Source organism: Chiloscyllium plagiosum, unplaced genomic scaffold (assembly GCF_037043375.1).
Source record: "Chiloscyllium plagiosum isolate Xiang-an unplaced genomic scaffold, Cpla_swu_hap1 HiC_scaffold_9, whole genome shotgun sequence".
NCBI classification, from domain to species: domain Eukaryota; kingdom Metazoa; phylum Chordata; class Chondrichthyes; order Orectolobiformes; family Hemiscylliidae; genus Chiloscyllium; species Chiloscyllium plagiosum.
In genome coordinates, this window is record NW_028270147.1 from 65672457 (window position 1) to 65816635 (window position 144179).

Consider the following 144179-nt stretch of genomic DNA (forward strand, 5'->3'; position numbering starts at 1 on the left):
GCCACTCAACTTTCTTGTAATGTTTGAGATCCCTGTCCATAGTAGTGGCTGTATTTAACTTATATGATAATATCATTGTAAACGTTATCTCTGGTGACCCCATAATCCATGGCCTGACGAGATTTTCCGTGTTTTCACCAAATGCTGAAAATTTGCTCAAAGCTGCATTTCCCAGTGTCTAGGTTTGTCTGTCCTTGTGGTGATTCTACTCCTTTGGACTGCACTGTAAGGCTTGTGTATGATGACTGGTTGGCTGTTTTCTTCGCTTTAAGTCTTGAGATAACTGATAAACCTACAGTCCTGCAGCTGCTGCTATCTACTCAGGTTCAGACTATCTTCAGTACACTTTTGGCTTTCACCATTATCTTGCAATTATATTGGCCATATTCAGAAATTCCTTTTTCTGGGACAAAGCTTATTTCTGTGCAGCTTTTGGATATTGTTGTAGTGTTGTGGTATGGTGTCAGTTTCACTTTCCATTTCCAAATATGGCCTCAGGGTCAATCCTGGTTCAGCCATGTTGCATTTTCACAGAAACTATCTGACTGCTGCATCATCCTTTGCGTTTGTGCAGTTTAAATAATTTTCTTTTTAACCTGACTACTTTTTTGAAAACGAATAAATAAAAAATGAATCTTAAATGATTTATAAGATACTTGTCTATGGGGTTAACTCAAACTCTCACTCATTCTAATCCCAGCTGAAACTTCATGTGGATTTACAAGTTAAATCATGTCATGCCCAAATTGTCTGAGAACAGTCCCTTCTTTCGGCCTCTTGGCCAAAAGTTGACCAATCATTTACTCTCCGCCACCATTGATATTGGTCAGATATCCAGCTTAGAGTTATAAAGGATGGTTAGACCATCTGTATTCCAGGCAAATAATCCATAACCTTATTACCCCAATTGCTAAATCTAACTTTCCACTTCTTGTGTGCCTGCTTTCTACAGCAAATGAGGCAGGTCAGGTATATGTCTATTAGATATGAATTATTACCAAGACACGGGAGAAGATCTGGATCCTTGGGTATGTTTGTAAGTTTGAGCCCCAGTCCACAAATTCTCCCATCAAGTAGAAGAATCTATCAGGTCAATACAATTAAGGCTGGAATTTGTTACTTAAGAGTGAAATATGTTCTGTATATCCTTTGTCGTAACTTAATCAATGATGACTAGACCATGTTGTTGATCCTTACTGGCTAGAAGAGGCCCTGTGAAGTCTATTTGTATTTGCTTCTTCTGGCTAACCAATGTTTCTGTGCAACTTTGCTGTATTTCCTTCTTAGGCCCATAGTAACTCGAACTAGTTGTCACTGCCTCCTCAGCTACTATATCTCCCCAATTCACTGAAGTCTGCCACCATCTGGTGGGTTTGGACTTACATTACTGCTGCCTTTAATAGCAGCTTCCACTAAATCTTTGATTATAATCATCATTTTCATATTTTTACTCATTGTTTCATTCGTTAATACTCTATAAATAATTGTGTGTAAACATGTGATAATCTACCAACATTTCTAATTATTTCAAAGTTCCATTATAACTGGTGCCTTGACTCTGAAACAATACTCATAGATTGAGGGATAGCTAATGTAACCCCACTATTTAAAAAAAAAGAGATTGAAAGAAAGCAGAAATTATAGATCAGTAGAGGGGGAAATGCTACAGTCTATTATAAACAATTTAATAGCCGAGCCGTGAGAGGATCAGTGACATGGCGTCACAAGAAGGAAATCATATTTGACCAATTATTGGAATTTTTCAAGGGTGTAATAGTAGATTTGACAAGGAAGAGCCAGTGGATATGGTTTACTTAGACTTTCAGAAGGCTTTTAATAAGGTCCCACAAAAGACATGAGCATGTAAGATTAGACTGCTAGGGATTGGGGGTAGACTACTAACATGCGTGGAGAATTGGTTGCTACAAATAAATGTTTTTTTTCCTGAGTGTTAGGCAGTGACTATTGGGGTACCACAGGGGTCAGTGCTTGGACCCTATCTATTCACTACATACATTTAATTCCCTGGTCTAAATCATTAATTTAATATCTCAAGTTTGCAGAACTGGATGGGAAATTGAACTATGTGGAGAATGCAGAGATGCTTCACTGTGATTTGGACAAATTGAGTGAGTGGACACATGCAAGGCAGATGAAGTATAATGGGGATAATTGAGAGGGTATCCACTTTAGGTACCAAAGATAAGAAGGCAGGTCATTATCTGAATGATAGATTGGAAAAGAGGGTGGTACAGCGAGACTCTCTTTGCTGAAATTAAGAACGCAGATTCAGTAGGTGGTGAAGAAATCAAGTGGTATGTTGGTCTTCATAATGAGGGAAATCATGTACGTGAACGGAGATGACTTTCTGCAATTGTACAGGGCTTGTTGAGACCCGATTTGGAGTATTATGTGCAGTCCTGTTCTCATTTTTGGAGGAAAGATGTTCTGGCAATCGAGTAAGTGTATCGAAGATCTACCAGACGGATTCTTTGGATGACGGATTGATATATAAAGAAAAACTGGATCAGTTAGGTCTACATTCACTAGGGTTTGGAAGAATAAGGTGGGATCTCATCAAAATCTATCAAATTCTAACAGGATTCTGGGTAATCCAAGTTGAAGGACAGGGAAAAGTTGTGGCTATAAGAGCTGCTCATTTTTTGAGGTATTTTCAGTGTTGGAGTTGATTTCCTTGAATTCTAGGAGCAGTAATTACTGTTTTATAAGTTGTTTCATTGTTTTGGAAAAAAAGGATCAAAACAACAGCAGCTATATAAGGATCCTACTCATTAACTACAGTTCAGCCTTCAAAACTATTATCCCCTTGAGACTTGGTGATCTCAGACTAAGCCCTACTCTCTGCAACTGGATCCTCAGTTTCCTTACCCACAGGCCACAATCAGTGAAGATTGGGGACAATATTTCATCCTCACTAACACTCAATAATGGAGCCACCCAGGGAAGCGTACTCAGCCCCTACTGTACTCACTGTATACCCATGACTGTGTCGCCAAATACCAGACTAATGCCATTTACAAGTTCGCTGGTGACACCACCATAGTCGGTCGAATCTCAGATGCGACGAAACAGAATACATACGGGAAATGGAAGACCTGGAAAAATGGTGCACTGAGAACAATCTAGCTTTCAATGCCGGCAAAACCCAGGAACTCATTATTGACTTTCGGTGGGATGTTATTCATGCCCCCCTACACATTAACAGCACAGAGGTGGAACGAGTGGAGAGTGTCAAGCTCCTGGGAGTGGTCATCCACAACAAGCTTTTTTTGACTCTTCATGTGTACACACTGGTTATAAAGGCCCAACGATGTTTCTTACTCCTCAGGCAGCCGAGGAAATTTGGCATGACAGCAAATACCCTTGCCAATGTTTATTGGTGCGCCATTGAGAGCATTCTGTCTGGATGTTTCACAACCTGGTATGGCAACTTTACCATTCAAGATCGAAGATAGTTACAGAGAGTGGTGAACTCAGCCTGGACAATCAAAGGCCAACCTCCCAACTATAGAATCCATCTATCAGGCCCGCTGTCAAAGAAAGGCCCTGGCAATGCTTTTCCACAACTTCCATCATCAGGAGAAGATACAGATGTCTGAACACACGCACCAGCCAGTTTTGAAATCGTTTCTACCCTACTGTTGTTAGAAACCGAATGGATTCACAAACCCTTAACATTTGCCTGTGCTTGTGTTTTTGTTTTTGCTGCTGTTTACCAATTATTTACTTATCTATGTTACTTAACTCTGTGATCTGCCTGTATTGTTGACAAGACGAAGCTTTTCACTGTGCCTTGGCACACGTGACAATAAATTCAATTCAATTAACTTTGAAAAGGAAGAAGAGAGAGGGAACAAGTACCATGTGGGAAGTGAAGTGAGTGAAACAGACGGAGAAGTAAACCAGCACGGCTGACTGCCTCTGCTGTTTGGTTTCAAGCATCTCTGTACATTGGAATTAGTCTAAGAAAAATAAAAAACAGTGAAATTTTACAGCTGACCTTGGTGAAACCTGTGCAGGGGAGCAGCTAGGTGGTAAGCTTTTAAAGTGTAATCTTATTGTTTTATTTTGTAAATCTGCAATAATGAGTAGAGTGATTTGTTTTTATTGAAATCTGTCTCTTGATTAAACTTTAAAAATAGACAACATAAGTACTAAGTTTTCCTGGAGCAGTGTTTTTACAGCATTAGGATCGTGGTATTTTCTGGGTCTGTAGATTGTTAAGGTGCAACAATAGCCTTTAGTAGAGTGATGTGCTTTTCCTGTTAGATAAGGGAGATGCAGGAGTGTTCCCATGTTACTGATGATTATGTCTCCAGAAAGTGTGTTTGATTGAGAATCCTATCAGATTGCACGGATCAGTTGGCTCAGCAGTTAGAGTAATGAGGAATTTACAGCGGTGTGATGGATGGCAGTTTCAGGAAAGGAGAAAAACTGCAACTACAGTCAGGTAGTTGGGTTACCTCCAGGAAAGGTAGGAGGGGTAGGCAGGAAATGCAGGAGTCTCCTGTGGCTATCCCCATTTCAAACAAGTATGCTGTTTTGGAAAATGTAGCAGGTGATGGACTCTCAGGGGAATGTAGTACTGACATCTAGGTTTTGGGTACTGAGACTGGCTCAAATGTAACGAGTATTCCGTCAGGTCCAAGTGATCGATTGTGGTAGGGGACTCTCTAATCAGAGGCACAAACAGGTGTTTCTGCTGCCAACAGTGAGACATCAGAATGGTGTGTTGGCTCCTTGGTGCCAAGATTAAGGATATCTTAGAGAGGTTGCAGAATATTCTGACAGGGGAGAGGGACCAGTAGGAAGTTGTTGTAAGCATGATGGAGCCCTCTGCTCACCAGTCAAAGTCATAACCTTTCCTCTTTCTTTCCACCAAATGTTCTCTGACCTATCTGTGTGTGGTCAGTTTTCAAATCTGCACGGCACCTTTATCTTGTATACGTAAAGTTCCCTCACCTTTGCAGCTTCCCCGAATTTCCCCTGGCCTGTTCTGTTTTTTGTCCCAGTGCACTTAGTCCTGCCCAGAACTGACCCAATCCTAGCACAGCTTGACTAGCGTAGATTTTGTTTCTCATTCCCCTCACCCCAGCCCGGATTATCCAGCACAGATTTGGTGTGGTATCCATAGCTTTCCTCTTGCCACAAATGCTTTTTCAGATTCTTTTACTACTCAACTGGATTGTTTCCAACCTTACTGCGCGAACTACAGATTGTATGTAAAATCTACTCACCACTTTACAAAGCCTTTCTGAGTATCCTGTTCATGACACCAGTTGGTGCGGTAGATTATTTTTTGAAATAATTTGAGGAACAGTAATCAAGGTCAACAATCATTTGTTGAGCCACCATTGGGAGACTCCACCACAGACAAGATTCTGAGGGAGCACTCAAAGGAAACTCTAAGAGAATTCATCAGATATTTATACATTGTAGGTCACATAGACAGTAAATCGCTTGAATTCTAAACAATCTTTGAGACAAAAACTTTTTTCCACATGTTCCAAAAAGTAGCAAGGTCTTATCTCTTGTCTCATCTCATCTCACCTCGTCTCACCACTCTACCTTCTCTGAAGTTGTGTTTGTTCAAGCTGATTGTATTCTTTTTATCTGCAGAAACCAACAACCAGTTTATCTCCCTGCCATTCTGACTGTACCCATCTCCTACAGCCCTCACCATTCCCCTCCCTCAATATATCTACATCTGTTTGTGATTTTGTAATATAGAAAAGAGAAATTTGAATGCTGGCTGGGCAATTGTTGTTCAGCACCCATTAGAATTATATGCTTTGCTTTATCAGTTAAATATTGTATGCTGTAAAAGTGCAACATAATTGTCTCATCTAAAAATTAATTTCCTGTTCTGTTTTTTGTCAGGTGGTGATTCTGGAATCCTCAAAGCTCCACACAGGGTATTTGCCTCAGTGTTGCCATCCGGTGTTGCTTTTTGCGATTATGGTTTTTCAGATGAGGGAAGTAAAGAGCTGGAAGAACGTTATAAGGAATTGTTGGATTATGAACTACACCCAGCACAGTTGGATAGGGCAGAAGAAATCATGTTAGGTGAGTCATTTATCTTTTTGTCCCATGCAAATATATAACAAACCGTTCCTTTAAAATTGGAGATTTGTTATGGTACTAACAATATATTTGTTTTCATTTGCATTGTTGGATGTGTTTGTATTAAAAGATTTTCCTGCATTAGAACTTCACTTAAGCCTAGTTTTTTAAGTTGGTTGAATAGCTTAATTACCAATAGTGGAGTCTTGCTATAATATTTGATTGACCATTAGAAAATTAATTAAAGGATAAGTTTGCAGACATAGTTGCCTATTATAAATCTTGACATTTAAAAAAAATCTGCTAATAAGAGCTGTACTGATTGGTTGGTTGATATTCACCTTTCTGTGGATAAGTTAGGAAATTGCAACTGTGTCTTTTTGTGTCACGATTAATATTGAAAGACTGTTGCAGATATCTTATCCTTGATCAGTTTCTCCAGGTCAGCATAGCTAAGGTAAGAAAGAGCCAAGAAAAATGTCAAATGAAAATCTGGGAGAAATTGCCATGGATTTTTATAGTGATAGCTCAGTCAGGTTTGAACACTCATCAGCACTACAATAACATTAACAGGTATGAAGCAGTTCTGTTGTATTCTAAATGGTCCACTAACTCCTTGTGTATATTATTCAAGACCATAGTTTCAGGCAAGTACAGCTTGTTAAACTGAGAGGAAATTGCTATTACAAGTGGTAGTGATGATGATGAACAGTATTTTCGATTTAATAATTGCTTGGTATTACAGAACTTAAAAAATATTTTTAAAAGAGGACAAGAAGTAAAAGTTTTTCATCTTGCATCATCAAAACTAAGATGTAAGAAACAGACATGAAAAAATGTACAGCAGTTTATACAGTGTGAAAGGAGAGGTGCTCATTTGTTTGACCATCATTGGAATAAGATGCAGTAGGAATGGTTAATTGCAACCTTAGTTCTTAGACCAGGTTAAATGGACTGATTGGCCAGTATGTTTAGCAGTCTTTATCTTTGGTGGTGCCCTTTTGGCAGTACCCTCTGTGAATGTATTCCTTGCCCTCCCTTCATACCTGCTCATTGGATCTCTCCTTCCCCCTCTCCAACCCACCCCTCTCCTTAAGACTGGCAAACACGTCCTGCCTAATATCTTCGAATTACCTCACTCCAGGATCTATTGGGCCTCCTTCAATCCCAATATTGCCCACTATTGAGCTCTTGTGCTGTGGAGAACTGTGAAGATTCTAGCTGATCAGATCGGCTGGCAGCTCCTCCAAGTAACAGAAGTTATGGCTCAAAGACAGATTTATCAATTCAGTGTGACTTTCTTTCCACATGGTATTTGGGGTTGGGAGGAGTCTGATCTCCTGTAATTTTCTGTTTGTGATTATTTTCTCTGGATGGAATTATATGATCTGTATGAAAAGTATAAGTTATTCTATGTCTTGGTGATTCTCATTGTTGAGTCTTAGCTTCCTATTTGCTGAAGTATCTTCATATATAGATTAGGGATTGCCAAGTAACGATTGTTCTAAGATCATTAAAAGGACACAACTTAGAAAATACCTACAATTCTAGCTCATGGCTCCAAAATGCCGAGTGGCTTTTCAGCTTCAAGAGCCCATTAACTGTCCGTGAGAGAAAATATAGGATCAGTTTGCATAGATATAAAAAATAATAACAGTAAATAGTCGCTTGTGGGAGTAGTTTGTATGACCCCTAACAATAGTTCCAGGGCAGAGCATTCAAGAACAGATAGATAGGATATGTACGAAATATGCCACGTTAATTGTGGGTGACTTCAATCTACACGTTGACTATGCAAAGCAGATTGGAAAATGTTATTGAGACAATATTTTTAAAGCAATACATTCTAGAGCTAATCAGGGGCAAGCTATTCTAAATCTAATAATAAACAGTAAACTGGGATTAACCAACAGTCTCATGGTAAACAAACTTCTAGGTGACAGCAATTATAACATGATAAAAATTTACATACAGTTTGAAGGGGAGGAATGCATGTCTCAGATTCGTGTGCACGCCAAAGTCAGCTAAAGTAACCTGGGACACCAGATTAGATTAAAAAGTGGAATAGTAGCAATGGCAGATCTTTGAGTAGATATTTACTAACTTCAAGGAAACATTTAATCCAGTGAGAAAGAAATTTTCTTTGAGAAGGATGTATCACCTGTGACTTAATGAGGAAGGTAACAATTGTATCTGATTGAAAGAAACGCCACAAATCTGCAAACAATAATGTCAGAAGATCGCTAAGATTTTGAGAACCAGCAAAAAAAAGAGGGAGAAAAAGTTTGAGGAAAAAACTAGCTAGTAATATGAAAACAGATGGTAAGAGTTTCTTCAAGTATTTAATCAGGAAGTTGCCCAAATGCCATTAACATGGAATTTGGACCCCAAGAAGCCTCATGGCATCAGCTTAGACAGGAATATGGAAACCTCTACTGCTTACTGGTGCCACTCCTGCCTCAGCTGGTGAAGCAGGACTCTTCCATGTTGACTATCAATTGGACACGATGAGATAAATGAGCAGATGTAGGCCATTTGGCCCTTTGAGTCAGCTCTACCATTCAGTGTGATCATAGCTGATCTAATAATCTTCAATTTATTGGCTTATCCTTGTCATCCTTCCCTTATTGATTAAGAACCTGTCAGTGTATTAAGAATTTTCAACAATCATCTGTGGTAAAGAATTCCACAGCTTCGCTACTCTCTGAGAATGCAAAAATCCTCCTCACCTCTGTTTAACTGGGCAACCTCTTAATCAGACCTTATGCCCTCTGATCCCAGACTGTCCCAAAAAAGGCAATAATCTCTCAGCACCTACCTTATCAAGAAACCCTAAGAATCTTATATGTTTCAATCTGATGTCTAGTCATTCTTCTAACCTCCAATGAATACAGGGCCCATCAGCTCAAATCTCTTTTCATAAGAAAATCAGTCCCTATCGGAGTGAATCTAATTAACATTGTCTGGCTGTCTTGTCTGTTTGCTTAGAGTTTACAACAAGATCTCCTTCAACCTCTTTCAAGTCTGGCTGTTAGACACACTACCGCTCTGCCATTCCTACGTTCCAATCAGTTAATCTGAACTATCAACATGTTTTCTCTCTTCTCACCCTCCCACCACGCACCCCCTCCCCACCTAACCATCCAATAGCATGCATGCTGCCCCATTCACGTTTCTCTTCAGCTCTTATGAGGTGTCATCTAGACTTGAAACATTAGCTTGCTGTGTCTCCATGGATGCTGCCTGATCTACTGTGATCTCCAACATTTGTTGTTTTCACTCCTATTTCTTATGCCTTATCAGTAAGGGACCCAAAAAGGTTATGGGGAAAGGGCAAGAAAATGCTTGTGAGGAATGTCAGATCAGCCATGATTCTATTGAAGAGCCTAGTCCTGTTCATATTTTTAATGGTCCTGTGGTCTTTTCCAGTGTTGACTACAATATACAAGAATACGCTGGGGGTCACTTAGATCAGTTGGCTGGTTTATGCTGCAGACTGACACCGACAGCAAGTGTTCAATTCTCACACCAGCTGAGATTACCATGAATGACTCTTCTCCTCAGCCCCTCCTATTGCGTGGTGACCCTGAGGTTAAACCATTACCAGATCTCTCTCTGATCAGAGTATAAACCTATAGTCTGGTAAGACTAGAGTGACTTTACCTTATATTACCTTACAAGAATATAATGGAAATAAAGATTCTCCCCACTTCAAGCTATTAAAGTAGGATCTTGAAGTTAAATTTCAATAAGGACAAGTCTTTCTATTAACCTTTTACGAATGTTCAACAATCTCCAAACCAATTTGTTCTATTGTTTCTAGAAACTTTAATCAGAACTTCCAAGCTCAGCAAGGGTGTAAAATGCAATGTTACATGTCTCATTATGGGGAGACAATTTAGGCAGTGAATCCAAGATACCTTCATTAAAGTTGAAAGTTCCATGTTGTATATTTAATAAATATTCATTTTAATTTGTAGCTGTATGTGAATACAGAATATGCTTCTATTTACGATTCATTCAACTTTTTTTCATTTTGTTTTGTGCTTGGATGCAACAACTGCAGAAGAGTTGGGGACCGAAGGACTCCAAGGTAAAATTTAACAGAATCAACAAATGGGAATCATGAGTCTTTCATTAGTCAATGTGAAGAGTGAGAAATATTATACATATAAAATAAATTTTCTATGGATTTCTAGGTAATGGTGACAGTTTTCAGATGGTAAAATTAAGATGTCATACTGAAGGTACAAAATGTAGTGTCCTGAAACAGTGCAAGTTACTTTCATGTAATTTGATAACTGTGTCCTCAAATATAATTTTAAAAACTACACTTAACATGGTTGTATACCTTTACATGGTATAGAATCGCTATTGTCATTCAGTGTGAAACAGTCTATTATAAGTTGCAGATTTTGGAAATTTTACTTAAATTATTTTACGGTGATCAATGTCAGAGTTTAAGGATAGTGGGGATTTTAAAGTTTGGTTTGATGTTTATAACTTGGATATAAATTTCATTCATGTCTTTAAATCTGAGTTAATTCTGTTCAGAAATGAACCATATCACTCAGGTTTTACAGCTTTACTCCATTTGAACAGACCCTTTTTCAACATTGCAGGTCGTTACAGTTGGTCTTTACTGGCATTCCTTAGGTTAATGTCCTCAGCCCACTATCTTCAGCTTCCCTGCCACTGATCTTCCCTCCATCATAAGATCAGCAATGAACGTTTTGCACAATGTTCACCAATTGTGATCCCTCAGATACTGAACCGATTTCTGTCCAAATGCAGCAAACCCTGGACAACATTTAGGCTTGGCCTAATACTAGCAGGAAACATTTGCACCACACAGTGTCACGTAGGGACTATCTCCAACAGAAGAGAATAAAATAATTTCTTCTTGACATTAAATAGCATTCCCATTGTTGAACCACCTACTATCAAATCCTGGAGTTACCATTGACCAGATATTGACCTGGACCATCCGCATAAATACTGTGGCTTCAAGAACAGGTCAAGGCCTGGGAATTATGCAGAGAATAACTCAACTGCCAAGTGCCTGCCCACTATCTGCAAGGCACAAGTCAGAAGTTGATGGAATACCCTCCATTTGTCTTAATGGGTGTAACTCCACCACCATCCATGCCAAAGTAGCTAGCCTCATCCACCACCTTCAACATTTACTTCCTCCAGAATGGCAGCAGTGTGTATCATCTTCAAGATGTACTTCAGCAACTCACCAAGGCTCCTTTGGCAGCACCTTCCAAGCACAAAGTCTCTATTACGAGAAAGACAAAGGCACCAGAGAATGAGAGTATCACTATCTGCAAATGCACTTCCCTCCTGACTTGGGACTGTATTGCCTGTGCTTCCTAATACTGCGTAAAAATCCTAAACTCCCTCTATTTAGCACTGCCAATGTATTTCCATTACATGATCCTCAGTAGTTCAAACGGCAGTTAGGGGTGGACAATATGTTCTAACCCAGCCAGCTGCACCTGCTTCCCACAAATGAATAATAAGAATGATTCACAAATTGAGACCATAGACATCAAATTCAACTTCACTAGTTTGAAAGCAATCCATGTTAATGCATCCCCTTGTCCCTTTCTCATAATTTAAAAATGATCACCCATTTTCTTAAAAGTCATGGAACCAAAATGGCACAGAAATAATCCGTACAGTCAGTTAAGTCTGTTGGTTCAGTGTAGAGCATTCCAGTCAGTCCCACAGTCTATCCTCATGGTACTGTTTATTTCTCTCATGTGCACATTAACGTTTCCTTTGAAATTACTGATGCCTCCAATTCCACCATCTGGGTAACAGATTCTAAGTCATTACAACTCACTACTTCATAATTTTTCCTCACATCCCTCTCAGCTTCTATTCCCCCAAACCTTAACTGTATGAATCCTAGATTTTATACTATCAAATAATAGGAACAGTTTTTCATGATTTACCTCAGCTACGCATGTCATAATCTCATAATCCTCAATCAAACCTTCACTTCAATTACTTATACTGTAAGGAAGACAGTTCCACCTCTAACTGGCTCAGAGGTAGGGATAATCCCAGTGTACCACTAGATTATTTATGACCTACTGTAATTGATTTGTATCATATGGATTGTCAGCCATAACTTTCTATTTGATATCAAGTGCATTTTGAAATTCCTCTCTCTCCTTTATATAGCATTAACCCAATTGATAGTGTGTAACTTAAATCGCCCCAATATTAGTACTCTAGATATCGTGCATATCTCTAATTTATTGCTGATATATTCCTCAATCTATCAGTATTTGGAGGCTTCCTGGAAACCCCAGTTGTGTGGTTATTATTATTTTGCTTCTCAGCTCTAACCAATGCTGTCTTATCCTGATGGACATTCTCTCTTTCAACCATACAAGTCTTCCCTAATCAGTCCGATTACCTTGAACCCTATACACTTTTATTCTATTCAATCTTTTCTGAACATTTATATCCTCATATAGTAAGTGTCCAGCCTTAAACATTTTTGCCATATGGCTATTTGTACTTGTAGTTCACTAATCATACCATGCTTTGTATGTTTGCACATTGCACATCTGCGTTTGTATTCTTCACAGTCAGCTCCTATTTAAAATGGCATTGCTTCCTTCCCTAATGTTAGCAAACACTTTAAGCATTTTATTTCTCTTTTCTACTTCTTAGAATAAAAAAGATCAGGCATGCAATTTCTGTCACTATCCCATATCAATATGTTATTATTTAGGGAATTTTTCTGGAGAGAGGTTGCATTAACTGCCAGCATCAATAATTTTGATGGTCCTGTGTCTCTTAAGAATAATAATTCCTATCGAAGCAGACAAGAATGAAATTATGTCGCCTTAAAACAAGATCTTTCATAGTTTCATGCACTCCACCTCAAAATACTGGAAAACCTGTTTAGCCACTGAGGCAGTATTTTCTGGAGGAGCATTTGGAAGCCTTACAAATATTGTAGTTTTGCATTTTAATTTTCAACACTCACCTTTTGCATGTTCTTTAATATAACAAAGGTAATAGGTTGTTGTCCTGAATCAACCTTAACCTATAGGATTACCATTCCAAGGAAGGTGTGTTTCTTTTCCTGATCCACTTTCACTCTTAATAGCTCTGTTATCTCTCTAGTTACTCTGTGGAACTTATTACTAAACAGCATGTGAGACAACTTAGTCGTTTGCTACTGCAGTTGCCTCCTTTATCTTAGAAGCTTTATGGTCTTCTAGATTGGATCTCATTCCCAAAGGCTCACTATTTTTAAATTTTTCAATTAGCATAATCTCTCTACAGTCTTCAAAATCTGGTTCAGTCTTCATTGACCTATATCAACTATGAAACAAAATGCTCCTAGTACTTAGGCTTACAACTTTCTCTGCAGCTTTAAGATTCCTCCTTGGACCTAATACAGTGTTGAACTTGTTTTGTTCATTAGAGAGACTCACTTTTTCTGTTAGAGTTTTATGCTTTAAAGAATATCCTGTGCATTCAATACTCCCCTGGTATTCATGGGTGATAGTAAAGTACAGTTAAGAGATTTGATACTTGATTGTATTGGGAATAAAGTTAGTTTTGACTAATCAGAGTTCTGTTTTCAATGTTTAAAGATAAAGATCTGTCAAAGAGAGCAGGAGGTCAATACGCCTCAGAAGGGTTTAAGTACAAGGGTAAGTTACAAATAGCTGCTGTTGCTAACATAAGTTTTTGCTGGAGCATTTGCTATATTTAAGTTTATCTTCCAGTCTTCTAAAAATACCATTTCACAAGGCATTCAAACGAAATCATCAAAGGTGGGCTTAAAAATCAGAGATTCTATCTTCCCCAAGCTAAAGTATTGCGTGCACTTTCACTTTTTGAAGTATTACAGAAGGACAGAACTACCGTATATACTGAAGTAAAAGTCGATTTCATGTAAAGGTCGACCCCCTATTTTGGGCCAAAAGGTCTGGAACTTTCCATATATCTAGGTCAAGGTTGAACCTAGTTCTTCAACATTTGTGAGTCAAGGTGTTATCCTGTACATAAATGTTTTTTTTTTAGATTACATTACAGTGTGGAAACAGGCCCTTCGGCCCAACTAGTCCACACTGACCCGCCGAAGCGAAACCCACCCATACCCCTACATTTACCCCTTACCTAACACTACGGGCAATTTAGTATGGCCAATTCACCTGACCCTGCACATCTTTGGACTGTGGGAGGAAACCGGAGCACCCGGAGGAAACCCACGCAGACACGGGGAGAACGTGCAAACTCCACACAGTCAGTCGCCTGAGGCAAGAATTGAACCCAGGTCTCAGGCGCTGTGAGGCAGCAGTGCTAACCACTGGGCAACCGTGCCACCCATGTTATGATGAGAAAATTGTTTTTTCATGCTATAATGTGTTTTGATTTCCAATTCGCACCAGTTTGGTGCAAAAATTTAAGATGCATTAAGGTCAGAATCAGGTGAAAGCCTCTCTTTGTGTGCAGCTCAGCTGAGATCATTTCCACTTGTGAAATACAGTTATATTACTGTAACTCGTGTTTTTCTTCTTTATTTGTTTAGAGATCATTTGGGCTTCTGCTAATGTTAAGGTATTTTGATCTGTAGCATGAATTTAAGCCCCTCAAAAGTAGTAACCATATGATAGTTGACCCCATAAATTTAACCTGAAAGATAGTCTAAAAACATTGACTTTTACACGAGTATATACAGAGCATGTTCATCCTGATGTTCTAAGTTGAATCTGTTCAGTAACAGGACTTGATGGTGTCATGATTTGGAAGGCTCAAGAAGCTTTCTATTTCAAGGATCTGATTGCTTGTGTCTTTTAATCACCTAGCCCATAAGAAAGGCCTACAGTCATATCCCCTCATGACCAAATATAGTTAAAACAATTTACATTAACATACTAACCATCTTTGTTTCAAATTAGAGTGAACAGATGTGTGAATTATGGCCCAAGATTAACTTGTGTCTGTTACTATGTGTTCTTTTGCTTGATTTTGCATGCAGACAATGACATCTGTCCTGATCATTGCCTGTATGCAAGAAATGGATGCCTGATACCAGGTGTGGTGGATACTATTTAAAAGCAGCTGGTACTTCTTAATAGGAGGTACACAATGGCTGCACCCATGTAGAAAGTGTCTATAATGTGAAATTGCTGAAGCTGGTCAAGAGTGGCAGTAATATTCTCAGGTGCTGTGCTGGAGAATGTACTGCAGCAGAAGGAAAATTCTATATGAGCTGTTAATGGGTGGAGTGGACGGAGACCGTGACAGGAAGCCTCCCAACATCTAATGCCAGGCGGTAAGCAGACAAAAGGCTTGCATTTATATAGTGCTTTGCACAACTAACAAATAATGCAATGTACTTGACAACCAATTAAATACCTTTTGAAGTGTATGTACTGTTGCAATGTAGGAAATACAATATGCGCACAAAATCTCAAACAGTATGCAATAATGATTTGGAGATGCCGATGTTGGACTGGGGTGTGCAAAGTTAAAAATCACACAGCACCAGGTTATAGTCCAACAGTTTTAATTGGAAGCACACTCGCTTTCGGAGCGACGCTCCTTCATCAGGTGATAGTGGAGGGCTCAATCCTAATGCGCAGAATTTGTAGCAAAAATTTACAGTGTGATGTAACTGAAATTATACATTGAAAAATTGATTCTGTTAAGCCTTTCATCTGTTAGAATACAGTGATAGTGAAACTAACAGATGAAAGGTTTAACAGACAATCAATTTTTCAATGTATAATTTCAGTTACATCACACTGTAAATTTTTTGCTATAAATTCTGCGCGTTAGGATTGAGCCCTCCATTATCACCTGATGAAGGAGCGTCGCTCCGAAAGCTAGTGTGCTTCCAATTAAACCTGTTGGACTATAACCTGGTGTTGTGTGTTTTTTAACAGTATGCAATAATGATGTGAGCATCTGTTTTTGTAATGCCAATTAAGTAATAATTATCAGTCAGTACAATGGGGATGATTCCCCTAATCTTCTTTGAAATAGTACTTTTCGATTTTTTACACCCAGCTGTGAAGGCAGATGGGACCTTGGTTTAACGTCTCATCTGAAAAACAGCATTTCCAATAGTATAGCACTTTCTCAGTACTGTCCTATGGTGTCTTCTTTGAATTTTATGATCAAGTACTGAGTGAGATTTAGTCATTTGCAAAAGTTTAGCTTCATGGGAGGTTGTGTTGGAAGAAGAATCATAATGTGACTAGAATTGTCTAGTTAAGAACAGTCTTCTGACAAGAGCCTCATTAGATGCTTAATTCATGCTATTCTCGTTACCTGCAATCTGCCAGAAGCATTGCAACCTATTTAATTTAGTATTGTTCACATCAATTTGCACAATTACACATTTCATAGCTACAACTCCTATCGCCTATGCAGACACAGTGGCAGCTATTGAATGATAATATCACCCAAGGTTTTTTTTTGCCAAAGAAATGAGTGACTTCTACTAGGCAGCAAACTGCCATCACAGAAGGAGCAATGCGAATATATAGCCTTCTCCCCTGTTTGGAACATGCTTCTGGCAAGAATGAGATGAGACAGAATGGAAGCAATGGTCCTTGCAATACTGGGGGTATACTAAGTTGGGTTTTATACTTAAACCTCCTCTTCAATTCTTCAAAGTCATACCCAATCTTCATGACAAGATGCAAATGTTTCAACCTATACCCCTCTGCCTTTTTGCTTTCTTCACCATTCTACTTAAATCCCAATAACCTTTCCATTTCAGCTTCCTAGATTGTGAAAAAGTCTTGCAGTTAATGCATAGTAATGATGAGTGATAATGAACATGCACAACCCCTTGATTTCACTCTCACTGGTATGATCTCAGCTGCAGACATTTGTACAATATATAGGCTGTGTTAAAGGAAGAATCTGCATGTAGCTTACCAGATATAAGCAGGATCAATTCAACCTGGCTAGTTATTGTTCCATCCATCTAATCCTGAATATCAGAAATATGATGGAAGGTGTTATTGATAGTAACCTTTGATTGCACTTACAAACAAATATGTTGATGTATGGTTTGGGCTTCTTGGCTGCTGATTCAATTTGGCTTTGCCAAAACAAGGATTTTAAAAAATCTGAACTTCAAATGTGAGGTGAGAGTGTAGTTGTTGACATCATCAAAGCAGCATTTGATTCGATGAAGTTACAACCAGCACAAAGGAAGTTGATTGTGGCTGTTGGTGACCAATCATCGCTGCCCAAGATATTGCTGCATGAATTCATCAGGGTCGTTTCCTAAATCAAGCTATCTTTGGTGATTCATTAATTACGTTCACTCCATCATAAGGCCAAAAATGAGAGTGTTGCTGCTGATTGCACAATGTTCAGTTTCAGATGCTGTTCATCAAATTTTGATAATCACACAACACCAGGTCTATAACCTGGTGTTGTGTGATTTTTAACTTTGTACACCCCAGTCCAACACCGGCATCTCCAAATCATCAAATTTTGAAGCAGTCTGTCATCATATGCAGCAAGAAGTGAACAGCATTGAGTTTGCATTGATTAAAAAACAGAAAATATTTGCTATACAGGCAAATAGACCAGGCAAGAACCCTCTCTGATGAGAGAAAGTCTAAACATTTCTCCTTGATTTTCAATAACTAATGTTATTTTGCCAACCATCAACACCTCAAGGTTATCATTGACCAAAACTTGAACTGGACTATCCATATAAATATTGTAATTATAAATCAAAGGCTGGAAATTCTGTGGTAGTAACTCATCACCTAACTTGCCAAAGCCTTTCCATCATTTACAAGTCAGGAATGAGATATAAAATGCCACAGATGGCAATTGGGTGCAGCTCCAATCACTCTTGAAGCTCAACACCACTCACTTGACTGGTACCTTATCCACCACTGATGCACAGTGGCAGCAGTGTATGTTCATTTGCAAGATCTGCTGCCAAGGATCTTTTGACAGCATCTTCCAAACTCACGACCTTTAATGCCTAGGACAGGATGGGCATATGCATAGAAACACCACCACTTATACATTCCCCTTCACATCACACACAATTCTCATTTGAAACTGCATCGCTGTAACCTCGGATAAAAATCCTGTAATTCCTTAACAGGACTGTGGGTGTGCCTACACCATGTATAGTACAGAGACTTAAGAAGACAGCTTTCAGCCACTTTTTCGAGTGCAGTTAGGAATGGGGAACAAATAGTGGCCAAACCAGTGATGCCCACATCATATGAAAGAATAAATAAAGAATAAGAATATAATGACAGAGATGGGAAGGGATAGCAATTGGTATCAACTCACCAGAGGGTATTTTCTGGTATTTTTTTCTTCTGCAGAGGACTTGGGGTATGAACTTCAATAATTCAAGCTTCTGAAGTAGACTAATGGACTTAGACCAAAATAAAATTGATACCCTCGGAGACTTTGTCTAAAGCACATAGACCATGTTGAATAACATAGATGAGTCCACCTCCAAATTTGTGCACAGTGTGCAGCCTGTCTTCCTGAATGGAATATTTGCTCACCTTAACAAGTATCACAGTGTAACTCACCCTTCAGTGTGCTATATGGAGGAGAAGCTTATTGCTACTACAGTTAACACGCTGTCAGTGTCCTCGCTATTACCACTCAGCTTAGCTGCTCAGACTGCTGCAGCCCAGGCCCTGTATTACTGCAGCAAGGCATCACTACTCTTATACCCAATCCTTCTTGTTATGAAGGCCAGCATGCCATTAGCTTTCCTCACCGCCTGCTGCACCTGCATGCCAACCTTCCGCGACTGTTCCACCATGACACCCGGGTCATGTTGCACGTCACCTTTTCCTAAGCTGCCACCATTCAGATAATAGCCTTCTGTTTTTGCCACCAACGTGTATAGCTTCACATTCATCCACATTGCATTTGCCAAGTATTTGACCATTCAGCCAGCCTGTCCAAGTCACACTAGAGCCTCTTAGCATGCCCCCTCACAGCACAGACTGACACGCAGCTTAGTGTCATCTGCACATTTGGAGATATCACATTCATTTCCTTCGTCCAAATCATTAACATAGGGAACAGCTGGGGTCCTGGCATTGAATCCTGTAATACCTCACTCACCACAGCCTGCCACTCTGAAGAAAACCTGTTTACTCCAAGTCTTTGCTTCCTGTCTGCCACCCAGTTCTCTATCCATGTTAATACATTATCTCCGATACCATAAACTTTAATTTTGCTGACTAATCTCTTGTCATAGAAATGTATAGCACGAAAACAGACCCTTCGGTCCAACCCATCCACGCCTACCAGATATCCCAACCAAATCTAGTCCCACCTGCCAGCACCCGGCCCATGTCCCTCCAAACCCTTCCTGTTCATATACCCATCCGAATGCCTTTTAAGTGTTGCAATTGTACCAGCCTCCACCACTTCCTCTGGCAGCTCATTCCATACACGTACCACCCTCTGTGTGAAAAGGTTGCCCCTTGGGTCTCTTTTATATCTTTCCCCTCTCACCCTAAACCTATACCCTCTAGTTCTGGACTCCCCTGCCGCAGAGAAAAGACTTTGTCTATTTATCCTATCCATGCCCCTCATAATCTTGTAAACCTCTATAAGGTCACCCCTCAGCCACCGACACTCCAGGGAAAACAGCCCCAGCCTGTTCAGCCTTTCCTGTAACTCAGATCCTCCAACCCTGGCAATATCCTCGTAAATCTTTTCTGAACCATTTCAAGTTTCACAACATCTTTCCAATGGGAAGGAGACCAGAATTGCACGCAATATTCCAACAGTGGCCAAACCAATGTCCTGTACAGGCGCTACATGTCCTCCCAACCCCTGTAGTCGATACTCTGACCAAGAAAAGGAAGCATACCAAATGCCGCCTTCACTATCCTAATCTACCTGCGACTCCACTTTCAAGGAGCCATAAATCGGCACTCCAAGATCTCTTTGTTCAGCAACACTCCATAGGACCTTAGCATTAAGTGTATAAGTCCTGCTAAGAATTGCTTTCCCAAAATGCATCACCTCACATTTATCTGAATGAAACTCCATCTGCCAATTCTCAGCCTATTGGCCCATCTGATCAAGATCCTGCTGTAATCTGAGGTAACCTTCTTCGCTGTCCACTACACCTCCAATTTTGGTGTCATCTGCAAACTTACTAACTGTACCTCTTATGCTCACATCCGAATCATTTATATAAATGACAAAAAGTAGTGGACCCTTGTGGCACTTCATTGGTCACAGGCCTCCAGTCTGAAAAACAACTCTTCACCACCACCCTCTGTCTTCTACCTTTGGGCCACTTCTATATCTAATTGGTAGTTCTCCCTGTATTCCATGAGATCTAACCTTGCTCACCAGGCTCCCATGGGGAACCTTGTTGAACGCCTTACTGAAGTCCATATAGATCACATCTACCGCTCTGCCCTAATCAGTCCTCTTTGTTACTTTTTCAAAAAAACTCAATCAAGTTTGTGAGACGTGATTTCCCAAGCACAAAGCCACGTTGACTATCCCTAATCAAACTTTGCCTTTCCAAATACATGTACATCCTGTCCCTCAGGATTCCCTCCAACAACTTGCCCACCACCGACATCAGGCTCACTGGTCTATAGTTCCCTGACTTGTCCTTACCAACCTTCTGAAACAGTGACACCACGTTAGCCAACCTGCACCTCACCTGTAACTATCAATGATACAAATATCTCAGCAAGAGGCCCAGCAATCACTTCCCTAGCTTCCCAAAGACTTCTAGGGTACACCTGCTCAGGTCCTGGGGATTTATCCACCTTTATGCGTTTCCAGGCATCCAGCACTTCCTCTTCTGTAACATGAACATTTTTCAAGATGTTGCCATCTATTCTCTTACATTCTATATTTTCCATGTCCTTTTCCACAGTAAATACAGATGCAAAATACTCATTTAGTACCTCCTCCATTTTCTGCGGCTCCACAAAAAGGCCACCTTGCTGATCTTTGAGGGGACCTATCCTTTCCCTAGTTACTCTTTTGTCCTTAATGTATTAGTGAAAACCGTTTGGATTCTCCTTAATTCTATTTGCCAAAGCATTTTGCCCTCTCGATTTCCCTCTTAAGTATACTCCTACTGCCTTTATACTCTTCTAAGGATTCACTGAATCTATCCTGACATATTCTTCCTTCTTTTTCTTAACCAAACCCTTAATTTCTTTAGTCATTCAGCATTCCCTATACCTACCAGCCTTTCCTTTCACCCTAACAGGAATATACTTCCTCTGGACTCTCATTATTTCATTTCTGAAGGCTTCCCATTTTCCAGCCGTCCCTTTACCAGCGAACATTTGCCCCCAATCAGCTTTTGAAAGTTCTTGCCTAATACCGTCGAAATTGGCCTTTCTCCAATTTAGAACTTCAACTTTTAGATCTAGTCTATCCTTTTCCATCACTATTTTAAAACGAATATAATTATGGTCGCTGGCCCCAAAGTGCTCCCCCACTGACACCTCAGTCACTTGCCCTGCCTTATTTCCCAAGAGTAGGTCAAAGTTTGTACCTTCTCGAGTAGCTACATTCAATGTAGCTGAATCAAAAACATTTCTTGTACATACTTAACAAATTCTTCTCCATCTAAACCATTAACACTATGGCAGTCCCAGTCCATGTTTGGTAAGTTAAAATCCCCAACCATAACCACCTATTATTCTTACAGATAGCTGCGATCTCCTTACAAATTTGTTTCTCAATTTCCCTCTAATTATTAGGGGGTCTATAATACTATCCCAATAAGGTGATCCTCCCTTTCTTATTTCTCAGTCCACCCAAATAACTTCCCTGGATGTATTTCCAGGAATATCCTCCCTCAGCACAGCTGTAATGCTATCCCTTATCAAAAACGCCTCTTCCCCCTCCTCTCTTGCCTCCCTTTCTATCTTTCCTGTAGCATTTGTATCCTGGAACATTAAGCTGCCAGTCTGCCCATCCCTGAGCCATGTTTCTGTAATTGCTGATATCCCAGTCCCATGTTCCTAACCAGGCCCTGAGTTCATCTGCCTTCTCTTGCATTGAAATAAATTTAATGTATTAGTCCTACCTTGTCCCTGCCTGCCCTGACTGTTTGACTCACTTCTGTTCTCAACTGTACCAGTCTCAGATTGATTTCTTTCCTCACTATCTCCCTGGATTTCCCCCCCCGTCATTTTACTAGTTTAAATCCTTCCACCCAGCTCTAGCAAATCTCCCTGCCAGTATATTAATCACCTTCCAATTTAGGTGCAATGCGTCGTTCTTGTACAGGTCACTTCTACCCCAAAAGAGATTCCCATGATCCAAAAATGTGAATCCTTCTCCCATACACGAGCTCCTCAGCCATGCATTCATCTGCTCTATTCTCCTATTCCTGCCCTCACTAGCTCATAGCACTGGGAATAATCCAGATATTATTACTCTCGAGGATCTCCTTTTTAAATTCCTGCCCAACTCTCTGTAATCTCCCTTCAGAATCTTCTTTTCCCTTCCTATGGTTGCAATGTGGACAATGATGTCTTGCTGACCCATCTCCCACTTGAGAACATTCTGCACCCTGTCTGAGACATCTTTGATCCTGGCACCAGGGAAGCAACACACCATTCTGATTTTTCGCTGCTGGCCACAGAAACATCCGCCTGTAACTTGGAAGAGGGAGTCGCTAACACAGTTGATCTCTTGAAACCCAACGTATCCCTTATTGCATTAGAGCCAGTCTCAATACCAGAAACTTGGCTGTTCGTGCTACATTCCCTTGAGAATCCATCATCCCCTACATTTTCTAAAACAGCATCCTTTTTTGAAATGGGGATAGCCACAGAAGACTCCTGCACTAACTGCCTACCTCTCTTACCTTTCTTGGATTTAACCATCTATGTGACTGTATCTGAGACTTTTCCCCCCTTCCTATAATTGCTATCCATCACATACCATTGCTGTTGCAAATTCCTCATTGCCTCTAACTGTCTTTCCAACCGATCCATTTGATCTGATAGGATGCGCAACCAACAGCATTTATTGCAGATATAATCCACAGTAACCTGTAAATTCTCCCACATCTGACGAGAAGCGCATATCACTCTACTAAAGGCCATTTTTGCTCCTTCATAATCGACAGACCCAGAAAATAACACCTTCTTATTCCTCTACAAAACACTGCTCCAGGTTAAAACTATTCACCGTGCTGTGACTTCACCCAAACAGTTCCTCCAAGATCAGTTGTGAATTTCACCGTTTGTTGATTTTCCCAGATGCACTCCGATGTCCAGCGAATTCAAACAGCAAAGGCAGTAACTGTGCAGGTTCACTGTGGTGTCAGTTTTTCTTTCTCTCTCTCTCTTTCTCTCTCTCTCTCCTGCACTGACCTCACCATGTGCTTCCTTTGTCTGTACCTCTTCCTTTGTAAAACTGTTGTTGTTTTGACTTTGTTTTTCCCTAAGTTCCAAAACAATGCAACAGCATATGAAACAGTAATTGCTGCTCCTGGAATTTGAGGAAATCACCTCCAACACCTAAAATACCTTAAAAAAGGAGTAGCTGTTACAGCCAGAAATTTTCCCGTCCTCCATTTCGGATTACCCAGAATCTGAACCTTGTCAAAAGTCTTCTGAAAGCCTAGATACACAACATCTATCGATTTACCATTGTCTATTTGACTGATCGCATCCTCAAAATATCAGAAGATTTGTCAAGCATGATTTCCCTTGAGTGAATCCATGCTGACTTGGACCATTTCTATCGCTGCTTTCCAAGTTAACTTAAGCATTTTCCCCACCACTGATGCCAGGCTAACCAGTGTATATTCCCCATTTGCTCTCTCTTTCCTCTTTTAAAAGGTGAGCTTACATTAGCTACCCTCCAGTCCATTGGAACTCTTCCAGAGTCTATAGAATGCTGGAAAATAATCACCAGAGCCCTTTCATTATCTTAACCAGTAACACTGTATGGAGACCACAAGTCTCTCAATGAACATCTGTAGCGTGTAGCTGTCAATCTCTTTTGGCCAACTTGTGTCAGCTAAAAAGCCACAGTTGGCCATCTTGTCAACGTTAGTCATGGGCTACCACAACAAATGAATATATTTGAGGAGTATGATCCCGTTCACCTGACAAAAATTGCAGGGCTCTGATTGAGGAGCATGTAAGGCAATGTATGTTATGGTCAGTGCCATCTTGCACCAGCAGTAAGCCTGTCTTGCATCCAAGATTTTGTATACACTTATTCTGCTTCTGTTTGTCAGTAGGGATGGTCAGTATAAACTGAAGTGTTGCTAATAATCTTGAGGAAGACCATTAACTTTTAAAAATGAATTTGAACTCCTAGCTGGTTACTGAACAAAGTACACTCCAAGATTTCAGATTTTAAACAAGCGCATTTATTGTACAAGAATAAACAAGGCAAGTACTTCTATTTTCACCCACTTGAGGGTCTTGAGGGTTCCTTCACTTCTCCTGGGATCAAACCAAAGTGTGCCACAGGTCTCAGGAATTCACTTTGATTTTTCTGAGTGTTCCTGCTATTATCTAAAATCTGAGATTTCTTGCAGTCCTTCCACAAGCATCCAGCTACACAACCTTTCAACATTCTAAGCACCTCACAATTGTGGACAATCTGGCATAAGTACGGGCTTCATAGCTCTTCTTGCTTTGTGATCAACAGCATGTAGTACCTTGTTTTCTCCAAGACGATCCACCGCCAGGTGTAAACTGCCTATTTTAAAGCTATTCCTAAACTGACTGTTTCTTTGACAACCCAAGCAAGTTAACCAAGAACAAATACTTCCTTCCTGCAATTTATTTGCATGGCATTCTGACACATCTGGGATGTACCAAGTGTACCTTGATCAGATGGGCCAATGGACCAAGGATGGCAGATTGGGTTTAATTTAGATAAATGTGAGATGCTGTATTTTGGCAAGATAAATCAGGGCAGGATGTATACACTTAACGGTAAGGTCCTGGGGAGTGTTGCTGAGCAAAGAGACCTTGGAGTGCACCTTCATAGTTCCTTGAAAGGAGAGTCATAAGTAGACAGGGTGGTGAAGAAGGCATTTGGTTTGCTTGGCCTTATTGGTCAGTGCATTGAGTATAGGAGTTGGGAAGTCATGTTGTGGCTGTACAGGACATTGGTTAGGCCATTTTTGAAATACTGCAGGCAATTCTGGTCTCCCTGCTGTAGGAAGAATACTGTGAAACTTGAAAGCGTTCAGAAAAGATTTATGAGGATGTTGCAAGGATTGGAGGGTTTGAGAGCCTAACCAAAATTTGTACAGCTCCAACATTGCCTCCTTGCTCTTATAATCAATGCCATCACTGATAAAGCCAAGATTCATTCCTGTCGTCTTCATTTTGTTTTGTCTACCTTGGGAACACAAGCTGTTTTCTTTTCTGTATTGACTTTTTATATAAAAAGGCCATTTGTGAGTTAAATCATAACTTCAGCCAAAACTGCAGCTTGCTTTACACTATGGAGTTTACAGCTGTCCAGATGTGTTATGATATTTGCTCGTATTCTGGTTTAAATTTCTACCTTAAAAACACTTGCCTGGTATTTTGAAATTTAGATTAGATTAGATTACTTACAGTGTGGAAACAGGCCCTTCGGCCCAACAAGTCCACACCGACCCTCCGAAGAGCAACCCACCCAGACCAATTCCCCTACATTTACCCCTAACATGACAGGCAATTTAGCATGGCCAATTCACCTAACCTGCACATTTTTGGACTGTGGAAGGAAACCGGAGCACCCGGAGGAAACCCACGCAGACACGGGGAGAACGTGCAAACTCCACACAGACAGTTGCCTGAGGCAGGAATTGAAACTGGGTCTCTGGCACTGTGAGGCAACAGTGCTAACCACTGTGCCACCATGAGGCAGTGATGGAGGAGAATTGGTCCAACAACAAAGGTGGCATTTGAAGATCAGCAATTTTGATGTTGGTTGGTTTGGTGTAGACAGTGGTGAAGCATTGGCAGAAGCATGGCGACGCAAGTATTGTTGACAGTGATGAGCTGGCTTCTTCAAGCTATATCTTTTATTCCTTATTCTTAAATTATTTAAAATGGTGCTTTTTCATGGCGACAAATAAAAACTTTTCACTATTTTATTGTATTCATACTGTAAAATACACATGGAAATAAAATCAAAATGAAAATATTTCCAAAACAGGATGGTGAGTAGCTTGGAGAGGATCTTGAAAGAGGCGTGTTCCCATGTATCTACTGCCCTCGCCTTTCTAGATGGAAGTGGTCTTGGATTTGGAAAGTGCTTTCTAAGGATCTTTGGTGAATTTCTGCAGTGCCTCTTGTAGATAGTGCATGCTGCTGCTACTGAGCATCAGTGGTGAACGGAGTAGATGCTTGTGGATATGGTGCTAGTCAAGCAGCTACTTTGTCCTGCATGGTGTCAGGCTTCTTGAGTGTTATTGCACTCATCCAGGTAAGTGGTGAGTATCCCATCACAGACCTGACTTGTGCGTTGAAAATGATGGGCAGGCTTCAGGGAGTCAGGAGATGAGTTACTCACCACAGTATTCCTGGCCTCTGACCCTCTCTTGTAGTCACTGTGTTTGTGATGAGACCAATTGAGTGTCTGGTCAGTGGTGACCCCTCAGATATTGATAGTTGGGGATTCAGTGATGGTAATTGAATGTCAAGGGGCAATGACTAGATTTTCTTTTACTGGAGATGGTCATTGCCTGTTATTTGTGTGGCGCAAATGTTACTTGCCACTTGTCATCCCAAGCCTGAATATTGTCTCGACTTCTGACTTTATAATGGAGGGAAGCTCATTGATGAAGCAGATGAAGTTCATTGGGCCTAGGATACTCCTGCAGAAGTGCCATGGAGCTGAGATGACTGACCTCCAACAACCATGACCATCTTCCTGTGGGACAGGCATGACTCCAACCAGCAGAGAATTTGCCCTCTAATACCCCTTGATTCCAGTTTTATGAAGGCTCTGTTGAATGCAAACTAGATGTCAAAGGCTGTAATGAGGTCAGGAGCTGAGTGGCCAAACTGGGCCCCATTGAGCAGGTTATTGCTAAGCAAGTGCTGCTTGATAGCAGTGTTGATGACACCTTCCATCACTTTACAGATGATCGAGAGTAGATTGATGGGACTGTAATTAGTCCAGGTTGACATGGTCCTGCTTTTTGTGTTTGCGACATATCTGGACAATTTTCCACATTATTGGGTAGATACTGGTGTTATAATTCTACTGGAACAGCTTCGCTAGGCAACGGCACGTTCTCAAGCTCAGATCTTCTACTGTTGCTGGAATCTTGTCAAGGCACAGGATCTTTGCAATATTCAGTGCATCCAACCATTTCTTGATACAACGTGGAGTGAATCAAATTGATTGAAGACTAGTATCTATTATGCTGGAAATTTGAAAATCTTAATTTCTTTGCTTATTCCATCCTCTTTGGATGAAAGGCCAACATTCCAATTATTTTCCTTTTGTAACATACCTGGAATGTCCAAGCTCAAGATTTCAACTAATTGACTTCAATTCCCAAATTTGTCCTTTGAACTGAAAAGTATTTTTTTCAACACCTTGCTTTGTTAACAACCTTTCTTTGATTTGGGGCAATTATGTAAATAATTCACATTTCTTAATGAAGGCAGGCAATTCTGCTCATAATTCATGTCTTCAATTCATCTGTTAACAAGCTCGCGTGTTGTTTCATAGCTTTTACCCTTCTAATTCTTATTTGTAAATACACATGGAATGATGTTTACAAAGTAAAAACCTTGGGTGATCTGGCAATTTCTGATTTCTAGAATTTCAGGTATCTTACAATTACAAATTTAAATTTCCAAAACATAAAGATCATAAAATGACACATTTTGTCAAAACTAATGTCATTATTTACAGCCTACAAAAAGCCCAAAGCACATAAGTTAAAAGTAAAGTAACCTTGACAGCCATACCTTCGAGGCTGCAGCTGTGGTTACGACAGATGTCATAACTTATGCACTGCTACTCAGTGAAGTTTTAAGTAGAAGTGCACTCTTAGATCCTCTATGGACATGGCCTCCTCCTGAGATTCCTTCTTCTATTCCGTCTTATGGTTGCTTATCCTACTGCTTAGTGTCTTCCTTCATGCTCCCAGACATGCTGTATCCCCGGAGGTAGCCTTACCAGACCAATTATGACTGAGGTGGGTAATTTGTAAAGGAGCCAACAACGGGTGGATCCCCCTCTTTGCAGACAAATTGTACATTGAACAGTATGTAAATTCAGCAAATATCACCTAGAAGTCAGCCTAAAGTACTAATTAACTTGCTTGGAAATCCTACATTAGCTTTTCTAAGTACTTCTGATGAGGGGGCCTTCCTCCATATACTTTGATGCTTTGTTGAGCAAGGCCAACACATGCTATTAATTTCATTCCAATATAGCCATCTCAGCCTGCAGACAATTTGGCACACTCATCCAGATGATGATCTCTGCTTTGTACATGTTTACAAGCAATATCATCTGCACCACAGTGGTTTGCTTTGCATTTCATGTCATAAATGTTCATATGGATCTTCAACTCTCTGGGATCATTTGGTGGGATTGTGGCACCTGAAATGAAGGTTGTTATGGGCTCAATTTAATACCCACTCCAATATTTTAAAAGATTTCAAAATATAATAGCCTACATTGACATCAATATGGAAAACCATGAACAAGGGTGCCTTGGCACACCCACATGCACTACCTTACTAATATATGATTTTAGAATTGTATTATCACTGTTAAAATTATTCAGTAAAAGCGAGCATTACATTGTTTTGTAGCAGTGAGTCTACCTCTGGTACGAAGTTGTATTTATTTCTATCTTTGTGTTATTTTGTACACTTTGTTACAAAATAATTATTTGTTTCTAACCTAATACTATAAATTGTATGATGTGTTTTTTGCAATCATAAGGCTGTAAGTATTAATCTGATATGAAACAGTAAATTATCCACTTTGACGCATGGAATTGTGTTCCTCAGGTGTTGCACATTCGTGACTCTCCATCTGTGGCCTGAGCAGCTATAATGGGGGAGTTTAACCTTAAAGCTCCTCAAATCTTTTTTGGCCTAATAATGCAATTATTTGTTTAAAATGTAGTTAGTTACTTTCAAGAATGGTTGAAAAATTGGTTTTCCCAGTTTTTGGGTACTGAGATTCATGATTTGCAACCTGCTTGCTCTGGTTTCATTGGAGGTGGGCAGCTGGTAAACATGATGCTGCTATTTCGTTTGCACTTTTATAAAATATTAATGAGTGGATACGTGCTGCTGACTGCCTGTGCACTCTAGGGGGCTGAATAACGTGCTGAAAATGGGTCATGCAGTTGGCTGTCCCTCTTATAGGAACTGTAGACCAATTTAGAAGATTAAATGTGGAGCACCAGCACAAAGAGGATCCCAAGGTAATAGATGTGACTCTAATGACATTGGTGATGCAGGCAGTTACAAGAAGCGACACAACTGGAAACCTTCAAGGACCACCTTCAGAAAGAAGTAGGAACAGTGACCAGAGTGGTCAACTCCAGCATCTGGCTTCAACGACTGGCGGTACTGCCACAAAATTGAATAGCCCCACGTGGAAAGCCAGAGTCAGTGAACACATCTTGATGTGACATCACCAGCTCCTCTCACTGTTCAATGCACCACTCTGTGCCACTCACCGAACAGCATCCCTGACTCTCTGAGTTCATAGCTTAACATCCAGGTATTTGTACAAATATTCACCCTCACACTCATCACCCACTGCCACCAGTTACTTTCAGTGATTCAGCTGTGTTAGGTACATCAGGAAAACAGTGCAGTACAACTGCGGATATTCTGCCCTCTCTTCTAGGATAAGGTGAGGCATGCTAAAAGGGAGCAGAGCAAAACTGGTGGAGATTAGGACAGCTGCATTTCCTGAGCCCTTTGGAGGAGATGACACTCCACATTATGGGGCCATTTACAAAAGAGTCATCCAGTGTGCTGAGATCTTGAGGATACTGGTATGTTCCTGCCTTAGCCTCTTCTCAACTCCCAGCTCGCTCTCATCCTGAGACATGAAATGATGAACAAGATACTAATGGTGTGACCATGTGTATCTTGCTTTCCGTCCCATCCCCTTTCCCTCACATCAAACTTCCTTTTCTGATTTCTTTTGCTTTCAGACAAACGAGAACAGCCATCTGCTCAGCCACAACAGTCCCAGGAACCAGAGGAAGTGAGAGAGCTAGAATCCAGCACTGATGAAGTAGCCCCATCATTTGATATGAAATTTCGAGCCAGCTGCTCAGATGCTTGCGCTGATTCTGTCTTTGAAGCTTCTATAGATTTTGCACGTGGTGAGTCACTAGGCATGAGTAGGCTACAGCCACACCAGCAGTAAAGGCTGATTCATTTATCAGCTGACTGGAGAGCAAGGTTGCAGATGAGTTCTGATGTAAAGAACTCAGAATGAGGACCTCAATGGGCAACATAAAAGGAGAATGCACATAAGCACACACATTGAAATGCTCATTAGCTGACCTGCCAGACAGTCTCCTGTGTCAAGGAACCAGGTGGAATCTGGCTCCAGCTTAGCAAAAGGCATCACAAAGCACTTGCCCTGTCTGCAGCTTTTGCTCCATTTCCCCAATGTCCTGCTGACCCAGAAGCGCCACAACTGCATGCCCCATACATATTGCAGCTTTTGTGCAAACAGGTTACTTACTCCTTCCCTACGTTGTGTCGATGCAGCAAAACTTCCCATCAAGTCAAAGAACTCAGCACAATACCACCAGAAACATTCCACAATACATCTAGACATTTTGCAGTTGCAGAAGTTATTCAAAATTAATTTGTTCGCAAGTCGGATGGTTGGCCTCTAGCAGATCAGCAGTTCTTACTGGATTGATGCAGACAATTTGTTGACTTGATCTTTGTGACTCAAATTAGGAACTCTGTTGTCAATCAGCCAGTAGGGCTGTGTGACATTAGAATTGTACCCCAATACTATTTTCAGTGCATGCAGGAAACCTCTACATGGGCACCCTTTTGAGAGAGCATGCCAGAGTCAGCTGGCATTGTGCACATCTCTAGAAGGGTGCAAAGCTCAATTAGTCAATAAAATTCAAGTTCAGTGTGATACATGGTTGGAACTAAATCCCTTGATTTATATTATATCGCCTATTATGTTCTGAGATCCATTCCTTCTAACTAAAGCTATTTGTGGGTATAATGGAGACATGCATACATTATCTGCTTCATTTCTTTGGCTTCATAAAATTTGTTTGTGTCCTTGTTTCTTAGGTGTGGCAGCAGCAGCAGGTGTAGGAGTCATCGCAGTAGCAGTCTCTGTGATTTATTTTGGGAACTTCATTGGTGTAAGTCGAACTTAACTATTATAAGTGAAACTACATAAAAGTGTTGCTTCATGCTTTTCTATTAAAAAAAAACCCTGGTTTTGCTAAGTTTCCATTGCTCCTGTCACCAAGCACCTGCTGTCCTAAAACTTGCTGAAGCTAAGTAGGACTTTCTTTTTGTTCTATATACATAGTCAGCCAGCAAACCAAAGAGTGGCTGAGCACATAGAAATAGAAATAGCAATTCTTAATGTTCCATATATTTGAATGATAGCATTCTATCAATAACACATCACTAGAAATTAAGCTTGAATATATGTTAAGATGAGAATATGCACTATAAAAGCTCAATTTCTGAGTGCCTTGATCTTGACAACATTGCATACACAGAATCAACTTTATTAATCATGATAAGTTAATCCCTCCTACGAAATAGTTGTGGGTTTTTTTTCTTGCTCTCCACCTACATGCACTTCAGATCTGGTATTTTGCAATGAAAATGGCTAATTTGTGTAAAGAAGTTTGAAAGTGATGTAATACAATTTGAAACTAAGTTAAATCTAAACAAAGGAAACTCTGAAGGTATGAAGGGTAAATTGACTGAGGTAGACTGAGAATATACATGAAAACCTATGGTGGTAGACAAGAAATACCTAGCATTTAAAGAATTAAATAGTAAGTGATTGATTTATGACAGATTTACTTTTTTATCTGCCTCAAAGGAATCAGAAAGGGGGATCCAACCATGGCTAACAGGAGAAGTAATTCAAGATTATATTAGATCAACAGAAGAGGCTTACAAAGCTACTTCAAAAAAAAAAGTAGCAAGCCCAAGGATTCACAGTGTTTTAAAATTTAGTAATGCAGGAGAAACAAAAACCTGATATGTAGAAAATAGAACGTAACAGTAAACTCTCAAGAAAAATAAACACTTGTTTGGCTATGTAAAAAAGAAAGTATTAGCAAAGATAATTATGGGCCCATTAACAGACAGAGACAGAAGAATTTATAATGGGAATAAAGAAATGACAGAGAGGCTAGACAATATTTTGTGTCTGTTCATGGAGTAAGATAAGGGAAAAAAAAGCCAGGAATGCTAGAAAAATAAGGGATTAACAAGAATTTAGAACCAAAGGATACAATTTAAGAACAAAAGTAGTCCTGGAAAAATTAATTGGACTGAAAATTAATAAATCCCCTATATCCCTGATCTATATCCCAGAATGTCAAAAGAGGTTGCTATAGAAATAGTGGGTGTGTTAATGATAATTTTATGAAATGCAATAGATTCTGGAACAGTTCCTGCAGCATGAGAGGTTACAAATGTAATCTAACTATTTAAGAAATAAGGAAGGGAGAGAGAAAACTAGAACCTGCAGACACCTGATGTTAGTAGTAAGGAAAATGCTAAATTCTATAGCAAACGGATGTGATAACTATACACTTAGAAATTGATGCTAGGATGAGGATAGATTTTTGAAAGGGAAATCATGTTTGGTAAACTTTGAGAGCTCTTGGAGGATGTAAGTAGTACAGTATGATGTTTTCAGAAGACTTTGTATTTTCAGGAGGCTTTTGATTAGACCCTACAAAAGAAGTTACCGTGAAAAATTGTATATATGTGATTGGGGTGACATGTTGGCATGAATTCAGAATTGGTTAACAGAGAGTAGGACTAGGTCAGTCACAGATTGGAAGGTTGTAACTACTGGGGTGCAGCAAGGAACAATGCTTGGCCTCAGCTTTTCATAATTTATATCAACAATTTAGAAATGTGGATCAAATGCTTCTAAGTTTTAATGACACAAAACTAGATGGAAATAAGACGTGAGGGAGATGCAGAAAAGCTTCTACGGTATTTACACATTGTGGGTGAATAAGTAAGAAAATAAGCAACAAATAGAATATAACGTAAAAAAGTGAGCTTGTCCATTTTTGTGGAAAAAAACTGCGGAGCAAAAGAAGTGTTGATCTACAAAAAAACCTGGATGTCCTTGTTCATTAGTCACTGAAAACTAGAATATAGGTGCAGCAAACAATTATGAGGGATTAGAACACGGGAGTGAAAAGATTTTGCTACAATTGTATAGGCCTTTGATGTAGAGTGCCTGTATTGTGTGTAGCTTTGATCTCCTTATCAATGAAATATATACTTGCCACAGGGGAAAATCAACAACTGACCAGCAATAAAATTTGAGCCATACAAATGCCAGGCAATGACAATCTCCAATAAAAGACAACCTAACCATTGCCCCTTGACATTCAGTGATCTTACTATCACTGAATCCTAGGATTTTCATTGAGCAAAAACTCAACGGTACTTGCCACATAAATGCAGTGGTTATAAGAGCAGGTCAGAGGCTAGGAATACTGAGATGAATAACTCACGTCCTGACTGCCCAAAGCACATCCACCATTTACAAGGACTGTGATGGACTACTTCCCTCTTGCCTAGCTGGATGCAGCTCCTAAAATGTTCCAAACGCTTGACACCATCTAGGACAAAACAACCTGCTTTATGAGCACCACACCCACAAGCATCCACTCACTCCACCACCGACTCTCAATAGCAGTATGTGTGTACTACATTGTAGGTAAACTTAAGGACCATGGTCTACAGTGCTTTAAAAAGGCAGCTCACCACTACTTTCTCTAGAACAACTAAGGACAAGCAAAAAAATGCTAGTCAGTCAGCAATGCCCATATCCATGAGTGAATTTTAAAAAAAAAAAAGCATAATTGGATTGTGGCATTGTCCTTTTAGGAAATTGAACCTATATTGTCCAGAGTTTAGAGGAATGAGAGGTAAGCTCATTGATAAATAAATATTAATGGGCTAGACAATGTAGGTGCAAGAAAAATGTTTTGCCAACTGTTGCAGGCTAAAACAAGCAGGCAGTATCAGAATAAGGAGTCCACCATTTAAGATTGGGATGCAAGATTTGGAATTCTCTATGCTGGAGTACTCTGGCTCAGTCATTTAGCATGTCCAAGACAGCAATTGATAAATTTCTAGATAGTAAAAATGTCAAAGGATATGACGTTATAGTGGAAAATAGTATTGAGATAGGGGGAATCATTCGTGATCTAGCAGAATAGAGGAGCAGGCTCAAGTGGCTAAATGATCTTTTCCCCCTTTTATTTCCCTTGTTCCCAAATGGAGTATTTTTAACGTAAGGACACATACCAACATACAAGTCTTTGTAAAGAGAAGAAAAATACATCACCAAAATGTCCATCTAGCAGAAATTTGTTTATCTTGGCTCTGCACTCCTGTATATACAATAATGGAAAATATATTAATTAATCTCTACTTTGAATGAATCCATATTGCATGAAAATCTCAGAACCAACTGCTCATAAAAATTGTGGATAAATAACAAAAACAAGATTCCATTGTTTTCATACCTTAATCCTGCTTCAATCTCAATTCTCACATAGGGTGGTTTTATGCTTCTTAAGACAGAAATGCTGTCAATGAATTCATTGGCACAGTACTCTTGATTTCTTTCTTTGTGTGGAGCCAATGGGCAAATGAGCTGCAATTTCCTAAAAGTTGTTCCTGCTGTATGATTGATTCACTCTCCTGTGGAATGGAAACAGCCATGACAAAATCCTCATCCCATATATTGTGTATGAAGCCATCTGAAAGAAATGGGGACTATAACAAAACATTGTATTCAACCAGCACGCATACAACCCTAACTGAAAGAGGGAGGTATTTAAAATTACTGGCATTGGTCTTAATGGTAAAAGATTCAGTATTTCATTTTTTTTTTAAATTAAGAAGTATCCCTTGGTGCTACTATCTCTCTTTGTATACATTGGAGCATGAATGCATGAGGCTCCAATGCCATTTCATCACAAAATGAACAGCAGCGAGTATTTTGATCCCAGCTTAACATTGGCTTCCCTGGCTCAGTGGTAGTTCTAGGAGAGCAGAGATGTTAAGTGCATTGTGAAGCTAACACGTGTCCATCTGTTTGTTCAGATGTCACCATAAAATACAAGAGTGGAAGTAGGTCATTCCATTTATCAAAATCATGACTGATCAGACATTCCTCAACACCATTTTCCTGTCTTTTGCCTGTAACCTGTGATTTCCTTACTATCTGTGCCTTGAACATATTTAATGACAGCCTCAGTAGCCCTCAGCAGGAAAGAATTCCATATATTCACTACCCTCTGAGAGAAGAAATTCTTTTACATGTCTTAATTGTGGGACTCCTTATTCTGAGATTATTGTGAAAGAATCCATATCATATATTGTAGGAGGAGCTGAAAACTATTAATGGCCTGGCCATCATTTTTCCATTAGACAACACTTAAAACAGACTATTTGGTAATTTACCTCATTTGTTTATGGAAGATTATGACCATGATTTTGTTTTCTCTGTCTTGCTTATGAAGTTGGCCTTGCATGTGAAATTTCCTAGTGCTGTAACAGCACTGTTTTCCTTTCTCATGTTTTCCTACAAGAGAAAATATGAAGTACGCTGACTATGCCACACTGATAACATTATAAATAAGCTGACTCATAGTGTTAACAGTATGCTTTCATCTACATGGCAGGAAAGACAAGTCAAACTGATAGCGCAATGATCTAGGCATAATCTTATTTTGAAGCCCCAACATCGTCCACATATTGAAACTACATTTAGCATGAAACGTAACAGGTTCCTTTGCAAGCAGTTATTGTAAATTTTAGTAGTTGAATCTCCTGATACATGGCTGGGACAGGATAGACAATAGTCTGAAACTAGTTTTGCAATGTTGGGAATGTGCTTTTTAAAAATAATGCTGTTTAACAACATAATGTGACAGGTATGTTGAGAATTTTGAACTCCCCTTTTGTTCTGTTGCAGGAATCAGCTTGAACACTGTATCAGCAATCCAACTCCTTTTTCAAGGAACACAAGATCCAGTTCCCATGCTTTTTTGACTGAAACTGTATTCTCAGCTCCATTTGAATAAAACCATTACACAGAGAGAGAAGCAACAGACTTTGGTGCAGTTTTTAGTCTTGTATTATTACCACAGAAATGGGCAGGTCTTTCATCATTTTTGACTGTCATGGTGGATGATCTGAATAAAAAACAAGTGACTGCTTTTAAATTGATTTTGGACCTTCTGAAATTGTTGGACAATAATAATTATAGTAGAAATCAACTAATTGTATCTCACTTTGCCTGATTGTGATCTTCATCTTCTTTAGTGGGAGACACTTTAATCTCTAAATAATTAGAGATAATCAGATTCCAACCAAGGGAATTTTATATTTACTGATGATAGTCAGGTCTCTTGAAAGGACGTTAAATTTGGATTACATATCGGACAAATGTGACCAGTGTGCACTGGCTGCAAATAGCATGAGACCAACTTCAACAGCAGGGAAGTTCATAACTTGTCAGTAATTAAGAAGGCATATGACTCTTGTAAATTTCACATGCTTAAAAATAGGTTGTCTCGGTTTTTCTGCTATTTTCCCCTGATGTTGACTTGCCCAGCTATTGAGTCCTTTGACTGCTATATGATGACCGACTAAAAGCCGACCAGAAAACTTTTACTCTCATAAGAAGCTTCAAGTCCTAAGGTTTTCAATCCTCATTCAGGGCAGCTGTGATGAAACCAGGTAATGGAAGAATTAAGAAAAGGACTCCACCTGATCAGTCATCATTGAGCCCTTCTACAAAGCCTGATCTACCTGTTGAAGGAATTTGCAAGTATTAGGGCTGGATTGGCTTCGAGGAGATAAAAAATGTGAGTTGTGAAACTTTAAGGAGGTACCTTCCTGTGCCATATTTTTGTTCCTCCGGATGGAACAATAAGGTAAGGGGATAACGTTGGGCCAGCAGCCTCCAGAGGCAGGACCAAGATAGTAAATGTTGTAGCTGGCCAGTTAGAAGACATGCCTCCATTCGTTGGGACATTAGCCCAGTTGTAATCATGACTTGTCATCCCCTCATCCTGGCAACAGAAGTGGTTTGTACAGATGGCCAGTCATTTGCTTTTCCACATGACCTTATTAGGAATGCTTAGATGACCTCTGAGAAAGGTTAATAATGCATTAAGGTAAAAACAATGACTGCAGATGCTGGAAACCAGATTCTGGATTAGTGGTGCTGGAAGAGCACAGTAATTCAGGCAGCATCCGAGGACAGGCAAAATCCGAGGTGATTTTGCCTGTCCTCGGATTTTGCCTGACCTCGGATGCTGCCTGAATTGCTGTGCTCTTCCAGCACCACTAATCCAGAATAATAATGCATTAAGCTTAGCAGGCAATAAGATACATCTTGCATGGAAACGGGTATGGCATGCTTGCCTCTATTGTTCGGGGCATTGAGTAGAAAAGTTGGTAGTTATGTTGCACCTGTATAAAAGTTTAGTGAGGCCATATTTGGCATATTGTATGTAGTTCTGGTCACTGTACTATAAGAGGGATGTGGAAGCTTTGGAGAAGGTGCAAAAGAGGTTTGCCAGGATGTTGCCTGGATTGGAATGTATTTGTTATAAAGAGAGGTTGGACAAACTTGGTTTGTTTTCATTAGAGTGTCAGAGGCTGAGGGGTGACCTGACAGAAGTAGATAAAACTATGAAAGGTTGGATCATCAGAGTTTATTTCTCCACAGTGGATGTGCCAAATACTTGGGGTCATAGGTTTAAGGTGAAGAGGTTGGGGGTTGGGTGGATATTTATAGGAGGTGTGAGGGGCAAGTTTTTTTTAATATATGCACAGAGAGTGGTAGGTGCTTGGAAAACGCTGCCAGGAGATGTGGGAGAAGCAGATACTTAACAATATTTAAGAGGCATTTAAACATATGACCAGGCAGGGAATAGAGAGATCCAAACCATGTGCAGGCAGATGGTATTAGTTTAGTATGGCAGCATTGTTTGTATAGACTGGGTAGGCTGAAAGGCATGTTTCTGTGCTATTCTGTTCTGTGATTAAATGGCTGTTGATTGGATGAGAAAATAAGCGGCATAATATATTTCAAAGGGAATGTTGAATGTCTTTTTATTTTGATTGCCAACTTAGTGCCATGACCCCTATCTACCAACAGGATGAATCTGGCTGTATCAGAATTACTGGCGTAGGGTTGGTTGGAAGGCCCCACAATGGAGTGGATAAGTGTAGGAGTACTGCATGCAGATTAACTATGCACATTGTCACCCCACGCTAATATTTTGGTAGAAATTAGAATGGAGAGTCTCAGAATTGGGACCCACCCATCATTCTGTTGAATGCTTAATTTGATCCACGCCACAAAAATCCAGATTGAAATGCAAGCCAATTCACCTTTTCCTCTAGTTGCGTAGCCAGGTGACACTGCTCATTTCTGAGAAATTATTACTTTGACAACTCCATTGCGAGTCACACTTTTCCATACTAGAACAAATTATTAATGCATAGGGTTTCTATAATTGTTACTATGAATGCATTTACAGTGGAAGTATATTCACATTTTTTAAACATGGGCATCATGTTTTCCACAATCTTTCCTTACACATGGCCATGTTTCTAAAACTGCAGCACAGATCCTGCCAGCCAGTGCAACGCAGACATGAGCTAGGGAGACACTGGGAAATTGGCATGCAACTCAGGTTGTTACTTTTGTGTCATTTTAAATTAATTGTCAGGTGGCAATCAATTGTTGTAGCGAGAGCTTGCAAGAACAGAGAAGGTATCAGCCCTGCTGCCATGACCTCCATCAGGAGCTGAACAAAATTAAATTGGACCTCAATATAGTATTTTGAGTGTTTATGCTCTTTATTATAGATGGTCAATTGCCTCTTTCACTGTACAGCTGCAACATGATGGATTGAAAACACCCAAGTAGATTATATTGGTAGTTTACTTGTGTGATGTATTTGGACCAGTTTTGGCACAGAACAAAACCTGGTCTCAGAACAAAATCCCCAAAACTGATATAGTCTCCATGTGCTAAATGTAGAACTCTATCTGCAAAGCTGATGATATGCTAGCCGTGTCTTTGTTTAGTGAAAGTGAATATTTGGATATGCCTAACCAAAGTAAAGCTGCATCTTCTACCTCACTATAACTTTAAGAATGTACTATTAAAAGGATGTAATTAATCGAGCATTGCTAGAATCAGTGTTTGTGCCTAAACTATATATAAACTACATATAAACTCTATTCCAGAAACGTAGATGAGATTCTAAGAGGCTACTTAACTGAAGAGTGCATAACTAGGAAAACACAGTTTAGGCTGAATGCTGAGATGACGAGAAATTCCTTAATATGAAGGATTTGAGAATCTGTGGAATTCTCTATCCCCGAGATCCATTGCCACTCATCTGATGAGTATATTCAAGATGCTGATCAATAGATTTTTGGGCGCTAAGAGGATCAAGAGACTTTTAAAAAGAAAATTACTTACATTATGTATCACCTTTCGTATCCACTGACATCCCAATGGATCTTACAGTAATACTGAAAATATGACCAATCTGCATGGAACAAGCTCCTTCAAAAAAAATTGTGATAACAGCCAGATAACGTTTTTGTGCTGTCACACACTGGATGTCGTGTTTTTCTTTGAGATAGTGTTATGGATGTTTCTACATTCATCGATGAGGACAAAGTGAAAACCTTAGTTTAGCATCTTACCTGATAGTCAATGGGTCCAACCTGTGTCTCAGCCTTGAGTTTGTGCTCAGGTCCTGAACTGGGACTTGAGTCAGCTAGAAATGTAACCAACTTAACCATGGAACTATGTACATGGTTAAGTTGCAGTTTAGTATTGCATTATGATATTATTTATGAAAATGGACAATTAATATTTGACTTCAGTTATTTAATTTTAATACCTCAGACTTGGACTAAAAATAGTTTTAAAGAGGACACTGGTATGAAATAATTGCTGTTGTCAACTGACAAACCCAGCCAATCTACAAAGAATGTACAAAACCGGCAGTCTCAAAGTTACCACTTTAACCAAGAAGCACTGAAACTAAAGTTCCAGGAGTTTCACATCTGTTGTTTTAGTAACTCAATAATTGTACATCTTGAAGAGATGGATGGTTGTCTACATGTATCCACCTTGAAATGAAACACAGGCACAGATACCAGTATCTATAAAGGAATGTTATAATCAATAACCTTGAGCAAAAGAGGAAAGCATCACACTCTCTCTCTCTCTCTCTCTCTCTCTCTCTCTTCCCCCCCCCCCCTCCCCCTCTCCTCCACACTATCACAGAAACCAGCAGTGAAACAGCAACTTGGAAAAAATGTTCAGTCAGAACTTAAGACCTCCAAACCTCGCCACTGCTAACGTGATAGGAAAGTTACGCAGCAATTGGAAAGAAACAGGAAAGTTACTCAGCAGTTGGACTCAGCTTTTCCTTCATTCTGACGACCCAAGATCTTGAAGATCTCTAACTATTTGCCTTTACTTTCCAACCTGGAAAGACACCTCTCCCCACTGTTACATTAGTTCATTACCTATATTTGCAATTGTTTTTTTTTATTTTGCGGGTAGCAGTTATAAAATTTCATTCTCACTCAAGAGAATCTTGAAATTAGCTCACCTTCATTTTTGATCTGGTTAACTAAAATTCATTGAAGTGTAATAGCCATATGCTACAGGGGAAAAAAGTTGCTATACCTGAACAAAGAGTGAGTGATTAAAAAATTAAGACTGAGTGCTGTGACTGTCCTCATTTGGGTTTTGGGCATACGCCACTCATTCCTGGTGAAGGGCTTATGCCCAAAATGTTGATTCTCCAACTCCTCAGATGCTGCCTGACCTCCTGTGCTTTTCCTGCACCACACTCTTGAGACTGTCCTCATTTGGGTGTAACAATTGTCTGATCGTTGTGCTTTTACTATGGACATAAGTAGTATGTAAGATGGTTTATGTTTATAAAGAGTTCTAAAAGGAAACTAGCTCTTTTGGCAATATTACACAACATTGTGGAGCAAAAAGTCAAATACAATAGTCCTATATTATCACCTGTTACACCACAAACTTTGATAATTAGGCACTTGATCCAATTTGCTACTGTTGAAGATTAAAACTTCTGCTCTCAACCTCTTATTTGGTACATTCAAATTCCTGATTCAAATCTGACACTGCCTTTTTAGGCAGGTGTGGCAAAATGCTGGGTGATGTAACCCACATAGATAATGGAGTACTTCATTAATATCACTTAAATATGTAATAGAGAACATAACTTCAAGTTACAATAAATAAGCCCGAATAATAATAATAATTCCTGATTAAGGGCTTATGCCAAAAACTTCAATTCTCCTGCTCCTCGGATGCTGCCTGACCTGCAGTGCTTTCTCAGCAACACTCTCTCAACTCTGATCTCCCGCATTTGCAGTCCTCACTTTCTCCTATCTTGGCATATGGTCTTTTCCTTTTGGAATACATCACTTGGATGGAGGTAAAAACTTCAGCTTGTCTGTGTGTCTACGTGCTGTCAAGTTTATCGCTGTAAGATTAGGGTTGCAACTTGCAGTTATCTGTGGACTTTGTTGTGCTTATCATGGATGCAAGTTTGGAAACTTGTTTGGCATTGTTTTTGGTTGGCTGTTCTCATGCTGCTGTGGAAATTGTGTTGTTACTTTGGACTTCTTTGGGTAATAGGTTATCTTACATATCCTTATGTGGAACACAGATTACAGGTCACCAAAATTGAAACCTGCCACATCCATGCAAGTCTCAGATGTTCCACTGAACCTTTGACTTGCAGTAATTGTTCCAGAGTCAAGCACCTTAACACGCTATTGTCTTGCTACAGTTACTTTGAAGATGTTCTTCTATCAGAATATTCTTCAGGTTTGCTGGAGAATTTGATGAGTATTAAGGCAATGACGAGTTCCATAAGCCTTTCGGCTAAGTTAGCTTCAGTGGAATCACATTCCATACCTTTGCTTTGACATCAGACTACAAACTGGAGGATCATTTCACCTGGCTGTTGGCAAAATTGACTGAAAATATAAGCCATCTTCCAAAATGTAAACATTAATGAACACAGTTGTTGGGATCTTTGCTGTCAATATCAACAATTTTAGGATGATTTTATTCTTTTTAGTCCTTCAGTGCCCAAGTGAGGAGACATTTGTGGATTTGAAGGTAATTGGTAAAGAGTAATTGTCTTTAAATAACGTCAAAGGAAGCAGGACATAAAGCATGCTTTTTTTTCAACATGTTTTCTGAGAAGCAAGATGATGGATCCAACTGTGAATACATGAGCCTTTTTAAAAATTGAAATGGATTTTGTCTAAATAATTTTCTATCTTTTGTACTGAGCACTGTTTCAGCATCTTTTAAACTGATTTTTGAAACTTCAGTTTCCTGGTTTTCATGTAAACTGCTTGTTTAAATAAAAAAAGAGAGAAAGAGATAGTGTACTCACTGAGCTTCCATTCAGGTTTACAACTTTTAGTTTTGATGATGCACTTCACTCTTGGTTGTAATTATAAGATGCAGCTCTGCATTTGTGCAGATTGATGGATGATTTGGGGGAAAAAATCTTTATACAACTGCTGTGCTGTTGTTAGCTTTCAGCTACTGTCACCAGATAGCTGCTATGTTCAGCTTTTTAGTGCCTACTTCCTATGACTAGATGTACTTTTTTTATGTTTTAGCCCTCAAACGTTTATTACCAGTTCTTGTTGAGTAGACATCTTGACATTTACATGGTGACATCATAGAATCCCTACAATGTTGAAACGGGCCAGTTGGCCCATTGAGTCCACACTGACTCTCCAAAGAGCATCCACCCAGACCCAACCCCCTACCTTATCCACATACCCTGCAATCCCAACAGCTAATTTACCAAGCCTTCATGTCCTTGGACGCTACAGGCAATTTAGCATGGCCAATCAACCAAACCTTTGGACTGTGGGAGAAAACCGGAGCATCTGGAGAAAACCCATGCCAACACAGGGAGAGCGTGCAAACTGCACGCAGTCTTCATTTTGACCACAGAGCCACCATCCAGCAGACTTAAAACAATCTGGGTTCTGTGCATTACGTACACAGCTGATTGAACACATTGCAGACTTTATTATGCAGTTACTGAAGGCATGGTGGACATCTTTCATATCAGAATGTTATATACCATAAAACATACCGGCCTGTCAGGTCTGCATCTATCCCATAGTACAACATTTTCCATTATAAATATGAAGATAGGAACGAATAAAAATGTTGACAGTGTGACATAGAAGGTTTGACAAAATATTATGTCAGGAAGTTTAACAGGCAAGGGATACATGTTACAGATATCTCTGCTTTTCACAACTCAGGCAGTTATGAGACTCCAAGTTGAAAGCATTGTTTGACTTCATAACCCGGGAGTAAATTGTTAGATTTTTACCTTGGTGTTAACCTGGGAGCAAGGCAACTGCCTGCTTCCATTTGACTTTTATTTAATTCAATATTGGAATAGTGGTATTATGGCTATACTATAATCTGGAGGCACAGACTAATGTTTAGTGAAATTGCAATATAATTAATACATCCAAACTTTAAATCTAGTTTCATTAATGGTAACCATGAGAATTATCATTGTTGTTAAAATTCATTGTGGTTCATAAATGTCTTTTAGGGAAGGAACTGTGCCATTCTTACCTGGTCTGACCTACATGTGACTGCGGGACCACAGCAATATAATTGAATCTAATAAGCTATTGATAATTGGGAATTGGCAATAAATACAAGAAAGTTTCTTCTCCAGAACTCGAATAGAGCATGTTCTGCACACTTAAAGAAGACTTAAAGTATGCCTATTTATTCACCTGACTAAACTGCAGCTCTTCCAACTTGACTAAAAGAACCTGTATAACTTCTGCTTCACTTCTAATGTGGTCCAACCCTATTTAGAAATGTATCTTACTTGGTTTCATACCTTTGATGAGCTGTCATTTTTCCACCAATATATTTCAACACTTATTTCTTCATTTCTCATCTGGGCTAAATCTTTAATTCCTTTCAACCACTTCCTGAAATATTGATTTAAATTCTTATTGGGAGCAGTGGCTGGACACACTGGTTATAAGTTTGCAAAATGTACTGCTATTACTTCCTTAACAAATGATTCCAACATTTTTCCAAAGATTTATGTGAGATGAATCAATGCACTTTTTGCCTTTGAGTAAGTTTGTCACATTGTAGTTTTCAAATGATCTGCTAGGAAGTAGAGGAGTAGATTTCTGGTATTTTTCCAGAAATCAACAATTTTGGAAAATTACAATCAATGCATCCATTACACCTTTAGGATCCTACGAAGCACGCTGTCTGGGCCGGGATACCTACCTGCCTTTAGCCCTAATAGTTTGTCTAATGCGACTTCTTTAGGGATGAAGATGGTACTTAATTTAGTATTAATAGAACATTTGCACTCTAAAGCCTGACGCAAAATCTGTTTATCTCTTCTTCCATTTCCTTGTTCCCCATAACTGTCTGCCCGGATTTGTTTTCTAAGGGATTGATGTTCACTTTGACCTCTGTCTTCTTTTTAATACATATAAAGAAACTGTTATTGTTAGTTTTTATATTGTTCGCAAGTTTGCCCTTGTAGTTTATTTTCTGTCTTTATATTTTTAGTTGTCTTTTGCTGGATTCTGAATTAGTTCTGGCCTTTGAGACAATCACTAACTCTTGTCTCCTTATATACTTTGCTTTTAACTTAACACATTCAACATCTTTGGTTAGGCATGGTTGGTTAATGCCTCAAACTTTCCTCCTTACTGGATGCATTTTTTTCCTGAGACTAAAAAATGACTGCTACTGCTTTACTTGCTGTCTTTCTGGCTAATCTGCCCAGTCCATTTTAGCTAATAATCCTGATATTTTTTAATTCCCTTTAAATTATTAGAAAGTTGTTTCTGACCCAAGTTTCCTCGCATTTGGAATTTAATGTTAAGTTCATTCACATTATGACCTCTACTTCCTAGCGGATCGTTTACTCATTGGTAATTTATTAAACTCATTACCAGATCTAAAATAGGCTGTATCTTGCATGGCTGCGTGACATATTGCTGGAGGAAAGTATCGCAAATACTCTATGAATTTGTTGCGCTAGCTACTCTGTTCAACTTGATTGACCCAAACCAAAAAGATGATGAAAGTCACCCATAATTAAAACTTACTTTTTTTCAACTTATTCTTTGAGACTCCCTGTTTCACGAAACTCCAATTGCACTCTAATATAACAAAGCAACACTCCAATGCAGGCAAGGGTTTCATGGTCATCATTAGACTCTTAACTCCATATGCTTTATTGCATTCAAATTCCATGGTGAGGTTCAAACTGGGGTTCCCAGACATTATTCTGTTAAAATGTTCTTTTTGTAAAATCCATTTTTATTTTTAAAGCTATTATTAATTCTGCTACTGCTCTTGTTCGTCGAGCTTTCTGCATAATAAACCTCAAATTTATGACTTAATCCATTAAATTTTGGTTGTCCCTATTTGTATTATGAACACATTATAATATTGAATGCCTCCTTTTCCATTCCAACAAGGAGTCTGTGGTCACTCGTCATAGCAAACAGAAAAGTCTGGTTTAGTAATTATGACCAGAATCAATAACGATCTGAATTCTGGGTGACATAATTGCTGTGGGTGAATTTCTGTCTTCCTCTATCAGTGTGAAATATAGCACCAGCAATTTGTACCTCAAGAGATGTGAGCAAGTTGCTGTGCTGGGAACTGATTATTGGTCTTGATTCTGGCATGTGAAAACTATTCTCTGAGGAATACTGTTCAGTGAATTGCAGATGTTTTCCAGAGATAATTCCTTAATCTTTTGAATCGTCAGTTTGATGTAAGGCCAATTATTAGTTTCCTCACTTTCATGACTTTTCTGAGAACAAAATGTTCAGACATATGTTGTTGAAAGCTTCACCTTTATTAAGTATTTGGAGATCCTTAATAGGCTTAAAAAAAACTTCATAACATCTTTCCCGACAAATTATCCTTTAGTTTTGCAGAAGTTATTTAGCTATGCAACACAAAAATACAACATGTTTGGAAAAGTATAGCAAAATAGACAATTATAAAGATCGAATAATGTGATTATTTATTATTATCTTAGAGAGTATGAAGAACAGGTAACAGACTATCTTCATATTACATAAGGAAATGTTTCTTGTCTTGGTTATTTTATCCAATTTGATTTTTTTCAGTTTTCTAATATACTATTGTTAAAGCTAAATTCTGTGTTGTTAAAACATTGAAGTTACAAAGCTTAAGCAATCATTTAATATTGGTACAGGTACATTTTTATAAAATATGTTAAAGAAGGAAGCTAATAAAACAATACTATTGTGATGTGATTGACCACTGTGATCTGTTATGGATGAAACCCCTTGCAATAGCAAGTCCTGCCTTTCAAGCTCCTTTCCAAATTTCAAGATTTTTCCATTCACAGCATTCAAATTATTATAGATGAGACCAAGGAGGAGACATTCTGTAGCCCCTGAAAACTGGTGTGGGATGCAGGATTAAATTATAGTAGCATTCAATTAATTATTAGATGTGCTATTGAGTGGTTGCATCCCTGACCAGGAACCCTAAATCCATACTTGGCTAGCACCACCTAAAGCAAGTCTGTACTATTTAAAGCAAGCCAATACACCTTAAATCAAGATCCATTTAGGCTGCAGCAGTTGCTGCAAGTAGCTGAACTGGAGGACGAATGAATATGGCATAAAATCACAGAGAACATGCTCCAAGATTCTCTTACACTGCATTAGAGGCCTTGTGGTCCTTTGTATTCAGGGGGCTCAGAAGGCTTCCAGACAAATGTAGTGAGGCAGTGGGACCAGATAATCAACACTGTTAATTCAATCAGTATTACCCTGAGGAACTAGAAGCAGTGTCTGGGTCTCATCCTCAACGGTAACTTCCCTTCTGCTGAGGTACTGTTCTAATCACTACATTGACTTCATTCAGTCTCTATAAACCACAACACATCCTAACACTAATTCCTTCACTGCACCTATTTTTGTAAATGTGTTCATGGGAGCTGGGCATCACTTGATAAGCTGGCAGGACCATCCATAATTGCCCTGGATAAGGTCATGATGTGTTGCCTTCTTTAATTACTGCAGTAATGAAGAGTAGGAACTTCCACATCACTGTTAGGAATGGACTTCCAGGATATTGGCCCAGCAGAAATTAAGGATTGGTATTATAATCTCAAATCAGGATGGTGTGTGACCTGGTGGGAACTTGCAGATAGTGTGTTCACATGCATCTGCTGCCTTTGTTCTTCTAGGTGGTAGACAGAATATTTTTGGAAAATGCTGTTTAAGGAGACTTGGCAAATTCCAGCAGTGCATCTTGTGGATGATACTGCTGCCACTGTGTGTTGGTGGTGAAGGGAGTGAAGTTTGAAGGTAGTAGATGGGGTGCCAATCAAGTATGTTGCTTTAACAATAAAATACTATGGATGCAGGAAACTTGAAATAAAAGCAGAAATAGCTGGAGACAGCAGGTCTGGCAGCATGTGTGGAGGGAGAAACAGAGTTAATGTTACAAATCAGGTATGATTATTCTTTGAAACTAATTTCTGAAGATATTGATAGTAGAGCATTCAATAATGGTAGCGCCATTCAACATCGAGAAGTGATGGCTGGATTCTCTCTTGTTGAAGATGATCATTGCCTGGCACTTGTGTAGTGCAAATGTTACTTGCCGTTGATCAGCCTTAACAAAGATATTGTCCAGGTCTTGCTGTATTTGAACATAGTCTGCGTCAGTATTTGAGGAGCTGTGAACAGTGATGAACATTGTGCAACTACTAATGACAATCCCCACTTCTGATGTTTTGGTGAAGGTCATTGATGAAGCAGCAGAAGACACTAGCCTTAAGAACTCCTTAGTGATGTCCAGAAACTAGGATGGCTGACCCCCAGCAGCCACAACCTTTCTTTGTAATAGGTAATGTTCCATCCAGTGGTTTTCTCCATGATTGCAGCTTTGCTCGGGCTCCATAATGCCATACCCAATCCAATGCTGCCTTGATGTTAAGAGCAGTCACTCTCACGTCTGGGGTTCAGCTCCTAGCTGCTTGTTTGGGCAAATATTGTAAAGAGTTCAGGAGATGAGTGGCTCTGGCAGAACCCAAGCTCAGCATCAGTGAGCAGGTTATTTCTTTGCATGTGTCATTAGACAGCGTTACCAACAACCCCTTCCATTAGATCAATGTGTGAGTATACTGATGGCCAGATTGGATATGTCCTGCTTTTTGTGCCTGGGACATACCTGGGCAGTTTTCTACAATGCTGGTTATATGCCAGTTTTGTTGGTGTACTGGAACAGCTTGGGTAGCGGCTGCTGGACCACCAGTCTTCAGCACTATTGTAGGAAGTGTAAGGGCCTTTGCAATATCCATTGTTTTCAGTGAGAGATGAGGCATGAGTGGTCCTTAACCAGAGTCGAGGGTAAGGACAATAGTGCTGGGTTGCTGGAGGTTCTGCTGCAGAGGGATCAAATGAGGACTTGATGGGGTGGCTAAGAGACAGGAGTTGATGGGCACACACACAAAACAGCTTGATGCATTGGCTGACCCCTCAGAAAGGTTATGAGCACTGTCAAGAACATGGAGGGATCTGGCAACAACAACATGCGTGCCTTTCCAATAAGGACATATGGACAAGATGAAAACACTTGTAAACCCAACCAATATGCAGGGTCTGTTGGCAAAAGGCATGCAATGTCATGAGAGCTGCAGTGGAAATTCAGACTGAAGTCCTGCAAGCTCACTTTGTTAACAGGTAAGTGTATTTTCTGCCACATAAGCTTCAGGAAGACTGGCTTGACAGTGCTCAGAGGGGCTGGCCTGGTCTCCAAGGGATCTTGCAATCTGCCCTTTGGTTGATTGCTAGGATTGCTGAAAGCTTCCCTAGGACAGTGGCTGCATGAAGTACAAATCTGTTGACATCTCTCAGAGTGAAGTATTCATCCTCATCTTATTCCCACTTTTCCAGTGGCCTTACTGTTGCCTGTCAGCCAGCCAGTGAGCACAGTCTGGTATTGGGCTATCTAGAATTGCGGCTGAGCAGGATCATTGTGACAGCTTATCTGCAGGCTGCTCCACTGACAGACAATTGCCTTCCAACTGAAATACTGCAGCCACGAAGGTAGTCTTGCCTTGACACAAGAGGACGGGCCAAGGCACATAGACAACAGGCATCTAGCATCACTATCACTACACACTTGCACTTGTTGATATCTATATCTGTATTTACAATGTAGAGAAAAAAACATTTTTTGCATGAAGATGGTTGTCTTATTTGAGTTCATTGGAACTCCAGAATACTAGCAGTTGAGTTAGATTGTTTGAGATTAATTTTTCCTCTATCAGACTGGGCTCTAACCAGACTGAACTTCAGTGTACAGGGATTTACTCAATATCAACATCACTACAATCACTGGCATTTTTGCATGCGGTGAATTCCCTTTCTGGCAAAAGCCCATATTCATTTAGAAAGGATTCAACATCCACTGCAAAGAATTCTTCACCCAGCTGCTTGGTGATGTGTATGAAGTTGCCGATCAGCTCGCCTGCCTTGTACACGAGTAACGCTGGGAGAATGTGGTCAGAGAAGCGGTCACTAGCCCCAGTCTTAGAGGCCTTTATTTTACAGAACTTGACCAAGGGATATTCCAAAGCAAGACATGTTAGGGAATTAATCATAGAATCACAGCCCTTCACTCCATCTTCATAAATGTTCACCATCACAGTTGTTTTTTTCAACTCTTTTTCAATCACTTCCAAAAACTGATCACTGTTCTCCAGGTCATAGACCATTCCAAAATGAGGCCCGAAGCTCAGCTGCTGGTGCATCTCCTGCATACACTGCTGACGGTATTTACGAAGACAGGTCTCATCTTCTTTGCCCTGGATCATTTCATATTCCTGCACACTCATCTATATTTTGTGATTGAAAGAAAAATGGTTTCACAGGTTGCAATTAAAACATTAATTTATTTTGGGAAAATCCAGCACATATCTGATTCATGTAATCTTAATTGCTTCAAGGATTCCACTCCTTCAAGAAGGGTAATCTTAACTGTTTTAGATTTGAATTGGTTCATAAAGAATAAATTGTACATTGTTATTCACTGGATCATCCCTGAGTACAATACACAAATGTAATCATTTATACAATAACATTGTACATTATTGCGGGTACCACTACATCAATCACTTAGGAAATATGCAAATTTGGCTTTTACGGTAAACATAGGCTTTATGATTTCGTGTCTGTTAATTATTGGTTAAACCTTAATGGTTATTCCCACAGTTAGTGTTGTAATTACTTTTAAATTTGATCTTTGTCTTGATGCAAATCATTGCAGTGGCATGATTATATCAGCCAATGTGAGTGGGAAATTTGGGCACTACCTTTGACATGTCAAAAAACAGGTGTGTGATGGAATATTCTCAATTCGCCTGGATACATGTAGCTCCAACGCAAGATATTCAACACTATCCAGGACAAAGTAGTCCATTTGACCATGCACCCAGCCATCATTTTAAACATTCAGTCCCTTGACTGCCAGCAGCAATATGTATCATCTGCAAGATGTATTATAGTAACTCACCAACATCAGCTTCCAAACCTGCAACCTTTACTGTCTAAAAGGACAAAGGAGCATTACCACCTTCAAGTGTCCCCCCAACCACAGTTGGGTTATTAGCAAAGTCTTGAAACTTTCCTAACAGTACTGTAGGGGTTGTGCGTTAGATAGTTTGTGGTGGTTCAAGAAAGTCGCTTGTCACTACTTTCTCAAGGGCAATGAGAGATGGACAACAAATGCTGGTCTTATAGAAGATCCAATAAAAAAATATTTTAAATATCTTTGAAAAAGCTTTTAATTTCAGAACCTTCTCAGCATTCATAAATAAGATAAATTCTTTGCCAGTGTTATCCTTCTGCTGCTGAATAAAGAGAGCAAATATAAATGAAGAAAATATGTCTCAATTTAATTGTTAAGGACATATTGATAATTTTGATTAATAACTATAGATTAGATTAGATTACTTACAGTGTGGAAACAGGCCCTTCGGCCCAACAAGTCCACACCGACCCGCCGAAGCGTAACCCACCCATACCCCTACATTTACCCCTTTACCTAACACTACGGGCAATTTAGCATGGCCAATTCGCCTGACTTGCACATCTTTGGACTGTGGGAGGAAACCGGAGCCCCCGGAGGAAACCCACGCAGACACGGGGAGAACGTGCAAACTCCACACAGTCAGTCGCCTGAGTCGGGAATTGAACCCGGGTCTCTGGCGCTGCGAGGCAGCAGTGCTAACCACTGTGCCACCGTGCCGCCCACTATAAGGTTGCTGAACTTTAAATCTGCATTATATGAAAGGATAATACACTGGGAGCTGGAATAAAAGGCTGAGAAGCTGATTTGTACAAATATTTCAACTTAGGTGATCCTTGTGAGATCAAGTTTCACAATGATGGAACTCCAATTGATAACGTTGACTATCTAGCTCAAATTTTAACATGTTATTTTTATTTTGGCAATCAAACATTGTTTTGAAGCCTGGGTTGCAGTGCACATTCTCCTGGGCATAAACGGCTTTAGTTAGAATCTAAACACTAGAGAAATATTAGACCAAAATTGATTATCAAAAATTGTGAAATAACTCACAAGCCTACTGAAACTCAGGGTAAAGTATCTGTTTTGGACGTAATTGGTAAAATAAGTGCAAAATTACCAACTATGTTGGCCTCAGTTCTAAATCTGAACTTCACTATGTTATGATCACTACTACCAAATTCTCCCTTACTCTTACCTCTACATCCAGGTTTGGTTAAATACAAAATCTTACACTGATTCTTCGATTGTTGAGTCTCTTATGTACTGAGTGAGAACAGAGCCATATTATAAAAATGGGATTCCCTTTTCATGGTTTACTGCTGCTGCTTTGTTTTTTGAGGGTCATTGAAAACTCCCTGCTTTTTACCTTTTAGATCTTTCAATATATTGCTTCTTTTCAATTCCATGCCATACTTTAATTATCTATAAATATTCCTGTTGATGGATCCCTTCCAACGCTTAAACTCAATTGACATTGGTTCTATATTTGCCTCACTGGTAGCTACACCCTTTCACCAGCTTTCAATATGTTATCTTAAATTAGTATAGTGTCTTCACTTCTCCTTCCTTGCTTTTCCAAATCCTGCAATATTTAGTTGCTAATCCTGATTTCTGTGTGGCCAAGTTTCATCTATCCCTATTATCCAATCTCTGCCTTAAGTTGGTGCCTCCACTTGACCTGTTTTCTCTTGTTTTGAATATTGTATATGCGACTGTGCCCAACAGCTGGCCTGCTCGTTTTAACTTACCTTACGACTTAACTTCTCTCTTGTGTCTTTGCCCTTACTGAGAGATCGATATGGTGATGACAGTTGTCTAAGGAGTTGTCTTTTGTTTGAAGGAGTGGTTTCATGGTCTTCACTCTCCAGCTTAAACTTCCTCCAATCATTTATTACCCCTTTTGGACCTGAAACACAATTATTGGTTATAATGCTGCTTTTTCTGTTCATCTGGGCAAAACAGATCAGCTAAGTTGTGTAGTTCCAACATAAAATATTTGAATTTCACAGTCTAGAAGCTCACCATTGTCTATGCTCCACACTTCTTCCAGCCACATCACTTCATTGTAACACATTTCACATATCCTGCCTGTACTTTCCCCTTCATACTTAACTAAATATGTGCATTAGTTTTATTTTAATCTTTGGTGCATATGTGTTCATTTTGAATGTTGATCGTGAAAATTTTTGTGCAGGAATGCACCAAAGATTGAAGCGAGCAAGCGGGAACAGATTGAGAAGAAGGGAATAGTTGAAACAAGGCTTGAATTGTAAAACCCGCTGATGCAAGGAATCTAAACTCCAGGCTGTGGGGGCCATGTGCTACTCTCTTGTCTTGGTTCAACAGTCTGCAAAGCTTCAGTGACTTTTTGAATTTTTATTATTTTTGCATGGCCAAACAATCAGAATTGCTTTCTGATTGGAGCATAAGACCTAAATATGAAGACCAAAATTTGCTTATATCATTTGTTTGAGTTAAATTTAAATTGACACCACTTTTTAACATTCCAAAATACCAAATTGAGAGGCTGGTAACAAATATTAAGCAATTTGGTTATGTGCCTTATTTTGTAAGGAGGAAAAAACACCCAAAGGGGATGAGGAGTGCCATTACTTTGGGGGAAAACAACAACTATTGGATTAATTATGGTATAAACACATGGTTAGCGATGGAATTTTGGTTATGTTTTGTATTTATAGTATTGTCAGTCCTTAAAGTTTTGATTGCATCCCAGAAAACATCAACCTTAAGTAAAGCATCATGAATCTACGTTGAAGCAAGTTATGTCCCTGCAGATATTACTTACCCAGATAAGATCATGTACAGTTGAAATACTGTACCATCCATGTGCAGCACTGTGCATTGCGAGGAGAAATAATTTGCAAAATAAATCACTGAATGTAACAGAAATAGTGCACAGTTACAGGAGCCTCCCTCCAGAAGGGTTCACGTATTATTTCTGACCCAGATAAGCGCTGAGATAATGAAATCAATTTTACTGAACCTCTGGGGAGTATCATGCACCACGTAGACTTCAAAAGCTTTTATTATTCAGCCACAGCGCTCACTCCTGAGAGGCCAAAAGTGAAATCATTTTGATTCAAGAAATTGACGCTTCTTTCATAAAGATGAGAGCCAGGGTTTCATGCAAAAAAACTCTTTGCTTTGGATACTTTACACAGTTTCTGAAAACGTTGATTCTGGGTTTTGTTTGAAAACAGTGAAATTGCATCGTGTTCAAGCACCTTTTCTGACAACAGTACTGTTAGGATGAATATTATGGTAGTTATTGAAACATGTCATGATATCATTGACATGGAATGATAGACTCAGGACATGGGGGTGACAGTGATATTAAGCAAAGATGGTGACTTTTATTTGGAAAAACAGAGCCTGAAGACCTGAAACAAAATGATGATAAAATGGTACAACATTCAGTAAGGTGACTGAAAGCTGGCATCCACTGTATCTTCACAAAAGCACCCCAAAGAACTGCAGGTACTGGAAATTGGAAATAGAAACAGAAATTGCTGGAAAAATTCAGTAGGTCTGGCAGAATCTATTGAGAGAAAGCAGAGTTACTGTACTGAGGAAGGGTCACTGGACCTGAAACATTAACTCTGCTTTCTCTCCATATTTGCTGCCAGACCTGCTGAGCTTTTCCAGTGATTTCTGTTTTTGTTCCCACTGTGTTTTAGTTTATTTCTACACTTTTTGTATTATATCCATGTAGAATGCCTGATGTATTCTTCAAAAATACAATGGAGATTATGTAAGAGTACTTGGGGAGCAATAAACTGCTGTGTTCTTTATTTATGCTCTGGGCACACAATATAATTAGTTAAGTGAAAACACATTGTGGAACATAAGAGATCCAGGACCTTACCCCTGAAGTAGCCAGAAACATGTAAGCCAAAATATTTAAAACAAAATTCTACAAAATCCTCAAAATATAACACATTCTCCCCAATTACCTCCTTCACAATTCTGCAACCAACCAAACAGAAATATGGAAGAGTAATTTTTGTCTGTGATTTGTATTTCTCTTTCTTAAGAGTACTTAGCTCCCTTTTACATAAGGATCTCTTGGACCTCAACACACGTCTTGGTCACTTTGTGGTTTGATTTATCAGTGGAGTGTGTTCTGTTCGATTACCTGTATTCATAGCTGACATTTCAATATTTGAATCAGGTTCCACATCTTCATCCCAGCTTTGTCCACGTTCCATCCTGGATGTGTATGTAATGGAAGATGCCTGTATGTGGAACAGATAACAGGAAGATAAGATGAAATCTAAAATTTGAAAACAGCAATGATAAAAGGGATTGAAACTGAACAGACTGCTGGATCTTGGCCAAGGCACCAGAATAGTCTTTTTGAGCTAGCAGTCTCTCTCTAATAGCTGGGAGCGTGTGCCAAAACTGGGAGTGCAGTCTCATAGACTAGTCAGTATGACCGTTTCACGCTCACAAAACAACCTTACAATGTCCATTATCGCCATCCCTGGCAGTGATATAGGACATCAGAGATGGCAACACAGTCATATACAGTCAGGAGGGCATCAGCCTGGGAGTCCTTAACATTGACTCCGGACTCAATAAAATCTTATGGGATCAGTTCAAACATGGGCAAGGAAACCTCCTCCTTATTACCACCTATTACCAGCCCAGGGGATGAATCAATTCTCCATGTTGAACATTACTAGAAGGAAGCACTGAGATTTGCAAGAGCACAGAATGTATGTCTAGCTCAAGAAAACAGCTGCCTGGTTGGATTTGCAGCAAGTGGTGAGAAAGCCAAGAAGGAAAAACCCATGTGATCTCATACTCAGCAGTCTATCTGCCACAGATATATTCATTTATGAAAGTTTCAATATGACAGCTGCACAGTCCTTGGAGTGACAAAGTCCTGCCTTCGAATTGAGGATGGTATTATGTGGCACCACTATGCTGCTGGATGGATGGGATTTCAAATAGATCAAGCAATTTAAGACTGGACATCCAGCAGATGCTGTGTGTCATTAGCAATGGCAGAATTGTATTCAAACACAACTTGAAAACCACATGAAATAAATCAAAGAACTGCAGATGCTGAAAATCTGAAACAAAAACTGAAATTGCAGGACTGGCATCATCTGTGGAGGAAAAGCAGTGTTAATGTTTGGAGTCCGGTGACTGTTGAAACCTCATGGCCTGGCATATCCCCCACTGTCACATTACCATCAAGACGGGGATCAACCCCTGGTAAGATTACATCCAGAGTACTGGGTAAAGTAATTGGTATCCTTACCTAAGGAAGGATAGAAATATGTTGGTAACAGTCCAGAGAATTTGACTCTATTAAATCCTGGAATGGGAAGATTTCTTTTGAGAAAGGTTTGGACTGACTGGGCTTGTATCTGCTCAGTGCTGAAAATGTGTTGCTGGAACACATCCAGTACACATTTTCAGCTCTGATCTCCAGCATCTGCAGTCCTCACTTTCTCCTTGTATCTGCTCAGGTTTATAACTGTAAAAGGGGATTTCATTACAACATATAACGTCCTGAGGGAGCTTTGAAGAATCTGGAACCAGCTTCACCATATAAAAGCAAGACATTTCCAGAGATGAGGGTTTGTTTTCTCTCACTTTCTTGTAAGTCTTTAGGACTTAATTCCTCAAAAGATAGTGGAAGCAAACTCTTGAATATTTTTAAGGCAGAAGTGGGATTGATTCTTTGTAAGTGAGAGGATGAAAGGTTATCAGGAGTAGACAAGAATGTGGAGTTCAGGTTATGGTCTGATCAGCTTAATCTTATCAAATATCAGGGAATTCTTAAAGGTTTATATGACTTATCCAGTTTCTGGTCACTGGTGACTCTTGCAATGTGGATATACTGGGTATTCAGTGATGGCAGTGCATTCGGACTTCATAGAGTGTGGGTTGAATTTTCTGTTTTTGGTCATTGTCTGGCATCTGTGTGGCACAAGTGTTATTTGCCACTAATCGGACCAAGCCTGAGTTTTGACTAAGTCTTGCTACATTTTTATGGCTAAAAGGTCTACTTCTGCCCCTATTTTGTATGTTTATATATTCACCTATAAACCTAGTTCAATGAAGAGTGCAGGAGAGCAGGCTAGGAGAAGCACTAGGCATATCGAGGAATGGAATATCAGCCTGGTGAAACTAGAACAATAGATTACCTGCTTGTGAAAAGCAGCATAAGCAGCAAGTGATAGACAGAAATAAGTGACCCCACCATAAATAGATCAGATCTTATCTCTGCCGTCTGGTCACATCAAGTTGTGTATGGTGATGAATAACTAGACAAATCAGTGGAGGAAGAGGTTCCTCAAAAATTAAATTCCCATTCTCATTGATGAGAGAACCCCTCACTTCAGCTCAAAAGGTAAGGCTGAAGCAACTACAATTTTAGTCAACCAAAAGTGCGGAGTGGCTGAACAAAGTCAGTCTCCTCCTAACATCCCAGCCATTTTAATACCAGTCTATAGACAATTCAATTCAGTCCACATGATATCAGGAAGTGGCCCAGGAACTGGGTACAGGAAAGGATATAGGCCCTGACAATAATATGGTGATAGCACTGAAGATTTGTGCTCCAGCACTAGATGAGTTCCTAGCTAAGCTGCTCCAGAACAGTTGTACCAACAGCATCTACCTGGTACATAAAATTGAAGACAAATCCAACACGGCAAATTACTGCCTCTTCAGCCTGCTCTCAAACATCAGTAAAATGATGGAAAGCGTCATCAACAGTGCTCTCCAGCTTAACAATAGCCTGCTCATCGGTGCTTAGCTGGAATGATTCCAGACCCATTCAGCTCCTGACCTTTGCTTCAAACTTGGACAGAAGAGTTGGGCACAAAGAGGGAAGTGAGTGTAACTGCACTTGACATCAGGGCAGTATTTTGAGTGTGGCATCGAGGAGCTTGGGAAACACTGGAGTCAATAGGAATTGTGAGGAAAATTCTCCATGAGTTAGAGTAATACCTAGCAGAAAGGAAAATAGTTATGGAGGTTGGAAATCAATCATCTCAGCCACAGGAATCTCTAGAATAGTGTCCTACCTCCAGTCATCTTCAACTGCTTCATCAATGACCTTCCCTCCATTGTAAGGTCAGAGTTGGGGATGTTTGCTGATGATTGCACAATGGGGTTCAACACCATTTTTGACTCCCCAGATACTGAAGAGTTGGAGGATTTGAGCTATAGAGAGAGGTTGAATAGGTTAGGGCTATTTTCCCTGGAGCATTGGAGGCTAAGGGGTGACCTTATAGAGATATATAAAATCATGAGAGGCATGGATAGGATAAATAGACAAAGTCTTTTTCCTGGGGTGGGAGAGTCCAGAACTTGAGGGCATAGGTTTAGGGTGAGAGGGGAAAGATATAAAAGAGACCTAAAGGGCAACTTTTCATGCAGAGGGTGGTATGTGTATGGAATGAGCTGCCAGAGGAAATGGTGGAAGCTAGTACAATTGCAACATTTAAAAAGCATCTGGGATGGGTCTTGGAGTGATATGGCACAGGTGCTGGCAAGTGGGACTAGATTAGGTTAGGATGTCTGGTTGTCATGGACAAAAAGGCCTCCCAATAGCCTTTTCATTTCTGTATGAACCCAGCTGATTCACAGTGTTTTACTACCCCCTGAAGAGTCTGTTTCCATGCTGTACATCTCTATGACTCTATGACTCTATGTCCATTGACCACAAGTGGTAAGTAACATTCACACCATGCGTGTCCCAGGCAATGTCCATCTCCAAAAAGAGACAATTTAACGATCGGTCCCTGATGTGCAATCACATTACCAACTCTTAATCCACTACGATCAATATCTTGAGAAGTTACCATTGTCCAGTAACTGAACTCAGCCAGCCATATAAATACCGCAAGAGCAAGTTAGGGGCTGGCAATTCTGCACCGAATGTCACAAAGCTGGTCCTTTTTCTAAAAGCTGGTCCTTCTTCTCAAGGATACTGTGTCCTTGTTTTTTTTTTCAGGGGGTAGTAAAACACTGTGAATCAGCTGGGTTCATACAGAAATGAAAAGGCTATTGGGAGGCCTTTTTGTTTATATGTAAACAGATGCGACTTTAAGCCAAAGCTTTTATGTTTTAGAAGTAACCTGTGTAAGTCAAGGGGGCATGGCCAGCTCTCTGGCTGTGCAATTCAGTTTAGAACTTGAGAGTCAGTTCAGCAGTGGGCTGTATGGGAACAGGCTGCTAGACTCTCTCTTCTTCTGCCCTTCTAACTTCGACCTGTAAGCTTTTGTTTCATTTTGCTCTTGTGTTTAAGGGGTTTGTTTATTGGGACTGTTGTGTATTTTTGGAACAGCATAATTAAGTCTAGTTTGGGATAGTCTGAGCACTGTGGGTATTCTATATTCTGTTCTTTGTGTTTCATTCTGTAATTTTGTGAATAAATTTTTGTCTGTTTTAAAATCTGGTAGTCAACCTAGCTAATTTACTCTGGGTAACTTTTGCTGTGCACTTAACAAAGCAAATTGCAAAGTTATGGTCTTAACTGCCTGCTTAAGAATGTTTTGAATGATCTGGTCTCATCTATAAGAGATTGGGGGCTCTTTGCGGGATTTAAACAGCGAGTAGTAGGCGCTAATGTCTTTGTTTTAGGTGTTGATTTGGTTGGGTAGACAAAGCTGGGGATAGCAATGGCTCTTTCAGTCACGAAGAGTTTTCTGAAGTGGAAGAGGTGAACTTAGTAGTTTTACAAAAGGTGAATAAGACCAAGCTGCAGGAATTAGCTGCCAAGCTGGGGTTAGAGCTGCCTCCTTCTGTGAGGAAAGGAGAGATAATTACAGCAGTAGCTCAGCATTTAAACTTGCTGGAAAATCCATCAGGATCTATAGAGATGGCAAGAATTCACTTGCAAATGAAGCAGCTGGAAAGGGCAGCAGAAATGAAACAATTTGAGTTATGATTAAAAGCAGAAGAGGAAACCATTCCTGATGAAGGGTTTTTGCCCAAAACGTCAATTTTCCTGCTCTTCGGATGCCGCCTGACTGGCTGTGCTTTTCCAGCACCACACTCTTGGTACTGGACAAACTCTCAGGTCCAGGAATACAATTTGTCCTTGCAAATGACGTAGCTGATTCACCAGTAGGTGTGCTGCCTACTCTAGTTGAAAAGCTAGTGGAGATGCAGTTAACTGAAGAAATGCAGGACATTTATTTAGGAATCTTCCCAGATTGTGGCTTAATGAGACCACAGAGTCACAAGTTGAAGGAGGAGCGATCAAAAGGCATAGATAAGGAAGCTGAATAAGCATTATCAGAGAACTTTTGATGAGGGACAAAACAGGCGTAAATAGGTAAACATGCAAATATCTTTAGCTCTGCTAAGCTTATTGAATTACAGCAGAAAGATGAGAACTTAAAGCAGTCATATCAAAAGGCATATACAGACAAGGAAAGGGAATATATCCTTATGTATTATTATTTAACAAATGGTGTATTAATGAGGAAATGGAGACCATCACACATTCAAGCAGATGAGAAATGGGCAGAAGTCCATCAGATTGTTTTGCCAGTGGGATATAGAATGGAGGTGCTGCGAGTGGCGCATGAGCTACCACTTGGAGGTCATTTAGGGGTGAGGAAAACACAGGCTAAAATACAAAGACGTTTTACTATCCTGGACAACACAAAGATGTAGTTGAATTTTTTTCAGATGAGTCATACATGTCAGCTAATCAGAAAACCACAGGCAGTAATAAAACCTGCACCTTTAATACCTATTCCAGCATTTGAGGAACCTTTCACAGCAGTCTTGGTTGATTGCGAAGGTCCTCTACCTCAAACAAAAAGTGGGAATAAGTAAGTTATTAATAATAATGGATGTTTCGACTCGATTTTCAGAGGCAGTACCATTATGCAATATCACAGCGGAAAAGGTTGTAGAAGAATTAGTCAAATTCTTTTACCAGATACGGACTACTGATAGAGATCCAGTCAGACCAAGGGTCAGACCTCACATCCAAACTATTCAAGGATGTTATGGATAACTTGGGGATAAAGCAATTCAAATCTACTGTGTACCATCCGGAATTGCAGGGAATACTAGAGAGATGGCATCAAACATTAGAGACCATGTTGAGGGATTACACTCAGGATTACCAAGATAATTGGGATAAGGGAGTTCCGTTTGTGCTTTTTGCAATTAGAGATGCACCAAATAAAGTGACCAAAGTCAGTCCATTTGAATTAATTTTGGGGCATGAAATCAGAGGATCGTTAAAATTGATTAAGGAGATCTTAATAAATCAGAATTCAGAGACCACCCATTTGGACTATGTGTCAACTTTTAGAGAATGACTAAATAGAGCTGGGGAATTGGCTAGACAGCATTTAGAATATTGCAGCATACCATGAAACAAGAAGCAGATAAGAAATCAAAAATTCACAATTTTTCCATTCGGGATAAGGTATTGGTGTTACTTCCAGTAATAGGTGAACCTTTAAAAGGCAAGGTTTATTGGACCTTGGTCAAATAGAAAGGAAATTGAGTGAGGTGAACACTCCAGGCGGGAAGAAACCTCACAGAGTGTGTCATGTGAATATGTTCAAAAGGTATTTTGACATGGAAGAAAAGCAAGAGGAGAAGGTGTTAATGATTACAGCACAGAAGGAAGAACTATGGAAAATAAAGAACATGAAAGCATGGGAAGGGTTAAAGCATGAAGACCACTGGCAATCTGTGGTCTGTGGAAGGCAGGATGGGATAAGAATAATGGAATGCTCTGACACCAATTAGCAGAGTAAGGTTAAGGCTGAAAGGCCACTATGGCGAGATGAGCTAACACAAGTAATAAAGCAAGTTAAGTGTTATTTTGACAGGATTGGGTCCATAAATATTTGGGACATGACATTAAAATATCTAATTAATAATTAGTAGAGTCAGCTTGAGACAGGAGACTATTGTAACAGATCAAATAGCTAAATATCTATCATGACAGGTTAGTCTGGAATAGAAGATCATTGTAGCAGAGTTAGCAATAAATATCTAACCGTGACATTAGAATAACATTACGTAGAATGTACAACTAAAGAGATAATGGAACTACATCATTGGTTTATTGTGTAGCTAGAGAGAGGTGCTTAGATTAATATAGTTGGACATACTAATAAGCTAACAGAAACATGATAAAAAAAGATATAAAAATCCTCGGACCCTGAGGTTCGGGGGCATTCAAGAATCTGCTTTCTCAGTGTCATGGCTTTTTGTTTGCAAATAAAGGACCTACTTCTTGAAGAACTCTCTGTGTTTCCTGGTGATTCTCTATATTTTCTCCACAACAGAACCAAATTCAAAGGATTCTGAATTGGACATTCCTCAAATCAAATTGGACATTGAGGAAGTTGTCAAAAATTGGAATTGATTATTGAGTTACCTTCCACAAAAAAATCAAAATGACCTGAAAGAGTTATCGCTATTACATAGGGAGATATGCAGAAATAAACTGGGAAGTACTAACCTAATTGTGCATGATATAGATACAGGAGATGCTGTTCTGATTAAGCAACATCCTTATTGGCGTAATCCTCTAAAGTTGACACAGGTTCAGAAAGAGACAGAACGCATGCTCCAAGATGGCATAATTGAAGTGAGTTGCAGTGACTGGAACTCACCTGTAGTAATGGTGCCAAAGCCAGACGGTACCCATTGGTTATGTGTGGACTTTTGCGATGTCAATGCCATTACAAAGACTGATGCATGTCTAATTCCACAGTTGGAGGACTGTGTTGAAAAGGTGGGACAAGCAACTTATATTTATAAGTTGGACTTGCTCAGAGGCTACTGGCGTTACCTCTGTCAGAGAGAGCAAAGGCAATTTCAGCTTTCATGACGCCAGATGGATTGTATCAGTTCAAAGTCATGCCATTTAGTATGAAAAACACTCCAGCCACATTTCAGACACTGACTAATAAGGTCATTGCCGGGTTACCCGACTGTATTGTTTACAGTGATGACCTGGTGATTTTTAGTCACTCATGGGAGGAACATTTACAGCATCTATCGGACTTTTCGATCAACTTCAGAAGGCAGGCTTAGTGGTAAACCTAGCTAAAAGTGAATTTGCCAAAGCCCAAGTCACCTTCCTGGGCCACTTTGTTGGACATGGACAAATGACCCCACAGGATGTGAAAATGAAAGTAATTGGGGAATTTCCCACACCGTCGATGAAAAGAGCAGTACGAAGATTTCTGAGATTTAGCGGATTTTACCAAAAGTTTGTGGTGAACTTGTTTGTGGTGAAAGGTTTGTGCAGTGTGGCTCCTCCACTCAACGAATTGTTAAAAAAGGGCAAGAAGTTTCAGTGGACAGTAGACTGTCAAAAGGCATTTAACAGCCTAAAATGAGGTTGGTGTGCCAAGCGGGCCGAGATTTCTTCAGGAATGAGGCTGGTGTGCGAAGCGGGCTAAGATTTCTTCAGGAATGAGGCTGAACATCTCAGCCCGCTTGACACACCAGCCTCATTCCTGAAGAAGGGCTTATGCCCGAAACGTTGATTCTCCTGCTCCTTGGATGTTGCCTGGCCTGCTGCGCTTTTCCAGCACCACACTTTTCAACTCATGGGTGCCAGGGTCAGGGTATTTCAGATCAAGGCTACAGGATTGTTAAGGGGGAAGGAGAGCAGTCAGAAGTCATGGTACACATCAGTACCAATGACATAGGTAGGGAAAGGGAGGAGGATCTGAAAAGAGACTATAGTGAGTTAGTTGGAAGCTAGAAGGCAGGATGAGCAGAGTCGTAATCTCAGGACTGTTACTGGTGCCACATGCTAGTGAGGCTAGGAATAGAGAGCGAGTGCAGATGAACATGTGGTTGCAGGTCTGGTGTAGGAGGGAGGGCTTCAGATATGTAGATCATTGGGATACCTTCTGGGGAAGGTGGGACCTGTACAAGAAGGATGGGTTACACCTGAACTGGAGGGGTACCAATATCCTGGGCAGGAGGCTTGCTAGAGCTCTTTGGGAGGGTTTTCTCTTTACTAGATAAGAAATGAGCTTACTTTAGGTTAAGTAGGCGAGGTTCAGACAGTGCTTTAGAAAGTTACAAGGTAGCCAGGAAGGAACTGAAGAATGGACTTAGGAGAAGGGACTATGAAAAAGCTAGAAAAGACTATGAAAAAGCTTTAGCAGTTAGGAGTAAGGAAAACCTTAAGGCATTCTGCACTTACACGAGGAACAATAAGATGGCCAGAGTGAGGGTACTGCCGATCAGGGATAGTGGATGGAACTTGCTCCTGGAGTCGCAGGAGGTAGGGGAGGTCATTAATGAATACTTTGTTTCAGTATTCACAACTAAGAGGCACCATAACATTTCTGAGGACAGCATGAAACAGACTGATATGATAGAACAGTTTGATATTAAAAAGGAGGATATGCTAAAAGTTTTGAAAAACATAAGGGTAGACAAATCCCCTGGGTCAGACAGGAAATACCCTATTTTACTACAGGAATTGAAGGAAGAGACTGCTGTGCCTTTGACATTGATCTTTGCATCCTCACTGCCTACTGGAGTAGTGCCAGATGATTGAAGGGTGGCAAGTGTTATTCTCTTGTTCAAGAAAGTGCCTAGGAATAATCCTGAGAATTACAGACCAGTCAGTCTTACGTCAGTATTGGTTAGAGTATTGGAAAGGATTCTGAGAGCAGGATTTATGATTACTTGGAAAACCATAGTTTGATTACAGATAGCCAGCATAGCTTTGTGAGGGGAAAGTCATGCCTCAGAAATCTTACCGAATTCTTTGACGATGTGACAAAACACGTTGCTTAAGGTTGAGCAATGGATGTGGTATACATGGATTTTAGCAAGGCATTTGATAAGGTTCCCCATGATAGGCTCATTCAGAAAGTAAAAAGGCATGGGATACAGGGAAATTTGGCTGTCTGGATACAGAATTGTCTGGCCCATAGAAGACAGAGGGTGGTGATAAATGGAAAGTATTCAGCCTGGAGTTCTGTGACCAGTGGTATTCCACAGGGATCAGTTCTAGGACGTCTGCTCTTTGTGATTTTTATGAATGACTAGGATGAAGAAGTGGAAGGGTGAGTTAGTAAGTTTGCTGAAGACACAAAGGTTGGTGGAGTTGTGGATAGTGTGGAGGGCTGTTGTAGGTTGCAACAGGACATTGACAGGATGCAGAGCTGGGCTGATAAGTGGCAGATGGAGTTCAGCCTGGAAATGTGTGAAGTCATTCACTTTGGAAGGTCAAATTAGAATGCATAATACAGGGCAGGATTCTTGGCAGTGTGGAGGAAACAATGGATCTTGGGGTCCATGTCCACAGATTCCTAAAAGTCGCCACCCAGGTTGATAAGGTTGTTAACAAGGCATATGGTGTGTGGCTTTCATTAGCAGGGCCATTGAATTTAAGAGCCATGTGGTTATGCTGCAGCTCTATAGAGCCCACGTTGGACCACACTTGGAATATTGTGTTCAGTTCTGGTCACCTCATTATAGGAAAGATGTGGAAGCTTTTGAGAGGTTGCAGAAGAGGATGCTGCCTGGACTGGAGGGCATGCCTTATGAAGAAAGGTTGAGAGAGCTAGGGCTTTTCTCACTGGAGCGAAGAAGGAAGAGAGGTAACTTGATAGAGGTGTACAAGATGTTGAGAGGCATAGATAGAGTGGTTAGCCAGAGACATTTTCCCTTGGTGGAAATGTCTATCACGAGGGGGCATATAATTGTTGTTTTAAGTCTGTCCAAGAGAAAGGCTGTATTAGTGAGTACAGTGAGTTCTTTCTTGATTATATGTTTTTGAAGATAAGTCTTTTGATTAAACTTAAAATATAAGCCAGAGCTCTTAATTTAACCTGGTGCAGTGTTTGTAGAGGAATAAGACGGTGTTATTTTCTGGGTCTGTAGATTGTGAAGGAGCAAAAATGGCCTTTGCAGTGATATGTACTTAGAACAAAGAACATTACAGCACAGTACAGGCCCTTCGGCCCTCGATGTTGCGCCAACCTGTCAAACTAATCTGAAGCCCATCCCACCTACACTATTCCATGTACGCCCATATGCCTGTCCAATGACGACTTAAATGCACTAAAACTTGGCGAATCTACTACCCTGGCAGGCAAAGCATTCCATACCCTTACTACTCTCTGAGTAAAGAAACTACCTCTGACGTCTGTCTTATACCTATCTCCCCTCACTTTAAAGTTGTGTCCCCTTGTGTTTGCCATTCCCATACTTGGAAAAAGGCTCTCCCTGTCCACCCTATCTAACCCTCTGATTATCTTGTATGTCTCTATTAAGTCACCTCTCAACCTTCTTCTCTCTAATGAGAACATCCTCAAGGCCCTCAGCCTTTCCTCGTAAGACATTCCTTCCATACCAGGCAACATCCTAGTAAATCTCCTCTGCACCCTTTCCAAAGCTTCCACATCCTTCTTATAATGTGGTGACCAGAACTGTACACAATACTCCAAGTGCAGCCGTACCAGAGCTTTGTACAGCTGCAGCATAACCTCCTGGTTCCGGAACTCAATCCCTCTATTAATAAAGGCCAAAACACTGTCTGCCTTCTTAACAACCCTGTCAATCTGGGTGGCAACTTTCAGGGATCTGTGTACATGGATACCAAGATCTCCCTGCTCATCTGCACTCCCAAGAATCTTACCATTTGCCCAGTACTTTGCATTCCGATTACTCCGGCCAAAATGTATCACCTCACACTTGTCCACATTAAACTCCATTTGCCACCTCTCAGCCCAGCTCTGCATCCTATCTATGTCTCTCTGCAACCTACTACATCCTTCGTCATTATCCACAACTCCACCGATCTTAGTGTCATCTGCAAATTTACTAACCCATCCTTCTAAGCCCTCATCCAGGTCATTTATAAATATGACAAACAGCAGTGGACCCAACACTGAATCTTGCGGTACGCCGCTAGTAACTTCTTGTCAGCTGTGGGAGTTTAAAGAGAGTTTAAGGGTTACTGCAGATTATATCTGCCATAAATGCTGTTGGATGCGAATCTTATCAGATTGAGTGGAGAGACAGATAGAAGCGATGAGGAATTTGAAACAGAATGCGATGAATGGCAGTTATAGGAAGGGGAAAGTCTCAGATGCAGTCACATAAATGGGTTAACTCCACGAAGGGTAAGAGAGGTCAGGCAGGAGTCTTTTGTGGATATACCCATTTCAAACAGGTATGCTGTTTTGGAAAATGTAGGGGTTGGTGGATTCTCAGGGGAACGTAGCACGAACAGCCAAGTTTCTGGTATTGAGACTGGCTCTAATGCAATGAGGGGTACGTCGGCTTCCAAGAGATCAATTGTGTTAGGGGATTCTGTAGTCAGAGGTACAGAGAGACGTTTCCGTGGCCAGCAGCGAAAAAGCAGAATGGTGTGTTGTTTCCCTGGTGCCAGGATCAAGGATGTCTCAGAGAGGATGCAGAATGTTCTCACGGGGGAGGGGGGCCAGCAAGAGGTCATTGTCCACATTGGAACCAACGACATTGGAAGGGAAAAGATTGAGATTCTGAAGGGAGATTACAGAAAATAAGGCAGAAATTTAAAACGGAGGTCCTTGAGGGTAGTAATATCTGGATTACTCCCAGTGCTATGAGCTAGTGAGGGCAGGAATAGGAGGATAGAGCAGATGAATGCATGGCTGAGGAGCTGGTGTATGGAAGAAGGATTCACATTTTTGAATCATTGGAATCTCTTTTGGGGTAGAAGTGATCTGTACAAGAAGGACGGATTGCACCTAAATTGGAAGGGGACTAATATACTGGCAGGGAAATTTGCTAAAACTGCTTGAGAGGATTTAAACTAGTAAGGGTGGGGGGGGGGTTGGGGGGCGGTGCGGGGGTGTTGTTGAGAACAGAAGTGAATCAAACAGTCAGGGCAGGCAGAGACAAGGTAGGACTAATAAGTTAAACTGCATTTATTTCAATGCAAGGGGCCTAACAGGGAAGGCAGATGAACTCAGGTCCTGGTTAGGAACATGGGACTGGGATATCATAGCTATTACAGAAACATGGCTCAGGGATGGGCAGGACTGGCAGCTTAATGTTCCAGGATACAAATGCTACAGGAAGGATAGAAAGGGAGGCAAGAGAGGAGGGGGAGTGGCATTTTTGATAAGGGATAGCATTACAGCTGTGCTGAGGGAGGATATTCCTGGAAATACATCCAGGGAAGTTATTTGGGTGGAACTGAGAAATAAGAAAGGGATGATAACCTTATTGGGATTGTATTATAGACCCCCTAATAGTCAGAGGGAAATTGAGAAACAAACTTGTGAGGAGATCTCCGCTATCTCTAAGAATAATAAGGTGGTTATGGTAGGGGATTTTAACTTTGCAAACGTAGACTGGGACTGCCATTGTGTTAAGGGTTGAGATAGAGAGGAATTTAAGTGTGTATAAGACAATTTTCTGATTCAGTATGTGGATGTACCTACTAGAGAAGGTGCAAAACTTGACCTACTCTTGGGAAATAAGGCAGGGCAGGTGACTGAGGTGTCATTGGGGGAGCACTTTGGGGCCAGCAACCATAATTCTATTTGTTTTAAAATCGTGATGGAAAAGGATAGACCAGATCTAAAAGTTGAAGTTCTAAATTGGAGAAAGGCCAATTTTGACGGTATTAGGCAAGAACTTTCAAAAGCTGATTGGGGGCAGATGTTCGCAGGTATAGGGACGGCTGGAAAATGGGAAGCCTTCAGAAATGAGATAACGAGAATCCAGAGAAAGTATATTCCTGTTAGGGTGAAAGGGAAGGCTGGTAGGTATAGGGAATGCTGGATGACTAAAGAAATTGAGGGTTTGGTTAGAAAAAGAAGGAAGCTTACGTCAGGTATAGACAGGATAGATCGAGTGAATCCTGAGAAGAGTATAAAGGAAATAATATATTTAAGAGGGAAATCAGGAGGGCAAAAAGGGACATGAGATAGTGTTGGCAAATAGAATTAAGGAGAATCCAAAGGTATTTTACAAATATATTAAGGACAAAAGGGTAACTAGGGAGAGAATAGGGCCCCTCAAAGATCAGCAAGGCGGCCTTTGTGTGGAGCCACAGAAAATGGGGGAGATACTAAATGAATATTTAGCATCAGTATTTACTGTGGAAAAGGATATGGAAGATATAAACTGTAGGGAAATAGATGGTGACATGTTGCAAAATGACCAGATTACAGAGGTGGATGTGCTGGATGTCTTGAAAGGGTTAAAGGTGGACAAATCCCCAGGACCTGATCAGGCGTACCTGAGAACTCTCTGGGAAGCTAGAGAAGTGATTGCTGTGCTTCTTGCTGAGACATTTGTATAATCGATGGTCACAGGTGAGGTGCCGGAAGACTGGAGGTTGGCAAACGTGGTGCCACTGTTTAAGAAGGGCAGTAAAGACAAGCCAGGGAACTATATACCGGTGAGCCTGACCTCAGAGGTGGGCAAGTTGTTGGAGGGAATCCTGAGGGACAGGATGTACATGTGTTTGGAAAGGCAAGGAATGATTAGGGATAGTCAACATGGCTTTTTGCATGGGAAATCATGTCTCACAAACTTGATTGAGTTTTTTGAAGAAGTAACAAAGAAGTTTGATGAGGGCAGAGCAGTAGATGTGATTTATATGGACTTCAGTAAGGTGTTCAACAAGGTTTCCCATGGGAGACTGATTAGCAAGGTTAGATCTCATGCAATACAGGGAGAGCTAGCCATTTGGATACAGAACTGGCTCAAAGGTAGAAGACAGAGGGTGGTGGTGGAGGGTTGTTTTCCAGACAGGAGGCCTGTGACCACTGGAGTGCCACAAGGATCGGTGCTTGGTCCTCTACTTTTTGTCATTTACATAAATGATTTGGATGTGAGCATAAGAGGTACAGTTAGTAAGTTTGCAGATGACACCAAAATTGGAGGTGTAGTGAACAGCGAAGAGGGTTACCTCAGATTACAACAGGATCTGGACCAGATGGGCCAGTGGGCTGAGAAGTGGCAGATGGAATTTAATTCTGATAAATGCGACGTGCTGCATTTTGGGAAAGTAAATCTTAGCAGGACTTATACACTTAATGGTAAGGTCTGAGAGAGTGTTGCTGATCAAAGAGACCTTGGAGTGCAGGTTCATAGCTCCTTGAAAGTGGAGTCGCAGATAGATAGGATAGTGAAGGCGGCGTTTGGTATGCTTTCCTTTATTGGTCAGAGTATTGAGTACAGGAGTTGGGAGGTCATGTTGCGGCTATAAAGGGCATTGGTTAGGCCACTGTTGGAATATTGCATGCAATTCTGGTCTCATTCCTATCGGAAAGATGTTGTGAAACTTGAAAGGGTTCAGAAAAAACTTACAAGGATATTGCCAGGGATGGAGGATTTGAGCTATAGGGAGAGGCTGAACAGGCTGGTGCTGTTTTCCCTAAAGCGTTGGAGGGTGAGGGGTGACCTTATAGAGGTTTACAAAATTATGAGGGGCATTGATAGGATAAATAAACAAAATCTTTTCCCTGGGATCGGGGAGTCCAGAACTGGAGGGCATAGGTTTAAGGCGAGGTGGGAAAGATATTAAAGAGATGTAAGAGGCAACATTTTCACGCAGACTGTGGTACGTATATGGAATGAGCTGCCAGAGGAAGTGGTGGAGGCTGGAACAATTGCAACATTTAAGAGGCATTTGGATGGGTATATGAATAGGAAGAGTTTGGAGAGATATGGGCCGGGTGCTGGCAGGTGGGACTAGATTGGGTTGGGATATCTGGTCGGCATGGAAAGGCTGGACCGAAGGGTCTGTTTCCATGCTGTACACCTCTATGTCTCTATAATTTTAAGGTAATTGGAGGAAGGTTAGGGGCGATGTCAGAGGTAGGTTCTTTACACAGTGTGCAATGCACTGCCAGCAGTGATAGTAGAGACACATGAGGGACATTTAGTGACTCTTAGATAGGCACATTCCTGAAGAAGGGCTCATGCCCGAAACGTCGATTCTCCTGCTCCTTGGATGCTGCCTGACCTGCTGTGCTTTTCCAGCAACACATGAAAGATAGTACAATGAAGTGTATGTAGGTTAGTTTGGAGTAGGATGAAAGGTTGGCACAACCTCAAGGGCCAAATGGTGTGTACTGTGCTGTACTGTTCTATGTTGTATGTTCAATGTTTATTCCTCAATAGAACATTAGCTGATACCACAAGCCTTATTTCCCAAGCCTGTATTCAAAGTCTATTTCTTGCCAGTCCTTCCTGCTGGATCGCCTACTTGCATTGATGTCAGATGAAGACCGAGTTGGATTTAACTATTCGCCATTGGCAAACATTTGCTATCCTATTTAAAAGCAGAACTAATTCAACAACGTATAGAGATACCTTTAATCCATTGCTTTAGCCTAAGTCAATACATAATAAAAATATACTCTATTTGCTTCATATTTGCTTGCAATTGACCAATCACAAACGTAGCTGAGAGATTTAAGCAACAAACCTAAAGATTACTTTGTTTTATTTCACACATATAACAAATGAAAATGAAATTTAGATTAGATTACATATAATAATACTCTGAGAAGTACAAAATTGAGTTCAGTAGTGGATGATGGTGTCTGTGTTCATCTGTGCTGCTTCTAACATTCAGGACAAACCTAATGGGATAATAAATCCTTAAACTCATGTCATGGGGCAAGACAAACAACTTTCAAATAAATGTTTATAATGTAACAGAAAAATATTATTGGAAGCTTTCAACATGCTAACTGTACAGTATAACAGTCATTCGAGATTAAATGGTTTATGCATTGCCTGGTAGTTGTAAAAAGCATTTCATGGATTACCAATGAAGCTTGGGGTTTACAAACATTTTTACTGGGTCTGATTTCTTCCTTCTTCATCTAAATTATATATTATCTTTTTGTTTTGTCTGGATGCAGGTGTATAATATTGTGACAGTACATAATAGCCTTGTCAAAGGACTTGCAAAATAACAGGGGGAGAATTAATAATGATGATGCAAAATTATAACTAAATGCTGGATCAATGGTGTTCCACATGCACATAAACACCTTAAGGTGGTCTGTAACCTAATATCCATAGCTGTCAGCAGGCTCAAACCAAATCCCACGCTATTAGGACAGATTATTTCATGGTACTGCATCAGCAGTAAGTAAGCTGGAAAATTGCTCATTGACATCACAAACTGTATAGGTCAGGTCATTCATTTGCCTATTATCCTGGTGATACGATAAATACGCTTATTCTAGTCGAGTAGTTTTTTTTCACTGCTGCCAGCAGATGTCACGCAAATTTATTTTTAGGTTACAAAGCTTATCAGGATTTTTGCAGCTTATGTTGCAAGCTGCAGAACTTGCCATCTATGCCAATAGTACCTGACAGTCTTACTGTCTGCAGTATTGTTGCCAGTGATTTGTGTTTCGATGTGTGCTCTTCCAGTGAATTCAGTGCTCAGTAAGTTCACAGTCTCTGCCAGATACTCAAAGGAATCATGTTAATTGTCAGCAAATGGTGCATTTCTGCAGTTTGTTAACGGGCTGCCATTATGTCACTACTACTGCATTGCTTCCCAATAGATTTGACGTGAAATTTGACGCAATGACGTGAAAGTGATTCCATTGTTTCTTTGATAATTTCAATGCAAGCATTTGTCAGAAGTATAACTCTGAGTTGCACAACAATACAGAATGAATGATTAGCAACCTAGTAGCAGAGGATATTGTGTAGGGATCTAGAGATAGAAAAGATATGAGTAGTGAAGCCAGATTCAGGGATAATATGCAGAGTTTGTTTGATTGGTGGAAGAATTTGAGACATAAACAAGATGTGAAGTGAGAGATTTAGCTTTGGGTCAAGTAAGATGATGTGTCTGTGAACTCCACTCCAGACTTTTCTTGAAAGAGCTGCTTTGGGACCCTGAGGAAATCTGAGATGGGAGGATTTTGGCACTGGTGAGAGTCAGAATGGAAGGTTCCAGTTATGTCAACTAAAAGAATATTCTCATGCAAATCCTGCTATTGATGTGACAGTAGTAAGATAAAATTATAACCAGCTTAAGGTCAAAAGGTACTGTTGGTTTCCTTTAGCGCTTGAAGTGCTTCAGTTCAATAGGTGGATGTTTGGGATGTGGATCTGGGTTACTTCAGAGTTAACTTTAAAAATGCAGATGGAATGATGGTTGGGGAGTGCAGTGATGATATAGGAAGAAATATGGCTGGTATCATGGGATGTGGAGTGGAGTGGAATGGTCAATCATTACTAAAAGTAGCATATAGACCTGACACTGACCCCATGTTCTTCTTTCACTCCAGGATATACTTCTTCAGCACCTAGACATTGTGTTAACAGAGTTTTATATTGAATAGTAATCATAATTCAGTTTGATTTAAGCATGGAGAAGAATATCAAATATTCCAGGAGGAAACACAGGGGAACTTTAAGAAACTGTGATGTGATTAGAAGTGGAGTGAAGACAGCTACTCAAATGTAAACAGGTCAATGCAGTGACAAGTATTCAAGCAGAAGATTTTAAGAGTTCAGAATAAATATTTTGAACAAAGAAAAATGGTCGAACTCCCAAATCTAAGCCCTCTGGATATCAAGTAGCTTGCAGGTAGGGCAAGGCAAAAACAGGAAACTAATGACAAATATCAGAAAGCTTGGAGTGTCATTAAAAAGTGCAAGGGTGACATTAAAAAGGAAATTGTTGGCAAGTAAACTCAAGCAAAACCCAGCACCAATTTCTAAATAACAAAAGGTAAATGACGAAGGATCACTCTCTCACTAGATACTACTTCGACTGGGACAACACATCCATCCTAGGACAAGCCAAACAGAGACATGCACAAGAATTCCTAGAAGCATGGCATTCCAACCAGAACTCTATCAACAAACACATTGACTTAGACCCCATTTACCAACCCCTGAGAAAACAGAACAGGAAGTGACATCATCATAGGAAATGACATCACCACCGGAAATGGCATCACCGATCCAAAGAAACCCAAACATATAAATAGAAAGCAGGAATCATCAGCAGTGCTTTGTCCGGAGGCTCACTGAAGATGTTACCTAGAATGGTGATTAAACATCTGAAAATGAACCTTCCAGCTCAGCGAGCAAACCTACATCCATGCTATGCCTCTATTTATAAAACTCAGAATTCTATACAACTTACTAAACCTTTTCTCAATTTGCCCTGCCACCTTCAAAGATCTACACATATATATCCCTGAATCTCTTTGTTCCTGTGCTGTATCAGTCAACATTCAATTTAAACTTGGAGATTGTGAGAACTGCACATACTGGGGAGTCAGAGTGGATAAAGAGTGGAGCTGGAAAAAGCAGGTCAAGCAGCATCAGAGGACGAGTGGAGTCGATGCTTCAGGTCCTGATGAAAAGTTCCGACATGAAACATCAACTCCCCTTCTCCTCTGATGCTGCTTGACCTGCTATGCATTTTCCAGCTCCACTCTTTATCCATTAAATTTAAATTGCCAAATATTCACCCATTCCACCAGCCTTTTCCTGTCCTTTTGCAATCCATCACTGCTCTTGTTTCAGTTCACTGTACTTCAAAGTTTGTAAATGTTTGCATTGTGACCTGTACAACCAACCCTAAGAAACTAGTAGATATCAAAAGAAGCATTTGTTCAGGTAACCAGCCCCTGGGAACTCTATTGTGTATTTTCCTCCAGTCCAAAACACAATTGTTTACCTTTACTCTGTTTCCTGTCACTCAGCTAACTTTGTAATCATACTGCCATTGTCCCTTTTAATTCCATAAGCTGCAACTTTGCTGGCAAGCCTATTACATGGCACTTTACCAAATGGCTTTCAGAAATCAAATGTATATCATATCCACTGCATTGGATAAGTTGTGTGAGTGGTCAAATGTATGGCAGATGGAGTATATGTGGCAACAAGAACAAGAAGCAGACTATTATCCGAATGATGATTGAATGGTAAAGGGGGAGATGCAATGAGTCCTGGGTAACCTTATAAACCAGTCACTGAAAGTAAGCATGGAGGTTCAGAAGGCAAATGGTATGTTGACCTTCAGAGCGAGAGGGTTCAAGTACAAGGCAGCAGAGATGTCTTGCTGCAATTATACATGGTCTTGGTGTGACACCATACCTTGAGTATTTTGTTTAGTTTTCATCTCCTTATCTGAGGATGGAAGATCTGACTATGAGAGAGTGCAACAAAGGTTTAGTAGACTGATTCCTGGGATGGCAGGACTGAAGTATGAAGAGAGGCTGCGTCAGTTAGAATTATATTCACAGGAATTTAGAAAAATGAGAGGTTTCTCAAAGAGATCTATAAATTTTAAGAGGATTAGATAAGATAAATGCAGGAAAGCTCTTCTTGATGACCAGGGAGTCCAGAACCAGGGGACACAGTTTAAAGATAGGGGATTGGCCATTTAGGACTGAGATAGGGAGAGATTTCTTCCCTCAGAGAGTGGCAAGCCTGTGGAATTCTCTATCACAGAAAGCTGTTGAGGCCAAAACATTGAAGAAGAAGTTATATACAGTTCTTTGGGCTAAAGGGATCAATAGGTATGAAGAGAAAGTAGGAACATGGTATTGAGTTGAAAGATCAGCCATGATCATATTGAATGGCGGAGCAGATTTGAAGAACTAAATGGCCTACTCCTGCTCCTACTTTCTATCTTTATATTCACATCAACTGTTTTAGTCAACTGTGATTTGTTTTTAGGGAATCCAAGTGACTGTTCATTTTGCCCTAGATTATCAGGCCACATTTGGAGTACTGTGTGCAGTTCTGGTCGCCTCACCTCAGGAAAGATGTGGAAGCTTTGGAGAGGGTGCAGAGAAGATTTACCAGGATGTTGCCTGGAATGGAGAATAGGTCGTACGAGGATAGGTTGAGCGTGCTAGGCCTTTTCTCATTGGAACGGAGAAGGATGAGGGGTGACTTGATAGAGGTGTATAAGATGATCAGGGGAATAGATAGAGTAGACAGTCAGAAACTTTTTACCCGCATACAACAGAGTGTTACAAGGGGACATAAATTTAAGGTGAAGGGTGGGAGGTATAGGGGAGATGTCAGGGGTGGGTTCTTTACCCAGAATGGTGGGGGCATGGAATGCGCTGCCTGTGGGAGTGGCAGAGTCAGAATCATTGGCGAACTTTAAGTGGCAATTGGATAGGTACATGGATGGGTGCTTAAGCTAGGACAAATGTTCGGCACAACATCATGGGCCGAAGGGCCTGTTCTGTGCTGTATTGTTCTATGTTCTATGTTCTATCATTTCTAAAGGTTTTCCAACACTGAAGTTAGTTGTATTACCCTGTGGTTGCTCGCCTTATTCTTGTAAGTATTTTGGTCAACCTGTTTGAACATATCAAGACATGCCTCTTGGCAGATGAGACTTGAACACAGATTCCTGTCCCTGAGGCAGAAACACTACGTCGACACTACACCAGAAACTTTGCATGGTATTATATCTTTATTGAACATGCAGTGAGGGAATGCTAAATGCATAATAATTGGTTGTTTAATTGTGTTTGGATGCTCGCATTAACTGACAACTTAGTTATGTTCCAACATATAGCAGCAAATTGAAACTGTGTTTGTTGTGTTTGGCGGTACGTGCAATGTGTGTCTTTGTAAATAACAGATTATAAATATATCAATATTAGATTCCAGTTTCATTGTTTACACTTGGCTATCTGGAATAGAACACCCAGACAAAGCATAGTTATAGAGCCATACAGCATGGTCTTAATGAATACTTCCTGTCTACCCTCACAAAAGCAGTAGGATAAAGCAGGTATTCTGAGCAGCATTTAAAGTTGATAGCAGTTTTCACCTAATCAGGTACTTAATTAGGCAACAGGAGACCTCCCCCCCCCCCCAGGATTAAGGATCCCAGGGACAGTAGTCCTGCTCCCACAACCAATCACAGTCAACCAATCACAGTCTGGTGGCTATGCCACTGAGGAGAAGGTGGTTACTGCTGGTAATAGATCCATCCAACAGCCAAGATCATGGAGTGACCCAGGTCACTGGTGAATGATGGTGGGAGATGGCTCACAAAATGGATGTTGCAGGGTACGGGTTGAGCAGCAATGGCAGAGATTCTCAGCACCCAAACCCTTTTCAAAGACAGTCTTTTGAACAGTTCTGATAACAGGAAAATGACTTGGCAGCTCATTTTATTTTTCCATATGGTAAATTCCTTACATGTCACATTAACTGCTCATTTAAGGCTCTCAATTGGCATTGGGGTGGAATGGTTACCTATGAGCTTTCCTACTTGGCACAGAGGCAAGAAGGCAATAGGGCCACACCTTCCGGGTGGCTCAGTGGATAGCACTGTTGCCTCACAGCACCAGAGAAACAGACTCAATTCCAGCCTCAGGCGACTGTCTGTTGGAGTTTCTGCAGAATGCTCTAATTTCCTCCTACAGTCCAAAGATGTGCAGTTTAGGTGGATTGGCCATGCTAAATTGCCCCATGGTATCCAAGGATGTGCAGGTTAGGTTGGTTTAGCCATGGGAAATTCGGGGATAACGGGAGAAGGTGAGAGTCTGGGTCTTGGTGTGATGCTGTTTGGAGGATAGGTGCAGAATTGATGGGCTGAATGGGATTCTAATGATTCTTTGAGAAAAAAATGCCTGTCAGACTGATTTTTGCTCTGGGAAAGGTGTATGCAGGATGGACTTGAGATCCGTAGATATACCCCTAGATACACATTGGAGGCAATCACAGAGACTGCCAAGTGCCAGGGCAAACCCTTTAAAAGGGCTGCCTTGTTTCTCTGGAACTTTTTCTCAGTTTGTTTTAAAAAAAAATGAAGCTAGCCTACAACCCTCACAACACTATCACACCTCCCCCCCACTATCCTTACACCACATTAATTCCAGCTAATGCCCATCATTTGCGTACCCTCTGGCTCCATGCCAATTTAATGTGAAATTATGGAAATCTATGGTCTCCACCAACACCTTTTTCCCCTACACCCTCTGTGCCAACTCAACCAGCTTCCACCATGCGCCCAGTTGAGATGAAAGAAAAAGATCTAAGTAGCTTTTACAACCTTTTAACAAAATCACACCCACTCATGAAACCGCAATCAAAACTTTGAAAAAAAAATTGAATACTTAATCCCTTGCATTCTTAATTCCACATCAACGCAGGTAATCTTTTAATAACTTCTTTGAGCAATCAAACAACTGTGAATTTATATTCCCCTTCTTGGATAACTGGAGATTGTAAGAAGTAGCCAAGCATTAATAATGACATAATGATAACTCTTATGGTATTGTCAACAAATAGCTATTGTCATTGCTATAACAGACTTTTGTCATCCCTCAGATAGAAGTTGTCAATTAAAAAAAACTTAAAGGACACAAGGGTTTAAGTATCTTCACAGACCTCATGTGCTCTTCACAAGCTTTTAAATCTCTTCCATAAATGTGTGACTCCCATACTGCAAGACGACACCCTTTCTACAGAGAAAATAAGGTCTGTATGTATTCATTTACCAAGTGCCCTGAGTGATTTGGGGTTTCACTTGTGTATGTGTATGAATTATGCTCAATCCCTTTCCCCTTCCAAGGGGTCACAGGTTAAGGATATGGCGTAGGCATCTGTTTAAAATGGAGATGGGACTTTCAAATTCATGGTTCCACCCATCATTATTAAAGATTATTGGAGTCTCCAAGATTCTGCAAGTGTCTAGACCAATCTTTCAGGTCAATGACCTTTCAGCAGAACTGGGAAAAGCTGAAGATGGAAGGGGTGAATTGGTCGGGCTCAAAAGCAAAACCTGTAATATTATGGAAGACAGGAGAGATTGAATAAGAATTTCCAACTATCTATTTTTATTTTAGATTTCCAGCATCTGCAATTTCTGTCTCTTGATTTGTATTGTATTAAATTGTTTTGCGTGGCAACCGAAAGAAGAAATTGGATAATCTGTTAATCCATTAATACCCCATTAACCTACATACATTTCAATACGTTTGACAATGGTGTATGACAACAATTGTAGATCAGTTTAAAGAACTCAATCTTCTTCAACAAGCCAGATAAATTTCAAATCCTCATACAATTGACGTTGCACCACCTCTTCTCTGTATACACAAATCCTTGGACATATGCTGCGTGTAGCCAAGTATAAATTTTCCTGCTTTTGTTTCAGTCTCCCCATCTCTTTCTCCCATTTTCACACTCTCTCATTTTCACACACTCCCTGTCTTGTACTCACACTCACATGTTTTCCCTCTCTCTGTCCTGCTTTCTCTCTCTCCCTCTCCTCTGTATGTATATATATGTAGATACAACAAAGTTCAACATTTGGAGGTTTTAAACAAACCTCAGCTGTCACATTTTGGCACATCTGTTTTTTATCATAGCTGTTTTCTGTCTTTTTCTATTTCACGAAGAAAACTCCAGCTAAATCGAAACTCCTCAAGATCATTTAATTGCTAATGTTAATCCCACATTCATTTTAAACGCTTCTTGGCAATATCATTGAAAATTAATTACCATGCACTAGTGCTGAAGATGTTCAAACAATTTTATTTTTAGGGTCTGTCTACTCTGTTCAAGAAGCCTTTTAACCTAACCTAACTTGTTATGCCTTCACTCCAGAAACATACAGATTTAAATACACTTATGCTTCAGTGTTCATTTTCATCTTTCTCTCTCCCATATTAAGTGACTTTCTTTGATGTCAAGAAGATGTTCTCTTGTGTTGTAAATAGTCATTGCGAACAAAAGATTGAACCCAATATGTTTGGCCCTTTAATTGCCTTCAAAATCTTGTGAACTTCAGTTCCATCTCCTTGAAGTCTACTCTTACAAAATGTTCAACAACATCATCCAAACAAATACAAAAGACTGCAGATCTTGAAACTGTGTCCTTTTTTACAGGAACGGAAATATTTGGAAACACAAACTGGATGACTCATCATCCATGGAGGGCAAAGCTGTTTGTAATAAATTGGGTGTGTTCCCATCACAAAAGCATACCATGTCATGATTTGCCTTTTTCCATTACAGATACTGACAGACTTTCCATGTGTTTCTAGTTTTTTTTATTCACAAGAACATGGCATTTCAGTTAGCTGGAAGTAAAGGTAAATGTAACCTTTACTGCTTAAGGTGCTATTAGGGCAGGTGAAAAAAAAGTAACCATTAAGACACATCTTCCAAGAAAGGAGAAAGACAGGTATAGAAATGAAGGGAGGAAATTTGAGAGCTTAGGGCTGAGTGACACAAAAAATGCACATGGGCAAAAAGAAGTAGGGACACAGGCAAGGTAGTTTTTTTTATTACTTCAATGAAGGGTATAGAGTAGACAATTAGTCAAGTGTGCATTGAAATAGTCTAACTCAGAGATTACAAAGAGATGAATGAGGGTATCAGTAGCAGATGAACTGAAGCACGACAGGAGCTGAAAGATGTTACTGAGCTGGGAGTAAGTAAATTAAGTGATGGTGTAAACATGAAGCTCTTCACAATGTCAAAAATGACACCAAGATTGTGAACAGTTTGGTTCCGCTTCCGACTGTTGCTGTTGGTAAGAGGTAAAATAGGCAGAAAATTTGGAATGGCAACTGAAAACAATGACCGTAATACTATTGCACCAGACGTATTTGTGGGAAGATGTTTCATTTGAGTACAGATGCATCCCACATTAACTTCAAAATAACTGCAATTGACCATAATGGATACTGATATCTTCTTTAAATGCAGAGCAAGATTACACACTTTCTCATTTTAGTTGGCAACAAAGGCATTTACATATAAGGTGATTGTTCACAAAATAATAGGAATGGTCAGTTGTCAAGATCTGAGTGTATCTTCAGAGATTTCTACCTGCACTGATGCAACGTAAGCTCTCAAAACTGTGATTAAGTTGTCTTGCTGATCCTTTTCAAGTAGATGTCATATGTCTCTGCCATGCAACACTGCAGAGAACGAGTGCATGAACCCAAATGATTCCTGGGTACTACAATTAATTTCTTAACCTAAACTTAAACATAGCTAAAACCAATTTGTTATAAAGATTTGAGTGTACTGTATCTTTCAGAAAGTTAAAAGCTAGCAGAACTACTTAACAGCACAAAGTGTTCTGAATAAGGTATAATGTAACATTTTGGTCCAGCAGCTTGGGTAGCTGGTTGCCTGGAGACAAAAAAGCAAATTTGAATTAGGCCATTTAAGTCATACCCTGAAAAATACCAAACTCCAATCAAGTTTGAACTTAGTATATTGACAATAATAGAAGCAATCCGATGCTTTGGGGGTATAAGACCAGGGAAAATTGAACTGTTGGGAGAGAACTGCCAAGCCACCAACACATGCAGTCTGCCTGGAAAATAGCTCTCTTAAAGGTATCTTTATCAATCAGTGACCTGTGAAACATAATCCCTCAGAAGAAGAAAAGAAGACAGAGGAAGATACAAAGAGAAGATTCAACAGCTGGCTGGTTTTGAAATTTGAATTTTTGGTAAATCTTAATCGTGGGGTTTTTCAGACTAGTATTATAAAAGAGAAGATAAAAGATGGGTTAGAGGGAGGGATTGCAAATAGTTGTTAGTTAATTATTCTCTGTTATACTTTAAGAAATAAAGTTGTTATATTTTACTTTAAATAGTGACCTTTGGGATAGTTCTTGGCCTCTCGAATTTTCCCAGATTACAGTACAGGATAAATCTTTTCTGTGTTGCTGGTTTAAATTAAGCCGGGGAGGGGTTACCCGTATCGTGACAGTTTGGGGGCTTGTCATCGGGATTTGAACAGTTTGGGGGCTTTGTCCACGGTTTGAGCAGTTTGGGTCTTGGATTTGTGATTTGTACTGGCTTAGACAGATTTGATTAGATTTGGGGATACAAAACATCCCAGTAGATTTAAACACTAGGGTGCTAGATCTTTAAATAGAGGAGACCATTTGTTTAATTTCTGTGTCTTGTCGTTCATGAAGTTAAAAGTGAGAAAAATGGCTCTTAAAATTGCTAAAGAGGTTCTTGGATTTGAAGCTGACTCTCAAATTAGAAGGAAAGAAAAAGGACATACTTTTAGAATTAGCAAATAGTTAGATTTAGGTTTAACCAAGGAAAAAAGTAAAGCTGAAATTATAAGGGAATTACTCAAACATTTAGGTGTGTCAGAGAAACAGACAAGTGTAATAGAGGTAGAAAAGCTTAAATTACAATTGAGGAAAATAGAGTTAGAAGATAAACAAAGGGAGAGAGAAAGAGAGAGAGGAAAAAAGAGAGAGAGAAGGTTCTTGGCTGAGTAAAGAGATAGAGAAGAGAAAGAGAAACAGAGAGAGAGGAAATAGAAAGAGAGAGAAGGGTCTTAGCTGAGCAAAAAGAGAGAATTTGAACTTGAGAAGTTGCGACTTTGTCAGCAAAGAGATCAAAAGAGAAAGTAGTGATATGTACAAATATGTCAAAACTCTGTCACATTTTGATGAGAAAGATGTAGAAGCCTTCTTTATTTCACTTGAAAAATTGGCTAGGTAGATGGAGTGGTGCGAGGATTTATAGGTAATGCTAGTTCAGACAAAGCTGTGCTAGTGAGGTTTTCACCTCGCTGTCAGATGAGGGTTCAAAAGATTATGAAGAAGTTAAACAGGCTATTTTAGGTGCTTACGAATTGGTACCAGAAAAGTATAGACATCAGTTCAGAAACACAAAGAAGGAACCAGGTCAGACTTATGTTGAGGTCTGAAAGAATTAAACATTGTCATTTTGATAGATGGGTGAGTGCTTTAAAGATAGAGAAGACCTTTGAGGCTCTAAGGGAGATTATTCTACTGGAGGAGTTTAAAAACTCACTTCCAGAGATAGTAAGAATTCACGTGGAGGAACAGAAAGTTCAGGAAATGAGAAGGGCAGCAGAATTAGCAGATGGTGCATAAGACAAGTTCCAAACAAAATTTGGTCCTGTGAGGGATAGAAGTTGGGAGAAGGGGAGATCCTACACTACGAAACCAAGAGTAGAGAACACTAGTAAGAATTTAACACAGGATAAAAAAGAAGCCCAAGAGGGTGGAAAGGTGGTAAAAGGCCTCAGGTGTTTCCACTGTGGTAAAGTGGGACATGTAAAGTCATAGTGCTAGTCGTTAATGAAAGGCACTGTGGGACAAGATGTGGTAAAAGAAGTTAAGCCATTGGTATTAGTGAAGGTAGTAAAGGAGACCCCAAGAAGAGCTGAGGAGCTGCAGGAGAGTGCTCAGCCTAGGCAGGGGCTGAGTATGGAGTGAGTACGTGATTGCTACAAAGAATTGACTTCTGTGGATAAAGTTTACTCAGAAAGAAGAGGGGGAGAAGGGCAAGAAGTTATCATTTTGAGAGATACAGAATCTAACCAGTCGTTGATAGTAAGAGATGAGCGAATATCCACGCTTTCTTACCTGTTACCCGAGAGTGTGGTAATTTGTGGGATAGATGGACAGAAATTTAGCATTCCCCTATGCAAGATCAGGTTAAAGTGCGAACTCAAGACTGGGAAGTTACAATGGGAGTGAGTGACAGTTCCAGGAATTCAGTTTGTTCTTGAGAATGATTTAGCAGGGTCCAAGGTGGGAGTGACACCCCTTGTCGTGGAGAAAGCCAAGGAAGACCAAGAAACTGAGGAGTTAAAACAGAAATATCCTGGTATTTTCCCAGACTGTGTAGCAACCAGAGACCACTATCATAAGTTACAGCATGAAGCGAAAAGTAAAGAGAAAGATGAAGGAGTTGAGGTTCAGTTAGCAGATACCCTGTTTGATGTAATGGTGCAGGAAAGACCTGAACAGACAGAGGGTCAGACAAAAGTGTTTAGTCCTGAAAGGCTAAGGGACTTGCAACAAGACAATAAAAGATATATATGTGTATGCAGCACGATGGCACAGTGGTTAGCACTGCTGCCTCACAGCGCCAGAGACCCGGGTTTAATTCCTGCCTCAGGCGACTGACTGTATGGTGTTTGCACATTCTCCCTGTGCCTGCACAAAATGTGCAGGTTAGGTGAATTGGCCATGCTAAATTGCCAGTAGTGTTAGGTGAAGGGGTAAATGTAGAGGAATGGGTCTGGGTGGGTTGCGCTTCGGCGGGTTGGTGTGGACTTGTTGGGCCAAAGGGCCTGCTTCCACACTGTAAGTAATCTAATCTAATCTAATGCGTACTCCGAAAAGGTGGCAGAGAATATTCCAGAGGGTTATTTTCTGAAAGATAGAGTCCTAAGTCGGAAATGGAGACCACAGCAGGTTACTGCAGGGGAGAAATGGGCTGTAGTGCACTAGATTGTGTACAGACAGGAAGTGTTGTGGGTAGCACATGAACTACCTGTAGGAGGTCAGCTAAGGATACAAAAGACTCAGGCTAAGGTACAAAAACATTTTTATTGGCCTGGAATGCACAATGATGTGGTTAACTTTTGCCGAACGTGTCATGCATGCCCAGTGGTAGGTAAGCCACAGGCGGTAATAAAACCAGCACCTTTGTTGCCAATTCCCACATTTGAAGAACCTTTCACACGGGTTATAATTAATTGTGTAGGTCCCCGCCCAAGAACTAAAAGCAGGAACCAGTACTTGTTAACCATAATGGATGTGTCTACCAGATTTCTGGAGGCAATTCCATTATGGAATATCAAGGCAAAAAAGGTGCTAGAGGAGTCAATAGTTTTCTTTTGGGCTACCCAAAGATATTCAGTCAGACCAAGGGTCAAATTTTACTGCTAGGCTGGTTAAGGAGGTTATGGATAGCTTACGTATAAGCACTTTAAATCCAGTGTGTGTATCATCCTGAATCCCAGGGAGCTTTAGAAAGGTGGCATCACACCTTGAAGACCATGTTGAGAGAATGCTGTCAGGATTACTCGAATGGTTGGGATAAAGGTATCCCACTTGTATTGTTTGCCATTAGATATGCTCCAAACAAAGCTACTTAATATTCGAGCATGAAGTGAGAGGCCCTTTGAAATTAATTAAAGAAAAAATTGACAGGACCAAAGTCAGAAATCTCACACATAGATTATGTATCGGAAGTGAGAAAGAAACTAAATTGAGTAGGCGAGTTAGCTGAACAGCACCTAAAGAGGGCACAGTGTAGAATAAAGCAGGTGGCAGATAAAAGCTCTGAGACTCAGACATTTTCCCAAGGGGACGATGTGTTAGTACTGATATCAGTGGTGGGAAATCCTTTCAAAGCCAGGTTTAGTGGTCCCCATCAAATTGAGAAAAAGTTGAGTCAGGTGAACTATCTAATAAAGATGCCAGATAGAAAAAAAATTATCAGATATGTCATGTGAACATGTTGAAACTATTATACTAGAGAGAAAGAACTGGAGAAACAGGTGTTAATTACTGCCCTGCAGAGTGAGGAATCAAATCCAGGTGATGTTGATTTTGATGTTGAATCTTCAAAATAGATTAAAAATGAAGAAGTCCTTGAGGAGTGGGATAGACAATAGACAATAGGTGCAGGAGTAGGCCATTCTGCCCTTCGAGCCTGCACCACTATTCAATATGATCATGGCTGATCATTCCTAATGAGTATCCTGTTCCTGCCTTATCTCCAAAACCCTTGATTCCACTATCCTCGAGAACTCTATCCAACTCTTTCTTAAATGAATCCAGAGACTGGGCCTCCACTGCCCTCTGGGGCAGAGCATTCCACACAGCCACCACTCTCTGGGTGAAGAAGTTTCTCCTCATCTCTGTCCTAAATGGTCTACTCCGTATTTTTAAGCTGTGCCCTCTTGTTCGGCACTCACCCATCAGCAGAAACATGTTTCCTGCCGCCAGAATGTCCAAACCTTTCATAATCTTATATGTCTCAATCAGATCCCCTCTCAGTCTTCTAAACTCAAGGGTATACAAGCCCAGTCGCTCCAGTCTTTCAGTGTAAGGTAGTCCCGCCATTCCAGGAATTGACCTCGTGAACCTACGCTGCACTCCCTCAATAGCCAGAATGTCTTTCCTCAAATTTGGAGACTAGAACTGCACACAATACTCCAGGTGTGGTCTCACCAGGGCCATGTACAGCTGCAGAAGAACCTCTTTGCTTCTATACTCAATCCCTCTTGTTATGAAGGCCAGCATGCTATTAGCCTTCTTCACTACCTGCTGTACCTGCATGCTTACCTTCATTGACTGGTGTACAAGAACACCCAGATCTCTTTGTACTGCCCCTTTACCTAAATTGATTCCATTTACGTAGTAATCTGCCTTCCTGTTCTTGCCACCAAAGTGAATAACCATACATTTATCCACATTAAACTGCATCTGCCATGCATCTGACCACTCAACTAACCTGTCCAGGTCACCTTGTAATCTCCTAACATCCTCCTCAAATTTCACCCTGCCACCCAGCTTTGTATCATCAGCAAATTTGCTAATGTTATTACTTATACCATCTTCTATATTATTAATATATATTGTAAAAAGCTGTGATCCCAGCATGGATCCCTGCGGTACCCCACTGGTCACTGCCTGCCATTCCGAAATGGAGCTGTTTATCACTACTCTTTGTTTCCTGTCAGCCAACCAACTTTCAATCCAAGTTAGTACTTTGCCCCCAATACCATGCACCCTAATTTTGCTCACTAACCTCCTATGTGGGATTTTATCAAAAGCTTTCTGAAAGTCCAGGTACACTACATCTACTGGATCTCCCTCATCCATCTTCAGAGTTACATCCTCAAAAAATTCCAGAAGGTTAGTCAAGCATGATTTCCCCCTTCATATATCCATGCTGACTCTGACCTATCCTGTTACTACTATCCAGATGTGTCATAATTTCATCCTTTATAATAGACTCCAGCATCTGCTGTGGTCAGACTAACTGGTCTATAATTTCCTGCTTTCTCTCTCCCACCTTTCTTAAAAAGTGGTACAACATTAGCCACCCTCCAATCAGCAGGAACTGATCCCGAATCTATCGAACTCTGGAAAATAATCACCAACGCATCCACGATTTCTCGAGCCACCTCCTTCAATATCTTGGGATGTAGACCATCAGGCCCCGGGGACTTATCAACCTTCAGACCTAACAGTCTCTCCAACACCAATTCCTGGCAAATATAAATTCCCTTCAGTTCAGGTCCTTCAGCCACTGTTACCTCAGGGTTATTGCTTGTGTCTTCCCCAGTGAACACAGATCTGAAGTACCAATTAAATTCTTCTGCCATTTCTTTGTTTCCCCATAATATATTCCCCTGTTTCTGTCTTCAAGGGCCCAATTTTAGTCTTAACCATATATTTGCATTTCACATATCCTCCTTTATATTTTTGGCCAGTTTACCTTCGTAGCTCATTTTTTCTCTGCGTATTTCCTTCTTAGTAATCCTCTGTTGTTCTTTAAAAGCTTCCCAGTCCTCTGTTTCCCACTTATCTTTGCTATGTTATACTTTTTCTCTTTTAACTTTATATGGTTCTTAACTTCCCTCATCAGCCACGGCCACCCATGCCTCCTCCTAGGATCTTTCTTCCTTTTTAGAATGAACTGATCCTGCATCTTCTGCATTATACCCAGAAATATCTGCCATTGTTCCTCCACTGTCATCCCTGCTAAGGTATTGCACCATTGTACTTTGGCCAGCTCCTCCCCCATAGCTCCATAGTTCCCTTTATTCAACTGAAATATTGTCACTTCCGATTGTACCCTCTCCCTCTCAAATTGCAGATTGAAGCTTATTGTATTATGGTCACTACTTCCCAATGGCTCCTTCACATCGAGGTCCCTGATCAATTCTGGTTCGTTGTACAATACCAGATCCAGAATTTACCTTCTCCCTGGTCGGCTCCAGCACCAGCTGTTCTAAGAATCCATCTCGGGGGCACTCCACAAAGTCTCTTTCTTGAGGTCCAATACCATCCTGATTCTCCCAGTGTACCTGCATGTTGAAATCCCCCATAACAACTGCAGTAACATCTTTGCAACAGGCCAATTTCAGCTCCTGATTTAACTTACATCCGACATCCAGACTACTGTTTGGGGGCCTGTAGATAACTCCCAAGAGGATCTTTTTACCCTTAGAATTTCTCAGCTCTATCCATACTGACTCTACATCCCCTGATTCTAGGTCCCCCCGTGCAAGGGACTGAATATCATCTCTTACCAACATGGCCACCCCCACCCCCTCTGCCCATCAGTCTGTCCTTACGATAGCACGTGTAGCCTTGAATATTCATTTCCCCGGCCCTGTCCACTTGAAGCCACATCTCAGTTATCCCCACAATATCGTATCTGCCAATTTCCAAAAGAGCCTCAAGCTCATCCATCTTATTTCTAATGCTTTGTGCATTCATATATAGTATTTTTAATTTGTTACTGCCCTCACCCTTCCCATCAACTCCTATTTCAGCCAACCTTGAGTTTTCTGCCTCATTGATACAATTGTCTTTCTTGACATCCCTTGTTCTAACTTTCCCTTCAATTTCCTTCTTAAACATCCAGTTTGCAGCACCCCCCCCCCCCCCCCCCCCCCCCCCGCTACTTAGTTTAAACGCAGCTGTGTTTCAGTAGCAAACTTGCCTGCCAGAATGCTGGTCCCCAACCTATTAAGGTGCAAACCGTCTCTCTTGTATAATTTATGCTTACCACAAAACATACCCCAGTGATCCAAGAATTTAAATCCTTGCTTCCTGCACCAGTTCCCCAGCCACACGTTCAAGTCCATTATCTCCCTGTTTCTGGCCTCACCAGCCCGAGGAACTGGAAGCAAACCGGAGATAACCACCCTGGACGTCCTGCTTTTCAGCCTTCTTCCTAGTTCTCTGAAGTCCCGCTGTAGTATGTTCCTCCTCTTCTTCCCGACATCATTTGTGCCGACATGTACCACCATCTCTGGCTCTTCACCTTCGCCCTTGAGGATTTCCTGCACTCTGTCTGTGATGTCTTTAACCCTGGCACCAGGAAGGCAACACACCATCCTTAAGTCCCGCCTGCTGCCGGTCAGTTCCTCTTACTATGGAAGTTAGGTTAGTAAGCTATCTGTCTCAGGAGCATAGAACACAGTTGAAAGATTTGTTACTGCAGTATAAGGACATACGTAAGAATCAGATGGGGAGGATGAATGCTATTGTACATGAAGTAGATGTAGGGAATACTGCTCCAATAAAACAATACCCCTATTGGCGCAATCCTTTCAAAGCCAAAGAGATCCAGCTGGAGGTGGAGGCCATGCTCAACAAGGACATCACTGAACCAAGCAGGAGCGAGTGGAGTTCGCCGATCAGCTTAGTTCCCAAACCGGGTGGGACTCAATGATTCTGCGTGGGTTATCGGAAGGTCAATGCCATTACAAAATCGGACTCACATCCAAATCCTAGATTAATGGACTTTACCGAGAAAGTCGGACAAGCCGAGGTGGACTTAATGCGTGGTTGCTGGCAGGTACCTTTATCAGAGATGGCAAAAGAAATTTCTGAGTTTGTAACTCAAATTAGGTTATATCAGTTTAAATAGATCTCTGCCACACTCATGAACAGAGTTGTCGCTGGGAAAACAAACTGTGCAGTCTCTTTGGACAATGTAGCGATCTTTCGTAAGTCCTAGAAGGATCACATGGCACAGTTGGCAGAGCTCTTTGAATGACTATGAGAAGCAAAACTGGTCATAAACTTAAATAAAACTGAATTCGCGAAAGCAGACATGATGTTCTTGGGACATAATATGGGTCAGAGAAGGTTAACCCCACAGAACGCAAAGGTGAAGGCCATCAGGGAATTTCCACAACCAACCTCGAAGAAAGAAGTGTTTCGATTCTTAGGATTCAGCGGATCCTATCAGAAGTTTGTTCCAAACTTCAGCAGTGTAGTGGCACCATTAACCGATTTGCTGAAGAACACACAAAATTTCTGACAGAACACTGCCAGGAGGCATTCAACATTTGAAATCAATACTAACCACCACACCAGTTTTAGCTACACCAAACCTTTCGACTTTTAAGGTCGCCATCGATGCTTGTGTCATAGGAATTGGCGCCGTAGGAAGATGGGGATGGGATTGAATTGCCAGTTAGTTACTTTTCAAAGAAACTCAACATCTACCAGAGGAAATACTCCATGATTGAAAAAGAACTATTGAGATTGGTACTGGCCGAACAACATTTTAATGTTAATGTCACAACCAATGTATCAGAGATGGTGGTGTACACGGATCACAATCCTTTTACATTCTGAGAATGCTTTAAAGAGAAGAATATGAGAGTATTTCATGGGAGTCTTATGTTACAGACTTTTAATTTTAAAATTGTACATATTGCAATTCATAAGAATGTAATTGCAGATGCGTTATCGCGGATTTAACTGATAAAGTTCAGATGAGATTTGTGTTTACTTTATATATATATTTTATATATATATATATATATAGGTATATGGGAAGAAGTTAAGGTGAACTTCTATTAAAGTTATCTGTATGTTAGGGTAATGTGTTTAAAGAACAGAAAAAAATGAAGCTATCTTTTCATTATGATGGTTCATTTTTTCTTAAGGGGGGAGGTGTTATGAAGATGTGGGTGTACTGTGCCTTTAAGAAAGTTAAAAGCTAGCAGAGCTACCTGACAGCACCAAGTGTTCTGAATAAGATACAGTATAACCTTTTGGTCCAGCAGTTAGTGCAGGCGGTTGCCTGGAGACAAAAAAAAACAAATTTGAATTAGGCCAATCAGTTTAAATTATACCCTGAAAAATACCAAACTCCAATGCCATGGGCAGCACGGCAGCACGGTGGCACAGTGATTAGCACTGCTGCCTCACAGCGCCAGAGACCCAGGTTCAATTTTTGCCTCAGGCAACTGTCTGTGTGGTGTTTGCACGTTCTCCCTGTGCCTGCACAGGTTTCCTCCGGGTGCTCCGGTTTCCTACCACAGTCCATAAATGTGCAGGTTAGGTGAAGGGGTAAAAGGGGGAATGGATCTGGGTGGGTTGCTCTTCGGAGGGTTGGTGTGGACTTGTTGGGCCGAAGGGCCTGTTTCCACACTATAAGTAATCTAATCAATTTTGAATTTAATTTATTGATAATATTAAATGCTTTGGGGTATAAGACCGGGGAAAATTGAACAGTTGAGGAAGAACTGCCACACCACCAACACATGCAGAACAGCTCTCTCAAAGGTACCTTTATCAATTGGTGACCTGTGAAACATAATCCCGAAGAAGAAGACAAGAAGACAGAGGAAGCTACAAAGAGAATTTTTGGTAAATCTTAATCCGGGGTTTTATCGGAGTAGTATAGTAGAAGGGGGAAGTAAAAGATAGGTTCGAGAAAGGAGTTGTAAATAGTTGTTAGTTAATTATTCTCTGTTATACTTTAAGAAATAAAGTTGTTAATTTTTACTTTAAATAGTGACTTCTGGCATAGTTCTTGGCCTCTTGAATTTTCACAGATTACTGCACAGGGTAAATCTTTTCTTGTTGCTGGTTTAACATGTCATAACAAATCCTACCATTACTATTTTGCTATTCCTGGCTGCTGATTACATTTTTATAATTTATCCAGAGCACTAATATCTGTTCAAGAGAGTGGGGCATTTAAATTGACCTACACGTCATTTCAAAACACCTCTTTTAATATATAAATATTGCGGCTCTAAAAAGATATCAAAACGATGAATCAAAACATTAAGATTAATCTGAACATTAATGTATTACATATTGTGGGAACAAAGTGAAGTGTAGAGCACTTCACTAACAGAATTTGGATTGCCCAAAAATACTCTGAGTTGAGAAAGTTTCCATGTTTCAAGATGAGGCAATGTTGTAGTTTAAGAAAGTTTTACATTTTTTATAAAGACTCTTTATTACTTCAATCATACATACATACCACAATGCTGCAATTACTTTAAATTATTAAGAACTAGATTTTGTAAAATCATTGTCTCAATTTATTACCATGCTTTCTATCATCCTGATTTAAAAAAAAATGACCTATATATTTCCGTAAAATGCTGAAATAACCACAGATTTCTGTTCCACAGGAGCAGGTAGATCTCGGATTGTTATTCCATTGAGAAGGACCAAGATCCAACTGATGTACAAGCCTGATCTTTCATTCTTTTTTTTCCTACAATGTGGAGTTTTACATATTTTTGCTAAGACAACAAAATCCTACATAGGTGACCTTTCAGTACTTATAGCTGAAGTCCAATTCTCCTTCATTGTTCAGAGACTACATTTTCAAAGTGAGAGGAAACGGGCCAAAAGAGAAAATGCTGGAAAATCTCAGCAGGTCTGGCAGCATCTGTAAGGAAAGAAAAGACCTGACCTTTCGAGTCTAACTGACCCCCAGCTTTGACAAAGGGTCAGTTAGACTCAAAACATCAGCTCTTTTCTCTCCTTACAGATGCTGCCAGACCTGCTGAGATTTTCCAGCATTTCCTCTTTTGGTTTCAGATTCAAGCATCCACTGTAATTTGCTTTTACCGAGAGGAAATAGGCTTTCAGTTCTGTTGCTAGGCATGTGTTTGTGCACAGAACAGGGCCAACGGGCTGAATTTTACAAGCATTTGGCAAAATGTCAATGCTGTTGAGTTTTATGGGAGGTTCCTCTCTAGGAGACTAGCACATTTCTCAAGCTCTTCTCTGATTGCTTCATTATCTATGCACTACCCTATCCAATCTTCTCTCTTACCAGAGATGAAAATATTCACCACTGTTGGGAATTCCAGCATCAGCGCCACATTTAAAACACAGTTATGCACTGTCTTGGTCCCAGATTTGCCTTATATTTATACAATAAATACAATACAGTCCAGGAACAGGCCCTTTGATCCACCAAGCCTGCACCAATTCTCAGTCCTTATTTAGACCTGCTACTTATTGCCATACGTGGTTTCCAGTCCTCTATTCACCTCCTGTTCATGTGTCTGTCAAATACACCTTAAACACTGCTAATGTGCCTGCATCCACCACCTCCACTGGTAGTACATTCCAGGTACCTACCACCCTCTGTGTGAAAAGTTTTCCCACAATTCTGCCCTAAATTTTCCCCTCTCACTTTGAATCTGTGCCCGTTTGTAGTTGATCTTTTCACCTGGGAATAATCTTCTGATTATCCAACATATCTGTGCCTGTCATAATTTTGTAGACCTCTATCAGGTTGCCCCTCAGCCTCCAACTTTCCAGTGAAAACAATCTGAGTTTATCCAACCTCTGTTCATAATTAAAACCCTCCAGACTAGGCAACGTTATGGTAAACCTTCTCTGCACCCTCTCCAAACCATCCACATCCTTTTGCTAATGTGGCGGCCAGAACTGCACGCAATGTTCCAGGTACCACTTAACTAAAATTTTATACAGCTGTAACATAACTTGCCCACTTTTAGGTTCAATGCCCTGTCCAATGAAGGCATGTGTGCTGCATGTTTTCTTGACCACCTTATCCATCTGTTGCCACTTTCAGGGATCTGTTGACCTGTACAACTAGATCCCTCTGTATGTCAATGCTGCTAAAGGTTCTGCCACGTATTGCACAATTCACACCTGAATTTGATCTTCCAAAACGAATCACCTCACATTTGTTTGGATCAAACTCTATTCGCCATTTCTGTGCCCAGATCTGCAGTCTGTCTATACCCTGCTGTATCTTTTGACAGTCCTCCTCACTATCTGCAACTCCACCAGTTTTGGTGTCATCCATAAACTTACTAATCAGACCCACCTACATTTTTCTCCAGATCATTTATATATATTACAAAAAAGAAAGGTTCCAGCACTGATTCGTGCAGAATACCACTAGTGACTGATCTCCATTCTGAAAAGTACCCTTCCACAGTTACTCTCTGTCTTCATTGACCAAGCCAGTTTTGTATCTATCTAGCCAGCTCACCCTGGATCCAATGAGACTCTACCTTCATACCAGACTGACTTGGGTCCTTATCAAATGCTTTATGAAAGTCCACGTAGACAACATCCACTGCCCTTCCTTCATCAATCATTTTCGTCACCTTCTTAAAAACTTTAATCAGGTTGGTGAGACATGACCTTTCCCACACAAACCCATGCTGCCTATCACTAACAAATCCATTTGTTTCCTAATGTGTGTAAATCCTTTCTTCCATTATCTTCCCCAACAACTTCCCCACCACTGACATCAGGCTCACTGACCTGTAATTACCTGGATTATCTCTGTTTCCCTTCTTAAACAAAGGAACAATGTTAGCCATTCTCCAATTCTCTTGACCTTTGTCAGAGGCCAAAGAGGATGTAAAGGTATCTGTTTAGGCCTTAGCTAATTCCTCCCTTGCCTCCCACAGGATCCTGTGAAAGATCCATCTGGCCCTGGGAATCTGTGTACTGTAACGCATTTCAAGATACCCAATACTTCATCGTTCATTACGTTGATCTGTCCAAAAGTATTCACACATCTTTTCCTAACCTCAAATCCCTCATGCCCCTCTCTTTGGTGAATACCAATCTAAAGTACTTATTAAGGATCTCACTCATTTCCTCTGGCTCCACACATAACCTTCCTCCTTTATCCTTGATTGGGCCTACTCTTTCTCCTGTTCCTTTTTGTGAAGAATTGTCCCAGAGATGATGGACAGAGGCAAGTTGGATCCATGTTTTACCAACAGGGACCTGGAAGTCCTAGTGGCTGGGATGGTGCAGAGTTCCTTCATGGTCAACAGACCATGCCAGCCTAGTCCAAAATTGCCACCCAGATTAGTGTTGTATTAATGGTCAGGAGGAACAAGCAGCAATGTCTTGATCTTTTCTGATCTTCTGAGGGTAAGCAATGATCTTCTTTACTCACTGAGGGTACCTCATTCTCACTCCATCTCTTCTACCTCCCACCAAGACTCAGGCTCCACCACTGTCAATATTGCTTGCACCACCTTCCTTCACTCTCCCTCACTGCCACACCAACCCCAAGAATACTAACTGTGCATGCCCTTTGCACTTTCTGCTGACTTACATAGAACATCACTGCATCCTTTCCCCACCAGCACCAGCACTGACAACCATGCTACCCACTTTTACCTCACTCAATCCCTTCCCTTCTCTCATTCCAGGAGGAAACATTCCAAAATATGGCAGAAAGTGGCAAGATGGATGGTAAACTGTATGAGTCCACATAGTAGGTCAATGCGCAAGGTTCACATACAGTGTTTTGTAATCACAGGTGTCTTTCATCTGAATTCTGTGAATGTCTGTTTAATGCTATTGCCCTTTGAAGGGCCTCACAATGCCCCTCTCAAAGAGTGAAACACTTGCCCCTACATCTCCCACCATTCTGGATATGGTGGCAGCCATTTTCATCTCCATCCTGCTCTTGCTATTGGGAAGACAATGGAAGAAATAGTAATTGTATTTGTTCATGCTCTCTTTTTGGCTGTCCTCTCAGTCAACCCCATTGGTTTTGATGTTCCCCAAATTTCCACCCAACTAATTTATTTAACTAATCATTTCCTCACTTTACCTTCTGAGGCCCACACATACTGCATCGCCATGTGAGACATAGTATACACTGTCCCCACAACGAAGTCAGGGGTGTGCCTATGGCAATGACTCCACCTCTGCATTTCCCTCACATATTGTATTGACTCCCCCCCCTTATATATTGAATTGCCTCTTTTCACAATTGTTATTCCTTCTGCATCCCAGAAAGCCACCTCCAATCCCTTCAATTGATTGCCTCAGCTTCCCTACCACAGCCAATGGCTCCTTCTAACAAGCCCCTCTCACCCCACTTTGACTTTCAGTGGACAGACCATGGCCCACTCATTCAACCACTCTGAATGGACTATCCCTGTCTGACGACTCACCAGGTCCCTGACTGATCTTTAAACAACCCAATGATTGATTTCCCATGTTTCCCTGGGCTTGTGGCATCGGATCTATGGGACGGCCGGGGCCCATTATCTGAGCTGTTATGATACAGACTTCTGGACCTTGACTGTCCCAAGCAGCCAACTCTGTCCAAGTCCCTGAACTGATAACAGATAGTGTCTCTGACTGACTGTAGCAGGACCATCCTAACTGAAGTCTTGCTCCCATTACTTGACTGAGACTCACCCACCTGAGACTCTGCAACATGGCCATGTGTTTGCTGCACATGCAGTGTGTCTGCCTCAGACACTGCACCGACATGGTGTAGGTCGAACATCATGTGCATCTGTGACTGATCTTTGCTGATGGCCAGAATAAACTGCCTGACTTTGTGCCTGCACTAAACAGCAAGGCAGCACAGAAACCCTGCAAACCTGTAAGTTCTGGTTGAGACAGCAAATCATAAAAATGTGAGTATTGAAGCTGGCAATACCAGAAAAGAATGCGAGGAGCTTGAAGCAGCTCCTGTCCCAGTCCACAGGTTAGGTATTTGTCCCACACACATATACTATCCTGGCAGCAGCATTGCAATGAGATGTTCCAGTGTGCTCTATAGTGCAGTATCAAACTGCAGAACGCTATTTTGAGTGGATCAGAGGTAGGTCGTGGAGAACTGGTGGTGAGGGAGAGATGGAGACAGTGGCTGAGAGGTCAGAGTTTGCAGTTGAAGAAGAGAAGATGCCCATTTCTGGTGATGGGTCCTCAACTCCTGTCCGCTCACCATGCCAAATATTCTGTCCTCTCATTGTGCACATCCTCCTGCCCGCCCACAACATGCCCATCCTTTTACCCCTACACAGCATACCATCCTCCTACCCCCCACACCATACCATCCTCCTATCCCCATACCATACCTATCATCCTGACCCCAAACACCATATCAACCTCTCGCCTCCCCACACCATACCCAACGTCCCGCCTCCCCACACCATACCCAACCTCCCGCCTCCCCACACCATACCCATCCTCCTGCCTCCCCACACCATACCATCCTCCAGTCCCCCACACCATACCCATCCTCTTGCCTCCCCACACCATACCCATCCTCCTGTCCCCCTCACACCATACCCATCCTCCCCCCACACCATGCCATCCTCCTGTCCACCCCACACCATACCCATCCTCCTGCCCCCCACACCAAACACCCATCCTGCCCCCCCACAACATGCCATCCTGCCCCCCACACTATACCCATCTTCCTGCCCCTCCACACCATACCCAGCCTCCTGCCCACCCCACACCATACCCATCCTGCTGCCCCCTCACACCACACCCATCCTCCAGCCCATCCCACACCATATGCCTTCTCCTGCCCCCTCACACCATACCCATCCTCCTGCCCCCTCACACCATACCATCCTCCTGCCCACCCCACATCATACCCATCCTCCTGCCCACCCCACACCATACCCATCCTCCTGCCCACCCCACACCATACCCATCCTCCTGCCCCCTCACACCATACCATCCTCCTGCCCACCCCACACCATACCCATCCTCCTGCCCCCTCACACCATACCATCCTCCTGCCCACCCCACATCATACCCATCCTCCTGCCCACCCCACACCATACCCATCCTCCTGCCCACCCTACACCATACCCATCCTCCTGCCCCCTCACACCATACCATCCTCCTGCCCACCCCACACCATACCCATCTTCCTGCCCACCCCACACCATACCCATCTTCCTGCACCCCCACACCATACCATCCACCTGCACCCCCCACACCATACCCATCCTCCTGCCCTCTCCATACCATGCCATCCCCCTGCCCCCCACACCAAATCATCCTCCTGCCCACCCCACATCATACCCATCCTCCTGCCCACCCCACACCATACCCATCCTCCTGCCCACCCCACACCATACCCATCCTCCTGCCCCCTCACACCATACCATCCTCCTGCCCACCCCACACCATACCCATCCTCCTGCCCCCTCACACCATACCATCCTCCTGCCCACCCCACATCATACCCATCCTCCTGCCCACCCCACACCATACCCATCCTCCTGCCCACCCCACACCATACCCATCCTCCTGCCCCCTCACACCATACCATCCTCCTGCCCACCCCACACCATACCCATCTTCCTGCCCACCCCACACCATACCCATCTTCCTGCATCCCCACACCATACCATCCACCTGCACCCCCCACACCATACCCATCCTCCTGCCCTCTCCATACCATGCCATCCCCCTGCCCCCCACACCAAATCATCCTCCTGCCCCCGCCACACCATACCCATCCTCCTGCACCCCCACACCATACCATCCTCCTGCCCACCCTAAACCATACCATCCTCCTGCACCCCCACACCATACCATTCTCCTGCCCACCCTACACCATACCATTCTCCTGACCCCCACATCATACCCATCCTCCTGCACACCCCACACCATACCCATCCTCCTCCCACACCATACCATCCCCCTGCCCACCCCTCACAACATACCCATCCTCCTGCCCTCTCCATACTATGCCCATCCTCAGGCCCCCACACCAAACCATCCTCCTGCCCCTTCACACCATACCATCCTCCTGCAACCTCACACCATACCATCCTCCTGCAACCTCACACCATACCATCCTCCTGCCCCATCACACCATACTCATACTCCTGCCCCCCACATCATACCCATCCTCCTGCCCTATACCATACTATCCTCCTTCCCCCCCACACCATGCCAGCCTCCTATCCCCATGCCACACCATCCTGCTGCCCCACACACCATACCCATCCTCCCAACACCCACACCATACCATCCTCCTGCACCCCCACCTCATACCATCCTCCTTCCCCTTCACACCATACCATCCTCATGCGCCCCCACATCATCCTCCTGCCCCTTCACACCATACCATCCTCCTGCAACCCCACACCATACCCATCCTCCTGCCCCCCACACTATACCCATCCTCCTGCACCCCCACACCATACCATCCTCCTGCCCCATCACACCATACTCATACTCCTGCCCCCCACACCATACCCATCCTCCTGCCCCCCACACTATACCCATCCTCCTGCACCCCCACACCATACCATCCTCCTGCCCCATCACACCATACTCATACTCCTGCCCCCCACAACATACCCATCCTCCTGCCCCATACCATACCATCCTCCTTCCCCACCACACCATACCATCCTCCTGTCCTCCACACCATACCATCCTCCTGCACCCCCACATCATACCATCCTCCTGCCCCTTCACACCATACCATCCTCCTGCAACCCCACACCATAACATCCTCCTGCCCCCCACACCATACCCATCCTCCTGCCCCCCACACCATACTCATCCTCCTGCCCCCCACATCATACCCATCCTCCTGCCCCATACCATACCATCCTCCTTCCCCACCACACCATACCTCCTCCAGCACCCCAACACCATGCCAGCCTCCTACCCCCACGCCACACCATCCTCCTGCCCCACACACCATACCCATCCTCCCAACACCCATACCATACCATCCTCCTGCCCCCCACACCATGCCATCGTCCTACCCCCACGTCACACCATCCTCCTGCCCCACACACCATACCATCCTCCTGCCCCCCACACCATAACCATCCTTCTGCCTCCTCACACCTTGCCATAGCCATCTTCCTGCCCCACCATACTATATCATCCTCCTACCCCCCATACATCCTCCTGCCCCCCCAAACCATTCCCATCCTCCTGCCACCTCAGGATCACATCCTCCTGTCCCTTTAACCAGCCCTTTCCTGCTGCCACATTACCAGGAAGCGGTGGGTGGTGACAGTAAGAGGGTAGGCCTTCCATGGCTGCCCATGGGTGTATGACATGGCGTCCTGACTCAGGGAAGGATTTGTCCCCAGACAATGCGGTGGTTAGAGAGGACCAGCTGGTGGCTGGCATTGTCATGAACAAGATCAAGGAGTGATGATGAAGGAGATATCGCTGGGGACGGGAAGTTTGGCTTCAGCAGTCCCTGCTTCCTTCTCTGTCTCTCCAAGTCGTGGATTGCATCTTCGAAATGAAATATCTGGTGGAGCTCCACAGCAGCCTCTTGTGGGGAAATGTTCAAAAAATATGTTTTTGTGATACATAACATCATTATATCTATAAGGAGAAATTATACTGTGCTTCTCACAAAAGAATAGTCATGCGTATATAAGGAACTATAAAACAACGTGTAAAAAATGAAAAAGCTGAGAACAGAGCAAAAAATACGACAGATCCTGGTGAATTAGAAATTTACAGAGCAGTAAAAGATGACCAAACAAAAATACAAACAGTAAGAATGACAAAAAGAAGTATTAAATAAAAGGAAAAGAGTTCCCTTTGTTATTTCCCAAAGTGGGTGGGTTTATAATCAGAGAGCATAATCTCAGTGTAAGGATTTGCTCATTTCAGACAAAGATGAGATGGAATGTTTTCTCTCAGAGAGTGGTGAGTTCTTTACCATCAAGGGATGTCAAATCTGAGATGATAAGTATATTCAGTATACAGATAGATTTTTAATCAGTAAGGGAATCAAGGGTATGGGGAAAGGTGGCAGGATATTGCAGTTGGCAATTAGCAGATCAGCCATGATCTCATTGAACAGTACAGCAGACTAAATAGGCTGAATGGCCTACTTCTGGTCCTATTTCTAATTATCTTTATAGCCTTATATCACACATTGCTGCTTTTTACAATGAAGGAAGGAAAAATAAAGTCAACGAGATGTTTTATTTTGCAACAATTGACAATGTTTGCATAGTCACCATATCAACTCCAGGTTCATTTATTGAATTCAAATATTACCACCTGTCTTGGTAGGCCTTTAACCCATTTCTCTACATTGTTGGCCTGGACTTCTGGATTACTACTCCAGTGACATGACACCGTCTCCCCAGGTAGTGAAGGAAAATAGTTCAAATCATTCTCTCTCCAGTTTTCCCTCTGTTCAGTAATGAGAATTCTAGATTCTGTTCATTGCCCTTCTGAGAATCTAAATTGGCTCATTATATGAGGAATGACTAGTTGTGTCTTGGTATCATTCATTCCTCAGTTTGGTTCATTGGAAAACTGAACGCAATACTGCTGGTTTCTGCCATTTCCCTGGTCAAAGCTTTCAAAATCTGGATCTAACACGCCTATTTTGAGATTTTAGCATGGATTGAGTGATATTTTACCAAGTAATACAGAAACGTGGCCACTCTGAGCTTGGAGAAACCAGCACCTTCCTGGGGCTGGGGATTTTCACCATATTTGGAACTGCCATCTCATTGACTCATATCTGTGACCTGGTAAAGAAGAATTTGCTCTTGGATCAAGGAGTGCCAGAATATTGCAGATTTAAGATTTGAAGAGTGCAGCAACCTTGGATTATTTCACTGATGACTAGATCTTCACATGGCTGGGACAGAACTGAGAATGAAACCTTCAACATTTGTATATATATATTTTTAAATAACTCAATATTTGTGGAAAAAGAGGAATTTTTTTGCTTCATGGTGAACTGATGGTCAGGCCTGTACAAACCTGCAGAGTTGATTTATGTCAGAAACTTGGAGAGCCGACCACTGCCCATCTGATCGTTAATCGAGATTTTAACTTTCAAAATATACTCAATCGACCCCCAAATGATTAAAACATTTAAGTTGCTGCCTGCCACAAAGGAACAATGACATCATGAAGCAAACAGCTGAAAGGTAACAAATACATGGTTTTGTAATCACTTGGGCTGTTGATATCGGCATTTAATGACTCTTCATTAAACAACTAATGTTGTTGTACTTTTAGTAGAACAGAGTGTCATATGGTGATAAGCTGTAAAGAAGAGGTTACAAACTATAAAGACAGACTGTGCTTGTATATAGCATATGTGATGCCTATGTGATGTTCCAAAGTATTTCACAGGCAATTAAACTTTTGTAATGCTGGGAACATCAGCAGTCAATATGAGCACACCAACGTCCCATAAAAAAAGCTATGAGATAAATGACCACATAAACTGTTATTAGAAATATTGTTTGAAAGATAAATGTTGCCCAGATACCAAACAAAATCCCTGTTTATTTTGACTGGTATTGTACAAACATTTACGTTCATCTGAGAAAGCAGACAGAGCCTACTTACAGTGTAGTACACCTTTAGGAACCCAATAAAAGGTCAGGTTTCATTCATAAGGATGGCAGACTTCCTTCCCTAAAGGAACATTACTGAACCAGATGGTATTCAATGACAATTGAAGATGACAATACTTATGGTCAATATTACTGAAACCACATTTATAATTTTTAACTGGCCTCAAGTAGGACTTGAACCCATATCCCAGGAGCTTTAAGCTAAGACTCTAGATTGGCACTATAGCAATATTACCATTTTTCTATCCAGGTTCAGTTTAGATAATGGAGCTATATTTTGAGGGTGAACCTTTGACCTATGACCTGATTCAGATGCCAGAATGCTACCATTGTGTCAATGTAGTTATTAATTATGAGGAATCTTTAAAGTATGTGATGCAATCCAACAGAGGAGTTGTTAGTCCACAAAAATGCAACCTTAAATTTTGTTTCTCCTATCTTAATCATGTTGCATGTCTAGACATTTATAAATTTATAAAGAAGGACAAACACAGTCCACAGCTGATATCAGGAAAAAGAATTGATGTATATTTCATTGTGATATTTCCATGCATTACCATGTTTTGTTTATTTTAGCAGCACCAGTTTAAATCGCAGCAAATATACTGGTAGAGCTTTTTACTGCACTAAACATTTAAGCTGCTTCCCTATGAACTGCAGCTGAGTGAACCAACTGATGTGTGATTTCTTTGATTTTAAACAGCTGAAGCGACATTTTCTGTAAAGTTCATTGGCAAGGCTTAAATAGACAATAATAGACAGTATTAAGAAAGGTACACTTTGTCTAAACACAAGGAAAATAGCAGTACAGCAAAGGTAGATGGTATCAATTAATTTCCTGTTACATCATTAATTGGAACATCCATTGTCATTGAACAAACAGAAAATATCCTCAGTCACACTAGCTCTTATAATGGTTTGTCTAATTTTTCCAAGCAATATTTATATTTGTGATCTAGATTTTCATAAAATATACTTTTAATGAAAGGTAAACTTCTACCTATTGCAAGATGTTGCCCAAATTACATGAATTCTAGTTTGAACAAAAGTTAATTAAGTATCGTTCATGAAATCATAAAGGCCTATAATGCCCATTGTGAAATTTGAATTAGAAGTTGTCAATTTGTTTTATTTGACAGTGATAATTGAATTGCTTTTCTCTTAATGTAAAATGCAATTAGTTTTTAATATCTTTCCTTATGTATCTTCTATCTATCTCCTGGGATTTGTATAATTAGATTTAAGAAAGTACAGTAAGGAATTACGTTTTGAAATTATTTGAGATCTCCTAATTATGTTGGCAGTAATGAATCAATGCTACACATGAAGATTTTATTCTCCTATCCCATGGTAAAAGAATTTGGGAATGTAATTGTAGATTATTGAGGGGATCTCATAGCAGCTCAGGAAGTAATAATAATAGCAAACCACCGTAACCACCAGACATTTCAAAGCTTAGGCAGAATTTGTCTCCTGCAACTGTTGTGTTGATTTCCAGATAATCATGATTAATTATGTAAAATGACTGGATCTTTCTAGACAGTGAGTAGTCTCATTTTAATTATTACTGGGTCAGATAATTAACCAGGTCAACTCGTTTAATAGCCTAATGTTCAATCTATGTATATACACAATATGAAATAAAAGAGGAAAGATGTGACTTATTTCCCAGTGACCATTGCTGTACTTTATAGCTCCCATTATAAAGTCGATTAATGAGAATGTTTGATTTATACCTTCTCAATCTTTATAATGTAAATATAAGATCATTCTTCTCTATTCCTGAAGTGAACATTCTCTGAAATCATAGTTCAACGTCATATGTACTTTTGATATCATCAACTGCACATTCAATGGGGTCAAAAAGTAATGATGGCTCATTTTGCATAAAATTGGATTATAGATGCACAGGTTTTAATTGAATTTTTGTAAGTATCAGAAAACCATACAATATTACTGAAAAGAATTTGTAATACTTAACTAAGCCACTTGATCTTGATACAACAAAATCTCAATACAACCGTGAATGCTGGTGTTATATTTACAGGAAAGGAAATGGAATTTTTTGTTTATAAATATTTTTATGTTGAAAGAAAATACAGGCTGGAGTAGCCATGTAAGTACAGTGGCTACAAGAGAACGTAAGTGGCTAGGAATCTATCAGCAAGTAACTCCTCTCCTTTCTCTCCAAAGCCTGTCCATCATCTACAAGGCACAATTCAGGAGTGTGATGGAATATTTCCTACTTGCCTGGATTGGTACAGCTCCAAAAACACACAAGGACCTTGACACCATCCAGGATAAAGCAGCCCATTTGACTGTACTCCATGCACCACCTTTAATATTCACTCCCTTCACCACTGATGCACAGTGGCAGCAGTGTGTACCATCTACAAGGTACACTGCAGTTGCTCACCATGACTCCTTCAAAAGCACCTTCCATACCCCCATCATCTCCACCATCCACATGGACAAAGGGAGAAATACATGGGAACACTATCACCCATAGGTTCCCCTCCAAATCACACACTATCCTGAAATATCAACTTCTTGAGTATTGTTAGAATTGCACCCTTTCAGTTAAATGGATTCCATCATACTGCTCAACTATGCCATGATGATATTGGATAGGCTTTAGAGAGTGAGGAGGTGAGTCACTCATCTTAGAATTCCAAGCCTTTATCTTGCTGTACATGTCTCTACTTTTCAAGGACTGCAGTAGTTTAAGAAGACAGCTCACTAATAGTAACTTCACCAAAGCAATTCATATAATGGGCAATAAATGCTGACCTTGCCAGTTATGCCCACATTGCATGAATGAATAAAATATGAATTAGCTCAGGAATTAGTCGTGACTCAAGCAGCTTTAAGCTATGGGTTGTTCTGCTACAACACAACAGTTGCATTCCTTTACAACCTCGCTCTATAGAAAATTGCACTGTGGAAAATCACTATACCCATTCAACAGAACGTTCGCCAAACAGCGTTCACAATCCGTCACCCACCTTATAGCCAATTCACGTTGATGAAATGCGTATTATACCCAGAATGACCTGTAATTTTTGTTCCCCTCATAAAGCAAAACTTTAAACTGATTTGAGAAATAAAATTCTATTCTCAATGTAGACCACAGAGGCGAGGGTCAAAAATACCTATGGACTGCGTGGTGAAATGAAAGAGATCTACCTGTTCAGTATAGCTCCAGAATTCCAGCTAATGCTTCAGGTAGTGTCATTGAAGGCAGCAAATAACGATTCATGCAGAGGACAGCCTCTCAGGCTGGGCTGCCCTTCGGTTTGAATTCTCAGATCAAGGTGACGTGTCCAGAAATAGCTGAAGTATAATCAGATTGAGCTGAAAGAATTAAGAACCTTTCTCATTATTGTAGTCCAATCAAATCCAATGGTACTGGTAGCTACCTATGTCTCAGTTTTTGGAAAACAATGTGGTTGAAATCATGATGTTGATATACACTAAATAAATTAATTTAGCCGATGGAAATATTGGAAAAAAATGAGAATACTTCTGAAGTTACCATATCACAAGATTTGGAGCAAGATGCCTGTTCTGTCCATTTTACAAAATTTGTTTATATATTATGTGTTTCGCTATGAGTAGGTTAGCATTTCTTTCCCATTCCTAATGGTCATATTGAACTGCTTTCTTAGACTGCTGCACTGCTTGCTGAAGATATCCCCACAGTGCTGTTGGGATGGAGCTCCAAGTTAGGACAGTGTGTAATTGGAGGGGAACTTAAGTGTACAGCATTTTCATCTGCCTTCTAGGTAAAAGAGACCATGAGTTTTGGCTGTGCTGCGTAGCACTGTTGATGAGGTGAATAAGATTGAAGGTTGTGGGTGGATGTCAATCAAGTGGACGGTATTAGACTCCTTAAGTGCTGTTGGAACTGCACTCAACCAGGCAAGTGTTTCCATCACATTCCTGATTTGTACCTTGTAGACAGTGGACAGGCTTTAGAGAGTGAGAAAGTGAATCACTCTTCATAGAATTCCCAGCCTTTGGCTTGCTGTTACACCCACAGTAATTACATGGTAGGTCCTGTTTAGTTTGTGGTCACCAGTGATTCCCAGAATGCTGCTGGTGGGAAATTCAACAGTGCTAACACGGTTGGATTTCATAGAATGGTGATTAGATTCTCTCCTTTTGGTGATGTTAATTGCCTGGTCCCTGTGTGGTACGAATGCAACTTGCTATGAATAAAGCCCAACCTGAAAGTTTTCTGAACAGTTACAAACAGTACTGAATGCTTCCAATCATCGGTGAACATCCGCAATTCTGACCTTAGGAGAGAGGGAGGTCATTGATGAAATAGCCAGGGTTGGTTGGGCCTACATCAGCACCCTGAGAAACCCTTGTAATAATACCCTGAGACTGAGATGATTGACCTCCAACAACCACAACCACAACCATCTTCCTTTGAGCTCCAACCAATAAAGAGATTTCCCCAGTCTGTTGGAAATCAGTTTCGCCAGGTTGCTCAATGCCTACTTGATCAAATGCAGCTTGATATCAAGAGAATCACTCTCATCTCTGCTCTGGAGTTCAGATCTTTTGGCTATGCTTAGGCTAAGGCTGTAATGAGGGCAAGAACTGAATGATTTCGAAAGAATCCTACCTGAGCATTGGTGCCCAAGTTATTGGTGACTTTTTAAAATGCTTTTATGTCTCTGACTAGGCCAGCATTTATTGCCCATTCCTAATTGCCCTCAAGAAGGTGGTCCTGAATTGCCTTCTTAATCCAGAGTAGTCAATCTAGTGCTGGAACACCTATAGTGCTGATGAATGAAAAGATTTCCCGGATTTTTACCCAGTGAAAGGGAGAGAACAGCAATATATTTCCAAGGAGGGAAAGTTGCAGGCGCATTTCCTTATCAGCTGTCCTTGTCCTTTTAGAAAGTAGAGGTCACTTGTTTGGAAGATGCTGTTGAAGGAGCTTTGGTGATTTGCTGCAAGTGTATTGTGTATAGTACATACTCATGTTACTGTGCATTAGAATGAATGGGAGTGAATGTTTATGTTAGTGGATCGAAAGTCAATCAAGAGGGACACTCTGTCCTGGATGGTGCCAAATGTCTTGAGTGTTGTTAGAGATCCGGCCATCCAGGCAAGTGGGAATTATTCCATCGCATTCCTGACTATGCCTTGTAGATAGTTGTCAGACTTTAAAGTGCCAGGAGGTGAGTTACTCACTTCAGAATTCCTAGCCTCTGACCCTCCTTTTATATGCTAGTCAAGATCTGTTTACCATTAGATGTCAAAGGGAGATGATTAAATTCTCTCTTGTTGTCTATCAACAACACCTTGCATCATTTGATCTCAGCTCAACTCCTTTTCTTTAATAGCATTGAGCTAATTCATTATCTTGGCTTCAATTGCCTTCCTGTAAGTTTATTCCTGATGTTGTTCACCATTTGTAAAGAAATAACTTTTGAATTCTGCCTTACATATCTGAACCTGTATCCTTTCATGATACTACTTTTGCAAATTTGCAAGTCTCATACCATGTAGAGGATGGTTTGGGTCCCATACCCTCACGAGGCCAAGATATTAAATACAATACTAGCTAATGAATCTGGAGACAGACCCACTCATGTAGGATCATGAAAAGGCATGTTTGCCATAGATAATGTAACGCCAGGCTTACTATAGTGCTTAAACTTGGCAGGAAATTGGATCACGGTCTTATGCAATATTCTTCCGAGAATCCCCTTGCTGTATGTGAAGGTCACCCTTCAGGCACTCTGCCTGTATTCCTCATGAAGGGCTTTTGCCCGAAATGTCGATTTTACTGCTCCTCGGATGCTGCCTGAACTGCTGTGCTTTTCCAGCACCACTAATCCTGAATCTGTATGTGAAGGCGACTTGTTGTTTTCTGTAGTTGGTTTAAGATTGCTGTATCTTCACGTTTGCTTGCATGTTAAAGGCAATGTTAATTGTGAGAGATCTGTTTGTTCCACGTGTAGTTACTGCAATATTATTGCACTGTATGCTTGAGGGTTGGTGATAGATTTGTTCTTGCATAGTTACTTTGTCCTGATATTGTTCCTGCAGGAGCCATGGGTAAACTGTTGAATAATCCAGTAGTCATGAGAGAAGCAAAGTATGGCTAAGATCAAGAGGATTCTGATTTGATTCTTGACTTGATTGGTGGATATCAGGAGGTAGATCTGAGGATCCTCAGTTCTGAGGAAGTGTCACTGGACCCAAAACATTAACACTGATTTCTCTCCACAGATGCTACCAGATCTGCTGAGCTTTTCCAGCAATTTCTGGTTTTGTTTCTGATTTACAGCATCCACAATTCTCTCAGTTTTTATTCAGGAAGGTAGATGGTGGGGTGCCGTTGAGTAACGGAGAAGGAAAAGTGGTGTTTCCCTTCTACTAAGCAGTAGTCTTTGCCGAGAGAGAGACTGACAGACAGACAGAGAGGACTGCCGGAGCTCCTCACATAAATTGTTTGTACTTCCCCATGAAGTACTTGTATGTGAGGCAAGAGCTGTTGGCATTGTATTAAAGCACAAAAAGACCAAGGCAGGAATATTATGATCATCCAGATCAGCTCAAGGCAAGTGCATGTGAAGGGAACAGTCCTGAGCTGTAATCTGTGCCAATCCATGAGCTAGGTGTCTCTCTCTGTGTGCAAAGTGTCCTTGAAGCAGCAATTGAATGCCAATTGCTGGTGTGCCCTGAAGTTCAGCTTTAAACTGCAGAATCAAAGAAGTACCATGAGGGTCCTGAGAGACTGGCAGGAGTCAGGTGCCAGTGCCTGTGGTTGGCAGTGTTGGTGTGGAGCCCAGAAGGTGATCTGAAGTGTTTTAAATAGTTAGACTCATCTTCCCAGAAGTCCTTTGCTCCCCCCTCGCACCTCTCGGCAAATGGAGGTCCCGATGTCTGAAGTAAGTGTTTTAAGCAGTTAGACTCACCTTCCCAGAAGTCCTTTGCTCCCCCCTCGCACCTCTCGGCAAAATGTTGTTGTTGCTGGGTGCCCAACATGGCTATCTGGATAAGCAAGTGCCTATCTGGAGTTGCCAGGCACCCGCTCTGAATTTCATGTTGAGAATTGTTGACATCCAATTTCTTCATGGTGAGTGGTAGGGTATGAAGCTGCATATTAATGACATTAGATTTTCAGTTAATGATGCTAACAACAAGCAATAATCCCCATGAATAGACATTTCACCACTCTCTAGTGAAAATCTTAACACTTGCTGAATATCTACTTCACTTCCATACCAGAAGCAGTAATTCTCAATAAAACCATTCATCTCTCTTACTCAGGGAAATGTCAAGTCCACTCCCTTAAGTCTAAGGGATCTTGCCTTGAATGGATATGCTAGACAACTGACTTAGCTTTCCACTGCCACATTTGGCTCGAGCACATAAAGCATGATGAGGTCCTGCTCCCATTTGTCAATCTCCATGAGTTAACACATAGTGATCGGAACCAGGTGGGTCTCATTGACTTGGAGATCCTTGATTGGGGCGGTTAGCCTGAGCCAATCAGGAAGCACTGGCTAACCAATATAAAGAGGGGACTACGCTGGGCAGGTACCAGGGTGGGCTGTCCTAGAGGTGGTCGAAAGGTGTGTCAGGGCGGACCGAGAACTGGAAGGGGCATGGGGTGGACCGAGAACCGGAAGGTGGGTAGGGGCGGGCTGCCTTAGTGGTCGGAAGGTGGGAGGGGCGGGGGCTTGCTGGGTCTGTATTGTCTGCACTTTTGTATGTAACGGTATTGTCTAATGTACAAATGTCATTGTCACTGTCTTATATGTGGAACTGGGATTTGAGGTTTGTCCTCCTCTCCCTGTAAATTGGTTGAACGGTAGGGTTCAGGGCCCAGCTTTGCTGCTCCTCTCCCTTGTAAAATTGCTGTCTTTTGTGTACAGCTGTCAATGTTTTTTTTGTAAACTGTTTTGTAATTTGTTTAATAAAATATAAAAAAAATAAAATATAAACGGAGAAAAAAAAAAAAAAAAAAAAATAAAGAGGGGACTACGCTGGGCAGGTACCAGGGTGGGCTGTCCTAGAGGTGGTCGAAAGGTGTGTCAGGGCGGACCGAGAACTGGAAGGGGCATGGGGTGGACCGAGAACCGGAAGGTGGGTAGGGGCGGGCTGCCTTAGAGCGGTCGGAAGGTGGGAGGGGCGGGGGCTTGCTGGGTCTGTATTGTCTGCACTTTTGTATGTAACGGTATTGTCTAATGTATAAATGTCATTGTCATTGTCTTGTCACACGTGGAACTGGGATTTGAGGTTTGTCCTCCTCCCTGTAAAATGGTTGAACGGTAGGGTTCGGGGCCTAGCTTTGCTGCTCCCCTCCCTTGTAAAACTGCTGTCTTTCGTGTACAGCTGTCAATGTTTTTTGTAAATTGTTTTGTAACTTGTTTAATAAAATAAAAAAAAAAATAAATAAATAAAGAGGGGACTACGCTGGGCGGGTACCAGGGCGGGCTGTCCTAGAGGTGGTCGAAAGGTGTGTCAGGGCGGACCGAGAACTGGAAGGGGCATGGGGTGGACCGAGAACCGGAAGGTGGGTAGGGGCGGGCTGCCTTAGAGCGGTCGGAAGGTGGGAGGGGCGGGGGCTTGCTGGGTCTGTATTGTCTGCACTTTTGTATGTAACGGTATTGTCTAATGTATAAATGTCATTGTCACTGTCTTGTCACACGTGGAACTGGGATTTGAGGTTTGTCCTCCTCTCCCTGTAAAATGGTTGAACGGTAGGGTTCGGGGCCTAGCTTTGCTGCTCCCCTCCCTTGTAAAACTGCTGTCTTTTGTGTACAGCTGTCAATGTTTTTTGTAAACTGTTTTGTAACTTGTTTAATAAAATATAAACAGGGAAAAAAAAAAAAAAAAAAACAGGAGAAGGATTATTCTGAAAAAAAAATAAAGAGGAGACACTGGCCACCCGGGTGTTTTTCTGTCTTCCTAAAAAAAAAATTAAAAAAAATAAATAGGGATTCACACAGCACTGTCCCTTGATGTGAAGGGCAATAAAAAAAATAAAGAGGGGACTCCTGGCCAAACTGGCCATCAACAGGTCCAGGCAGCGGGCCGTGGAGGGGGTCGTTAGGGCCGACTGCCTGCCCCTCTTCCGCGGTTATGTTAGAGCCCGGGTGTCCTTGGAGAAGGAGCACGCGGTGTCGACCAACACCCTGGAGTTGTTCAGGGAGAGGTGGGCGCCGCAGGGAGTGGAATGCATCATTTCTCCCTCCAATTCTATTTTGATTTCGTCCCTACCCTCCCCTTCACTGTTTTGATCACACAGCACTGCCCCTTGATGTGAGGGGCAGTGCTTGTCACTGGCCACCCGGGTGTTTTCCTATCTTCCTGGTGGTGGAAATTGAATAAAGATTCGTGCACTTTGTGTCTTTCACTGTGTCTCACACCTGCACACACACCATGGGTGCTGGGGGAAAAAATAAGCACTACTGCACTTAGGTGGTAGTGTGGGGGTTAAAAAGAAATAGAAAAAAAAAAGGAGAAAATAAATAAATAAATAAATAAACAGAAGCGTTAAGCACTACCGCAGTTAAGCGGTAGTGTGGGGGTTAATAAAAAAAAATAAAGAGGGGACACCTGGCCAAACTGGCCATCAACAGGTCCAGGCAGCGGGCCGTGGAGGGGGTCGTTAGGGCCGACTGCCTGCCCCTCTTCCGCGGTTATGTTAGAGCCCGGGTGTCCTTGGAGAAGGAGCACGCGGTGTCGACCAACACCCTGGAGTTGTTCAGGGAGAGGTGGGCGCCGCAGGGAGTGGAATGCATCATTTCTCCCTCCAATTCTATTTTGATTTAGTCCCTACCCTCCCCTTCACTGTTTTGATCACACAGCACTGCCCTTTGATGTGAGGGGCAGTGCTTCTCACTGGCCACCCGGGTGTTTTCCTATCTTCCTGGTGGTGGAAATTGAATAAAGATTCGTGCACTTTGTGTTAAAAAAAAATTTTAAAAAAATAAAGAGGGGACTTAAAATAAGCACTACCGCACTTAGGTGGTAGTGTGGGGGTTAAAGAAAAAAAAAGAGAAAAAAAAGAAAGAAAAAAAAATAATACAAAAAGACAAAAAAAAAATAAAGAGGGGACTTAAAATAAGCACTACCGCACTTAGGTGGTAGTGTGGGGGTTAAAGAGAAAAAAAGAGAAAAAAAAAGAAAGAAAAAAAATACAAAAAGACAAAAAAAAATAAAGAGGGGACTTAAAATAAGCACTACCGCACTTAGGTGATAGTGTGGGGGTTAAAGAAAAAAAAACAGGAGTGTCCCCCCTCCAACTCTATTCTGATTTAGTCACTACCCTCCCCTTCACTGTTTTGATCACACAGCACACCTTTGATGTGAAGGGCAGTGTTTGTCACTGGCCACCCGGGTGTTCTCCTATCTTCCTGGTGGTGGAAATTGAATAAAGATTGGTGCACTTTGTGTCTTCCACTGTGTCTCACACCTGCACACACACACCATGGGTGCTGGGGGAAAAATAAGCACTACCGCACTTAGGTGGTAGTGTGGGGGTTTTTAAAAAAAAGAAAAAAAAATAAATAAACAGGAGTGTCAACATGATGTTCTGGCTTAGTTGGTTAAAATACTAGCTTGGTAAACAGTGAGATTTGGGGAAAGAAAAGTAAAAAAATAAAGAGGGGACTTAAAATAAGCACTACCGCACTTAGGTGGTAGTGTGGGGGTTAAAGAAAAAAAAGAGAAAAAAAAGAAAGAAAAAAAATAATACAAAAAGACAAAAAAAAATAATAAAGAGGGGACTTAAAATAAGCACTACCGCACTTAGGTGGTAGTGTGGGGGTTAAAGAAAAAAAAAGAGAAAAAAAAGAAAGAAAAAAAAATAATACAAAAAGACAAAAAAAAAATAAAGAGGGGACTTAAAATAAGCACTACCGCACTTAGGTGGTAGTGTGGGGATTAAAGAAAAAAAAAGAAAAAAAAGAAAAAAAATACAAAAAGACAAAAAAAATAAAGAGGGGACTTAAAATAAGCACTACCGCACTTAGGTGGTAGTGTGGGGGTTAAAGAAAAAAAAACAGGAGTGTCCCCCCTCCAACTCTATTCTGATTTAGTCACTACCCTCCCCTTCACTGTTTTGATCACACAGCACTGCCCTTTGATGTGAAGGGCAGTGTTTGTCACTGGCCACCCGGGTGTTCTCCTATCTTCCTGGTGGTGGAAATTGAATAAAGATTGGTGCACTTTGTGTCTTTCACTGTGTCTCCCACCTGCACACACACACCATGGGTGCTGGGGATAAAATAAGCACTACCGCACTTGGGTGGTAGTGTGAAAAAAAAAGAAAAAAAAGAAAAAAAAGAAAAAGAAAAAAATAAAGAGGGGACTTAAAATAAGCACTACCGCACTTAGGTGGTAGTGTGGGGGTTAAAGAAAAAAAAACAGGAGTGTCCCCCCTCCAACTCTATTCTGATTTAGTCACTACCCTCCCCTTCACTGTTTTGATCACACAGCACTGCCCTTTGATGTGAAGGGCAGTGTTTGTCACTGGCCACCCGGGTGTTTTCCTATCTTCCTGGTGGTGGAAATTGAATAAACATTGGTGCACTTTGTGTCTTCCACTGTGTCTCACACCTGCACACACACACCAAAAAAAAAATTAACAGAGGAGTCAACTCTATTTTGATTTAGTCCCTACCCTCCCCTTCACTGTTTTGATCACACAGCACTGCCCTCTGATGTGAAGGGCAGTGTTTGTCACTGGCCACCCGGGTGTTTTCCTATCTTCCTGGTGGTGGAAATTGAATAAAGATTGGTGCACTTTGTGTCTTCCACTGTGTCTCACACCTGCACACACACACCATGGGTGCTGGGGATAAAATAAGCACTACCGCACTTAGGTGGTAGTGTGGGGGTTAAAAAAGAAAAAAAGCAAAAAAAAAAAATAAAAAAATAAAGAGGGGACTTAAAATAAGCACTACCGCACTTAGGTGGTAGTGTGGGGGTTAACGAAAAAAAAACAGGAGTGTCCCCCCTCCAACTCTATTCTGATTTAGTCCCTACCCTCCCCTTCACTATTTTGATCACACAGCATTGCCCTTCGATGTGAAGGGCATTGCTTGTCACTGGCCACTCGGGTGTTTTCCTATCTTCCTGGTGGTTGAAATTGAATAAAGATTTGTGCACTTTGTGTCTTTCACTTTCTCTCACACGTATACACACACACCATGGGTGCTGGGGATAAAATAAGCAGTACCGCACTTAGGTGGTAGTGTGGGGGTTAAATTTTTTTTAAAAAAATAAAAAAAAATAAAAAAATAAATAAAGAGGAGACTAATGAACAACTGTCATTGCTGTTGTCTCTTTATATCTTTGTGAAAAAAAAACAGGAGTGTCCCCCCTCCAACTCTATTCTGATTTAGTCACTACCCTCCCCTTCACTGTTTTGATCACACAGCACTGCCCTTTGATGTGAAGGGCAGTGTTTGTCACTGGCCACCCGGGTGTTTTCCTATCTTCCTGGTGGTGGAAATTGAAAAAAGAAAAAAAAAAATAAAGAGGGGACAGAGCCCGAGTATCCTTGGAGAAGGAGCACGCGGTGTCCACCAACACCCTGGAGTTGTTCAGGGAGAGGTGGGCGCCGCAGGGAGTGGAGTGCATCATTTCTCCCTCCAACTCTATTTTGATTTAGTCCCTACCCTCCCCTTCACTGTTTTTGATCACACAGCACTGCCCTTTGATGTGAAGGGCAGTGTTTGTCACTGGCCACCCGGGTGTTTTCCTATCTTCCTGGTGGTGGAAATTGAATAAAGATTGGTGCACTTTGTGTCTTTCACTGTGTCTCACACCTGCACACACACACACACCATGGGTGCTGGGGATAAAATAAGCACTACCGCACTTAGGTGGTAGTGTGGGGGTTAAATAAGATAAAAAATATATATATAAAGAGGGGACGACTGTTTTGATCACATAGCACTGTCCTTTGATGTGAAGGGCAGTGTTTATCACTGGCCACCCGGGTGTTTTCCTATCTTCCTGGTGGTGGAATTTGAATAAAGATTCGTGCACTTTGTGTCTTTCACTGTGTCTCACACCTGCACACACACACACCATGGGTGCTGGGGAAAAAAAATAATAAGCACTACCGCACGTAGGTGGTAGTGTGGGGGTTAAATTAAAAAAAAAACAGGTAATAATAAGCACTACTGCACTCAGTTGAAAAAAAAAGAAAAGAAAAAAATAAAAAAAATTAAAAAAATAAAAAAAAATAAAGAGGGGACGACTGTTTTGATCACATAGCACTGTCCTTTGATGTGAAGGGCAGTGCTTGTCACTGGCCACCCGGGTGTTTTCCTATCTTCCTGAGGGTGGAATTTGAATAAAGATTTGTGCACTTTGTGTCTTTCACTGTGTCTCACACCTGCACACACACACCATGGGTGCTGGGGAAAAAATAAGCACAAGAAAAAAAAAAGAAAAAAATATAAAGAGGGGACGAAATTGAATAAATATTCGTGCACTTTGTGACTTTCACTGTGTCTCACACCTGCACACATACACACCATGGGTGCTGGGGATAAAATAAGCACTACCGCACTTAAGTGGTAGTATGTGGGTTAATATTAAAAATGAAAAATAGGTAAAAAAAAAATAAAAAATAAAAAAAAATAAAAAATAAAAAATAAATAAAGAGGGGACAGCGGCACGGTGGCACAGTGGTTAGCACTGCTGCCTCACAGCGCCAGAGACCCAGGTTCAATTCCCGCCTTGGGCAACTGTCTGTGTGGAGCTTGCACATTCTCCCCGTGTCTGCATGGGTTTCCTCTGCGTGCTCTGGTTTCCTCCCACAGTCCAAAGATGTGCAGGTCAGGTGAATTGGCCATGCTAAATTGCTCATAGTGTTAAGTGTAGGGGAATGGGTCTGGGTGGGTTGCTCTTCGGAGGGTCGGTGTGGACTTGTTGGGCCGAAGGGGCTGTTTGCACAATGTAAGTAATCTAATCATATCCTGAACAGAGGGACTCAAGGTCAGAAAAAAAAAGGTTTAAAGAGAAAAAAAATAAAGAGGGGACATCAGGTTAGTGTACTGACTCTGTGCTGTCTGGTGCTACAGTCAGTGTGTTACTGCTGTTGTTGGTTTCTGCTTTTCTTTTGGAGGAGGAGAGCTTTCTCTTTCTTTCCTCTTGTTTAGGGAAGACATTTGTTCTTTTAGTTTTCTTTATTGTTTAAAAAGATATATAAACAGGGGATAAAATAATATAATCAGGAAATTAGAATTTCCTCAGAGAAAAAAAAAACAAAAATATATAACCAGGACGTTAGAATCTCCTCAAAAAATAATAAACAGGGAATACCACAGAGGGTGTCCTTCAAGAAGGAGTACACAGTTTCCACCAACGCTTTTTTTTTATAATATATTTTTATGAAGAAAAAATAGATTTTTAAATATTACAACAAATACATAACAATGCAATTCAAAACAGTACAAAAATAGTACAAAATTAAACTCAAATAATAAAAAAAATTTCCCAACCCACCCTCCTATATGAATGTATAAACATATATAGAGAAGTATAAAATTTTAAAAAAACCTAAACTAGCTATTTAACTAATAAATAAATACCTAACAACAAACAAATAAATAGTAATAACTCAGCCCAGCCAAACAAAACACTTATACATTCACAGTTCCTCCTCCCTGGATATTGGACTCATGAAACATAATCATTACGGCTATATAAAAGCCCTTGTTAGTGTGGCAGATAAATCTGTGTCCAGGTATTTCAAAAAGGGTTGCCATGTCTTACAAAAATTCTCAGTTTTGTGGTGTACCATATTTGTGGGAAAATCTAGGGGAATATGCTCCATAACAATCTTCCGCCAACCTGACAGGCCTGGGGAGTTTTCTGATATCCAACCTAGCAAGATATTCTTCCTTGCACAGAATGTAAGGATATTGAAAAGTTTTTCCTTATGCGAGTCTGCAGGAAATGCAATGGGTAGGCCCAAAAGGAGCGAAATAGGGTCCTTCTCCACCCCTACACCTAAAATCCTCTCCATTGCACCCACCACAGCGCTCCAATATGTTTGAATCCTGTCACAAGACCAAGGACAGTGGGTAAGAGTACCCGTACAGATCTTGCACTTGGGATATGCTGAAGATACCCTTGTTTAAATTTTGACAAATGGTCTGGGGCTAAGTGGACCCTGTGGAGAATCTTCAACTGTAAAGCATGGGTCCTTTGGAAATTGATATCTTCCTTACATTCTCCCAAATATCCTCCCATACCTCTGAAGAAACATCAACACCCAGCTCTCTTTCCCACATCTTGCAGAGTCGATCAGACTCATCTGAGGTGGCACCCCCCCAATTGGTGATATAGAGTACTGGCAGAGAGTGTACTCTTAGCCCTTAGTACCCCTCTTTCTATGTCAGATTTGTAGGGATCAGTCAAAAGTGTGGTTTTTATTTGAATAAAATCCCTAACTTGAAAAAAATGAAAGAGGTCTCTATTAGGTAACTCGTACTTCCGTACTAACTGATCGAAGGTCATCATACACCTCCCTCGAATAAATCAACCATGCAAGATGTACCCCTAGCTGCCCAACGTTTAAATCCTGAATCTATCATACCTGGTTGAAAACTCAGCATACCCACTAAAGGTGTAATCAAAGATGTTTTGCCAATATTACCTTCCCTCTGCCGAATTGCCCTCCATGCTTTAACAGTATTGATGACTATTGGGTTATGGCAATATTCCCTAACTGTCCTCACTTTGTCCAAAAACAGCAAACTGGTAAGGGGGCACCTTGCCTGGGAGACTTCAATATCCAGCCATATTGAAAGAGGATCCCCACAAACCCAATCACTTACGTCGGTCAAAAGTGAGTTTAATTGGTAATTTTTAATGTCCAGAAGGTCTACTCCCCCCAATCTGTGAGGCAACTGCAGTTTGGCTAATTTAATGAGGGGCTGTTTACGGTGCCAGATAAAGGAGCTGAACCAACTGTTCAGTCACCTGAGTGTCTGTTTATTGAAAACCAGGGGGACCATCCATATAGGGTATAGCAAATGAGGGAGAATATTCATCTTAATAAGTGCTATCCGACACAACCATGAGACTGGAAGTGCCTCCCATCTTTGGAGATCTTGTTTAATTTTTTCAAATAATTGAGTAAAATTGGCTTTGAACAGCCAATCCAGAACTGGAGTAATGAATATGCCCAAATACACAAAACCCCTCTGTGACCACCTAAATGGGAATCTATAGTCACTCTCAAGAGCCAACTCTTTCGTAAGACCACCCATAGGTATAGCCTCTGATTTAGCAAAAATAATCTTATACCCTGAAAAAGCGCCAAACACGTGACTGCATTGTATCAGGCAAGGCACTGAAACTGCTGGATTTGTCAAGAAAATTAGAACATCATCTGCATACAGCGAGATCTTATGTAATTTTGACCCCACTTCTGGAGCTGATATATTGAGATCCCCACGAATGGCCTCTGCCAACGGTTCAATCACCAACATAAAAAATAATGGTGAAAGGGGACAGTCCTGCCGGCTGCCCCTAGAAATATTAAAATTGCTTGATCGTACCCCGTTGGTAATGACCGCAGCGAGAGGTACACTGTAGAGAACCTTTATCTATCCTATGAAAACTTTGCCCAGACCAAACTGGTCTAGAGTATAGAAAAGGTACGGCCACTCAACTCGGTCAAATGCCTTCTCTGCATCTAAAGAAATAACCAATCCCTGTACTGACTGCTGTTGGCATGCTTGAATTACGTTAAGCAGCCTCCTTACGTTATTGGAGGATCTGCGACCCTTGATGAAGCCCGTCTGATCCTCTTTAATAATAGAGGGTAACAAAGTCTCCAGCCTTAATGCAAGACCTTAGAAAGGATCTTAAAGTCCACATTTAAGAGCGAGATGGGCCTGCATGAAGCACAGTCTTCCGGATCCTTCCCTTTTTTAAGGATAAGTGAAATATTGGCCTCTCTCAGAGATGGTGGGAGACAAACATGACTGTATGAATCATTAAACATATTCAGCATCGGGCCTGACAGGATACTTATAAATTCCTTCTAGAATTCACTGGGAAGTCCATCAGGACCGGGCACCTTTCCACTCTGAAGCTGCCTCACAGCTTCCTGCACTTCTTGCTCTGATAATGGGCCATTGAGAAAGGATTGTTGTTCCGGAGTCACACCCGGGAGCTTCAGATCTCTAAAAAAGGATTCCATTTTGGCCTGCCTCTCCTCACAATTCTCAGACTGATATAACTTAGAGTAGAATCTCTGGAACGTCACATTAATCTTTTTAGAATCACATGTTAGGTTCCCAGACCCTTCCCTAATCGCTGTAATGGTTTGTGGGGCACTTCTCTTTCTGGCAAGGTATGCTAAGTATTTGCCTGGCTTGTCACCATGCTCGTATAACCTTTGCTTTGCAAAAGCCAGCTCCTTCTTTGCCGTCTGCATGAGCACGGAATTTAGTGCAGACCGCAGTGCCGTAATCCTCTGTAGTTTGACCAACGAGGGTTTGTCAAAATAGGTCTTCTCAGCTGCCTTCAACCGTGCTTCAAGGAGACGTTGCTGCTCACCCTTCTGCCGCTTCCTACTCGTGGAATATGAAATAACTAACCCTCTGGCATAAGCATTGGCAGTTTCCCAGAGAACAGATGAGCTATCAACCGAGCCTATGTTGATGTCTAGGAATGCCCGAAATTCCCTCGAGAAATACTCCACAAACTTGCTGTCCATGAGAATAAAGGGGTCCATTCGCCAGTACCTTGAATCCACTGTAACATCCTTCATTTTAACCATGATGTACACTGGAGCATGATCAGAGATGGCAATATGGCAATATTACCAATCGTACAGGATGCCACCAGATCCAGGGTTTCCGCAGGGGTCAGAAAAAAATCAATCCTCATGTGACATCTATGCGGATTTGAGAAAAACGTGAAATCCCTACCTGTAAGGAAGAGACACCTCCAGACGTCCACCAACCCTAATTCTCCACACAAACCTAATAACTGTTTAGTTTGTGCAGAGGGTATTGAGGGACCTTTAGGCAACCTGTCTACTGTGGGGTCCATGAGGCAGTTAAGATCTCCCCCAATAATGATGTGCCGAGACTTGAGACTTATCAGTTTAGAAAAAGCATCTACCAAGAATTTAAGAGGATGAGCTGGGGGACAATAAACATTTAAAATGCCATATTCTTCTCCATTTATCAAGGCTCTAAGAATTACAAACCTCCTGTATGTGTCTTTAACACATTCCAACTATTTAAATGAGAGATTTTTCCTTACCAATATAGCCACTCCCCTACTTTGGTATTAAATGATGAAAAATAAATTCGGTCAAAGCCATTCTGCTGTAATTTCAGATGCTCCTTGTCATCCAAATGTGTCTCCTGTAGCAAGTCAATATCAAGCTTCTTTCTAAGACTCAAGAGTACCTTCTTCCTCTTAATTGGTGAGTGACTTCCCTTGATATTCCGGGTACACCATTTAATCAAATCGTTAGCCATAATCTTCTGCAATTACATTTAAATTCCAGAGAGGAGGAACTCGAACCACAAATTGCTGAGCCTTAGTGTCGCATGGTCCACCAAATATAAAAACTACATAAACTAAAACCACTACATTTAACACACATACAAAATTATTAAAAATAAAAAACAACAAAAACCAGAAAACAAGCCAACATATAAAGCGCCAGTAGCGCTGAGTAGGGGAACTCACCCCCTGCCCGGAGGGAGCAACTACCCATCTCGAACTGCCCATAAATAGGCATCTAACCATCTCAACCACCTTCACTTCTCCCAGCTAGAGCCGCATCGCAAGCACAAGCTGAAAAAAATAAATACCCTATAGACTATCAATATGAATAAAAAAACATTCTTTTATAAAACAAAAGGGGAATAAATACCCCACCCATCCTTTGGTATGTTCTAACTTAGAAATTTAAAATGTACATCTTAACCACCGCCAGACATAGTTTGAACCAAATTATTATCAATAAAGGTTAAATAAAAGGGGAAACACAAATCTCCAACCGGATTTCCTCCATTTCTTTTACAGAATGATAAACGCATACCCAAGCAACGATATTACACATACTACAATTGTTTAAATTAGGTTAGTTTATCCACAAAGTCTCTTGCCTTCTCCGATATGTCAAAGAGATGCATGGATCCATCTAAGGTAATCCGAAGCACTGCTGGATATATCAGGGAGTACTGAATCCCAAGCTCCTTCAATCTTCTCTTGACACCATCATACGATTTTCGTTTCTGGATCACCGCCGCTGAAAAGTCCTGAAAAAACATGATCTTAGACCCCTCATAAATTAGGGCCTTTGGATCCTTCCCCTGGAATCTGGAAGCCTCCATGACTCTCTCCTTATCCCGGTAATGATGGAACCGCACCAGGAAAGGACGAGGGCGTTGACCCAGACCCGACCTCCGTGCTGCGACCCGGTGAGCCCTCTCTATCTTCAATCCTCTCATGCCAGTCTCCAAGTCAAGGAATTTCAGAAGCCAATCTTCAACAAATTCCGCAGGCCGCTCACCTTCCTTACCCTCAGGCAGACCGATGATCCGAATGTTTTTTCTCCTGCCCCTGTTTTCAAGATCATCCACTTGGTCACGCAAATTACAAACCTGCATCTTCAGGGCTTGGATCTCTTCCTTGAATGAACTGGCATCAGCTTCCACTACTGTGACCCTGTGCTCCACCTCATTCGTCCTCTTCTCCAGGTCTCCCAGCTGCTGCTCATGCTTCTGCAGCATCAGAGAGACTGGAGCCAGCTTCTCTTCAATCTGTTTCCCAACATCTCAGGAGATTTCGAGAGCTGGTTCACCAGGCCCTGGAGAGTAATCGGCTCCGAGGCTACTGCAGGCTGAGCTGCAGGCCCGGCCTCAGATGCTCCTCCTCCCTTTTTAGGCATTTCTGGACAGCTGAAAATACAGGTAAGTCAATTTTTACATGTTTCTTGGGGCTCCACAATCTTTCCAATGCCCCAAGAAATCCTGATGACCTGGGTTAGGTGGGTTAAAGGACCATCCTGCTCCTGCTGCAATGCGAAGCTCTGCAGTGTGATATTGTCAGATCGCCGCCATCTTAGATCCCCCCACCAAAGCTTTTGATGCCTTTAGGGAGAGGTGGGCACACAGAGTTGAAGTGCTTTATTTCCCCCTCCAACTCTATTTTGATTTTATCCCTACCCTCCTCCTTCATTTTTTTCACGTAAGCATTGCTCCAACCAGACTTTGTTTGTTATTAGTTCCCGGGCAACAACAGAACTCCTGAGAAACTAGCATCAGCCATTCTAAACTATCATTTTAACTACTACATCTATACCTTGCTGACAACAGATTTTATAAAAATCCCAACAAAACAACACATTCTGGAAACAGCTGTCGGAAGCAGTCAGAGCACTAAGTCCTGCTTTTGAAGTTGGTGCACGTTTGTGGGTTTCCAGCTGGTTTTCAATCCTGTTTTTGCTTTAGGAAGCTGCAGCTTTATGGCAGAAGCCCTCCCCCCACCATCGCCTAAACTCCTGAGACATCTTGCCACCTGAGCGATTGCATCATTGAAACGCACAGAAATCATTTTTACATATGCTGGCAACACCCAGGCCTACCTTACCACAACCTCGTCTGATTCCATTGTTAGTAAATTGTCAACCTGCTTTTCTGATGTCCACTACTAGGTGATGAGAAAATCTTCCTCCCTTTAATCATTGGGAAGACTGAAGCCACTGTTCTTCATTCCTATTCCAAACTCTGCTCCCTAGTGACTCAATCTGTCCCTCTCCCTGACAATAGTTGGAGAGTAAACCAGCCTGTTTGTAACCTTGGTGTTACATTTATCTCTGAGATGAGCTTTCAACCATATTTATACCATTAGTGAGTCCACCTATCAGCACAGTTCCATTTTAGCTCTGTTTCAGTTCATCTGCGGATGAAACCCTCATTCATGCCTTTGAATATTACTACATATTCCTGGCTGATCTCCTGCAGTCTATCCTCCTCAAACTTGGAGTTTATACAGAACTCTGCCTGTGCATTAACTGGTACCATGTCCCATTCACCTGTCACCTTTGTGCTCACTAACCTAATTAAAGTAACAATCAATGGCTTAACTTCTTCTTAAAGTTCTCATCCGTATTTTCAAATCATTCCATAATTTTGCCTTTCCATATCTCAGTAATCTTCTGTACCCTCACGACCTTCTGAGATATCTACCCTCCCTTTTTGCATCCCTGATTTTAATTGCTCCATCAAAATGATCATATTTTCAAACACATGTGTCAGGTCTCTGCAGCCTTAATGGCAAGAAGGGTATTTTAAAAAATTGTAATCAAAAAACATAATACCTTAGCAGCCGCGATTCAAGGGCTAACACATTGAAAAACAATGAATGAGAAACAATGACATTGAATTGGAATCTATCAGCTTGTGATATCTGTAGCCATCTTCACTGCTCTCTCTTCTTTGCTGGTGAAGTCATACTTATAAAAATTATTTCATTTTTGTCTTTAAAATCATTGTACCGCAGTTCAGAGATTTTGATAAAGCAACCTTCTACCCATCACCATCTGTGATCAGTTTCATTTATTCAACAATCTCAAGAACTGCCATCTTTATCACTGGATTTTTCTTCTTTGCTTTTTAACTCCTGCTGAGATATGAAGAAAGATTGGAAAGGCTGGAGTTTATATTTTTGGAAAAGCAAAGTTTGAGAGTTGACCAAATAGAGGTATATCAGATTATGAAGTTCAGAGATGGGGTGAATAGGAAAGCACTTTTTCCATTTGTAGAGGGGCCAATAACCAAAGGGCATAGATTTTAGGTGAGATGTAGACTAAGGGGAGAGTTGAGAATTGTTTTGGCTCAGAAGGTGGTGGGATGCTGGAACCTATTGTTGAAAGGGTGGTTAAGTCAGAAACTCTTGTAAAATTTATGCAGTATTTGAATATTCACTTGTATTGCCATAGCCTCAAGGGCTCTGGGTCAAAAGCTGGAAAATGGGATTACCTGCTTCCTCCTATGCTGTAATTGTCTGGGAAATTTAAACTTTGGATAGGCTGACTCCCACTAGTTCAGGGCAGAGACTTGAGTCAGATTCATAGGACTTCACTGAATGTTTACCCCAGAAATGTGTCACAGTTTAATACTCAGTCTGGCTCATAGGCCAATCAGTTCATTGAACCGAACATCTCAATCAACCCATCTGACTGCCCAACCTCCCTCACCCAACTCCACCTCCCTCATTGACTAGACCTGTCCACTACTTGACCACCCTCCAACTCACCAATCTCAACCACTCACTAACCCACCACTCATTCATTAACAGTCTTAGAACAATTTAACCTGAATGTAGCAGGCACCATATTAAAAAGGTGGCTGTCCTCTCCTTCCCTTGATGCTACCACACTTGATGGTCTTCTGTGTGAAAGGCTTTGCTGATGCATCTCTGCTTTGGCCAGGATCACAGATGTGGCTGTAAATGCATTGTATTGTTAAGTTGAAGAAAAGTTCACAGCTGGCTGGAAGATTTCAGCAGGTGTTCTTCGTAATATCTTTACATCACCAGCACTTGGGGAATAGCTGTCAGATAACTCACTTAAGTATTTGAAAGATGTGTTCATTGCGGATCTATTTGGGTGCCATACATAAATCCCTGATAACTACTTGTGTCTCTTGAGCTGTAGGTTGCCAGACTTTGGCCTGGGGTCAAGGTCTAGAATGTTTTCCCTATAAGACTCCACCTGTTTAACTGACATTCCTCCTTTAAAACATTACTTAATGTAATTCCTCTTTGACTAGGCCTTTGGTCATTTGTCATAATACTTCCTCATGACGGTTGGTACTGACCTTTGGGTTTACAATGCTCATCCGAAGTCTTTTCCACTGTTTTATTCTATCAGATGTGTTATGTAGATATAAGCTTTGGATATACCAAGTAGTATTCAATTAGCTGCAATAATCATATTATGGAAGAACTATCCATGTAATGAAAATGTGCAATGAAAGAAAAAAAAAGACTCTTTGTGAAACATTTTGTAACCTGGAAAATTGATGTATAGAATGTTGTAGGGAACCCAGATTACAATTCCTTAAATTAGTAGCTGTCTGTATTATTTATAGGAACAAGTAGGAATGAACATTTTTTTATTTCAAACAGCTATTGAACAATAATGTCAGTCTCAGTTTGATTCTTGTAGATTCTGTTTGTTGAGCTTATTACTTGAAACTCAGCTTCATCGAGGGGTTTGGCTTTCAGACTTACTAATGCCAGTGGGTGTAAGTGACCTAAAGCTGAAGCACACTAAGCTGGTGTTGGTATTAATGTCTAATGCAAATCCCTTACAGTGTCAAAATCAATAAACCTCCAAGTCAGTATTCACAATCCTTCTTCCACTTCCTGCATAAAGATTATCACGATTCAGACAAATGGTAGGAGCCCAAAGCTGTTTTAAGTTAAACATAATTCTTTGTAGCTGTTCATTTTTTACCCTTTAAATGGGACCCAGATGGGGATGTCCTTCTGGTTGGCTTTTGGAACACCTTCCTGCCTGTAGGTTTGTGCATTACATTGTGTCACGTCCCAGATGGTGTATTGATGAACATCCAGAACTCAGTACAAACCAAGAAGACACAAGCTGTAGTTTCTCCTCTGCGCTGAGTTTACTGTTTCCAGCTGGTATGGTGGCAGAGATGAGGCAGTTAGCCCCAGTACCCTTACCACATAAGATTGGATATATGATGTGTAATTAGGACTGAGGAAGAGATTTGGCCATAGTTCTGTCATGATCAGCAGCTATGTCCACCGTGTGGTCAATGAACTGCACATTAATATAACTCAGGCAGCTCCTTTTATTTGTGTTGATTCAACATAAAACAGCCAAGTACTTGTTTAAATAAGTTAACACTTAATTTATTACAAGATATCACTTGAGGTTCCTTGGGATAAAGAAATAAAATCATTATCAAGAAATTATAATACTAAGATTAAAACAGGTACATATAAGATACGAACTGACATAGGAAGAAAGACTTGAAGTATTAATAGTGTTCTATTGGGACCTGTTACTTGATTTCCTTGTTGTTGAAGCAAAGGGGCTAATATTTTAAATAGAAACAGAAAGTGCTGGAGAAACTCAGCAGGTCAAGCAACATCTATGGAGAGAGAAAGAGAGTTAATGCTTTGAGTCTAATGACATTTTTTAAATCTGAAGAAGGCTGGACAATGCTGTTTCATTTGGTGCCGATGAAAAGGGGAGGAGGAGCGAGGAACCAGATGGTGACAGTTCCACAAAAGGATTGCCGATGTTAGTAAAGAAGCAATGTAAATGTAAAATATATCTAAATACTGGGTGTGAATAGTCAAAAACAACAGATGCAAACAAATAGAGAACAGTCTTCATACTCTGATGTTGTTGAACTCAATGTTGAGTCCTTTACTTTCATTAACACCCCCTATGTCTTTTGCTCTGGGCACCCTCCACATCTGTTCCACTCGCGCCTCCTCCCTTTTTTACAACAACAGATGAAACAACATTTTTCTGCCCCCTTCAGTTCTGTACAAGAGTCATGGGCCTTGAAATATTAACTCTGTTTCTTTCTCCACAGCCTGACCTACTGAGTTTCTCCAGCACTTTCTGTGTTTACCTCACTTGTCAGAATAAGTGTGTTTCACTGCAAACTTAGTTTAAGTGACTGCATGCAGCCATGCTCATTGTGTAGCTGGTCTGATTTCCAGCAGGTTCACTACACGCACCTATCAAACCCACAAAAACAAACCACCTTGCTTCTATGCCAGCTGCCATCTCCTTGTTTTTTGCAATCACCTCCAACACCCCCCTCTCTTTCCTACCGAACAAATGCAGGTGATGTGACATTTGCCCTTTTACATCTTCCTTCATCAATGTTCATCATTTCCTTTCAGCTTTTGCCCCACCCTCATGCCTTACCCTCTTCCTGGGATTACTTCAAACTGATACTGTACATCCATAATGCTTCCTCATGCTAATGAAGGCCCTTGACCCGAAACACTAACTTTGTTTCTCCTGCTGCTGTTGCTGCCCTATTTTGCTGAGTACTTCAGACAGTTTCTGTTTTTTATTTCCTTCTTGATGTCCTGTTCTGTTTTGGGTTTTGCTGACCTGGAGTTTTGCAAAAGCTGTTCTTTACTGTGTTGTCTAATTGGTCGGAAAATTCTGAACAAGCACACTGAAAACCATTGGTATCAACACCAAGTGGATATATTCTGCAAATTGACAGATTTTGTTTTTTGGATTTGATTAGTTACAGTGTGGAAACAGGCCCTTCGGCCCAACAAGTCCACACTGACCCGCCGAAGCGCAACCCACCCAGACCCATTCTCCTACATTTACCCCTACATTTACTTAAGTTTATTTTTTGGTCTTTGGCTCTTGAAACAGATATTTTAAAGACAATTTTAGGAACATATCCCAACTTGCCAGACATTCACATACACAGACTAATGGCATGAGCCACAGATATGATCAGGCAGATCTTTCACTTTGCCCCGTTCCTCCTATTTGGAGTAATTAGATAGCTAGTTAAGTTTAGTTTCCGGTCACTGGTAACCCCAGGCTATTGATAATGGTGGAAGCAGTGACGGTAATGCCATTGAATGTCAACATGTGATGGTTAGATTGTCCCTTGCTGGAGACAGTTATTGATTGGCATGATGGTCACATGGATGTTATTTGCCACTTGTTAGCCCAAGCATGAATGTTGTCCAGGTTTTGCTGCATATGTAAGAGGGCTGCTCCAGCATCTGAGAACTAGTGAATGGTGCTGAAATTATTAATGAACATCTCCACTGCTGACCTTATGATGGAGGGAAGGTCATTGATAAAGCAGCTGAAGCTGGTTGAGCCCAGGACACTCCCCTAAGGAACTCCTGCAGAGATGTCCTGGAGCTGAAGTAATTGTCTTCCAGACACAATAACCATTTGCCCCTGTGCTCCAACTCTAACTGCAACACAATTCTACAGTACTGTTGTTAGAATATTGTCAGGGCCCATAGCCTTTGCAGTATTCAATGTCTTCACTCACTTTTCTGACACTCTGTGATTAAATTGGATGAAGAAAAGCATTTATAATACTCAGGACCACATTAGGAGGTGGAGAAGGATCACCAACTCACCATTCTGGCTGAAAATGTTCTGATCAGATGATGCCAGCTTCTACAGTTGGCCTTTGAAATGTCCACCTTCTTCCGGAACCAAGGATTCCCCAGCACTGTGGTTGACAGAGTCCTCAGTTGGGTCCGACCCATCTCCTGCACTTTTGCCCTCACCCCCTTTCTTCCCTCCCACAAAAATGATAGGGTTCCACCTTGTCCTCACCTATCATCCCACCAGTATCCACACCCAGAGAATCTGGATTAGCCAACATTCCTGCCATCTCCAGTGGGATGCCACCACCAGACACACATTCCCCTCCCCTCCCTTGTCAACCTTCCACAGTGACCATTCCCTCCAGGACACGCAAGTTCACACCTCCTTCACTCCCAACTCCATCCCATCCCCACCACCACAGCCCCACAGACCCTTCCCCTGCAACCACAGGAGGTGTAGCACCTGTCCATTTACTTCCTCCCTCCTCATTATCGAAGGCTCAGACACACCTTCTAGGTGAAGGAGCACTTCACTCAATCTAGTCTACAGCACACGCTGCTCACACTGTGATCCCCTTTACATTGGGTAGGCAAAACACAGACTGGATGACCGCTTTACAGAACACCTACATTCTGGCTGCAAAAGTGATCCTGAGCTTTCAGTTGCCTACCACTTAACACACCACCCTTTTCCCTGCCCATCATCTCTACCTAGGGCTTGCTGAAGTGCTCCAATGCAGGTCAGCGCAAGCTGGAAGAACAGACCTCATTTTCCACTTGGAACCCTGCAGTCTTTAGAACTTAATATAGAGTTCAATAATTTCAGGGTCTGAGTACTTTAGCCCATGTCCTTACCCTAACTTCCACATACCAGACCTTGTCATCACATAGTCTACTATCACAAACAACCTATGGTCAGCCACTAATGGTCCCCATTAATGGTTAGCACTGGTGCCTCACGGCACCAAGGTCCCAGATTCAATTCCAGCCTTGGGTGACTGTCTGTGTGAAGTTTGCATATTCTCCCCGTGTCTGTGTGGGTTTCCTCTGGGTGCTCCGGTTTCCTCCCAAAGATGTACAAGTCAGGTGAATTGACCATGCTAAGTTGCCCATAATGTTAGATGCATTAACCAGAGACTGGGACTGGGTGGGTTACTCTTCGGAGGGTCGGTGTGGTCTTGTTGGGCCAAAGGGTCTGTTTCCACACTGTAGGGAATCTAATCTAATTAGCAGCTATTGACTTTTACCCATTCCTTTGTCCATCCAATTGGCTGTTCTCTCTCTCTGAGCTCCATCTCCATCTATCAGTTACTCCTCTCCTCTCCCCTCCCCTACGCTATCTTCAGCATATATGACAACTTTTTCTTAGCTACTGTTATGACACAAGGTAAACTCTTCTGCTAATTTAAACCAGCAACACAGAAAAGATTCACCCTATGCTGTAATCTGTTAAAATTTGAGCGGCAAAGAGCTACCCTAGAGGTCACTATTTAAAGTAAAAATTAACAGCTTTATTTTTTAAGTCCAACAGAGAATATTACAACTAACATCTATTTTCAACTCCTTTCTCTTAAATCTATCTTTTACCTCCCATTCTACAATACTAGTCTGATTTTTAAAAATCCCAGTTAAGATTTACAAAACAAAATCCTGTTTCACAACCAGTCAACTTTGCCAAGGTTCCTCTGTAGACTTTCCTTTGTAGCTGTTCTCCGTCAGTTTCGATGTTCTGCTGTACAAACCCCTTCCGCAGACAGGTACCTCTCAGAGAACTCTTAAACTAGCAGCCTACATCTGTTGGTCTTTTGACAGTTCTCATTCTAGCTGTTCAAAATGTCTGGTTTTATACCCCAAAACATCAGATTGTTTCATTGGTTTTAATTTTATCAAAATACTAAATTCAAACTTGATTGGATTTTGGTATCTTGGGGGATAATTTAACTGTCTGAATTTGAATTTGTTTTTGTCTCATGGCAACCTATCTACTCTATTTTTGTCGACCATGTGTTACATTGTTACCTTGTTCAGAACACTTTGTGCCATGTCAGGCAGTTTTGCTAACTTTTCACGTCTCTTAAAGGTATAGTACCTCTACACCTTCATAACGCTGCAATCAGTTCTGAAGAAGAGTCATTGGTCTGGAAACTTTAACTCTTATTTCTCTCCACAGATGCTGCCAGACTTGCTGAGCTTTTCCAGCAATTTCTGCTTTTCTTTTGGATTTCCAGGCATCTTCAGTTCTGAAACAATGGCTGTTTAGTTGATGCCTTATTTCCTCAGCAGTAGTAAAATTTGTAGAAATTTTGAGTTCTTGGTGAATTGTTATTTTCTGAGTTACTTTATCACTGGTGCTGGCTTCAGTGTGGTTAAAAAGGAAATGGCAGAAAAAGGGAACATTACTCCCAGTGTCTGTTATCATGAACCCATTTCTTTTCATTTTGCTGCTTTTCCAAGCAGATACTGAAACATAGTGAATTCCTGAGTCTGATTCCATCGTCTTTCCAAGCTGGAACATTGCTGCAACATTTTCATGTCTAATATGTACAACTTCTCTTCTAAGCACAAATTGTAACAGGGATGTGAGCTTCATCATGCCTGGCTCAGTTAAGCTAGTTTGAGTGTCTTTAGATGAATCAATATTTCTAGTTTGAGTTTAATACCAGCAGGTTGTTTTACCTGATGCAGTAATGATTTTGCTCGTGTAATGTGAGAAACTATGGAGATAGTTTTGATATAACACTCATGCCCTTTTCTGTGGCATCTTTTGACAAAGTGGAAAATAGTGTGTTGGGGTTGGCATTGGCGTGTCAAGAGTTGGAGTCTATTAAGCCTGAACTTAATTCTTGTATTAATCTGGTATTTGAAAATCTTCCAGATTTATTCTGGATCATTCAGATTGTCTGAAATGTCAAACAAGATCTTCAGAGCTCTTTTCTTGGGATCATCAGTCTGTATAAAATAGAACTGCAGACATTGTTTGAACAGTTGTAATTATTTAAAGAATTAGAATTAGGTTTTATTGTTACATGTACTCAAGTACAGGAATACAGGAGTACAGTGTAAAGTGTACAAAGTTGCTATTCCTGGTGCCATCTTAGGCATGGTGCCATTGGATGTGGTACAATCTATATTGAGGTTTCTTCTATTCATGGTACACTTTAAAAATATTGCATTGTCCCTGTCTTTGTGTCAGTATAAAGTAAAGCTGCTGTTTCACTGCATTTGGTCATTACTGTTTCTTTAGGAGTTTTGTTTAGGCTTATTGTTTCTGGCTAATGGTAACCCCAAGATGTTGATGATGGTGGAATTCAATGATCATGACAGCACTGAATGTCAAGGAGCAATGGTTAGATTGTGTCTTGTTGGAGATGTTCTTTGTTTGACACTATGTGGTATGAAAGTTTCTTGCTACTTCTCAGCCCAAGCCTGGATATTATCCTGATCTTGTTGCATTTGAACATGGACTATTTCAGTTTCTGAAGAGTCGCAAATGGTGCTGAACTTTGTGCTATCATCAGTGAACACCTTCTGATGGAGGAAAGTTCATTGGTGAAGCAACTGAAGATGATTGGGCGTAGGACATTACCCTGAGGAACTGTTGCAGAAATGTCCTGGAGCTGCAATGACTGAGCTCCAACAATCAGAATCACCTGAAACTGAAGAATACTACTGTTCAAGCAGTCCATTGTCAGCTTTGCTGTGAAGAGTGTCACTCACTCCAGAAAAAGGCTGAATTAAATCAATCAATTTCTAACTCCAACATCCCATCCATGTCCTGTGATTCATTTAAATTTGAGAAGAACAGAATCAAAGACTCATGAACAGTGACTTGCTCCAGTTCAGCCTGACTTCCCAGTCTCGTATCCAAGCCTCATCTCCTTGGGCTCTTATTCCATGCTCTGGGTCTCATTTACTGACTCCCTTGGGCTTCTATCTCCTAAGACCATAAGACATAGGAGTTGAAGTAAGGCCATTCGGCCCATCGGGTCCATTCCGCCATTCAATCATGGCTGATGGACATTTCAATGCCACTTACCCGCACTCTCTCTGTATCCCTTAATTCTTTGCAAGATTAAGAATTTATCAATCTCTGCCTTGAAGACATTTAACATCCCGGCCTCCACTGCGCTCCATGACAATGAACTTCACAGGCCCACCCCTCTCTGGCTAAAGAAATGTCTCCTCATTTCCGTTCTAATTTGACCCCCTCTAATTCTGAGGCTGTGCCCACGGGCCCTAGTATCCCCGCCTGATGAAAACAAATTCCCAGCATCCACTCTTTCTAAGCCATGCATTATCTTGTAAGTTTCTATTAGATCTCCACTCAACCTTCTCAACCCTCTAGTGCTAGAATGTCCTTCCTGAGGTGTGGGGCCCAAAACTAGACACTGTATTCTAACTGGGGCTTAACTTGAGCTTTATAAAGTCTCAGTAGCACATTGCTGCTTTTACATTCCAATCCTCTTGAGATAAATGACAACATTATATTTGCTTTCTTACCCATGGACTCAACACCTTGCCCTGGCCTCACTTCCCATCTCATGTTTCATCATAACATCTGTCTGTTCTTCCCTTTACTGCTACCTCCACTCCTGAGTCCTTTCATTTTGAATTTAAACTGGGATCCTGGACAAAATCTATTGGCCTTAGTCAGTCAATGCAGATACATATGAGGGGGGCTAACTGTACTTACTGATCTCTGCCACTAGATGGAATCTGGTCAATATAATTACTGTGGAAAGTTGGTTTTTTTTCATATCCAAATTTAATTTGTTATAACTTATTGCATTTAGCAATGTAGGAATTCAGCATTTTAAAATACAGAGAGTACTATATTTCAACTTAGAGGATAGATGTATAATGTTTTATTATTTTTCTCTGCTAATGAAAGTCCTCGGGAATCTAACTCCAATTTCTACATTGATTCCTGGGGGAGTAAATGCTTTCCTTAACATCCTTTTCACTTGACTCACAATTTTTACAAATGCAACCCTGTACTTGTGTAAGGTTGTACAGAAGGCTGACTTCAGTGTTGCTTCATCTTTCTTTTCCCACTGCTCTGTCTGGCAGCTGTAGATGAGCTTTAGGAAGCTTACTGAGTTCATTGTTGACTTTGGCAGCTGCCCTCTGGTGGTCTGGTAACTAGAGGGCTCTGGGCGTAGGGGGCATACCTAAACAGTGGAACCTGGTGGAGGTGTTTAGATCCCTAGTAGAAAAGCAGTGGTACAGCAGGCACTCTCTGAGGAGTTGGTACACCTGGAGGGAGGTCAAGGTTCCTTGGACCCTCCTGCTGAGCCAGTAAATGAATTTTTCACGGCTGGAGTGATGGAATGAAAGTCCTTGAGCATATCCAGTAGATAATGACTACCCTGTGTGGCTCTCCAAACCTGCTGTCATTGTTTTTCCCCAGAGGCTGCCATGCACTTGCATGTCAGAATGACCACATTTCAAACACAGCTTGAGTAGGCTCCTCTGCCCTTCACTCCAGTGCACACATGATCCCTGATACCTCTGCCAGATGTTCATAAGGCTCCCTTTGTATCTCCATCAGTTTATTATTACCTAAGTCCAGACGTGGTTCTCCTGTACTGTGCTCAGCTGGGTCCTGTCCTCCAGCAGTCATCCTGGTGTTAGAGACCACTGTTACTTCCTCCTCCTCCAACTGCAGGCCCACGTCAGCATTCTGCTCACCAGAATGGGATCTCAAGGTTGTTCTACCACACATGACCCACTGTCACCGTGATGTTAGAGGGTGAGGAGGCTTTGACTGTTCCTACAAACAAGTATGCTTCAAGGAGTTGGTCAAGATGAGCCTGGAGGCTGGGGGTCTTTTTTAGGGTTTTTGGTTTGGGAACGGGATCTAAAGACTGCATAAAAAAGTGTTGTGAGCCACTGCCTTTATCTGGTGGCATTGTGGTAACATCACTGGGCAGAAAATCAGGCTAATATTCTTAGGGAAAAGACAGAAATTGCTGGAGAAACATAACAGGTCTGGCAATATCTATGGAGAGGGAACATAAGGAAATGCTGGAGTATAGGAGATTGAGGAATGACCTTATAGAGATTTATAAAATCATGGGGGGCATAAATAAAGTAAATAGCCAAGGTATTTTTCCAAGGGCAGGGGCGTTCAAGCTAGAGGGCATAAGTTTAAGGTGAGAAGGGAAAGATTTAAAAGGGATCTAAGGAGACTATTTCACACAGAGGATGGTGCGCGTGTGGAACAAACTATCAGAGAAAGTGGTGGGTCCTCGTAAAATTGTGATGTTTAGAAGACATTTGGACAGGTACATGAATAGGAAGGGTTGGGGGGATATGGGCCAAATGCAGGCAAATGGGACTAGTTCAATTTAGGGAACCTGGTCAGCATGGACAAATTGGGCCGAAGGGTCTGTTTCCGTGCTGTATGACTCTATGGCTTGAGCGTTTTGACTTGTGACCCTTCTTCAGAATATTCTGGGATCATGGGTTTGAATCTGACTGCAGCAGAAGTTGAAGTTTGGATTCAGTAAAATCTGAAATGAAAAGCTGGTCTAGTGGCCACCGTGTAATCATTTTAGACAGTTGTAAAACCTATACTTTTATTAATAAAACACAAATTGCTGGAAAAGCTCAGCAAGTCTGGTATCATGATTAGATTAGATTCCCTCCAGTATGGAAAGGGGCCCTTCGGCCCAACCAGTCCACTCTGATCCTCCACAGAGTAACCCACCCAGATCCATTTCCCTCTGACTAATGCACCTAACACTATGGGCAATTTAGCATGGCCAATTCATCTAACCTGCACATCTTTCTGACTGTGGGAGGAAACCAAAGCACCCGAAGGAAACCCCCGCAGACTCGGGGAGAATGTGCAAACTCCACACAGGCAGCCGCACGGGGCTGGAATTGAACCCAGGTCCCTGGCACTGTGAGGCTGCAGTGCTAACTACTGAGGCACTGTGCCGCCCCGTGCGGCTCATCTGTGGAGAAAAACAAACGTTATCATTTCTGGTCCAGTGATCCTTCTTCCGAATACGTTTTTATCTTTTTACTAATGTTCTTTTAGGAAGAAACTGCCAGATTTACATGGTCTGGCCCACATGTAACTCCATACCCAGCATTGTAGTTGACTCTTACCTACCAGGATAGATCAAGTATCCTTAAAAGAGTATAAAGAAAGTAGAAGTATACTTAAGAGGGAAATCAGGAGGGCAAAACGGGAACTTGAGATAACTTTGGCAAATAGGATTAAGGAGAATCCAAAGGGTTTTTACAAATATATTAAGGACAAAAGGGTAACTAGGGAGAGAATAGGGCCCCTCCAAGATCTGCAAGGTGGCCTTTGTGTGGAGCCAGAGGAGATAGGGCAGATGCTAATTTTGCATTAGTATTTACTGTGGAAAAGGACATGGAAGATATAGACTGTAGGGAAATAGATGGTGACATCTTGGAAAATGTCCAGATTGCAGAGGAGGAAGTGCTGGATGTCTTGAAACAGTTAAAAATGGATAAATCCCCAGGACCTGATCAGGTGTACCCGAGAGCTCTGTGGGAAGCTAGAGAAGTGATTGCTGGGCCTCTTGCTGTGACATTTGTATCATCGATAGTCACAGGTGAGGTGCCGGAAGACTGGAGGTTGGAAAACGTGGTGCCACTGTTTAAGAAGGGTGGTAAGGACAAGCCAGGGAACTATAGACCAGTGAGCCTGACGTTGGTGGTGGGTATGTTGTTGGAGGGAATCCTGAGGGACAGGATGTACATGTATTTGGAAAGGCAAAGACTGATTTGGGATAGTCAACATGGCTTTGTGCATGGGAAATCATGTCTCACAAACTTGATTGAGTCTTTTGAAGAAGTAACAAAGACGATTGATGAGGGCAGAGCAGTAGATGTGATCTATATGGACTTCAGTAAGGCATTCGACAAGGTTCCCCATGGGAGACTGATTAGCAAGGTTAGGTCTCATGGAATACAGGGAGAACTAGCCATTTGGATACAGAACTGGCTCAAAGGTAGAAGCCAGAGGGTGGTGGTGGAAGGTTGTTTTTCAGACTGGAGGCCTGTGACCAGTGGAGTGCCACAAGGATCGGTGCTGGGTCCTCTACTTTTTGTCATTTACATAAGTGATTTGAATGCGAACATAAGAGGTACAGTTAGTAAGTTTGCAGATGACACCAAAATTGGAGGTGTAGTGGATAGCGAAGAGGGTTACCTCAAAGTACAACAGGATCTGGACCAGATGGGCCAATGGGCTGAGAAGTGGCAGATGGAGTTTAATTCAGATAAATCTGAGGTGCTGCACTTTGGGAAAGCAAATCTTAGCAGGACTTATACACTTAATGGTAAGGTCCTAGGGAGTGTTGCTGAACAAAGAGACCTTGGAGTGCAGGTTCATAGGTCCTTGAAAGTGGAATCGCAGGTAGATAGGATAGTGAAGAAGGCGTTTGGAATGCTTTCCTTTATTGGTCAGAGTATTGAGTACAAGAATTGGGAGGTCATGTTGCGGCTGTAGAGGACATTGGTTAGGCCACTGTTGGAATATTGGGTGCAATTCTGGTCTCCTTCCTATCGGAAAGATGTTGTGAAACTTGAAAGGGTTCAGAAAAGATTAGTGGTAGAGCAAAGTGTGCAGAAGACAATGAACGTTTGCAGAGGGATACACATAGATTATGTGAGTGGGCAAGGGTCTGGCATTTATAGTGCAATATTGGTTCATGCGAGGCCATCCATTTTGGTAAGAATAACAGTAAAATGGACTATTATTAAATGGTGAAAAATTGCAGCATGCTGCTATGCAGAGGGACCTGGATATCCTTGAGCATGAATAACAAAAAGTTAGTTTGCAAATGCAACAGGTAATTAAGAAAGCAAATGGAACTTTGTCCTTCATTACTAGACTAGATGGAGTTTAAAAGCAGGGAGTTTGGAGGGGATCCAAGATGGCGGCGATCTGATAGGTCTGCTGCGCTGGACTCTGCAGCATTACCCAAGTAAAGTGGTGCTTTTACCTCTCCCCACTCCCCCCATAGCCATCTATGAGAAAAATCAGGAAAATCAAGTAAAACAAAGCCCCTAGAATCTTTTAAATACTTATCCTAACATTTTGGGAAGAAGATGAAGATAACTAAAGGAAAGGGAGCATGAGGATCGCAGTAAGCAGGGTACTCCCCTACAAGGCTGGGCACACTGTGGCCACAGCCCCAACTTTCACAGTGGCGCATTTGAGTCCATTGGAGCAACAGAGCTTAGTCTCAGAAACAAACATGCAAGATAAAATCGATTCGGCACTGGATCCAATCTCTGCCATGCTACAAAAGCATGAGCAGGAGATCCAAACGCTGGATGGACACGTTGAGGTGGTCGAACAAAGGACCGCGGTGGAGAATTCAGAGGGAGGATCTGAACACTGGAAAACCAGGTTCGGGCCCTGCTGGACCAGGTCAATGGGAAAACTTATGGATAATTGGGCTCCTGGAACTGAAGAAGGTGAAAACCTGGTTAGCTCCCTGGAGCAGTGGCTCCCGCAGTTCCTGGGGTTGGGAGTTGAGTCGAGCTGGGTGTGTGTGGAGCGGGCCCATTGGATCACGATGCGCAGGTCTCTGTCGGATCAGCGCCCCTGCCTGGTCCTAGCACAGCTCCAGTGTCACACGGAGAAGCAAATGATAATGGAAGCCTCCAGAAGGTTGGGAAAGACTCACAGGCCCCTTGGTTACAAGGGGTTGAAAATTGTTTTTTCAAGACTGCTCTGGGGCTGCAATCAAGAAGAGGAAATCTTTTTGATGAAGTCAGGAAGAGGTTGTGAGACCTGAATATCCAGTATACTGTGAGGTACCCAGCAGTACTACACTTTAGCTTTGGAGGGTCTGTTTACAACTTTGACTCAGCAGAGAAAACAAGGGATTTCCTGGATTCTTTGAAATACAATATCTGGGTGAGTAAATGACTATGGACAATGGTATATCTTTTGCTCTCTTGGTTGCTAGTTTTAAATGCTTGGCATTGTTTTGATGTAAAATTCTTTTTTTTTCATTAACTCCTGTTATTCGCTTTTTTCCTCTGGGTGTGGGATGGTTTTTATTTATAAAAGATAAAGGGGGTTGATGTATGGAGGGGCTGAGTTGGGCGGACACTTTTTAATTTTCATGTGTGTAAATAATAGGTTTTCTTTGTCTCTGTACTGCTTGGATTTGGGGCGTGGCTTTAGCTGGAAGGCACCAGGATGGTAGTAAGGATCGGGATGAGTGTCCCCTATGGGCAAGGGGGGGAAATCTCCAGTTATTTGTTTTTTGCATGTTTGTTTCTTTAATTTAAGAGTAGTGGTTAGTTTTTTTTAGTTTTTGTAGTATCTGTATCGATAGTTATTTTATAAATCCTGTTTTTCCTCCACTCGGCATACCAAGAGTAAGCTTCTTCCCTTCAGGGGGCTGTGGATTGCTTTAGACGGTTATGACTAGTGGTTCATTTAGATGGTGGATCTGGAACATAAAGGGGAGTCATTCCCCAATCAAAAGAAAGAAGGTGCTCTCAAACCTTAGAAAGGAAAGGGTTGACATTGCCCTGTTAGAGAAAACATACTTGAATGACAAGGAACATTTGAAATTACAGTAGGGAGGGTTTGGTTGGGTATTCTTTTCTTCCTTCAATTCTAAAAGCAGAGGAGTGGCCATACTGGTACAGAGGACCCTCTCGTTTCAGATAATAGGCAAAATTAAGGCTGAACATGGGCAGTTCATCATCCTCAATGCCTTAATACGCAGGGAAAAGTATGGCATCCTGAATGCTTATTGTCCCCCGGCATACCCCTTTAAATTCTTAATTGATACATTCTCCAAATTGATGGCTCTTGGGGTACGCCATACGATTATAGGAAGAGACTTTAACCGTCTCATGGATCCCGAGGTGGACAGCATGCCAAGTGATCTCTTGGGTATCTCCCAGTAATCCAGACAGTTAGTGGATTTATGAGTGGATTTAGGGGTTGATGGATGTGTGGAGATGTCTCCATCCTAATAGTAGGATTCGACCTTTTACTCCAACCTGCACAAGTGCCACACGAGAACTGGTATGTTCTTTGTTCCATCAGTCTGTCTGGACTCAGTATTATCCTGCAGGATTGGGAATATAGCTATTTCAGATCATGCGTCTGTGTGCTTGGATGTCAAGATCAGAGATAGTGGAATAGATACACGGCATTGGGACATGGATCAATTCCTTTTGAAGGATAGCAAATTTATAGAGTACTTCAAAAGGGAGTTTAGGGCCTTCTGAGACATTAACTCAGGTGTGGCCAGCAACCCATCGATGCTTTGGGGGAACGACCAAGACTTATTTAAGGGGCTTAATTATTTCATACTCAGCAACCAGGAAAAGGCAGAGAGGAGAACAGCAACATGTGCTTGAGGCTCAGCTGAAAGCTGCCGAATATTATGATAGACCATCCGTGGCTAAGCTACAGCGGGTCACAGCTCTCCGGTCTGCTCTGAATTCAGTACTGACCCAGGCGGAAAAGAGAGAAATCTCCTTCGCGAAGCAAAAGTTATTTGAATACGATGATAAGCCAGGTAGATACCTAGAGTATTTGGCCAGGAGGAAGAGTAACTCGCAGTCTGTTGTGTCCATTAGCGAGAGAGCTGGTGCCATCACTTGCGAGTCTAAAAAGATCAATGCAATAATCAGGAAACTTTACACAGAGTTATACTGGTTGGAGGGTCGTGAGGATGGAGTAGCAAGGATGGAATCCTTTTTTGAGATTCTGGACCTCCCAGGTATAAATGCAGAACAAGCTTTCCTTTTCAATGCACCCTTCACAATACAAGAGACACAACAGGTAGTAAGGCAGCTCCAAAGTGGCAATGCATATGTCCCGGATGGGTTTCTGAGTGAGTTCTACAAGGAGTTCATAAACATGTTGGCCGAACCACTAATGGGTATATACAATCATTTAGATAGTCAGACTGCCTTCCACCCTCTTTTAGGGAGGTCAATATTTCCCTTATTCTAAAAAGGGAAAGATCCTGAGGACTATGTCTTGTATAAACCTATCTCGCTGCTGAATGTAGATTTTTAAACCCTGTCCAAAATGCTAGCTTTGAGATTGGAGGAGGTACTGCTCACTATCATAAAGGAAGACCAGACAGGTTTAATTAAGGATCGTAGCTCTTCCAATAATGTCAGGAGAATGTTGAATATAGTACAGGTATGTCAGTGGAGGTCAATTCCGGGCTTGGTGATCTCCTTGGATGCAGAAAAGGCATTTGACTGGGTGGAGTAGCCGCATCTTTTTGGTGTCCTGGAACGTTTTGACCTTGGGTGTGGGGGGGGGAGCTTTCGCTGGGTGAGTGGCAGTGCTGCATAATGACCCTATGTGGCCCGAAGTACTTACGAATGGCGTAAACTCGGATAATTTTAGCATTGAAAGAGGCAGCCGACAAAGGTGTCCTCTCTCACTGCTGCTATCACCTTAGTAATCAAACCACTGACAAAGGCTATTCAGAAAGACTCTAAAATAGTTGCCCCAAAGTTAGGAATGGGAGAGCACAAAATCACTCTTTGTGCTGATGTCGTTCTTTTTTTGGCTAACCTGGAAAAGTCTGTACCCCAGTTAATGCAAAAGATTAATTTATTTGGCATGTTCTCAGGGTATAAAATTAATTTTACAAAATGGGAAACCATGCCCGTGGGGGGGTGCTTGGTAGGAGTGCCTTACCTGGAGGACGGAACACAATTTCCTTTACGGTAGTCACAAAAAAGGTTTTCTTTACTTGGGTATTTTTATTACCCAGCTTTCCACCAACTGTATAGAGCTAACTTTGTGCAATTGTTTGAAAGGATTAAACAAGATCTTCAGTGTTGGGAGGGATTGCCAATATCATGGTTAGGCCAAATAGCCCTGATCAAAATGAAAGTTCTTCCTCAGCTACTATACCCCCTGAGAATGCTCCCGTTATTGCCCAGACAAGTGCTGCAGAGACTCAATGGCTGGCTTGGATCCTTCATTTGGTCGGAGGCACACTCTTATTGAATTCACCAAATTATAACTTCCGCAGTGTATTGGGGGGGGGTTGGGGCAGGGGTGCATAGATCTCCCAGACTTTAAGCGAAACCTCATAAGTACCTTATAGTTCTAAGTAAGTACTGGGTGTGGAAGTATCCGAGGTTGATATGGCTTGATATGGAGGCCTTCCAGACAAGCTGGCCCTCCTTAATTTGCTGTTTATGGATAGGATGAAATCTGTTGCTGAACATTGCAAAAGCCCGATTATTATAAACATGATCAAAGCATGGAGGATGACACAGCAGGGTGAGAGGGTTGGAGCCCCAGGATTTAAGCAGGGGTCAATGGATTCCAGCTTTAAAGCATGGGAGGTCGAGGGAGTCTCGTGTTTGAGAGACCTATTTGAGCAAGAGGTCCTGATATCTTTTGACCAGCTAAGTCACACTATGGCCTACCTAGTAAGACCTCTTCTGTTATTTTCAGATTAGGGATTATATACAGAGAAGGACCACGCTTTTAGCCCAGCCCTACAAGTCTGACATGGAGAGAAGAGTGCTCTGGTGTATGGGCACTCTCTCAGCCAGTATTCATTACCTTTTACAGAGAGGAGGCACCTTGGAAGATATGGAAAGACTCTGTGGAGTCTGGAGTCAGGAACTAGGGGTAGAAATTTTGTCTGAAACATGGGAGGACATGTGGGTGGTTGTGAAAAAGATCTCGATTTGCAATTAAGTACAGGCTCTGCAATTGAAGATTTGCCACAGAGCCCATATGGTCCTGGCACGATTTGCAAAATTCAAGAAAGGAGCACCTCCAGGGCGCCCTAAATATAAAACAAACATCGACACCCTCTCACATTGTCAGTGGTCATGCCATATGATCTGTAGGTACTGGGGTGCTATAGTGAATGAGGTGGAGGAGATCCTGAGAATTGAAGTTAAGGTGGATCCGGTATCCCTTCTTTTGGGACTGCCGAACCTGCCTTCACTAGTTGAACATGGGAAGAGATTATTCAATACTCTGATTGTGCAAGGAAGAACACTTTAATGAGGTGGACCTCAGAAACCGCTCCCCCCCTCCCCCACCCCGGTCTCATGGGGCGGTGTAGATTAGTGATGGAGCACGTTCCTCTGGACTTTCTTACGAATGTGGTGCACCAGAAAACAAAACTATTCTATAAGACATGGCTGCCCTTTTTAAATTACATAGATACAGACTTGTCAGCCATATTGACTAGGGCCTTTATATAGCCGTGAAGGCCGGAATTGGCAATCTGGGGGCCTTGGGGTGAGGGAGCTTGAATAAGTATGGGTATAATAACTGATGCTCCTGTGGGGAGGTGTCGGGTGGTGTAATTTAATTATTTTATTTTATTTAAGTTAATTTAAGTTGATTTTATCTAATTTGACCTAACCTAAGTAAAGTTTGGTTAGTCTGGTATAATTTAAGTCAATTTAAACTAATTTGCTAAGTTCATTTATTTATTGAATTGTAACGTGGAAAAATTGTTCCGTACCTTTGTGATAGTTTAGGTTTGTTTAGTAGAGTAGTAGGTAGTTTATTGTTAATGTTTTGGAACATAAGATTATTATATTACGTTTTGTACTTCCATAATTTTGTAAAATATAAAAACCTTTCTCAATTAAAAAAAACAGGTTATGCTGCAGCTGTCTCGGGTGCTGGTGAGCTCACACCTGCAGTACTGTGCACAGTTTTGGACTCCTTACTTGAGAAAAGATGTACTGGCACTAGAGGGGGTACGGAGGAGGTTCACTAGGTTGATTCCAGAATTAAGAGGGTTGCCTTATGAGGAGAGATTGAGTTGGTTGGGAGTATACTCACTGGAATTTTGAAGACTGAGGGATGGTCTTGTAGAAACATGCAAAATTACAAAGGGAATAGATAGGAGAGAAGCAGAAAAGTTGTTTCCACTGGCTGGTGGAACTAGAACTAGAGGGCATGGCCTCAAAATAAGGGGGAGCAGACTTGAGACTGAGTTGAAGAGGAACTTCTTCACCCAAAGGATTGTGAATCTGTAATTACCTGCTCAGTGAAATAGTTGAGGCTACCTCGTTGAATGTTTATAAGGCAAATATTGATAGATTTTTGAACAGTAAAGCAAATAAGGGTTAGGGTGTGTGGATGGGTAAGTGGAGCTGAGGGCACGAAAAGATCAGCTATGATCTTATTGAATGTTGGAGCAGGTTTGAGGGTCAGTTAGCGTACTCCTACTCTTGTTTCTTATCTGCTATGTACTGTCCTTGATTCTATGAGATCTCATGGGGCCCAGAGTCAATGTTGTGGATTCCATGGGTTGATGTCTCCTGCTTGTATTGCTGTAGAACCACCTCTGCTAAGTTTGCTCATTTGATTTGGATAGGACAAGCCCCAAGGTCATGGACATGCAGAGTGTTTCTGGTGCCTAGGCCAGTCCTTTCAGATTTTGTAGCAGTCTGATACAATTGAATAGCTTGCTTTGGCCATTTAAGGGTAGGTAACACCGGGTAAGTATACAAATTAATGACCCAGAAAGGTTTATGAATTGAATTCCACAGTCACCGTGTGGGGGTTTGCACTTGTGTCCAAGAGTGTTAGCTGCGGCCACTAGGATAACTACGAGGAGAAAGTGAGGTCTGCAGATGCTGAAGATCAGAGCTGAAAATGTGTTGCTGGTAAAGCACAGTAGGTCAGGCAGCATCCAAGGAACAGGAGAATCGACGTTTCGGGCATAAGCCTTTCATCAGGAATGAGGAAAGTGTGTCCAGCAGGCTAAGATAAAAGGTAGGGAGGAGGGACTTGGGGGAGGGGCGTTGGAAATGTGATAGGTGGAAAGAGGTCAAGGTGAGGGTGATAGGTTAGAATGGGGTGGGGGCAGAGAGGTATCCCCCACCCCACTCTAACCTATCACCTCTCCGCCCCCACCCCACTCTAACCTATCACCTCTCCGCCCCCACCCCACTCTAACCTGTCACCTCTCCGCCCCCACCCCACTCTAACCTATCACCTCTCCGCCCCCACACCACTCTAACCTATCACCCTCACCTTGACCTCTTTCCACCTATCACATTTCCAACGTCCCTCCCCCAAGTCCCTCCTCCCTACCTTTTATCTTAGCCTGCTGAACACACTTTCC

At 41.4% G+C, this 144179-nt stretch overlaps 2 protein-coding genes across 12 annotated transcripts in view; one reads left to right on the forward strand and one right to left on the reverse strand.

Moving 5' to 3' along the window:
• The window catches only part of odr4 (odr-4 GPCR localization factor homolog), a 119102-nt gene extending 82500 nt beyond the window's left edge, over positions 1-36602 (forward strand). For 8 of the 9 annotated variants that reach the window (XM_087990733.1, XM_087990735.1, XM_087990731.1 and 5 more), the window contains 6 exons: positions 5902-6087; positions 10151-10177; positions 13713-13772; positions 30257-30430; positions 31377-31450; positions 36295-36602. In XM_087990733.1, the coding sequence (XP_087846859.1) occupies positions 5902-6087; positions 10151-10177; positions 13713-13772; positions 30257-30430; positions 31377-31450; positions 36295-36306 (533 nt within the window). In that variant the 3' untranslated portion in view covers positions 36307-36602. The remainder of the gene's footprint in view (positions 1-5901; positions 6088-10150; positions 10178-13712; positions 13773-30256; positions 30431-31376; positions 31451-36294) is intronic. The other variant, XM_087990738.1, reaches the window with a different exon arrangement.
• A 9694-nt stretch (positions 36603-46296) lies between these two features.
• pdca (phosducin a) lies at positions 46297-105240 on the reverse strand. Of its 3 annotated transcripts, none has more exons than XM_043699512.2 (4): positions 105121-105240; positions 55196-55295; positions 52788-52945; positions 46297-50344 (listed from the first exon to the last, which is right to left on the reverse strand). In XM_043699512.2, the coding sequence occupies exons 2-4, from the start codon at positions 55266-55268 to the stop codon at positions 49817-49819; spliced, it is 759 nt and encodes a 252-aa protein (XP_043555447.1). In that variant the 5' UTR covers positions 55269-55295; positions 105121-105240; the 3' UTR covers positions 46297-49816. The 3 variants fall into 3 exon arrangements, with proteins under 3 accessions (XP_043555447.1, XP_087846867.1, XP_087846866.1); XM_087990741.1 differs by lacking the exon at positions 105121-105240 and adding an exon at positions 104940-104964; XM_087990740.1 differs by lacking the exon at positions 105121-105240 and adding an exon at positions 104185-104219.
• Between the last annotated feature and the right edge of the window lie 38939 nt (positions 105241-144179).

Coding starts and splice junctions, on each gene's coding strand:
- pdca (XM_043699512.2), bottom strand. CDS start 55,268: ATGGAACGTGGACAAAGCTGGGATGAAGATGTGGAACCTGATTCAAAT. Junction 52,946..55,195: donor AATGTCAGCTATGAATACAG/GTAATCGAACAG, acceptor ATTGTGTTTCAG/GTCCAAAAGGGGTAATAAAT. Junction 50,345..52,787: donor GAGAGAAGTTAAGTCGTAAG/GTAAGTTAAAAC, acceptor CACAAAATATAG/ATGAGTGTGCAGGAATATGA.